Raw genomic sequence first — 114,245 nt, 5'->3', positions numbered from 1 at the left:
GTGTATATAAAGTATCCTAGTGATCAGTGTATATATAAAGTATCCTAGTGATCAGTGTATATATAAAGTATCCTAGTGATCAGTGTATATATAAAGTATCCTAGTGATCAGTGTATATATAAAGTATCCTAGTGGTGATCAGTGTATATATAACGTATCCTAGTGGTGATCAGTGTATATAAAGTATCCTAGTGATCAGTGTATATATAAAGTATCCTAGTGATCAGTGTATATATAAAGTATCCTAGTGATCAGTGTATATAAAGTATCCTAGTGATCAGTGTATATAAAGTATCCTAGTGATCAGTGTATATATAAAGTATCCTAGTGATCAGTGTATATATATCCTAGTGATCAGTGTATCCTAGTGATCAGTGTATATATAAAGTATCCTAGTGATCAGTGTATATATATATTATCCTAGTGATCAGTGTATATATAATTTATCATAGTGGTGCTCAGTTTATATATTTTGTATCCTAGTTGTGATCAGTGTATATATAAAGTATCCTAGTGATCAGTATCCTAGTGATCAGTGTGATCAGTGTATATATAAAGTATCCTAGTGATCAGTGTATATATAAAGTATCCTAGTGATCAGTGTATATATAAAGTATCCTAGTGATCAGTGTGTATATAAAGTATCCTAGTGATCAGTGTGTGTATAAAGTATCCTAGTGATCAGTGTATATATAAAGTATCCTAGTGATCAGTGTGTGTATAAAGTATCCTAGTGATCAGTGTATATATAAAGTATCCTAGTGATCAGTGTATATATAAAGTATCCTAGTGATCAGTGTATATATAAAGTATCCTAGTTGTGATCAGTGTATATATAAAGTATCCTAGTGATCAGTGTATATATAAAGTATCCTAGTGATCAGTGTATATATAAAGTATCCTAGTGATCAGTGTATATATAAAGTATCCTTGTGATCAGTGTATATATAAAGTATCCTAGTGATCAGTGTATATATAAAGTATCCTAGTGATATATAAAGTATCAGTGTGTATATAAAGTATCCTAGTGATCAGTGTATATATAAAGTATCCTAGTGATCAGTGTATATATAAAGTATCCTAGTGATCAGTGTATATATAAAGTATCCTAGTGGTGATCAGTGTATATATAAAGTATCCTAGTGATCAGTGTATATATAAAGTATCCTAGTGATCAGTGTATATATAAAGTATCCTAGTGATCAGTGTATATATAAAGTATCCTAGTGATCAGTGTATATATAAAGTATCCTAGTGATCAGTGTATATATAAAGTATCCTAGTGATCAGTGTATATATAAAGTATCCTAGTGATCAGTGTATATATAAAGTATCCTAGTGATCAGTGTATATATAAAGTATCCTAGTGATCAGTGTGTGTATAAAGTATCCTAGTGATCAGTGTATATATAAAGTATCCTAGTGATCAGTGTATATATAAAGTATCCTAGTGATCAGTGTATATAAAGTATCCTAGTATAAAGTATCCTAGTGATCAGTGTATATATAAAGTATCCTAGTGATATATAAAGTATCCTAGTGATCAGTGTATATATAAAGTATCCTAGTGATCAGTGTATATATAAAGTATCCTAGTGATCAGTGTATATATAAAGTATCCTAGTGATCAGTGTGTGTATAAAGTATCCTAGTGATCAGTGTATATATAAAGTATCCTAGTGATCAGTGTATATATAAAGTATCCTAGTGATCAGTGTATATATAAAGTATCCTAGTGATCAGTGTATATATAAAGTATCCTAGTGATCAGTGTATATATAAAGTATCCTAGTGATCAGTGTATATATAAAGTATCCTAGTGATCAGTGTATATAGACAGTATACTAGAGATCAGTGTATATATAAAGTGTGATCAGTGTATATATAAAGTATCCTAGTGATCAGTGTATATATAAAGTATCCTAGTGGTGATCAGTGTATATATAAAGTATCCTAGTGATCAGTGTATATAAAGTATCCTAGTGATCAGTGTATATATAAAGTATCCTAGTGATCAGTGTATATATAAAGTGTCCTAGTGATCAGTGTATATATAAAGTATCCTAGTGATCAGTGTATATATAAAGTATCCTAGTGATCAGTGTATATATAAAGTATCCTAGTGATCAGTGTATATATAAAGTATCCTAGTGATCAGTGTGTATATAAAGTATCCTAGTGATCAGTGTATATATAAAGTATCCTAGTGATCAGTGTATATATAAAGTATCCTAGTGATCAGTGTATATATAAAGTATCCTAGTGATCAGTGTGTGTATAAAGTATCCTAGTGATCAGTGTATATATAAAGTATCCTAGTGATCAGTGTATATATAAAGTATCCTAGTGATCAGTGTATATATAAAGTATCCTAGTGATCAGTGTATATATAAAGTATCCTAGTGATCAGTGTATATATAAAGTATCCTAGTGATCAGTGTATATAAAGTATCCTAGTGATCAGTGTATATATAAATATCCTAGTGATCAGTGTATATAAAGTATCTTAGTGATCAGGGCAAGGCAGTGATACAGTGACACTAAGTACGGGACCAGGAAGTGGTAAGGCTAAGATAATGGCGCAAGACTAAGTATGGGGCTAGGCAGTGATACAGTAAGGCGAAGTACGGGGCTAGGTACTGGTAAGGCTAAGTACTGGGCTAGGTAGTGGTAAGGCTAAGTACGGGGCTAGGTACTGGTAAGGCTAAGTACGGGGCTAGGTAGTGGTAAGGCTAAGTACGGGACCAGGTAGTGGTAAGGCTAAGTACGGGGCTAGGTAGTGGTAAGGCTAAGTGCGGGGCTAGGTAGTGGTTGGACTAAGTACGGGGCTAGGAAGTGGTAAGGCTAAGTACGGGGCTAGGTAGTGGTAAGGCTAAGAACGGGGCTAGGAGTGGTAGGACTAAGGATGGGACCAGGTAGTGGTAAGTCTACGTACGGGGCTAGGTAGTGGTAAGGCTAAGTGCGGGGCTAGGAGTGGTAGGACTAAATACAGGACCAGGTACTGGTAAGGCTAAGTACGGAGCTAGGCAGTGTTAAGGCTAAGTACGGGGCTAGGAAGTAGTAAGACAAAGTGCGGGGCTGGGTTGTGATACAACAAGACTTAGTACCGGGCTACGTAGTGATACAATTATGATGGATGCCCTGGAGTTTTGGCTTGTTTATCATATCACGTCTTTCGTGTGTCCAGCTTACCTTAACAGCTTGGTGTCAATTACAAACTCATCTAGTACCATGTGGCAAATGTGATCAGGAGAGGTAAGCCACATTTTTTATCAAGATAATGAAAGTTGAACGAGAGGGTATTACCACACAACATAATATCCTACCGCGCGGTATCAATAAAGATAGAACAAGTCACCTGAATAAGTGTTAGCTTTATTGCTGCAGTAGCCATGTTTCCGTTACAAATCTGCTTTATTTTCAGATAATGCAAAGATGGAAGCTTACACATTAATTCTTCTTTCCGAGAAGCGATAAACCAGATTGTTCCAGTAAGAAAACTAATATAGAAACAAAGCAAGATTTTATGAAGTTGCTGAGATGTTGTGTGTGTTCTAGCCGCTGTAGATCGACGAGTGGACCCCATGGTATCGTCATTGAAAGTTTAAACGTCCCAAACGGCATGGTGCATGGACGTGCTCTTCTTGGTGTGGGGCACTGAACACAGCAAGTTTTATCAGAAAGCGCACGGGGTATAACGAGTTACGAACAAAAACAAGAAACTTTAATCCTCAATGTGCGGAAATGCTAGTTTGTAACAGTAATTTCAATTTCTATTTAGAAATCCCTCACAAAAGTCTTGATGTCAGCAAGATATGGTTAATCACGTGTTATGAGGGTATAATATCTAACAATCATGTGTTTCCCGTATCTTAATAACTATTTCCAGTGTTAAACAGTAAAACGGTCACAAATGTCCACATTTATCCAATATAAATTCCGGTAAAAAATTTCCTATGGGATATATTAGACTATCTGTCTAATTACAGAACAAATTCAGAAAAAGAGGTATGTATAAGATACACAATCCCGACCCTGCGACACGTTATCATTACGGAACCCGTTGACACTTTTATCACTAGACAGCAAGCATTGATACCCAAACTTGCGTATTATGAAAGGGAGTCAATATTTTGTAAATAATTAATCTAGCACTGAATATGTTACTGTGGTTTTATAACTACTAGTTTACATTAATTAAGCTTAAATGCATTTATTAAAACTAAGGAATTACCAAACGGCTAGTGGAAAGGAAAATGTTCATCGAAAAGTGTTACTAATATCTGACACGACTTGGACAGTAGAAACTTCATCAATAGGTGTTGCTAATAGCTGACATGACTTGGACAGGAGAATCTTCATCAATAGGTGTTACTAACAGCTGACATGACTCGGACAGTAGAATCTTCATCAATAAGTATTACTAATAACGAACATGACTGGGACAGTAGAATCTTCATTAGCAATAGGTGTTACTAATAGCTGACATGACATGGACAGTAGAATCTTCATTGGCAATAGATGTTACTAATAACTGACATGACTTGGACAGTAGAATCTTAATCAATAAGTGTTACTAGTAGCTTACACGACTTGGACAGTAGAATCTTAATCAATAAGTGTTACTAATGACTGACACACCCCGGACAGTAGAATCTTCATCAACAAGTGTTACTGATAACTGACATGACTCGGACAGTAGAATCTACACCAACAAGTGTTACTAGTAGCTTACACGACTTGGACAGTAGAATCTTAATCAATAAGTGTTACTAATGACTGACACAACCCGGACAGTATAATCTTCATCAACAAGTGTTACTGATAACTGACATGACTTGGACAGTAGAATCTTAATCAATAAGTGTTACTAATGACTGACATGGCTCGGACAGTAGAATCTTCATCTATTAAATCAGTAATGAAAGCTTGGAATTCGGTCTGATTTTATTCCCTTTTGCTTACTTTTTAATGCAAATGAAACGAGCGAGATGTTTATATTTCAACATTATATACTGTGTTGATTCCTGAAGAAAAATGAAATAAATATTTTTCTGTTATTTCCACAGCCCCTTTCTGTCAATATTTGATCATAATCAAACGCAAACGCGCGTTACCAAGCACAAGGACATGGTAACTTAACAGCATGGAGACGTGACTTGTAAAGTATGTCGTGACCTTTTCTCTTTTTAATATTCACATCTTTAGAATGCAGTGGATCTTTTTTACTCTCATTCGTGACGAGAATTGTTTTATATTGCAGTGAAAAGCGATATTAGATAAATAAATACAGAAATACTTCTCCAAGTGATAACGCACTCGCTTTTCACATATTACGGACGGCAGCTTTACGTGAATCAATATACAAATCAATGTATATACTACGAAACAATAGCTGAATCCCAAAATCAAAAAGACACAATTTTGGACCAAAGGGGCCATTAATATGATTGAGAAAGATGCATTCAATACTTTTTCATGAAATAGTCATAACTATAATTGTTTAAAGACTGACGGCGTACTAACGGACGGACCGCGAAGCACGGATCAATGATGCAGGTCTATTTGAATAGAAACTGATGATGATGCGTTAAAACCTAACGTGGAAAGACAAGTACATGTAAGGGAATCTAACCCAGGTTGTCGTGTTTACATTGGGTGCACGAACCACTACGCACCCGACTACTCTCAAATATGTCACGTACCAAAGTAGTGTAATTACATTGAACTAAAAATGAGAAAAAAAATCGGGACTGTGTCATATAGAACACTGGACATCATTTACATTTGACATATAATTAAACGACATGCACAACTGCAAAACCAACTCGTGTACAAATCAGTGCATTTTGTCATCTACCACGTGACGATTCAAATTGTATTCTAAATATTATTTTGAGTGTATCTCACCACTTCTATGCCATTTTAATGGAAAATATTTCTATTTGCCGTACCTACTTGTACGGAAGTCCTGATTGGTTAATTGCTTGGGTGTTGGCAGAGGTTAGGGTTGCACACCGTGACAGACAGTCGATAGGATCGACGCCCATACCTGGATGGGATGTCGTTTTGTAGATAAAAGTCAAGGATTTCCTCAAAGGATATCAACTTGTGACCAGATAGTTTGAAAGGTTGCATGCATCTCCCTAACCCCTCATAAACGGGCGGGTGAACCACACCTCTTTACCTTCATTGAACAATTATTTTCGTTTCAACCTTTGTGGCCCGCATATTGAACCGTTTCCACTAATGGCTTTTGACGCAAGCTCTAACACTATCAAAGGTCATTTGAAGACTTCTTTCCGTGACAAAACAGAAGAATAGAGAATGTCATCTAGATATCAGTGAGGATAGTACCATGCAAACAACAGTTCACTGTCAGTTCTCGTTTAATTTATCTGTTTTTCAATTTCTAAAGAGTTCTGTCTTGTGGCTTTGAGTACACCCAGTAAGTTTTATCTAATCTCCACCAATCATAGCCTGGTAGCACTTGTTTACTAAGTAAAAAGAAACGATTCAACATTTCTTTTAAAGCAGTATGTTACATTACACCTTCTCATTATAACGTGAATCACAGAAATCCTTTATAAAAGTACAACACTAATTTGATCGCCGTGATGACAATGTAATACCTAATTTTTGTAATAAAACCTTTTACACATATCGCTGAGTAGAACTGTCATGTACTGACACGTGTTTTAATCCAGATTCTACTCACTCTTCATCCTGTATGATGTTTACGCGGGCGTTTAGAAACATTACTAGCAGGTAATGTCATCACAGGTTGAACATTTGACGAGAAATTCTACTGAATCTCGCGACAAAAGTGTTTTGGACAAAGACACAAATCAGGATCCATTTATCTCGATTATGAACTTAATATGACCCTGGTAAAGACTATAACCCCGATAAAGACTATAACCCTGATAAAGACTATAATCCCGATAAAGACTATAACCCTGATAAAGACTATAACCCTGATAAAGACTATAACCCTGGTAGAGGCTATGACCCTGATACAGACCTGTACTGATAGAAACTACATTTTTGTACAGTCCTGGTAGAGACTATGATACTGATACAGACCTGTACTGATAGAAACTACATTTTGTACAGTCCTGGTAGAGACTATGATACTGATACAGACCTGTACTGATAGAAACTACATTTTGTACAGTCCTGGTAGAGACTATGATACTGATACAGACATGACTGATAGAAACTACATTTTTGTACAGTCCTGGTAGAGACTATGATACTGATACAGACCTGTACTGATAGAAACTACATTTGTGTACAGTCCTGGTAGATACTATGACCCTGATACAGACCTGTACTGATAGAAACTACATTTTTGTACAGTCCTGGTAGAGACTATGATACTGATACAGACCTGTACTGATAGAAACTACATTTTTGTACAGTCCTGGTAGAGAATATGATACTGATACAGACCTGTACTGATAGAAACTATATTTGTGTACAGTCCTGGTAGAGACTATGATACTGATACAGACCTGTACTGATAGAAACTATATTTGTGTACAGTCCTGGTAGAGACTATGATACTGATACAGACCTGTACTGATAGAAACTATATTTGTGTACAGTCCTGGTAGAGACTATGATACTGATACAGACCTGTACTGATAGAAACTACATTTTTGTACAGTCCTGGTAGAGACTATGATACTGATACAGACCTGTACTGATAGAAACTACATTTTTTATACAGTCCTGTTAGAGGCTATGACCCTGATAAAGAGTGGCCTGGATAGAGACCAGATTCACAAAACAATGTGGTGAATTATATAGAAAAATCCAGATTTATAGATACATTTAAATATATAAGATTTGTTAATTGCTTTGATTGTAAAGTTATAAAACTAAGGACAACAAGACTGTTATTTGGATTAAGCGCTATTATACTGGTATACCGTACCCTGACCATTCTAACAGGGGAGACGGGGTAACATCTATAGCTTTACACATTCAATAAACTGGAAGCTATTACTAAAGTGACGTCCCTCGGTCACTGATAAAGAATCGCATTTCCAAGGAAGCACGCTTTTTCCTTTGACGATTGCACACAAGAATCTGACACACACTACACAACGCAATAGGACCTTCTGTAACAAAACCTTTTCACGAGAGAAATTATTGAATGAAATTTTTCTGAGGACAAATATTTTCAGAATTTTATCTCTGCCTAGCTGTCAGCATGTAAATGGTCATAAATCATATTGGGCCGTTGACGTATATGGTTTGTACTAATCGCTGATCTTATCTAGAACACGCTGGATTAAAAATGGACATTGGATACGGCCGAATTTCTGTAGTGTCAGTCCATCACACTACTGAACACCTGTTGAGGGATAGTGTGAACACTGCGGGACGTTTTACGGTATAAACAGTATGTAACTCAACTAAATGATAACTTGTCTCGTACTACAGAGGTCAGTAGACAATGAACTTTGTATATTGTTAGACAATAAACACTGTTTATATGACAATGAAACGAAACGAAACGACAAGAACCAACATGATTTGATTAATAAGTTATAAACGCTATGATGAAAACGTAAAAAAAAATATACGAATAAAAGTAGATTATATCGAAATGAATGTCGAAGACTATACCGACAGCGCCGTAGATCACAAAAGTCTTTAACAGATATCGTAAAGTAAAATTAGAATACGGCATTAACGAAAATAAGAGCAAATTTCCGTAAGAAATCATATTGCTGTTGATGAACGTCATTAAACACTGTGAACAGGAATATATTCAAACTAAATGATAAGATACAATAAACACTAGATTTACATTACACAAAAAACTTAACTGGTTGCCATGCTTCAATATTATCCGGTTTAAATATGAAAACACGGAACTTCTTTGTTTTTATTAGATTTCTAAACGATCCCTGGAAATATTTTTCTAGCTCGGCTAATCTTGCACTATCAAATCGGGTTACAGTTGTTCTTCGGTACTGTAAAATATTGGAATGTGAAGTCCCAAAAGTTTTTTTTCTGTCAGTCTTAAATATCCGCTTCCGAAAAAAACTAAATATTAAAATGTTCTGTTTTCTCTCTCTGTACATTATCAGACCTCATTCAAAACTGACGTAAAAACTTCCAAGGAAGGCAAATGGCGTTACGAATATATATGAAATTTTCACATTAGCAAATCGTATACATGTGTATATATATTTGTGCGATATAAAGTTCATTCCTTGATACCGTGTCTGACGGTTTAGGTGTTATAACTATGCTTCTCATTTGTTCACCAAGGTTTATATGGCGGGTGTGGTCGATGAAACAACCCTATCATGGCATACGATGGATGTTTCCAGGTTACAAATATCTTGACCATTTATATATCCGCTGTAAGCTAAAATCTAAACTTTGTGACATCTTACCTGACCATTCGTTAATGTTTGACCAACCCCCAAAACTTCAAAATGGGCTGAAGTGTTTGGTCAGTTCGCGAGAATGACCACTATAATTTGTAGTATAAGATTGTTCCTGCCAGGAATAAAATTCAGAATGGGCCAAGTGGACTTGTCGCAAACAAAGCGTCCTTACTTCTAATACTTTATTAATACAGGGTAGGACAAACGGAGGTAAATAGAACGTCAACAAGTCAAGCAGGATCACTTGTGCTCTTCCGTGTCAACAACATGCTCAAACACACTGATCACCAAGATCAAAGATTTGTCATCTTAGGGTTTTTGCTATAATACAGGTGATATTCATGTCAAACTGGAAAACACGTACGTTATATACCGTCTTGATGTTTGCTAAAATAATTGATAAAGCCCAGCTGCAAGGAGAACGGTCGTTGAAAACTATCAAACATGCTGTTAAAAGACTACATATTGGCTATCTTAATTGGGACAGGACGTCACACAATATGACAAATATTAACGATTATGAATTTGTATCGAAACCGACGATATTTTTACACATTTTTCTCGGTTATCACAATACCAGTATGAATTTTTGAAGTTGAAAATCTTTAGCTGAAAGAGGTTTTTACTCATTTCTGTCTAGTTCGCCGAAGAAAACTCCTAAACACAGCAAGCTAACAAGGTATTTGTTCCTTGGGTTCAGCAAACAAGGTACTTACCCAATTATAAACAATCCAGTTTATCACTATATAAATACCAAATTATCACCAAAGAGCCCTTTCGTTTTCTCATCCTTTGCCCGCTAGCTGACACATTGTGTGGACCATAAACTCCCCCTACACTTTATTGTCCCAATATACCCATAAACCGCAGAGAGCTTTTTTGACAAAGTCACTTCAAACCAGTTCAAAATGAAACAAGATTTTAAAATGTCCTCACTGATCATCAAACAATCTTGTTTTATTATTAAATTAAATCCATGACTTTCTTTAACTTATCGAATAATCGAGTGTTTGTGAGAAATTTAAAGTTCGACTGGTATGTACCTTATCTGGTGGTATAATAGTGTGCTGCCTTAGAACATGAAGAAATATTTCCTTTTTAATATTCTCTCAGCGGTATGAGTAATATCTTCTTAAGACAAACAATTAAACAATTAATTGCTTTCAGTTGGCATTCATGGATATATGAATGAAATACTGGTAAGGGTAAAATTCAGCGCTTCATATTGAATTTGTATTTGTCAATGTGATAGTCAAAGTCCATAAATGCCAGTTAAGAGTAGTTCAATTTCAACTTTCATCTGATCGTAAAGGAAGACTGGTAGGGATACCTTCTTAGTGAAGTATACTTTCTCTGATGAGGATACTTCCCTATTGAAGAAGACTTCCTCCAGATGGGATACTTTCCTGGTGAAGGAAACTTTTTTTGTGGGAATATTCTCCCAGTAGTGACACTTTCACAGGTAAGGATACTTTCCTAGTGGAGAATACTTCCCTCAACAGAGATGCTTTCCTAGTGAAGGAGACTTTCTCTGACAGGGATACTTCCCTAGTGAAGTAGACTTTCTCTGACAGGGATACTTTCTTAGTGGAGAATATTTCCCTCAACAGAGATGCTTTCCTAGTGAAGGAGACTTTCTCTGACAGGGATACTTTCCTCGTGAAGAATACTTCCCTCAACGGAGATGCTTTTCTGGTGAAGTAGACTTTCTCTGACAGGGGTACTTTCCTTGTGAAGTAGACTTTCTCTGACAGGGATACTTTCCTAGTGAAGGAGACTTTCTCTGACAAGGATACCTTCCTTGTGAAGTAGACTTTCTCTGACAGGGATACCTTCCTAGTGAACTAGACTTTTTCTGACAGGGATACTTCCCTGGTGAAGTAGACTTTCTCTGACAGGGATACTTTCCTAGTGAAGGAGACTTTCTCTGACAAGGATACCTTCCTTGTGAAGTAGACTTTCTCTGACAGGGATACCTTCCTAGTGAAGGAGACTCTCTCTGACAGGGGTACTTTGCTAGTGAAGTAGGCTTTCTCTGACAGGGATACTTTCCTAGTGAAGTAGACTTTCTCTGACAGGGACACATTCTCGGTGAAGTAGACTTTCTCTGACAGGGATACTTTCCCAGTGATGTAGACTTTCTCTGACAGGGATACTTTCCCAGTGAAGTAGACTTTCTCTGACAGGGATAATTTCGTAGTAAAGGAGACTTTCGCTGGTAAGGATACTTTTGTCAGTGAGGATATCTTCTTCACTTAATAATTCTTCCCTCAGTGGGGTTATTTGCAGTGAAACTATACTTTAACTATGTCTGACACTTTCAGGGTATTGTTGTAGAGCTAATATGTTCTGATATCAAATGTTTGGTGACAGAGTAAGTCTACACAATGTTTGATGATATATCTAAGGTCAGATATCTCACCTGTAATTCAAATTTCATAAGCAACTTTCAGAATTTTTTTAAAAGGTTTGTCATCACAATCAAACATTATAACATGTGAAACAAACAAGATTTTGAAACATTGTTGGACTACTACAGGCCATTGAACATTTTTGCTATTGCATATTCTGTTCGCAGTTGTTGAGACTAACCTGGCTCTCCCATGTTACAGTGACTTCCTCTGTAACTGAAGAATCACTGTAAAAACAGTCAGCCAATTTAGTGTTACAGGTTTTGTAACTATTTGACTGCTTGGAATTTGTCTGAGCACAATAAATATTTTGATTAATCAGATCACAAAAACATGGATAAATGATGCAGTTATAATTTTCTGATATTTCCATGGTAACAAACAGTAAATATAAACAACCATACCTTTCAAGAGATGTGGTATATTTTCTCTCATACACAAAAAATGAGTAAAACTTTTTGAAATACAATTTTCACAAAACCAGAATTAAAAAAACAAAGATGAATCATATATGTTCAATAAATTCTTTATTTCATATTCAATTTTCCATAATTTTATCACAAATGCATATACTGATATAACTTTATTTCCCTCATATTCACATCACCAGCCTTGGAAATAAAACATCTGTATGTAACAAGCTAGAAGCAGTGAAATAAATACTAGGCTTTATGGTGGACTAAAAATGGACATCTGACGCGTATCAACAGCTTACTCAAAGTCATAACTTACCAAGCTAATTTGTGTGTAATGATGATGGACATTAATTTTAGACTTTTAATCATTTGGAATGAAACTAAATCTGCTAAAATCTGCTTAAAGAGTCACAAAAGATACATGGAAATGTAAATTCTCAACCACTGTATAAGTGATGTTGGCACAAATGGTTTAACACTATGAATCTGATACCATACAAAATAATATCACCTACAGGCTGACAATACTTCAATATGATATTCTCTGTACCTAAATCCTAACACTGAGCTACTAAAGTGATACGAGCTCAGTTTCAGAAAATTCAGAAGTGAGGTATAAATCTGACCTGTGTTAGTGTGAATGTTCTACCACATAGTACAATAATCAGTTATAGAATGTACAAGGCTGTCAAATAGCACCAGTAAGATGCTGTATTCACTATTTGTTTCCTTTTTCAGCAGTTCTTTTTCTTGGCTTTCTGTTTTCAAGGAGAACAGAAAAATTAAGAAAAAACTTATACTTGAAAATATGACTAATAACAAAAATATAACCAGGTTTGCCATTTCCACAAAAAAATTTTCGGTTCCAAATACTGTGGTATACATATTACCATGAAATCTAAACCATTGAAATATACATCAAATAAACCTTTTACAATATTGTGCTGATTATATTTCAATAGGCACCAACAATTGGAAAATAGTTATTATCATTGTGTCAGTTTGGTTAATATTCTAATAGTGCATTCAACAGATGTTGGTACCAATACCTGTTTACATACAGCACCACTGTAATATAGATCCCTATTTTTGTATCTTGTGTCAAAATCAACATTTCAGATCAGAAAGGTAAGAAATTGCTGAGAAAATGAGAATACAAATAAATTTCAAAATCAGTTGAAAACAATAATCGGACTGACAAGATACTGTGATAAAAAATCAGATCTAGCATACCTGGCATTGCTGTAGGTATACAATGAACACACAACACAATCACAACTATACACAACAGGCAAGGCACATTTATATCATTATCACAGCCACAGTTGAATACAATTGTGGAAGATTATAAAAAGATGAAAAATCTATGTAAAAACTTTAAAGAAAGAATACTTTAAACAACATTGATTCTTAAAAACACAAATATTTTTCCTCATATATAAAAAAAAAGAAAAGAACAACTGATTTTTAGTGTGAACATATTTTACAGTGGTACATGGATTATCATCAGTTACAATCACAACATGAAGTGAAGATCAGGATATAATTAAACTTAATGTGATAAAACAATGCTTGTGTATGATGATGCGGAGCAGTGTTAGAGAATCTATCACAAAGTTAAATAAAGGTTAACTATATACTTGTTTAACACAGTTTTGTAGTGCTATCTAAAATCTGACATTTCACATATTTTTGTTAAATATTCTGAAAAATCTAAGGTTGCATTGATTTGCCAATTATTTGATCCCCTAAATGTCATCCCTAAATGTTATATCACCAAGAATTAAAATCACCCATAACATCACCACTAACCTTGCCCAAAGTATAAGTATCAGGGACTTTAACCCCCGGGTAGAATGGTCAGTCTCTAATGATGATATATACCGTTATCAAAGAGACTTAATTAACACAAATTGTACAGATAAGTGAGATAAATAGATCTGGGTCAACACACGGAAATATTTTTGGCTTGATGTACAAGGCATTACAACTAATACACCATACACAAATACACACTTACATAAACATCTGTCACATTCGAGGTATAATTCTTATCTGATAGATAAATAAAGAGAATAATTTCTGATATTCAATGAGCAAATTGTTCATATTAATGTTGACAAAAGAGCTGAGAGAGGACTCTATCATAAATAAACTGTAGGTCTAGATTACAGACATCATCAGCTGTAACATCTCTATATCAAACTGTACGTCTAGATTACAGACATCATCAGCTGTAACATCTATATCAAACTGTACGTCTAGATTACAGACATCATCAGCTGTAACATCTATATCAAACTGTACGTCTAGATTACAGACATCATCAGCTGTAACATCTATATCAAACTGTACGTCTAGATTACAGACATCATCAGCTGTAACATCTATATCAAACTGTACGTCTAGATTACAGACATCATCAGCTGTAACATCTATATCAAACTGTACGACAGACATCATCAGCTGTAACATCTATATCAAACTGTACGTCTAGATTACAGACATCATCAGCTGTAACATCTATATCAAACTGTACGTCTAGATTACAGACATCATCAGCTGTAACATCTATATCAAACTGTACGTCTAGATTACAGACATCATCAGCTGTAACATCTATATCAAACTGTACGTCTAGATTACAGACATCATCAGCTGTAACATCTATATCAAACTGTACGTCTAGATTACAGACATCATCAGCTGTAACATCTATATCAAACTGTACGTCTAGATTACAGACATCATCAGCTGTAACATCTATATCAAACTGTACGTCAGCTCATCAGCTGTAACATCTATATCAAACTGTACATCTAGATTACAGACATCATCAGCTGTAACATCTATATCAAACTGTACGTCTAGATTACAGACATCATCAGCTGTAACATCTATATCAAACTGTACATCTAGATTACAGACATCATCAGCTGTAATATCTATATCAAACTGTACGACTAGATTACAGACATCATCAGCTGTAACATCTCTATATCAAACTGTACGTCTAGATTACAGACATCATCAGCTGTAATATCTCTGTATCAAACTGTACGTCTAGATTACAGACATCATCAGCTCTAACATCTCAGTATCAAATGTAGGTCTAGACACTGAATGCATTCTCAGATTTTGTCATTTCTAAAATTGATTAATCTCATTAAATGACAGATGTCACATCTGCCTTCAGATCTTTTTGTAAATAGGTGCTTTTACTGAGTAAATAGTGGTTTAACCTTCAAAGAAGCATTTCTGGTCATATTACAGCAAATATGTTCAATTTCTTTTCCTCTGAGAGAAAAAATTATATCTAAAACAATATGTTACACATTATATATATAAATATATAGATTAAGACAGCAGTATAACACAAATTATCTATCACAGACGATATCACAGATAAATGTAGATTACATTTTATTTTTATATATTCACTCATTCAAATGTCACATCTGCACATTTCCACACACATCCTCCCTCCACAACCTTCAAGACAATGAGGGACAATCCTCGATCATTTATTTATTAATTATGGATAAATTTCCAAGTAACCTTGTCATTCTATAAACATCTGACATATGATGTAGTTCCTCTCTAACAAGTGGTATTGTGATGGGTGTGTTTATTGACATACTATAACAGAACCCTGTGGAGAAGAGACAATCTTTCCCAGTCTAAGCTAGGATTATTGAAACTATAACCAAATACATCCTCAGTAGTTTTATCAAGGTCTAAAGTTACAATACTCATCAAATAAAAAGTAGATATTCAAGTGACAAGGTATTTGATACCCTCCCATGCCACTCCAGAAAGCTGTATTGGGCCATGTTCCCAGTAGTCTATCAGTTACAAATGCATGTCAACCAGACTACAACTAAAGAACTAGGACCATAACAGACCAGTTTTACTTGCCATCCACAGTATGCCTTCTCCTATCCTATCCCACAAAGTTCTGGCAGATACTAATTTGAGAATTTCCCATGCTAGTGTTCTGTATTATCAAATCTCCAATGAAAAAGAGTTCCAATTCAACACATTTTGTGATTCTTAATAGCTTGCCCACTTTAAATAGCCAAGAGAAATCTACAAAAGTATTTTATCAATATGTGTAATTACTTTTTTTTTTCTTAAAATATTATGTATGAAACAAATCGAAAACAAGAAGTTCTAGTCTATGAGGAGGAGAAATACAGATTTTTGTGTAATTTAAGGTGAAAAACAATCACACCTTTGTGGTTATCGGCATCTGTACAATATGACAGGGAGACTTATACCTAAGTTGTCATACCCTATCCCTTCTTGACCATATTACCATCATTTGGTTATGAAACCAAAAATTAATGCTATAGCTATTGCACACACATATACTAATATTTCAAAGTTGGCAGGAACCAAATAAAATGCCTTATATAGTATGTTGTTCATAAAGATGACAATATTCCTGGACATGTATATAGATATGAAAATGACATGTGGTAAATGGTATCAATTTCACTATTTATGAAACAGATCAGAGAGAATGACTGAAATGAAGGACATGCAGCCTTGATACAATTCTAACAGGATTATTAGTTGATGGTGAAGTCCATACATAGACTGGCCACACGGAGAAAACCACTTCAACATTGTATACAATGATAGGATATGTATTACTAATCTGAGGTCTATAAAAACAAAACTGTGAAATTTCTTTTCCATAATCTTAAATAGAAGGCAGACTATAGCTAACATGAGTCTGTCTTCATGTGATCCACAACACACCACTAGCCTTAAATTAAGTTAAAGGTCTGTGCTCAGTGACACAACTCTTATTTGGTTAACCTTACAGACCCTACACCCATTACACTCTTAAACTGTCATGGACCTGCTATATCCTTTCATTTCAGCAGAAAGTCACACAAGACTACACAGACCAGCACAGAATTCTTTCTTCCATACATCTCACAAAATACACAGTGGACAGTCTTTTGAGGAGGTACCTCTGACGACAAATTACACCTGTATTAAACCTAAAACATGTCTGTGGGATGGTGGAACTTCATTCTAATACGTCTCTGTTAGGGCTGTATCTGACCGTTCAGCAATCTTCATTATTCGGATATTCTCACGCTCATGTTCTTTGAGGTTGTGTTTGTCCTCCTTAAGAAGCTGGCGATGCTGCTGTAACTTAATGTAGCTCTCTTCCCTCTGGGCATGAGCCTGAAAATACATAAACAGTGCTGATAAAAACTGATAACATTGTGTTGTTTTAGTATGAAAAGTCTATTAAAACATGCAGTTATCTCTTTATATAGCATTTTTCTTTCAAACATATTCCCTGTAAACATCTGACTCCCTGCCCTAGGGAAACATTGCTTGGAGACATTTGATGATTTTACTGTGACCAAAGCATGTCATTGACACAAATACTTTTTTCTGGTTCCAAAACAGACTCTCTGGAGGCAAACATTTTTCCTCAGTAACCATCTGACTTCTTGGAGGCTAGCATTTATCCTTAAACTAAAGAACTTGGAAACAAGAATTTCCCTGTATTCCAAGCTTTTCCTGGAATTTATGCCACAAGTGGTATTTCCTGTGACACACATATTTTCTGCAACCTTTAAGCTATGCCTGTGTGGAAACAATGGCCCACCATATATTTCCAAAACTGTGAACAAAAAATTGGAAACGTTTTCATGGGCTACCATTTCCTGATCAACAGTTACTGATCAAGTATACCTAAAACCCTTCCTATTTCATTAAAAAGATAACATCACAACACCAACTTTACAGATCTGACCAGTTCCATTATACTTTATACAAGCACAGGCACCTATCTGTTTGCCAGAAAGTGAATTTTTCCCCAGGAATTTAACAAGAATAGAAGCATTAATTATCTCCCCTGAGTGGAGATGATAATCCAGGCAGTTACATAAATGTCCACAGCCTTGACCTAAACTTGTAAATCCCTGGTATCAGATTTCTGTACAAGCTACTGCTACATATTTTCTATTTCACATGTTGATATCAGAATCTGTTTTCCTTCAATAAAACCACATACCTAAAATCTGTTTTTTTTTTTTTTTGCTTTTTTTATTCTTTTTATTAGAGTATACATGCAAACATCCCACCTGGTGCATATTGGAAAGCAGGCAGGTGTTGAATGTATAATGGCCTATTTTATTGTAGCAATTAATAAAAAACAAAACTTTCTCCTTAAAGTACAACCTTCACTACCATGTAGCCAGCTGCAGTGATGTTTTCCTCTATAAAGTACACTCAGCCTGCATTTGCGATGGGATCTATGCCCTGACATATCTGTTGTAAATAACGTACTATTCAGCTTGTTTACACATCGTCAATGATGTAGATTTCAAATGTAGAAAAAAGTGGTCTTTTCTACCGAGGTTGTAATCAAAATGATAACCTACAGCATCAACAGGGAAACGGGCTAACTCCATAATAATACTATCAGTATCATCTTGATTAAAAAAATCTTAGTTTAGCTACTGGAGCCATAAAATGTACAAGGTTTAATTTAGATAAAGTAACCAAATTTATACGGTTGTGATAAAAATAAAACACACAGCATAAATACTTAATTCAGTAAAAATTTTCTGCAAAATTCTATATAAAAGCCACAGCTGTTTGATGGAGATAGTAGAATTAAACCTCCTAACTGAAATTTCAACTACCCTAGAAATAGAATCACAACCAGTAGTGTACTTATTATAGATACAGAATCTACATATATCATTGAATTGGTAATGAAAACAAGCTTGTTAGCCAGGAAAGCTTTAAGTATATAATATATTTATAGCTAGATATCTATCAATGTTAAGGTATTAATGATAATCATTAAGAAAATCTAAACATTTACCTGACAACTAACTCCTAAAGCATGGTTAGTCAAGCCATTACTACAGTATCTTCAAATCTAGGCTTAAAAGTTTGACTTGGTTATCATTAGAATCCTACTCACTTACAAGTTTCACCGCATTTGCTAATAGATTTATCATTTTTATTTCATTTGTCACAAAATAAGCTAAAGCATATCTGAAATATTTATTTGTTTACATGTTTGTTTACACAAGTTATATACTTTATCAAGAATACCTTGATATTCTTGTATTCTAATGAATAAAGATCTGAAGTTTGAGTTTAGTTTAAATTAAAAAATTGTCAGAACAGATAAATCAGAATTCATCGCTTATAAGCATTAGAAGATGAAAGAAGTTTAAAGTATCACCAGAGAACATTTACAATTTTCTTCAGAGAAACTGTGTGATCTAGGTTAGGGAAAACTATGACTAGGGAATTCTGAGGTTAATCAGGTTTGCTGACTAGTTGAGAAAGAGGCATCCCAAGGGAAACTGTAATTAACCAGGTGAGATATGTGCATCTCTAGGAAAAACTGTAATTAACCAGGTAAGACACAGACATTCCCAGGAAAACTGTAATTAACCAGGTGAGACACAGACATTCCCAGGAAAACTGTAATTAACCAGGTAAGACACAGACATTCCCAGGAAAACTGTAATTAACCAGGTAAGACACAGACATTCCCAGGAAAACTGTAATTAACCAGGTGAGACACAGACATTCCCAGGAAAACTGTTATAAACCAGGTAAGACACAGACATTCCCAGGAAAACTGTAATTAACCAGGTGAGACACAGACATTCCCAGGAAAACTGTAATTAACCAGGTAAGACACAGACATTCCCAGGAAAACTGTAATTAACCAGGTGAGACACAGACATTCCCAGGAAAACTATATTAATCAGGTAAGACAGACATTCCCAGGAAAACTGTAATTAACCAGGTAAGACACAGACATTCCCAGGAAAACTGTTATAAACCAGGTGAGACACAGACATTCCCAGGAAAACTGTAATTAACCAGGTGAGACACAGACATTCCCAGGAAAACTGTAATTAACCAGGTGAGACACAGACATTCCCAGGAAAACTGTAATTAACCAGGTGAGACACAGACATTCCCAGGAAAACTGTAATTAACCAGGTGAGACACAGACATTCCCAGGAAAACTGTAATTAACCAGGTGACACAGACATTCCCAGGAAAACTGTAATTAACCAGGTAAGACACAGACATTCCCAGGAAAACTGTAATTAACCAGGTGACACAGACATTCCCAGGAAAACTGTAATTAACCAGGTGAGACACAGACATTCCCAGGAAAACTGTAATTAACCAGGTGAGACACAGACATTCCCAGGAAAACTGTAATTAACCAGGTGAGACACAGACATTCCCAGGAAAACTGTTATAAACCAGGTGAGACACAGACATTCCCAGGAAAACTGTTATAAACCAGGTGAGACACAGACATTCCAAGGAAAACTGTAATTAACCAGGTGAGACACAGGCATTCCAAGGAAAACTGTAATTGACCAGGTGAGACACAGACATTCTCACACAAACATTGTTACAAATTAACCAAGTTAGATGGCAGCGTCTCTAGATAACCCTTGTAAATGGTATTGTTAGCAAAGCTGTACATACAGGTGTCACAAATATTGCAAACACAATATTTTCTTCTAATATTCATGAGGCCTTGCATTCCATCACTTGATTATGTACACACCTGTAGTATGTGGAGTATTGGTAATTATCTGAACGTGTTTTACATATCAGGCCGGGCCAGGTACAGAATACACATCTCCTTAAAACTATCAGTAAACTAACTTTACAGTGCCTTTATATGAAGATACAATGTTGTTCTGTGAGAGGCTTTAATGTGGCTACGTTGGCACTTTCAGTGGCTACACTGAGGCTTACTGACATTGTCTCTGTCAGTGGCTGAACTGAGGCTCTGTCAGTTACTACACTGTGTCTGTCAGTGGCTACACTGTGTCTCTGTCAGTGACTACACTGTGTCTCTGTCAGTGACTACACTGTGTCTATCAGTGACTACCCTGTGTCTCTGTCAGTGACTACACTGTGTCTGTCAGTGACTACACTGTGTCTCTGTCAGTGGCTACACTGTGTCTCTGTCAGTGACTACACTGTGTCTCTGTCAGTGGCTACACTGTGTCTCTGTCAGTGGCTACACTGTGTCTCTGTCAGTGACTACACTGTGTCTGTCAGTGACTACGCTGTGTCTCTGTCAGTGACTACACTGTGTCTGTCAGTGACTACACTGTGTCTCTGTCAGTGGCTACACTGTGTCTCTGTCAGTGACTACACTGTGTCTCTGTCAGTGGCTACACTGTGTCTCTGTCAGTGACTACACTGTGTCTCTGTCAGTGACTACACTGTGTCTGTCAGTGACTACACTGTGTCTGTCAGTAACTACACTGTGTCTCTGTCAGTGGCTACACTGTGTCTCTGTCAGTGGCTACACAGTGGCTCTGTCAGTAACTACACTGTGTCTCTGTCAGTGGCTACACTGTGTCTCTGTCAGTGGCTCTGTCAGTGTGTGTGGCTACACTGTGGCTCTGTCAGTGGCTACAATGTGTGTCTGTCAGTATCTGTGGCTACACTGTGGCTCTGTCAGTGCAGAAATGTATGCCAGTTGCTTCAGTATAGCTGTTATTTGCTACAATGTGGCTGTCAATTGCTACACTATGGCTGTCAGTTGCTGCACTGTGGCTCTGTCAGTGGCTACAATGTGGCTGTCAATTGCTACACTATGGCTGTCAGTTGCTACACTGTGGCTCTGTCAGTGTCTGTGGCTACACTGTGGCTCTGTCAGTGGCTACAATGTGGCTGTCAGTTGCTACACTCTGGCTCTGTCAGTGGCTATAATGTGGCCATGTCTGTGATATACCCTGACTCTTCATTGGTTAGACTGTCTAGTTTTGCACATAAATTCTAAAATCTAAAATAAAAAGAAATATTATATAATCCTTAAATAAACCTTATTCAATAGTTAAAACTTCAATTGTTTTTATACACATTTCAAAAGAAATTTGGTAAAGAGGTGGTCTCGTACTTTTGCCTTGAGTGACAACAATAGTGAAGCTGTTTACTGCTAATCTGCACATCTTAAATGAATATAGTGTTCTTATACAAGAAAACAGACCTTTTGATAACTTTTATGTTTAATGAATATACACACACCCCAACTATACAGTAAAACATGGTGAGATTGTGAGCTGAGATAAGAAAACACATCATTTACGATAAAATCAATTACAAAGACTTTCGATACCAGGCAATGTTGTCGGAGATTAAAGACATATGGCTAAGTTTACTAATAGTGGAAAGCTGGCATGTTTTCTCGATGAAAACTGTTTCTTGACATCAGTCTGAGTATATCCTTCCTAAACATTTCCCCAGGCTTAGTCCACCATTTCTCAATTGAGTTACATTATCTCCGATAAAACAATTTACTATTTTCTCAATTGAATTATATATACGTTATAAAACAATTGAAGAATTTATCAGCTGAGATATAAACGTTTCCGATGGACATTTGTCTGGATGCCGGCCAAAGTGTAACACACACTAATGTTTGTGTGATGATACTGCTGCAGGTACCTGTCTAGAGAGGCCATAATTTAGAACTAAGAATTTGCAGCAAGCAAAACTCATAACAAGACTTTCTAGTGTCAGCAAGAAGAGGATCAATACTAAACTACTGTCCAGAGACACCATATCTTAAATCAAGACAATGTAATCTGGATAAAACCTCGGATTTGTGGCAAACAAAACATATTTTCTTGTGTCAGAAACCACAGGAAAGAGATCAAACTTTTATAATTTCAAATGAAAAGCGTTAGGTCATAAAGTCCTTATATAATCTTTTTTTATCATAACACTGATTTCGTTTTTCATTAGAGTTTCTCATTATAGGTTTTAAGTTCAACCCTAGATCTACACTAACCATCATCATTAAAAAAACAGTATGACAAGTGTGTTTGTGTACAACCTTCACTCTCCAAGAAACATACCAATACTTAGACATCATGGGAGAGGTGTAATTTTCAGGTTCTGTGAGGCAGCGGATTGGGAGAGAGATCTGTGTAGGAACGGAACTGATGCTCCGCCAGATGGTCTTTTCTGCTTTGTAAACAAGGGGATTCCCATGAATGAAAGTTCTGACACGTGATGGACGGGTTGTATCAACTGATTTAGTTCTTTCTACGCATTTATACTTTTTATCAAACTTTTCCTACACGAAACAAGTCTACCTATACAAGTAATTGTGTCGTGTCAAAACAATAGAATTCTGAATGCTTACTTATTGTATTCTATGCATGTACATTATGTATATTATGTAAATAATTCTATGAAAACAAATTCAGATAACACATTAACAAATAAAATCCTAAAAAATGACAATTTATGACCCTGAAGTGTTCCCATTGCACTTAAGGTATTATTAATCACCCAATCTCATTAAGTATACACCTCAAACCCTCATCATCACTGACATCACAGCATATTACCAAATATCAGAAATAATAGAAGGAAAAAGTTTAAAATTCTACTATTTCATAGATAAAAAAATGTTGTAATATTAATTTGTGATGACAAAACATAATATTATTATTTAATTAGAACAAATTTTCTAGAAAATGTCTACATAAAGCTTAAATTAGATACAGACATAGATAAGATATAGAACAGGTGGCCAAAAAATATGAGCACATTTGCATAAAACTTCAGTACCATAATTACTTAAATTGTCAGAGTCTGGTATAATTTGTTTTAATTACAATAAATAATTAGTTACTAGCAGCACTGTATATCTATTATAAATTGAGAATGAAGACAAGATTAATATATTATGGAAATCATTTTCAAAATTTTATTCCATATTGTTAGAAATACATGTTTTTACTTGCCATGAACGTGTCAAATTCTATTTAACTGTCCCTGATTTAACGATTTATAGTTTTATATATTTCCTTGACTGACTTCCTCGATCACATTGTGAAGTAAACCTTGATTTGGTAGATTGTGATTTACCTGATAATGAATGGTAAGTCTATACAAAAGACCCCAGACGGATGTTGGCGCCCACCATCATATCATTTCATTTGTTACTTAAAAGTTGGATATTTTCCCTTTTTTCTCTCTGTATTTGCTGTTAATTTGATAAAATTTGAAGATTTCTCAAAGAAATAGCAATAGTGATCTTTAACCAGTGAATCCAAGATGGCTGCCTGTTGGCCACTTTTTTTTTCTGATCAGTCCAAAAATCAAACAAGCACAACAGGTGACCAAAGAAAACCTATATACATATATATATATATAAATATATATATAAAAATTGATCCTGTACTTCTCAAGAAATAGTGATAACAAAATTTCTTTGTTAAAATCCAGGATGTATGCATGTGAGCCATTTTGTATTTCTGATCATTACCAAAATCAAAGGAGTTTAACTGGTGATCAAGGCAAATTACAAATGAAATTAGAGAAAAATTCATTAAGTACTTCTCAATAAATAGCACTTCCAAATTTTCATAGTCAAAATCCACCTGTTAGAATTTTGTTTTTCTGATCAGACCAAAAAACAAATGATGAAAACTAGGGGCAAAGGGTAACCTACATGATAAATTTGAAAAATGCCCATCAAAAGCTTTTCAAGAAATAGTGACAAAAACATATCATGGTCAAAATCCAAGATGACCACCTGTCACCTTTTTTCTTAACAGTCCCAAAATCAAAGAGGCACATGATGTAACAGACATGTGATTTGTTGAAGGTCTCCACTGCTTCCATTGTGAACTCATTATTTCATGGTATCACACACGCTGTTGTACTTGTGATGTCAGCAAAAACCAGAAAAGGAAATTAAATTTTGTTTCAGTCTAATGAAATGCTGTTTTTCTTTTTTTACAATTTTTTGCAAAAGGATCTGAGTTATATGGTAAGCAAAATATTAAATTCATTTCCATTTCATCTGACTTTTATGAACCTTGTCATGAGTTTTACACATCACTTTGACAGAGTTTTGATAAAATGAAAAAGAATGTTTTCGTATTACAAGTCAAATCATTTGAAAAACCCATCAAATTTCCACACTGCTAGCAATGTAGAGATGAGACAATTAGAAATGCATGTGTCCTTAATAATATAGCTGTAGTATTATGTTATATGTAAATAAAGAACAACTCTCATATTTTAAACCATAGCATAACTTATCATGATCACTCTGGAATACTGAAGTAGAGATAACATGAAAACAGACTGAAGGTAACAAGAAACTTGTTGTAGACCCTCGACTGACTACCTTCTCCTCTTTTATACCTATTGTCATTAACAATTTGATCAAAATGTTTTCAGAAGCTAGAAGAAGTCTCACCTTAATCATCAACATATAATTGGAATTGGAAACCTTTTTAGTTACGGACTGTAGATTAAATCTGAATTAACAATGATGAACGCAGCTGCCCGGTGAAATGAAAAAACCCGAAAGACAACATATTACTACAGATTTTCCAGCTTATGGTGAATATACTTGTTTTATATGATGGACATGGGGCCAGCGAACTTGAGGTTTTTGCGGCTAGTAAGAAATCGGATACTAGTAAGTGATATACAGATACATCTTTATACAATCTACACAGGGTACTTAACACCAATATGGCCGTGACTTCCTACAATGATAGATGAGTGTTAATCAAATATGTAACCTATCTTGGTTGATTGGGAGGAATGATGCTGTATCATAAGAGATTCTATTAGGATGTTGAACATAGGATTGATACTGAAGCTAAACCTACAATGGAACTCCGACACCTGATTATGATATCACACAAATACTCTTCTTTATTTCCCAATGATGACGGGGCAGTTTTACCTGTCTACTCACACTATTCTATCAACATAACAGAAAGGTGAAAAATGGCTACAAATGGATTTTATCTGAAATGGAGGTTTTAGATTTCATGTTTGTGTGATCATAAATCACAGGAATTCCTCTAATCATCTGTCCTTGGGCATTAAATGTTTTTTGAAAAATATGAAAAGTCAATTAATCTGTAAGCTTTTTTAGAAATCACACCATTATTTAAAGTTGAACCAATGAAAAAAATGTGATTAGCCTGAGATCTAAAGATACCGTGAGATGGGAAAATTTGGCTTTTCAACAACAAGAATTATGATAAAAATAAAGAAATAATGAAAACACTAGACAGGCTTTCAGACAAGGGTGTCACCTCTCCACAACAAATGTATTATCCTGGTTTGACAAATTTCTGTAATACATTTTATAACCATTGGTTTGATCTTTGAATGCTAAAACAAAACCAGCTCATCAAATTTCGAATATATCCCTTTAGAAATGAAGCCACTTTTTTTATAAAAAATAACATTAGCTTTAATCTTGGAACCCTGAAATTCAAATTTATGCAAAGTATGGTGTTAACCTTTGGAAAATGTAGTTGTTAAAGTGATGTCACTGAATCTGGTTAATCATTTCTGTTGATATTATGGCAACCCTGACCTTCGAGCCCTGAAGAAATTGAGCTGCTGAATCAATAATAGTAACTGGGATGATTATTTTCTATGTACAATTAGAAATTTTCTAAAACATGAATGCCCTCACTCCATTCCTACTGATTTGGGATGATAGGTAAAATCTAAACATTAATCTTTACTGATTTTAGAATAATTACAAAACAAGTTATTCCAACTTCTTTAATCACTCTTGTTGGCCAAGATGGAAGAGCACGAGGGATCTCACTTTGGGAGAAAAGGTGAATGTCCAGGGAAAACACAAGTGGTCAGACAGGTGACCTCTATATCTTCTCATGCCAATTTGTCAAATTGAACTCGGGACACCTAGTTGAAATGCAAGTGCATGACCACTGTGCTGCTCAACCATCCAATAGGAGAAAACGATATGCCTGCCACCTCTCATAGAAAAAAATGTAAGGAAATAAAAAAGATAAAACATACATCATGTACTACTACCTACATATTACAGCTACAAACAAGATACCAAAGCAAAATTCAAATTATTTCTGACTTCCATTCACAGAAAATTTATGTGAAGATGCATATTTAGGTAACAGTTTAATGCTAATCAAACTCAACACAACACCTTGTCTTCTGACTAACCTGTCTCACGTCTGTCACCTGTGACATCATAGGTGTCTAATATGTGACCACAGATAACAGAACTGATGGCAAATGAGTATGATAATGCTAATTAATATTAATTGTTTTACACTCTGAATGAGCAGCACAAATGTTTGGATGATAAAAAGATCACAAGTATAGCTTACATCCAGAATTCTTAAAAGTAAAATGAAGTAATATTCATCAATTGTAACAGTGTCTCATTTTGCAGTCACAATTCTTTGTCCCCTTTTTACTACTGCTCTGAGAAAGAGTTCCTAATTTACCAAGTTACAGATTCAGGATCAAACCACTGTGTTGATAACTACTTTCCAATCACCCGTTTATAAAGTTTGTGCACCATGCATAAGATTTGGGTACATAGATCTGACAAGTTTCCGAAAGTTACCCTTGATTAAGTTTGTTTCTAATCATTTTTCCACAAGAATAATGTCCCAAACAACAAGAATGACAGAAATACATCTCAATCAACTGTATCGGTAGGTTTGGTTGGTTTAATAAGACAGTGACACCAATATTTATTGCTTCACCATTTTCTACATGAAGGACTATATGTAATTCTTTCCAATTAAACTTGGGAAAACATTTCTCATTCAGTCCGTTAATTAGTAGTGCCACGAGTTTTAAATTATCTACAACCTAATTCATTCCCCAGGCTAGGATTACTTACAACACCTTTTATTTAAATTTGGCGAAAAATTGAATAAATAAATAAATGTTGAAATAATAAAAGGAACACATGTAAAATAATCCCATTCTAGGATCTTATGTTAATGTCTGACTTTGTACAAATCTGCCAATCTAATTAAAAATCACATCTGTTTAATTTCCACTCAGATTGGTAAATATCCCAGAAACAAACCCTATTTTTTCATAATTCATGTTTGACATAGTTTTATTAAGAAGGAAAGTCACCTATCAAAAGGGAAAAAATTACAAAGTAAACTGAATTCAGAGACTACAAACTTAAAACCTGAGAACAAGCTTAGTAAATTGCTGTGAAATGACAAGGCTATTTGTGTGTTTTTTATGGGCGTGAAGATGAAGACTCTCCTGACAAAAGGAAGATGACACTAGCTTTGTTGGCAGACAAGTATCTTGCTTGTCTGGCATTTATAGGCAACAGAAAGATAGAAAATGACTCCAATCTGGAAAATTTCTGATATTCTCATGGTCAATTTAAATACTTAGTGTATCATAAATGTCCCATTCTTATTTTCTGACACAACTTATAGACTGTGGTGGGGAGGTAACTTCTGTGGAGACAATCTCCATGCTCAGAATTAACCTCCAGTAAGACTTCCACATGTTTTTAAACTGTAATAATTAGACATCAATATAAATGAACTAAAGATTAAACTTCTAAGTTTATCTTGATTTTATCGAAACCAGTATCAACAAAATACTACAAATGGAAATTATCAATTTGGCAAATTAGCATAACAATGAATTCACACATCCACTATAACTGTTATATAAACAACATAAAGAAAATGTAAGTAGCTAAAACAAACAAAAACAAAACAAACAAAAAAAAACAAAACAAAACTGCTCAATTTTGTATTCAAGTTTATCTGACCACCAGATCAGAGAAGATGACTTCAGATTCAACATTGTCCTCAAGTTAGATTTTACTATCTTTAAGCACATAACTAATGTGAAAGCATCATTTTGTCCTGAGTGAAAGTCAAGTATTATAGTTACATTCTACCTATGTGTTTAAAATATTCCCATTTAACTATTAAGATTTAATCATTTAAATTCAATCTCCTACTGAAATGATTTTCTGAGGCTAAAAGTACTACTGAAAGTAAAAAAAAAAGTGTGGATAAAAGTTATCTGTAATCTTTCACAATAAAATTATGTCACTCAGAAAAAATGAATTATCAAAAACCTCTCTATGTAGATATCAAAGTTTGTGTGAAAAAAAGAGTGTGCAGGTACATAAATAAGGTTAGATGCTGCATTTTATACAATAATTTATACATCATAAAAATCAGCACAACTTTGGATGATTTTTAATCAAATCTACCTGGCATTTGAAATATTTAAGGTGTCTCTTTGTACCATTATATGTGTAGATAAGTATATATGCCATGTTGAAAAACTCGGAGTTAGTATCCATCTTGGCTATAAAATGATCAGCGATGCATAGATTTTCACACAGGTGCAATGCCCTAGGCAGTCTAGAAACATTGGTGATATAATCAGCCCTGTCAAATTTACAAAGTCCCCAGCTTGATACAGTGAAATGGTTGATATTCTGAATCCTGTCACATAGCCATTTGTTTAAATCCCCAAGTCCTCACATTTCAGAAGTTACAATTCATCTTTATCATGTAATGAAATTAAATGTCACAAAAAAGATTAATAATGATACATTGTTCTAACTGGTGTTATTTTTAATGTAATTTAAATGCAAAACATGTATATTTGAACCAAGGGTCAATGGAAAACTGGAAAAACTGAATTTTGATAGCTGTGGTTTCCAGTTACACCTGTCTTATAGTGACTTTAAAATGTGACTATTTTCTATACTGTGCCTGAAATAATTAAGATTAAATAAATCTAATTTCTAAATGATTGAGATCATCAGTATTAATGAGGAAAACAAAGAAGAAACAGGTATCTAACAAGTAGCTATATAGTACACATGGTACAGGTTTCTAACAGGTTCACATGTTACAGGTATCTAACAGGTACACATGTTACAGGTATCTAACAGGTTCACATGTTACAGGTATCTAACAGGTACACATGTTACAGGTATCTAACAGGTACACATGTTACAGGTATCTAACAGGTACACATGGTACAGGTATCTAACAGGTACACATGGTACAGGTATCTAACATGTACACATGGTACAGGTATCTAACAGGTACACATGTTACAGGTATCTAACAGGTACACATGGTACAGGTATCTAACATGTACACATGGTACAGGTATCTAACAGGTACACATGGTACAGGTATCTAACATGTACACATGGTACAGGTATCTAACAGGTACACATGTTACAGGTATCTAACAGGTACACATGGTACAGGTATCTAACAGGTACACATGGTACAGGTATCTAACATGTACACATGGTACAGGTATCTAACAGGTACACATGTTACAGGTATCTAACAGGTACACATGTTACAGGTATCTAACAGGTTCACATGGTACAGGTATCTAACAGGTACACATGGTACAGGTATCTAACAGGTACACATGTTACAGGTATCTAACAGGTACACATGTTACAGGTATCTAACAGGTTCACATGGTACAGGTATCTAACAGGTACACATGGTACAGGTATCTAACAGGTACACATGGTACAGGTATCTACCATGTACACATGTTACAGGTATCTAACAGGTACACATGTTACAGGTATCTAACAGGTACACATGTTACAGGTATCTAACAGGTACACATGTTACAGGTATCTAACAGGTACACATGTTACAGGTTTCTAACAGGTACACATGGTACAGGTTTCTAACAGGTTCACATGTTACAGGTATCTAACAGGTACACATGGTACAGGTATCTAACAGGTACACATGGTACATGTATCTAACAGGTACACATGTTACAGGTATCTAACATGTACACATGGTACAGGTTTCTAACAGGTTCACATGGTACAGGTATCTAACAGGTACACATGGTACAGGTATCTAACAGGTACACATGGTACATGTATCTAACAGGTACACATGTTACAGGTATCTAACAGGTACACATGGTACAGGTATCTAACATGTACACATGGTACAGGTATCTAACAGGTACACATGGTACAGGTATCTAACAGGTACACATGGTACAGGTATCTAACAGGCACACATGGTTCAAGCATTTATTTCACAGCTATACATGTACATACAGATGATCTATTAACACAGGCAGGCATAAATGATAAAAAATGTACATGGCAATTACCATTTCAAATAAGATGTGATATATAATAACAAAATATGTCATTAATTTGTGACACCTGTAGTCAACAGTGACTTAACTACTCTAAGTATGGACCTCTCACCTATGAGAGGAAATCATTCTCTATAATGTTATCTTTTTAATGGCAAACTAATAGGCACAGAAGAGCGTGAAGCTATCATTTATTCTGTGATTTTTTTTCTCTTTCAGATATTAAAGTCTAAATTATGAATTAAATAGAGATGTTAAAGGAACACTTGATCTATGCATGACTTAACCATTCCTAGCTGAATCTTAACAGGTGTTTCTAATATACAGGGGAATGCCAAATCTTTCATGTCTACTTACAAATTTACATTGACAATGACATGTTTTTTTTAAAATAAAATACCTACAATTAATCATTAATGTTGATTTAAGCTTTTGAAAAGATATTAAGAGAACAATTCAGGCACTCTAACATATCAGAAAATGTCCTTATATATCCAGTTGTGCCAAATAGAGAACAGAGTATTGCAAGTAACTTTCAATTCTTCAACCCCAGCCAAAACAGAAAAACATCAAAAGAAACAAGGGCCATAACTCTTAATAATGTGGAACAAAATTCATGCATATTGACACCCAACATCCCCAAGACTCAAGTGTCAATGACAATTTATAACAGGAACAAGAACTTTGGTACATGTGCGGCAGCCCAGGACAAGCTGACATGGTTGACTAGACAGGGATCATGAGCATGTAGATCCACCATTACTGCATATTCAGAAAATATCATAACCCCACATTCTAATGGTTTGAGGTCATAAAACCAGATATCTGGGTAGATAAGTTCTTTTCCCAACAACAGCTACGTATTACAAGGAACAACAAATTTTAACAAGTTTGAAGTCAGGCACATTTTGTGCAGAGGTCATTTCCCTATCATTAAAAGTACTTAACACTATATTAGATATTTAAAGCTAAACAATTCTCTATCTGCCAACTTGCTTCATTTTCATTTACTTGAAATCAATTTTGCTGGTCTAGAAAATTTGACTTTGGAAGGTAACGATACCAATGAATGATAAATAGCTGCTATATCATGTTATGAAGCCCACCCATAAATCGTAGTGTATTTTCACACATGACAATGCTGTAATGCTCTCTCATATATGTGTATATCAAATTTAAAGTTCATTCAAACCTAAGCTCACAGACATTTAAAAAATTTAAAAACTTAGAATTAATATATTTTCACATCTCATTTTTATCTCCGATTCAATATCTAACGTTCTCCAAATCATTTTGTATAACTACATAAATATACACAGAGAATTAGTAAAGATATTTTATCAGGGTTTAAGTAAGGGCATTCTCAAAGTGATAATAAAACAGATTTCCAAAAGTACTTTACTTCCTTTAATTAAAGTCTATAATCTCTCAGGGTAAAATTTGCAAACACATTTCACAGAAGACATCAAATAAATTTATGACTATCAGTATCAAGTTTGCTTAATTTCATCAATAAAAGTATTTTCAATGTAATGGCACATTAAAATGAGAAATTAAAAAAACAATTTCAGAAATCAGCCTTTGATGTAATAAAAACTGGTATGTTAAGTGAAATGAATGATATGTAAAGTTATAAATCTTAAATATTTGGGGGTTGTTTTTTACCTCATCAATTTACAATAAAAAATACGACTACAGCTAGTTTTTATAAATTAATCATGACCTTTGCTATTTTTAGCATTTCTCTACTTCTTGCGACCTGTGTGAGCTACAGCCTCAGTGACTAATCTCTTTATTGAGTGTAATTTACATGAAAAGCTTCTGTTTTATGCTATCATCATTTATATATTTTTTGTCATGAAATATCTAAAGTACAAAGGTCCTATACATATCCTGCAATAAATCTAAAATGTATTTGTTTGAAAACAAAAAAACGTAAAAGGGCATGAACCAGAGTATTCATCAACTTAACAATGTATTGTAGAAATTTTCTGATACTTTTAAATGACCCTCCCACCCCCCCCCCCCCCCCCTGCAAAAAAAAAAGACCTTAACATAATGTAATAGAATCTGTGACCTTGTGATATTAATTAAAGCACTACATTAATGTTTAGGGCATCAGCTGAATAACCAGCACCAGATAATCTGTACACAAATATACCAGCACCAGATAATCTGTACACAAATATACCAGCACCAGATAATCTGTACACAAATATACCAGCACCAGATAATCTGTACACAAATATACCAGCACCAGAAGTTTAGTACACAAATAAAACAGCACCAGAAAATCTGTACACAAATATACCAGCACCAGATAATCTGTACACAAATAAACCAGCACCAGATAATCTGTACACAAATATACCAGCACCAGAAGTTTTGTACACAAATAAACCAGCACCAGATAATCTGTACACAAATATACCAGCACCAGATAATCTGTACACAAATATACCAGCACCAGAAGTTTTGTACACAAATAAAACAGCACCAGATAATCTGTACACAAATATACCAGCACCAGAAGGTATTTGTACACAAATAAAACAGCACCAGAAAATCTGTACACAAATATACCAGCACCAGAAGTTTTGTACACAAATAAAACAGCACCAGAAAATCTGTACACAAATAAACCAGCACCAGATAATCTGTACACAAAAATACCAGCACCAGATAATCTGTACACAAATAAACCAGCACCAGATAATATGTACACAAATATACCAGCACCAGATAATCTGTACACAAATAAACCAGCACCAGATAATCTGTACACAAATATACCAGCACCAGATAATCTGTACACAAATATACCAGCACCAGAAGGTTTTTGTACACAAATAAAACAGCACCAGAAAATCTGTACACAAATAAACCAGCACCAGATAATCTGTACACAAATATACCAGCACCAGAAGTTTTGTACACAAATAAAACAGCACCAGATAATCTGTACACAAATATACCAGCACCAGAAGTTTTGTACACAAATAAAACAGCACCAGATAATCTGTACACAAATAAACCAGCACCAGATAATATGTACACAAATATACCAGCACCAGATAATCTGTACACAAATAAACCAGCACCAGATAATCTGTACACAAATATACCAGCACCAGAAGTTTTGTACACAAATAAAACAGCACCAGAAAATCTGTACACAAATAAACCAGCACCAGATAATCTGTACACAAATATATCAGCACCAGAAGTTTTGTACACAAATAAAACAGCACCAGATAATCTGTACACAAATATACCAGCACCAGAAGTTTTGTACACAAATAAACCAGCACCAGATAATCTGTACACAAATATACCAGCACCAGAAGTTTTGTACACAAATAAACCAGCACCAGATAATCTGTACACAAATATACCAGCACCAGAAGTTTTGTACACAAATAAACCAGCATCAGATAATCTGTACACAAATATACCAGCACCAGAAGTTTTTTGTACACAAATAAAACAGCACCAGAAAATCTGTACACAAATAAACCAGCACCAGATAATCTGTACACAAATATATCAGCACCAGATAATCTGTACACAAATATACCAGCACCAGATAATCTGTACACAAATATACCAGCACCAGAAGTTTTTTGTACACAAATAAAACAGCACCAGAAAATCTGTACACAAATATACCAGCACCAGATAATCTGTACACAAATATACCAGCACCAGATAATCTGTACACAAATATACCAGCACCAGAAGTTTTGTACACAAATAAAACAGCACCAGATAATCTGTACACAAATAAACCAGCACCAGATAATCTGTACACAAATATACCAGCACCAGATAATCTGTACACAAATATACCAGCACCAGAAGTTTTGTACACAAATAAAACAGCACCAGAAAATCTGTACACAAATAAACCAGCACCAGATAATCTGTACACAAATATATCAGCACCAGAAGTTTTGTACACAAATAAAACAGCACCAGATAATCTGTACACAAATATACCAGCACCAGATAATATGTACACAAATATACCAGCACCAGAAGTTTTGTACACAAATAAAACAGCACCAGATAATCTGTACACAAATAAACCAGCACCAGATAATCTGTACACAAATATACCAGCACCAGAAGGTTTGTACACAAATAAAACAGCACCAGATAATCTGTACACAAAAAAAACATGACACAGAAAATCTCTACAGAGATAAACAGTTATCATTCTATGCTTATCATTGTTCATTTAATGTCACACAATTATTACAGATAAATAGACCAACAAAATGTACAACAAAGAAGACAAACAGCACAGACCTGTCAGACCCATAAGAAAGCTATTAAGGAATTTTTCCAGTCCAAATTACTGAAATGTTGATAGTAATTAAATACTCAAAATACTAAATGAAATTTATTGAATGTTTTTCTCTATTAAATTGTTGTTCAAAAGCTCTAAAATTTCAAAGAAAAGAATATTTGATAATTACAAGATTTTACATAAAGAAGATTTTTGGAAGAGTGAACAAAGCTGAAGGTTAGTGCATTGTCTGGTTTAATAAGAAATATATAGAGAGGTTGTGTGACACCTATCATTATTCAAACTTCCAGTCGATAAAAAAGTGGTTAGGCGATGTAAGATAACCCCCCCTACTAGGCTGGTTATTGCCTGTGACTCTGAGCCTTTTTCTCTCTAAGGGACTTTTCCTCATGAACTCTGGAAATGGTGAACAGATCACAATATAAAGCATGTACAGCACTTTCTTAAACTTTTAAATGAAGTCTGACACTACAACTATATCCAATAAACTGAACAGATTATTTTTCTTGACTTTGTTTAACAAGTTAACATTTAACAATTAAATCTACATGGAATATTAGACCATATGTGTTTTCTACCATGATTTTAACTTCAAGTTGACCAAGTGAATGCCGACCTCAAACTGATGTTGTCAGAGATTACTGGTATCACTGTGCCAGGACCCTTACCTACCCGATACTGTTGACTTGGACAAAACGGGTCTAATTAGAAGTGCTGGCCATTTTACCTGTGATATCTGAAGCGTACCTCACAGAGTCAAACCTTGATTAATCAAACAAATATTTCACATCATGTTTTAAATATTCTAGCATATGCAATGAAAAAAATATATTGCTGTCATTTGATAACAAGTATCCTTGCCTATGAACTGTTGTCAAAAAGTACAATCTTTTACGAATTGAATCCAAATTTCTTTGCTATAATTTTCTGCCTTGAAGGTAGGTTAGACTCCTAGGGTGTGCTATCTGATTCATTTTAAACATAAATCTTTAAGGTATGAAAGCAAAACATCATCAAAGCTTTGTACAATTACCACACACAGTGACCAAACAGTGATATAAAGATTGATGATTTTATCATAGCTTCAATGATCTCCTAAAAGAACTTGAACAATTTGTTATTTTCCAAACTTTATAGAAAAGAAACATATCACACTGATATGAAAGATTGCTCATTATACATACCAATACATTATTTGTCCATTTTGATAGATTCTTGCTGATTTGAGTGAAAGGTATCTCAAATTTACACCCAACAAATAAATCATTCCAAGAGTTCTACCAACCATTTTTGTATGTTTGCAGAAAAACTAGTTACTTCTATCACAGTAGTTCATCCTTAATACCCTTAAACTGGTGAATACTAAGGGAAGTAACTCATCTTAATTATGGCGCACATAAGATTTTACAAAAAAATAGTAGATTCTAATTGGCCAACATGTCTGTAATTCATGAAGCACTCATTCATGATGTATTTATAAGGACAGTAGTTGAATAATCAATATTAAAACAGATGAAAGGAATGAACTTAGGAACCCTGCACTAAAAGGCACAGAAAGTTTCCAACAACTCATCCTCGTACAGATCTTTAAAGTGGTGGAATTATGTGTGGATGGTTAGTAGAGAAAATCCTCTATGATAACCTATTCATTAAGAGTTCAGGCAAGAGAGAGTAGTGTTCCGTGATTGTGTAATACATGTGGTAGTGTTTTTGACTGCTGAGTGAGGTTCAAATGTCCTTCCTGTACATGGTAGGAGGGGTTGATAGGGATTGGGAGGTATTATGTAAGATCACATCTGGTCCAGTAAATACACATTGACATTGTAATCATCACCCCATGCACTTGTAATCATCATACTAACATCTATGACCCCCTGTACACACCCAAGTCATCACACTCATCTCAATGACCCCCTGTACACACCCAAGTCATCACACCCACCTCAGTGACCCCTTATACTCACAATCATCACACCCACCTCAGTGACCCCTTATACTCACAATCATCACACCCACCTCAGTGACCCCTTATACTCACAATCATCACACCCACCTCCATGACCCCGTATACTCACAATCATCACACCCATCTCAATGACCCCTTGTACTCACAATCATCACACCCATCTCAATGACCCCTTGTACTCACAATCATCACACCCACCTCCATGACCCCTTGTACTCACAATCATCACACCCACCTCAATGACCCCGTATACTCACAATCATCACACCCACCTCCATGACCCCTTGTACTCACAATCATCACACCCACCTCAATGACCCCTTGTACTCACAATCATCACACCCACCTCAATGACCCCTTGTACTCACAATCATCACACCCACCTCAATGACCCCTTGTACTCACAATCATCACACCCATCTCAATGACCCCTTGTACTCACAATCATCACACCCACCTCCATGACCCCATATACTCACAATCATCACACCCATCTCAATGACCCCTTGTACTCACAATCATCACACCCACCTCCATGACCTCTTGTACTCACAATCATCACACCCATCTCAATGACCCCTTGTACTCACAATCATCACACCCACCTCCATGACCCCTTGTGCTCACAACAACCTTACCTATTTCAATGACCCCTTGTACTCAATGACCTCTTGTACTCACAATCATCACACCCACCTCAATGACCCCTTGTACTCACAATCATTACACTCACCTCAATGACCCCTTGTTTTCACAATCACCACACCTACTCAATGACCCCTTGTACTCAAAATAACCCCTTCTCACAATCAACACACATATCTCAATGACCCCTTGTACTCACAATTATCACACCTACTCAATGACCCCATGCAATTATAACAAAATTTGTATAATTCTGAAAACATTAACAACAAATCATATGATACACATGAGAGTTATGAGATATACATTATTTTGACTATGACCTTTGATCTGATGACCTTAGGTCATTTGACATTTGGATGATTCCTGACAACATTTCTCAATATGTCATCAATTTTGACCAATTCTTCTCCATAGATGTCACAACAAAATGACCAACAAATTAAGCCAAAATTTGAACTTGCCGTTTGACATAATGACCTTGAGAACATATCTACATATCATAGCTGTATCACCATGTACCCATCAGAAATATTGGCTTTAGATTCAAATTGTTGATTCTGAGAACATCACTTGCAAAGAAAGTGATGACTTGCCAAACAGTGAGAAATCTAACAAAATAGAGTTGACTTGAAACCTACTCTCAGCACCTACCCCATATCATCACTTGGAATGAAAGTGATGACTTGCCAGACAGTGAAACCTACTCTCAGCACCTACCCAAATCACAACACAACTTACCTTATCTAATTCTGCTTTTTCTCGGATTAGTTTTTCTTGTAACTCTCTCTCTTCTCTGTGTCTTTCTGAAAGTTCCTGACGTATCTTTATAGAGTTTTTACGTTTTACATCTGCAATAGTCTGTTGAAGTCTGCGAACAGACTGTTCCTGTTTCTGACGTGTGTATTCTGCATTTCTCACTTTGTTATACAGATTCTGTTCAAATTCATCACCTTTTGTCACCATTTTCTGTAAAATCAAATTAGTTAACATATAACGTACTACAATTCTGAACATGATCTAATGGGGAAAACAATAAACAATCAAAATGGAACTACATGTTTGCATGTTTTTTTTAAACATAGAAAACATTCTAGACAGTATTGATATTGCTACATGACCTAAAATGATATTAATTAAGTTCCCCATATTGATTTTATCCTGATTTATTTTATTATTCTTTCTCCTTCATCTGCTTCCTGCCATAAAAGGTCTCCAACTACTTTCTCCAAAACTGAAAGTTGGATCTTCATCAACCTTTGCAGGATTCATACTGATGGCTTCTAGATGTGCAATAAAAAATCCATTTTCTGATTTGACAAGATGGTCGCCATTTTTTAACTTACTTGTAACTTCTATTCTATTCAGTGCATCAAGATGAGAACTACTGGAAAGGACAAAATTCTCACTATGGTGGTATAATAAAATAACGACATTGCCGCCAAATGGCTGCTTCTGATTATTTGAAAATTTAGATACTGTCAGATTTTAAATGAATTTTGGTAAGCAGGTGTAACATGATCATTTCCTGATTCCTGATTGGACGAAATAGCTGACCAGGGGGTTAATCAAATATTTCATTTTTAAAGGTGTATTTCAGTCTGTTTCACCAAACTTCCTTCCCTATGTTGAAGTACTTTACTAAGCATTATTCACAACTGAAGGGATAGTTTGGGGGACTAATGCCATGGGCACACAACAGTTGTATGAGGATTTTATTCTATATATTTTTTTCTATTGTTTTTATTTTCCCACAGTTTTGTATAGTTTTAACAAATAAATAAAACTGTATAATGTGATATATGCAGAGAAATGATGGAGTACTTTTGATGAAACATACCTCCCAATGTCTTTGCTTGCACACACAGTTTTGTCCATCAATTTCTCTCAGGGTATCAATTACAATTAAATGCCAATGAAATGCTTGTGATAGAACAAACATCATCACTGCTATAACAAAATTATTACCCAACATGAAGTCTAAGAGCACCACAACAGGGTGTTATCTCTTGACACCAGCTGTCATCATTTTAATTTAACGAGATTCTACTCTGTACTCTCAGAATTCCTGAATGATGTTGTCTACTAACTAGTGACTGGGTCAAAAGTGACAATATCAACCATTCTTCCTACTTATCTTAAGTAGATGCATGGTGATAGAACAAAGGTATACATCGTCATTGGTGATGGCCAAAATGGAGAGAAATAGATTCTGGTTTTATGATGGTCAGCAGTGATGGCTGACAAAAAGGAGAAATAGATTCTAGCTAGGGATTGCTGACAGAATGGAGAAATAGATTCTAGTTGGGGATAGCTGACAGAATGGAGAAATAGATTCTAGTTGGTGATGACTAACAGAAGAAATCAATAGAGTCAGGTTGGCAATGGCTGACAGAAGGGAGAAATAGATTCTAGTTGGTGATGGCTGACAGAAGGGAGAAATAGATTCTAGTTGTCGATGTCTGAAAGAAGGGAGAAATAGATTCTAGTTGTCGATGTCTGAAAGAAGGGAGAAATAGATTCTAGTTGTTATATCTACAGAAGTGAGAATTAACACTGTTGTACATTACCTTTGGTAAGGTACACTGTTCTGATATCAAATCTCCTGAGTTATGATATTAAGTTGCTTGTAAATGGATGAATTAGTGGACTCTAGTCTATCCGTGTATGCTCACATATAATTACATATCTGCAACAACTGATTATGCAGCAGGATAAAAAGATCCCCTACGAAACTACCAAAAAAATGAGAATTATTAAATATCAAAACATCACTTTATAATATGGGGCCAACTAAGCTCAAAATCACCAGGTAGCTTAACCAATTTCCAGAGATTTATTGAAAAAAATCTTTACAATTTACAGTAAAAGTTACCATATTTGTCAAGTGAAGACCAGTATTGATTTTTGGTTTTCAATCCATTTAGCATGACTCCATTTAAAATTTTGGAAACTGATTAAAAACAAAAGATACATGTAGCTTTATAATTTAGCATTAAGTTGACAAAACCATGAGTGAATCGTCCAAAGTGCAGACTGTGCAGGATGAGTGTGTTATAAGGTCCTCGATATCAACTGCCAAAGGAGGCAAAAATTATTATTAAATAGAGTCACAGAGCATTAAATTGCTATCTTCTCAAGCCACAAAAATCTTCAAAAACTGTTTGCAACTTTTTTTCCTATTCAATAGTCTTGAAAAGAAAGTGACAATAAATAAGATTGAATGTCTGGACTGATAGAGAAGTCTGTCACCTCTATGTCAGCTGTCATTTTGGTAGGAGTACTGAAAAGATTCCATTCAGGTAAGAGGGTATGTGTATGAATAGACAACATTATTGATCAATAAAAGAAACAACTATTTATCATGGCAGAGGACCACCCTGACAAACCTCCACAAAAAAATTGTTAGACTTTCAAAATATTATCACACATGGCAAATCTCTACACATACTGAAAACTTGTATAACAAATCTCTACACATACTGAACCATTATATAACAAATCTCTACACATACTGAACCATTATATAACAAATCTCTACACATACTGAACCATGATATAACAAATCTCTACACATACTGAACCATTATATAACAAATCTCTACACATACTGAACCATTATATAACAAATCTCTACACATACTGAACCATTATATAACAAATCTCTACACATACTGAACCATTATATAACAAATCTCTACACATACTGAACCATTATATAACAAATCTCTACACATACTGAACCATTATATAACAAATCTCTACACATACTGAACCATTATATAACAAATCTCTACACATACTGAACCATTATATAACAAATCTCTACACATACTGAACCATTATATAACAAATCTCTACACATACTGAACCATTATATAACAAATCTCTACACATACTGAACCATTATATAACAAATCTCTACACATACTGAACCATTATATAACAAATCTCTACACATACTGAACCATTATATAACAAATCTCTACACATACTGAACCCATTATATAACAAATCTTCACACATACTGAACCATTATATAACAAATCTCTACACATACTGAACCATTATATAACAAATCTTCACACATACTGAACCATTATATAACAAATCTCTACATCATTATATAACAAATCTCTACACATACTGAACCATTATATAACAAATCTTCACACATACTGAACCATTATATAACAAATCTCTACACATACTGAACCATTATATAACTCTCTACACATATATAACTGAACCATTATATAACAAATCTCTACACATACTGAACCATTATATAACAAATCTCTACACATACTGAACCATTATATAACAAATCTCTACACATACTGAACCATTATATAACAAATCTCTACACATACTGAACCATTATATAACAAATCTCTACACATACTGAACCATTATATAACAAATCTCTACACATACTGAACCCATTATATAACAAATCTCTACACATACTCTCTACACATACTGAACCCATTATATAACAAATCTCTACACATACTGAACCATTATATAACAAATCTCTACATCATTATATAACAAATCTCTACACATACTGAACCATTATATAACAAATCTCTACACATACTGAACCATTATATAACAAATCTCTACACATACTGAACCATTACATAACATCTCTATAAACAATATCTCTACACATACTGAACCATTATATAACAAATCTCTACACATACTGAACCATTATATAACAAATCTCTACACATACTGAACCATTATATAACAATATAACTCTACACATACTGAACCATTATATAACAAATCTCTACACATACTGAACCATTATATAACAAATCTCTACACATACTGAACCATTATATAACAAATCTCTACACATACTGAACCATTATATAACAAATCTCTACACATACTGAACCATTATATAACAAATCTCTACACATACTGAACCATTATATAACAAATCTCTACACATACTGAACCATTATATAACAAATCTCTACACATACTGAACCATTATATAACAAATCTCTACACATACTGAACCATTATATAACAAATCTCTACACATACTGAACCATTATATAACAAATCTCTACACATACTGAACCATTATATAACAAATCTCTACACATACTGAACCATTATATAACAAATCTCTACACATACTGAACCATTATATAACAAATCTCTACACATACTGAACCATTATATAACATTATATAACAAATCTCTACACATACTGAACCATTATATAACAAATCTCTACACATACAACCATTATATAACAAATCTCTACACATACTGAACCATTATATAACAAATCTCTACACATACTGAACCATTATATAACAAATCTCTACACATACTGAACCATTATATAACAAATCTCTACACATACTGAACCATTATATAACAAATCTCTACACATACTGAACCATTATATAACAAATCTCTACACATACTGAACCATTATATAACAAATCTCTACACATACTGAACCATTGTATAACAAATCTCTACACATACTGATACATTCTAACTAGATATGTCAACAAATATTCCTTCTGTAGTGTGGAATAGGAAAATGGTATTGGAATATTTGTTCTTGTGATTTTAAGAAATAAACATATTTGGAATATCTCTAAAATTCATGTATTCTCTGTCTACACATTGTCCAAGAATTTTGTCAGCTTCATCATCAAAGTAAAATATGTATTAATATTCAAAGTGTTAAACTTGTACTGTTCATCATGAAATTAATTTGTCTATTGCCTGAGGGTCAGAGGTCATCCCTAACCAGGTAAGTTTTGCACATCACTGGGATGAAACAACAGAGATCAATGCCATACCTCTAATATTGTCGTGAATGTCTGCCTAACAGCCACTTTAATAAGCAATTAAATAAGATATTTCTGTGGGATGCTTATGGACAGTAATCATAAAATACTATGATATTTTCGCATTTTAAAACCGAGCCCATAAGCTAAATAAATAGGCCTAGAAATTGATCTCATTTATGTGTCATATTGACGAAATTGTTCAGTTCTAAATACTCTAAATATCTCAATACGGAATTGATATAAATAGAAATATTCGAACATTTGAATACTAAACCAGACGTATATTTGCATGGTAATTTCTATCAAATGGACACCCCTGACTATAACATATCTTTATACAAACAGACTAATTAAAACAAATCCCTTTACAGAATGACACATTATAACAAATCTTTACACATATTGACACATTAGAGCAAAACTCTAGGCTGACACAGTGTAACAAATCTCTACACAAACTGACACAGTGTAACAAATCTCTACAAAAACTGACACAGTGTAACAAATCTCTGCACAAACTGACACAGTGTAACAAATCTCTGCACAAACTGACACAGTGTAACAAATCTCTGCACAAACTGACACAGTGTAACAAATCTCTGCACAAACTGACACAGTGTAACAAATCTCTACACAAGCTGACACAGTGTAACAAATCTCTACACAAGCTGACACAGTGTAACAAATCTCTACAAAACTGATGGATTATACCAAATCTCTACACAAGCTGACACAGTGTAACAAATCTCTACACAACTGATGGATTATATCAAATCTCTACACAAACTGACACAGTGTAACAAATATCTACAAAACTGATGGATTATACCAAAACTAAACAAATTGACACATATCAAGTTTCTACACAAACTGAATCATTATTACAAATCTCAAAGATGACACATTGTACTAAATCTCTACATAAGATATCACACTCAAATGTCAACATATAAAGACTTAAAATATAAATTCTCTTCTAACTATTAGCTTCTAGCTTTTCCATACACTATACCAATTCTTCATTTATAACTGTGATATAAAATCACTCTCATTGAACTTTGATTCCTCTACTGGATTTTTCTTGACAGATTTTGATATTCATTGCAGCATGCCCTGTTTTCCAGTGACTTGAATTAATGTGAAATTCTCATCTTCCTACAAATCATTACTACCACCTAAAGCCATTATAAAGCTCATCCTGACCATCCACAAAAATTACAAATTTGACGATCAAAACATATCCAATTTTCTGAACAAAGAATGACCATATGAGCATAAAGCAGACATTTTTCTACTGTACTTATTCAGGATAAAAACACCACATGCTTTACAAAACATTTCTTAAAATATATCTACAGGGTGGTCTGATCTCATTGTTGAATATTAATTTGAACATTTAACTGATTCTGACGAAAAGTGACATAGCATTTTATATTCTGGGTTGTACAAATGATCAAAAGTCTTGCGGGTCCATTATGTAGCAATCACAATGTGTGTTCGGACACGTTTCTTATTTGGGAGACTTAATGTTTGTTCTTACAACTTCTAGACCTCATACTGTTAAACAGTGTACACACTATACTTAATGTATAAGCAATGTCAAAACCATTTTACACTGTCACAAATAGCTTTTTTTGTTAAAACAGCAATATTAGATTATTTTTCAACACAAAATATACCTTGAAAATTGGCATTCGTCTAGGCCAAGTCTAGCCTTGCTCTATTCATGATAGATCCAAGAACATGGCAATATGTTATGTATGTATAGTGGGTCTGTTATAAACTACTGTGGAAAACTATAAACTTTTCAACAGACAGAATGTTTCGGTCGACACAAAAAAAACAGGTTATAAGCTGAGAATGATTGCAGCATTGTAGTGCGACATGTATTAAGGCAATGTCAGACTCAGCTCCCAGTATGTGTTGAATGCAAAACAGTCAGCAGTTAATCCTAATAAAATGAAGTGGTAGTTTAACTATCTATATAATTATACAGAAATGAGGCTGGATTAACCCTATTTTTGCATATAACACACTGCTTGACCCTGGCAAGGCCCAGAAAGAAATATCTTAATTCTAAAATCACACATTTTTGTGTTCTTATTTTGGTATACAAAACATTGCCTTCTCTCAATTTACCTATAAACAAGTCTGATGTCTGGATGTTGTTACTTGGCCTAAATAGGCCATTTCATTTTCACAGTTCAAGGAAAAAGACTGGAAAAAAGGTCATGATCTTCCTATTTTTTATTACACAATATCTGTAGTGATGAACATTTATCCTAATTATGAAGCTTTCATTTGAAACACTTGAAGTATGTATTTTGGTATGTCAAGGTGAATAGTCAAACAGAGGTCAGCATTCCTGTTTTAGTTGTAGACTTTCCTTACATAATACTTGTATTTGCAACAGATTCTTATGATAGGCTTAGTGAAGGGTCAAATAGAGGGTGAATTTCATATTTCAGTACGAATAGTAGCACATTCTTATGTCAGGTCATAGTGAAAGGTCAAATAGAGGGTGAATTTCACATTTCAGTACAAATAGTAGCACATTCTTATGATAGGTCAAAGTGAAAGGTCAAATAGAGGGTGAATTTCACATTTCAGTACAAATAGTAGCACATTCTTATGATAGGTCAAAGTGAAAGATCAAAAAGAGGTTGCTAAGTCCATTTTTAAAGTACACAGTATTGCGAATTTCCCTGTCAACAGAGATTTAAACTGCAGTGAGCTGCTCATCCATTTGACTCATCGAGTAATCAAATAACCCATGCTTTTTCCTCAAGACAGCTTGCTTTAGAACACCTTAAGGTTTATCACTATTCAGTGCTATCAACTCAGATATTGATAGTCACCTAGACTCTTGTCGCCATGTACACCTTCACATGCCATGATTAAACATCTGATTGAGTGAGACAAGGATTCTAGACATGGTGTAATGAGGGAGGACAGAGAGACTTATCTTGCATAAGATAGGTAGTTTTCAGTTTGGATAATCTTAAATCTATAATTTAATTGTTAGTTCAATTTGTTCTGAATAAGTAGATATTTTCTGTTCATAAGCAATCCCTGCTGGAGCTCGCTTAAGTCGGCACCATGAAGAAGTAAGATACATTCAAGTCCATGTAAAAAATTTTGGAAATCAGAATTTATCTCGTTTGTAAGAGATTCTATAACACTAGATCAAGATACATTGAACTGTAGGTCAATATACAGTGTGTAAAATTGTTGCTACACACGTTCTTGTGAGAAAACGGCAGCCCATGTAACTTTAACAGGTCATTGCAAAATCAGGACTATTCCCAAAACAAGAAGTATCCTTAATCATTTATCTTACGATTTGGAGCTTTTTGGCAAGGGTTTTTATTTTTTTTTTTTTTCAAGGTGTGATTAGAACATGATGTAGCAAAACAAAGACAGCATGCTACTTTTGATAGGTTTCCTACATGCTAGAACAGTGTTAGATTTCTTTCTCTTCTTAAACAACAATGGAAAGCACCACACTTGTTACAATAAGAGAATCATGCATGTAAAATTTAGGAAGAGATGCTTAGAGATTTGAACTAGAAAATGACCTAAGTCTGTCCATCCTGGAATAATGAACCATTCATAATGTTATTAGCAGCCAATACTGTGAGCTGCAGCTTCAAAAATTAAGAAGAGGTGTAATAAAGATGTAATGAATTAAGTACTGTATATATTTACTAATATACAGTGGTTTATTTATTTGTATATCTGATTATACTCTAAGTTTTAGTGAAAAACAAATCTGGAAAATGACCTGGTAAAGGTTGTTTGGCACATGACCCTTGTTTTAGCCGGTCATGACCAGACATTTCACTCTGAGAGGTCGGCAATACTCAGTACATTGCACATTCTCCTGATCTACCTGTACATCTGGGCAAAATGCCCATTCTGGAAAGATATGCTAGGAAACCTTATGTTGCTTAAGAAGTAATGACAAAAATGGTCAAAAAACACTACCTGGAAGAATTTAAGCTGATCATCGTGTTCCTTGCGCCTGTGATCATTGTAACGTTTCTGGAATCTCGCATCCCATACAGCCTGTTTTTCATCTTCCTTCATCTTCTTTTCGGACATTGTCGAGGCCAGTTGGTTGATCCTCCTAGCATTGTGGGCCTGTAACATACAGAGACATATCTTGCAGTGTTATAGACCTGCTCAGTCATACAGGTTCTGGTTATAATTATCATTGAGCATATCATACACATTAAGTGTAGAACTCAAAATTCCTGTAAAAATTAAGACAACAAATACCCTAATGACACACTTTCTCCATGTGTTTGTTTAGCTTATATATATTAAGAACTTGAAATTCTTTTTAAACTAAAATTAATTTATCTTAAAATATTTTGGTGTCTTATTTTTATAGCACAAGTAACCTAACAACTACATTAGACTGCCATATAGAAGAATTTTATTATTGTTCAGCAACTTCTTCAGTTTTCAGTAAGAACCTATCATTTCTATATGCTTAAACAGTATTTCCAGTCCAAAGTCTCCCTCTAATATTGGTGACAAACACTAGCACACTCCGACCCCCTTTCTTTCGATAACTGATAATTAAGACATGTTACTTAGAGAATTACAAGATTTCTATCCCTTTGTTGACAATATATAGGTGTTGGTTTAATCCTGGGTAGTTGATCATATCTGTGTAACTTAGCGAGCATGAACATGAGTGAGTCTTTAGATCCTTGCTGACTACACTGACAGGACACCGAGCCCTTCCTGTCTTCTCTCTACCACCCAGATAATACACTGCAGTTTTAAATAAAAACAAAAAGTTTAAAATTTAATCAAGTAATGTGTGTATACCTTGAAAAGCTGTTATAGCCCCGGAGAGCTGTAAATCTCTTCCTTCCTCCCATTACACCCAGAAGACTAATTTATTAAAGCAGTTATCATGTTATCCATCAAACACTGTTGATACAGGCACATGGGACACAAAATCAACTCTCAACATTAAAGCACGCAGCACTAGATGTTGACATTCATTCAGCTAAGTAAATCATTAGTTTTGGATAACATGTAATTTGAGGTTGTAACTTTCTCATCTATTTTCAATTTTCTTCAAATTAAGGCCAGCTGATTACTCTCAGTATGAATGACCACCAAGATTTCATTAGAATTTATGGTGGTGGCTAAGATTAAATGTTACCAGTGTAAAAGAATGACTGGGTTTTTGACAAATAAGTGTAGCTATGCAGATCTGGTATGTATATGCAGACCAAAGAATGCTTCACAAACTTAACACTCACTTACTATATAATTAGGGATGAAAAATTTCAATTCAATGGATGTGAATTTGCTGTTGACGAGACCTACATATCATTTACAATCACCCTATATTTTCTTTTCAATATAGAAGCTCTCAGAATAACAAACTTGTATTTAATGGCGTTCACCTGTGTAGAAATGTCCTGTACCACACATCCTGTAAATCTGTGTCATACACCTGTACATTTCACAACTTACGATAAAATTACAATATGCTATCATGTTTAACACATTTTAATGTTATCTAAACTGGTACAATTTTTTAATGCAGTGAATAAATATCAACTGTCTTTAATTAACTTTAAATAAGTCCTTAACATTGTCTTATAACAATATCAACTACAAAATTCAGCTGACTGCAATACAACCTTGTAACATTTCCTTGAATTACAACATTACCTCTTGTAACTTCCAACATTACCTCTTGTAACTTCCTACATTACCTCTTGTAACTTCCTACATTACCTCTTGTAACTTCCTACATTACCTTTTGTAACTTCCAACATTACCTCTTGTATCTTCCTACATTACCTTGAATCACAATATTACCTTCTGTAACTTCTAACCTTACCAAATTACCAAACAGCCATGCAATATCTTCTAACCTTACCTAATTACCAAACAGCCATGCAATAACTTCTAACCTTACCTAATTACAATACAGCCATGCAATAACTTCTAACCTTACCTAATTACAATACAGCCATGCAATATCTTCTAACCTTACCTAATTACAATACAGCCATGCAATATCTTCTAACCTTACCTAATTACCAAACAGCCATGCAATATCTTCTAACCTTACCTAATTACAATACAGCCATGCAATATCTTCTAACCTTACCTAATTACAATACAGCCATGCAATAACTTCTAACCTTACCTAATTACAAAACAGCCATGCAATAACTTCTAACCTTACCAAATTACCAAACAGCCATGCAATAACTTCTAACCTTACCTAATTACAAAACAGCCATGCAATAACTTCTAACCTTACCTAATTACCAAACAGCCATGCAATATCTTCTAACCTTACCTAATTACAATACAGCCATGCAATAACTTCTAACCTTACCTAATTACCAAACAGCCATGCAATAACTTCTAACCTTACCTAATTACCAAACAGCCATGCAATAACTTCTAACCTTACCTAATTACAATACAGCCATGCAATATCTTCTAACCTTACCTAATTACAATACAGCCATGCAATAACTTCTAACCTTACCTAATTACCAAACAGCCATGCAATATCTTCTAACCTTACCTAATTACAATACAGCCATGCAATAACTTCTAACCTTACCTAATTACCAAACAGCCATGCAATAACTTCTAACCTTACCTAATTACCAAACAGCCATGCAATATCTTCTAACCTTACCTAATTACCAAACAGCCATGCAATAACTTCTAACCTTTCCTAATTACCAAACAGCCATGCAATAACTTCTAACCTTACCTAATTACCAAACAGCCATGCAATAACTTCTAACCTTTCCTAATTACAATATATGTACTACCTTCAACTTCTTTGCTTTGCCCGATTACAATACAGCTATGAGAACATAAACAGTGGAGCAAAACAAATAAATCTGTTTACATTTATTTATTCTACTGTGAGGTTTCAGAACCCTGTCTTGGAATTTTCTTTTTTGGAAGTATGTCGTAGATTATCAACAACTGATCAAATAGAGCTATTTTTCAATTATTATTATTATTAATTCTAATACAGAAATGGTTTCTAGTTAGGAAAGTTAAATTATTCAAAAAAACTGATTCCTGTTTCAGATAATGTTGTCGTAAACTTGCTACACCACTCAGTGGTTGATAGGGCAATAGGGACATGTCCTCACTTGTAACTGTAATGAGGGCACTTGTTAAAATTGTAACCTCTCTCTTACACAATCCACACGTCTTTCATTCCATGGAGGAAATGATGGTGTCAGCTGATAAAATTCTGACAAGGCATCTCTTAGAAGATTCAGGAAGCAATCCTAGCGAAAACCTGTCTTCACAGTGTCAACATGCATAACAATGAAATATTCATGAAAACTTTTGACATGAATGTTAATATTGGAAAATATGCCATCTGTGATGTGAAATTTTTGACATCAATGAAAACTGTTCTTTACATGCTGTGATAAAAACATTACCACTAAAACCAGGTCAACATGTGTCAAGATTTTCAACAAATAATCAAGAAATAATTTTAATAATAAAATCTCTTGTGTAAAAGAGGAGGGGGAGAGGAATTGGTGTAGAGGGTGTGAAAGTTGGGAAACAATAAAGTATGGGGTTGTGGGGAACTGGTGTGTGGAGGGTAGAGGAATTAGAATGAAACAATGTGGGACTGTGGGGAATGGTGTGTGGAGGGTAGAAGAATTATGATAAAACAGTATGGGACTGTGGGAAATAGGTTTGTGGAGGGTAGAGGAATTAGAATGAAACAGTATGGGACTGTGGAAAATGGTGTGTGGAGGGTAGAGGAATTATGATAAAACAGTATGGGACTGTGGGAAATGGTGTGTGGAGGGTAGAAGAATTATGATAAAACAGTATGGGACTGTGGGGAACTGGTGTGTGGAGGGTATAAGAATTATGATAAAACAGTATAGGACTGTGGGAAATGGTGTGTGGAGGGTAGAGGAATTATGATAAAACAGTATAGGACTGTGGGAAATGGTATGTGGAGGGTATAAGAATTATGATAAAACAGTATAGGACTGTGGGAAATGGTGTGTGGAGGGTAGAGGAATTAGAATGAAACAGTATGGGACTGTGGGAAATTGGTGTGTGGAGGGTAGAGGAATTAGAATGAAACAGTATGGGACTGTGGGAAATTGGTGTGTGGAGGGTAGAGAAATTAGAATGAAACAGTATGGGACTGTGGGGAACTGGTGTGTGGAGGGTAGAGAAATTAGAACGAAACAGTATGGGACTGTGGGGAACTGGTGGGTGGAGGGTAGAGAAATTAGAATAAAACATTATGGGACTATGGGGAACTGGTGTGTGGAGGGTAGAGAAATTAGAATGAAACAGTATGGGACTGTGGGGAACTGGTGTGTGGAGGGTAGAGAAATTAGATTAAAAAAGAAACAGTATGGGACTGTGGGGAACTGGTGTGTGGAGGGTAGAGGAATTAGAATGAAACATTATGGGACTGTGGGGAACTGGTGTGTGGAGGGTAGAGAAATTAGAATGAAACAGTATGGGACTGTGGGGAACTGGTGTGTGGAGGGTAGAGAAATTAGAAAGAAACAGTATGGGACTGTGGGGAACTGGTGTGTGGAGGGTAGAGGAATTAGAATGAAACATTATGGGACTGTGGGGAACTGGTGTGTGGAGGGTAGAGAAATTAGAATGAAACAGTATGGGACTGTGGGGAACTGGTGTGTGGAGGGTAGAGAAATTAGAACGAAACAGTATGGGACTGTGGGGAACTGGTGTGTGGAGGGTAGAGGAATTAGAATGAAACAGTACGGGACTGTGGGGAACTGGTGTGTGGAGGGTAGATGAATCAGAATTAAACAGTATGGGACTGTGGGGAACTGGTGTGTGGAGGGTAGAGGAATTAGAATGAAACAGTGTGGGACTGTGGGAAATTGATGTAGAAGGTGGGTAAATGATAAAATGTAGGATGATTGGGAAAAACATGGTGAATACATTAGGGCATCAGTTGTGCTTTAGACTGAGGATAGGTGAAGGTAGGATCAAATAAAATTCCTGGGATTTTAATGAATACAGATAATTGTACTGTTACACACAATTTCATTACTTGTATTACAAATTTCCCTGACAGCCAAATGCCTATGAGTATCTTAGGGGACATGATTACTGTATTAGAATTTATGACAAGCTTACAGTTAGAGTTGCATGCAACACTCATCCTCTGAGCTCAGGTCAATGTTGCTTTGATAACAATGAACAGATGTCTCATTTTAACAACTGACAGTCTTCCTTCCAAAAAGCAGTGTCTTGACAGGGGGCATGCAATAGCCAGAAAATAACACAAAAAAATTATATGCACTCCCTTGTGCTTAATATTGTATGAAGTTTCAATCAAGTTTGTCATCCCTAACTCAATTAAGTGATTATCTGGAAAACAAAGTAAAACACAGAGAGAACTCAACTTAATGTCTGACATTTAAGGTAAATTTAACCATTCTAGTTAGATTGTTCAGAGTTTTCCATAATTTTGTTAGTAGTAGACTGTGTAGTGAAAGTAGGAGACTGGCCTGCCGTGTGCGTGTAGTCATGTACAGAACATCATTACGGAACTGGATTGGTGTAGGCGGCCAAATGATCAAAGTAGCCGGTCAAATTGGCCGGCGATCGGCTTTTATGGAAAACCCTGATTGTCAGTATATGAAAATATGTAAAATTTGACCTTGACCTGTTGACACAGTGACCTTGAACATTGGTAGGTTGACTACAGGTGTTATTCTGACAAACTTTGCTTCCCACACCTTTGATGCAGGGGCCTACAAATGGTGATAAATGTCTGTTGTAGTATATGACCTTCACAGCCTTCATAGTAAGTAACAGTAACCTTCGTAGCCAGCCATTTGACCCCAAACTAAATCTCACTATATATTTCTACATGAGCTAACATTTCAAGAAGTTTCAACCAAATCCATCAATCCTGTCTTATCATCTGGAAAATAAAATTTGTCAAAAACTATCTATTTTTAGCAACAGTGACCTTCATAGTTGACATTTTGACTCCAAACTCAATCCAACTCTGTATTACTTCATAAGCTAACATTGTACAAAGTTTCAATGAAATAAATCAATCCTTTCTGAAGTTATCATCTGGAAAACCAATATTTAACAGAAAAATCTGTATTTAGCAACAGTGACCTTAGAAGTAGACCTTTCAACACCAAACTCCACCTCATTTTGTATTACCTCATAACCTAAAACTCAATGAAGTTTCATATCTATCTTTCCTCAAGTTATCGTCTGGAAACCAACATACGGACAAACGGACGGCAGTACAGACACTATAGTCCCCTGCGATTTCACTGGCAGGGGACTAAAACACCAGAAAAAAATTTAAAAATCTGCTTCACATATTATATTTCCATTTTTTATGTACAGCTGTCCAAAAATGACTGTTACCTGACCCAAAAGATATGTAGGACACAGAAATTTTACTCATTATAAAAAGGTAGGAATTCCTTATAAAACTGTCAATGAACAGTGAAAATTGAGACAACTTATTTACTAAACTTCAATTAAAGTCAATTAAAATTGCATGACAAAGTGTAATTCTTGGTAAAATTGTGTTGGGATTGATAAACAACAGAGTCAATTTGTGGTATATGAGGCAGTGTGTGAATATAATGTAATGACAGTGCAGAAATCACTGCAATGATATTTTGTCATTCAAACAAATGGTAAGGGGTGGGGGAAGAGATGAAAGAAACACAAATACTGCAACATTTACAAATCTGACATTGAGGTACAATTTATGTCAAACATAACTTAGCTGTGCAGTGAATTAATGAGATATTTCAGGTGTCGATCGGGATTTAACTGTATAGCTCAGGACAGGTACATTTGTGCACAACAGATATATCAATAACACCTTCACTAAGACTTATATTTATTGGGATTCTCAGCGTACCCAGGCTAAAATGAACTTTGCTTTAAGCACATTTTCAACTCGCTCTCTCTTTTTTTTCTAATCTACTTATAAAATCACTCCATTTCATCTAATAAACAGCTGGTTTTATGACAAAAAAATTATCTTTAATACATATTTAAATATTCTTATTTAATGACTTAAACAAAATTATCTAAGGATTTACCTTGGAGTTCATTCATGTTGGAGACAATCCTAATATCATTGTTTTCTTTAACAGACTTTACTTGGAGAAATCATACATGGCCTTTCCAGCCAATTAAAAGTATTGTTATAAACATCAACATAATTTTCAGCCAATGGAAATGTATGTTTTAAGCAGTATCAAATTAAAACTAATTCTAACGTTACATGTAAACAATACTATCCCATAATTATAACAATATCTTTCAAAATTTTAAACACTCCTTGATACACTGTCGGCATCAAAACAACATCTGAGGACAGATTTTAAACAATTTGAAATTTGACAAATTAATTACATAATTTTATGTAATCAATGCACGACAGACGCACTTTACTGTCAGTGCTGGTTTTCTGCAGTTTTTTTTAAGTCAATGAGGTAGAATCATCAAGGTTGATTTTTATTCCGTACCCCTTGGGAGATCACAAATACAAACATTATTAAATACCAGGAAAGTTGAATTTGTTTCATTCACAAACAATATTATGAAATGTTTGATTTTAATTATGGTCAACAATAAATTTTGACATGTTTCTTTTATCATGGTTAGCTAAATTTATATACATGATGGATATTAAAATGTAAACATGCAACACAAATTAAATGTGGACATATGCAAAACATATGTACAGCTTCTTTTTTTTTTAAACTTAATTTTGTGAATCAGTGACGCTAATATATTTTAAGTGGAACCATTAACAGCCTATAAGTGTATATACTTAATAGCTCAAAGGAACTGAGAGCTATTCAATGAGTTAATGTCATAGGTTTATTCAGCTATGTTAATTACCTTTATTAAGTCTTCATAAGTAGCTATTAAGAAAAACATGGGATAAACTGATTCTAAAAATATCTTAATGTTGAAACCAAGTACTGCTGTATGACATCATGTCCTCTTGAAACACTTATTAACTGTTCAAAAAAACCTTGTCAAATTTACTAAGAATGTTTCTGATCAAGGCTTAGAGCACCGTCTAACTGTGATAAGCTACAAGGAAACACCTTACACTGTCACACCGGCTGGTTGTCTGTGTATATTGTACTCAACTCCTTCTTTGTAACTTGAACACTGTGTCAACTGCACAGCAGGGGAAGAGCGAAAGAGAAGATTCTTTCTCAACGTAATTGCTTCTCGTGTAGCCAACAAATTTAACAATTCTGTTGAAAATCTACCCGCTCAAATTTCACTATAACAAATATGTCTAAACCTCCCCCGTTTGAGTTCCCTGGGTACAGGATAGTGAGTTCTCTCAGCCTCATATATGGCCCAGCAAACAAAATTTTATGGTTTTTGAATTATTAAATCGTTTACAAGACCAAAATAGTATTCCTGATCAATTTATTGGAACTATTTTTCTGCATCACTTAAAAGCAGAGACCAAAGTCAGTGATTTTATTATAAATTTGTAAAAAAAACCCAGAAAACTGAATAATTTCTTTGTATAACAGAAATATAATAATATTTGATTTTCAAATATTTCAAAATTACTATTCAATATTTATTCAAGATTTAGAAAAAAGTCAGAGCTGGAAAATTAATAAACGAATGATAAATGACTGAAAACTTATTCAAAAATATGAATATAAAACACCATAATTTGGTGAGTAGATCAAAGACATTTGATTGGAAACTAAATATTTTTTGGTTTTCCTAACACAGGTGTGCTAGCTTGATTACAGAGTTCACATGAAAAAAACATAAGCATTTAGTAGATTCGATTGATCTGTGTCGTTTTTGTAACAAATGTATAGTTTTCTGTGCCAGTGACAACCAAGCTCCGGCTTGATAAGACAGGCAAGCTTCACATTCACTCTTTTATGACAACAATCACCTGAACTTGGCCTAAACCTACGCAACACCTGCAGGCAAACCAACACAAATTGGTACCGCATATCTTTAGTTATAATTACAGCAAAAATCAAAGAAGACTTCAAATTTGATACCATCTTGTTTAATTTTTCCACATTTTAATGAAAGTTTTTTTCTTTCTTTTTAAGTTTTTATGTATATATGTAAAATTCAAATAAAACCAATATAACATAACTTTAGAGAGTAAATTCTTACACAGAATGTATTTTAGGGTAGATGGGACAGATAATAAAAAACAAGAATATGTTTTGCTATAGGCAAGCTATATAGTACATTTGCGAATAAAGATGTTAATGTAAGGGGGATCAAGGAGGTTTAAAAAGAGCAGAAAATAGGCAGCAAAACTATGTACCTTTACCTGGAATGCATGAGACAATGAAACAGAGAGAGGGCGACTTAAGGATGGGGGAAGGGCAGTGACAAAGTTTACTGTAGGATAGAGAAGAAACAATGTTTACTGAAGGATGGGGAGGAGTAGAAACAATGTTTACTGAAGGATGGGGAGGAGTGGAAACAATGTTTACTGAAGGATGGGGAGGAGTAGAAACAATGTTTACTGAAGGATGGGGAGGAGTGGAAACAATGTTTACTGTAGGATGGGGAGGAGTGGAAACAATGTTTACTGAAGGATGGGGAGGATGGGGAGGAGTGGAAACAATGTTTACTGAAGGATGGGGAGGAGTAGAAACAATGTTTACTGTAGGATGGGGAGGAGTGGAAACAATGTTTACTGAAGGATGGGGAGGAGTGGAAACAATGTTTACTGTAGGATGGGGAGGATTGGAAACAATGTTTACTGTAGGATGGGGAGGAGTAGAAACAATGTTTACTGAAGGATGGGGAGGAGTGGAAACAATGTTTACTGAAGGATGGGGAGGAGTGGAAACAATGTTTACTGTAGGATGGGGAGGAGGAAACAATGTTTACTGAAGGATGGGGAGGAGTGGAAACAATGTTTACTGTAGGATGGAGGAGAGGAAACAATGTTTACTGAAGGATGGGGAGGAGTGGAAACAATGAAAACAATGTTTACTGAAGGATGGGGAGGAGTGGAAACAATGTTTACTGTAGGATGGGGAGGAGTGGAAACAATGTTTACTGAAGGATGGGGAGGAGTGGAAACAATGAAAACAATGTTTACTGAAGGATGGGGAGGAGTGGAAACAATGTTTACTGAAGGATGGGGAGGAGTGGAAACAATGTTTACTGTAGGATGGGGAGGAGTGGAAACAATGTTTACTGAAGGATGGGGAGGAGTGGAAACAATGTTTACTGAAGGATGGGGAGGAGTGGAAACAATGTTTACTGAAGGATGGGGAGGAAAAACAATGTTTACTGAAGGATGGGGAGGAGGAGTGGAAACAATGTTTACTGAAGGATGGGGAGGAGTGGAAACAATGTTTACTGAAGGATGGGATGGGGAGGAGTGGAAACAATGTTTACTGTAGGATGGGGAGGAGTACAAACAATCTTAACTGAAGAATGGGGAGGAGTGGAAACAATGTTTACTGAAGGATGGGGAGGAGTGGAAACAATGTTTACTGAAGGATGGGGAGGAGTGGAAACAATGTTTACTGAAGGATGGGGAGGAGTGGAAACAATGTTTACTGAAGGATGGGGAGGACTGTAATGTTTACTGAAGGATGGGGAGGAGTGGAAACACTGTTTACTGTCGGATGGTGTTGTGGTTACAATGTTTACTGTTGGTTGGGGAGGAGTGGAAACAATGTTTACTGTAGGATGGAGGAGTGGAAACAATGTTAACTGAAGGATGGGGAGGAGTGGAAACAATGTTTACTGAAGGATGGGGAGGAGTGGAAACAATGTTTACTGAAGGATGGGGAGGAGTGGAAACAATGTTTACTGTAGGATGGGGAGGATTGGAAACAATGTTTACTGAAGGATGGGGAGGAGTGGAAACAATGTTTACTGAAGGATGGGGAGGATGGGGAGGAGGAGTGGAAACAATGTTTACTGAAGGATGGGGAGGAGTGGAAACAATGTTTACTGTAGGAGTGGAAGGATGGGGAGGAGTGGAAACAATGTTTACTGAAGGATGGGGAGGAGTGGAAACAATGTTTACTGAAGGATGGGGAGGAGTGGAAACAATGTTTACTGTAGGATGGAGGAGTGGAAACAATGTTTACTGAAGGATGGGGAGGAGTGGAAACAATGTTTACTGTAGGATGGGGAGGAGTGGAAACAATGTTTACTGAAGGATGGGGAGGAGTAGAAACAATGTTTACTGAAGGATGGGGAGGAGTGGAAACAATGTTTACTGAAGGATGGGGAGGAGTGGAAACAATGTTTACTGTAGGATGGGGAGGAGTGGAAACAATGTTTACTGTAGGATGGGGAGGAGTGGAAACAATGTTTACTGAAGGATGGGGAGGAGTGGAAACAATGTTTACTGTAGGATGGGGAGGATTGGAAACAATGTTTACTGTAGGATGGGGAGGAGTAGAAACAATGTTTACTGAAGGATGGAGGAGTGAAAACAATGTTTACTGAAGGATGGGGAGGAGTGGAAACAATGTTTACTGTAGGATGGGGAGGAATGGAAACAATGTTTAATGAAGGATGGGGAGGAGTAGAAACAAGGTTTACTGAAGGATGGAGGAGTGAAAACAATGTTTACTGAAGGATGGGGAGGATTGGAAACAATGTTTACTGAAGGATGGGGAGGAGTGGAAACAATGTTTACTGTAGGATGGGGAGGAGTGGAAACAATGTTTACTGAAGGATGGGGAGGAGTGGAAACAATGTTTACTGTAGGATGGGGAGGAGTGGAAACAATGTTTACTGAAGGATGGGGAGGAGTGGAAACAATGTTTACTGTAGGATGGGGAGGAGTGGAAACAATGTTTACTGTAGGATGGGGAGGAGTGGAAACAATGTTTACTGTAGGATGGGGAGGAGTGGAAACAATGTTTACTGTAGGATGGAGGAGTGGAAACAATGTTTACTGAAGGATGGGGAGGAGTGGAAACAATGTTTACTGAAGGATGGGGAGGAGTAGAAACAATGTTTACTGAAGGATGGGGAGGAGTAGAAACAATGTTTACTGAAGGATGGGGGAGGGGCAAAAATAATGTTTACTGAAGAATAGGAGAGGGGCAGTGATAACTTTTACTGATTGATGGAGAGGAGTGGAAACAATGTTTACTGAGGGATTGGGGAGGGACTGTCACAACTTTACTGAAGGATGGGGGAGGGACTGTGACAACTTTACTGAAGGATGGGGGAGGGGCTGTGACAACTTTACTGAAGGATGGGAGAGGGGCTGTGACAACTTTACTGAAGGATGGGGGATGAGCTGTGACAACTTTATTGAAGGATGGGGGAGGGGCTGTGACAACTTTATTGAAGGATGAGGGAGGGGCTGTGACAACTTTATTGAAGGATAGAGGAGGAGCTGTGACAACTTTACTGAAGGATAGGGAGGAGTGGAAATAATGTTTACAGAGTTATAGGGGAGAGGCAGAAACAATTTTGACTAAGGAAGAGGGAGGGGCAATGCCAAAGTTTACTGAAGGTTGGGTGGAGGAACGGAAACAATGCTTCCTGAAGGATGGGGCAGGGGGAAGAAACAATTTTTACTTAATGATGGAGGAAGGGCAGTGACAAAGTACAATTCACTGAAGGATTGAAGGGGTGGTAATAATGTTTTTTGAACGGAAAGCAGGCAATGAGTGGTCAGGTGGTGCAGTGGAAACGCATTCGCCTTTCACCTAACCGGCAGGGGTTCGATTCCTGGAATGAATGTGAAAAGGGTATGGGGTCATCTGCCTGACCATGTGGATTTTCTCTGGGTACTCCGGTTTAATCCCACAGTAAGACCCCTAGCATGCTTCCATCTGGGCCAACAAGAGTGATGAGTATAAGTTGGAAAAACTTGTTTTGCAATTGTTGTAAAATAAATTGTAATAGGGTCATATTTTGTATATTGGTAGTGATTCCTGTAGTATCTATATTTTATATTGTAGTTTAGGTGGTTATGTATATGTGTGTGAATTATTTATTATTGCGAATACATTGTTAGTATCACGTTTTACCTGTACGCGTAACATTTATACGTATTGGCGAGCGCGTCCCTTTGTGTAGTGTATATGTATGTACTTGTGTACGTGATTAGTGTTCACTGACCGACTGGACACAAGACATTTGATGGACTTAGACAAAGTTGTTTGATGTTCAAATGTCAGGTTCCTTGGGTTTTGTCTTTATGGTAAGTTTTCTCGAACTTTCTTTCTTTCTAGTTAAAGTATTTCTTCTAATATATTTTCCCTGTGAGTGATGAGTGTTTGTATGAACAATATAATTGTTGCAATAATGTTTTAACTGTAACGTTCAGGGTAATATTTGGAATCAACGATGTATATGTATTATAATATTCGTAAATCCTATACTTTACAAATGTATAAGCGTTATGCATTTCTTGCTTGAAATATTCTGTAAACTGAATAAGAGGTTATTTCTTATTTGTAGTTCTACTATAAATGACGGATGAGGTGATATTGTTGAGTGTTGCAAACTTATATATGACGTGTACGTTTGTGTGATTTTACTCTATTACTATTGGAATGGTCATGTTATAAAGTATTTTATTGGTTCTTATATCTTATTCAAATGTAGAAGTATTAATATTGTTTCACTCAGTGAAATGTAATGTGTTAATGAAAGAAGAGTATGAATTGTGGAATATGTAACAAGAGATTTGTGAAGTTGTGAGAGTATTTGATTATGTTTTATTGTATATTCCAGAATGTCAATTTTATATCGATCAATCGATTAAAGGTTGAACAAACCCAGCGTTATTGTTTATTTGGCACAACATCACCTGCTACAAAATAAATTTTATCACACTTGACAGTCACTGCTTTCTCCCCATGGTTAATAGTGTTCATTGTCTGATGATAACCAACAGTAAATGTTCTATACTGAGACATATAATGTGTGGATCTAGTGCACTCTTTCATTCAATTATGAATACTATCATAAAATATCACACCGAGATAAAGAGAGACAACTTGCATTATTGTAAAAACATACACATCCTGATAATATCAAAGAGTTTTCTCCCTTCACCCATATGATTTTAAAAACTGTTGTACAAGAATTCACCTTAATACCATTTCATGAGATATCAAAAAAACTAAATAATCATGAGGGTTATTGAAGAAGAAAAGTTCTATGACTATTAAAGTGTATTGATCACTTAAGTTAAAAAAACCAAAATAAAAAAAATAAAATGTCAATTTTTCAACGACAAGAAAGACAGAGTTATTTCCCCTTGCATTTTCAATAACATCCTCATACTTGCCAATGTTCCCAATTAAAGAGTGACTCTCTATTTTTTATCCTTAGATGAATCATTGATCAACAACATTTTTTTTAATAGCTTAAAAATTTTATTTAGTTTCCCAAATTTAAGGAAGTTTTTTCAAGTTGCTTTGAAATTTCAAACACACAGTCATCCCAATGGAAATTCTAGGCAGATCAAGTATGAAATGAATGGCTGACAATATCTCCATTGCTTATACATGTATGAACAAAAAACCAAGAGGAGACGACTCACTTACCTCAAGTTTCTGGTCAATTTGACGTGCTTTCATATCCAGATTAGCATGGAAGGCAGCCTCGTTTAGTTGTCGCTGTATGTTAGAATTATCATCTAGTCTAAACTGTGTGTCTGTTAAGTGTCTTTGTTCTGAAAGAGAGTAGAAAGTATTGCTAGAACACAAATGTATATATATCAGTGATGAAGTTCCCTTAATTCAACAGCATCACTCTTTTTATATTGTAGTCTATCTATTTCACTAATACAACATACTTGTTATAATACAGACCATTCTTTTTATATTGTAGTCTATCTATCTCACTATTACAACATACTTGCTATAATACAGACTCACCGTCTCTTTTCTTGATATCTAGGTGAGATTTAGTTAGGGACAGATCAGCACTCAACTTCCTTTTGTTCATTTCTGCTGCCTTTGTATCACCGTCACTTCTCCTGATGAAATAAACAATTATACACATTAATCTGTATTGTAACAGAAATTATATTATTTTAAACCATCATCTGCATCTCCATGTAAAGTATTGTTCATCAAGAAAACACCCCAGTATAACATAAATATAACAGTATAACTAACTTATTCATAAATAACAAGTCACCGTATTACAAATTTAATACTATATCTATATATCAATTATTCATATAACATTTCTAACCAAACTAATATTCTAATTTGTAAAAAGAAAAATACTTACATTAATTTATTTTTAACATTTTCTACACCTTGTAAATTTTCTTGTATCTTGTTTGTCTGATCCTTCTTTCGTTGCCTGAAATGGAAAGACAAACAAAGTTTAACTTTATTACTGCTAATTACAGGTGAATCATAAGATAGATAACAGAGATACTTTTCAAAAAATCTGGCAGAGGTTTGTTTACTTTAACAGTTTCAGTTAACATTTTCTTATTAGCATAGATAAAAATTTCAGATTATGTAAAACCTACTTGTTTGCATCAAATCTCATCACTCTGCCTTTTTGAGATTCCATGTTCAGACTAATGGTCAGCTCAGCCAGTTCATTCTGTAGCCTGAGCTGCTCATCCTGAAAGCATCAATGTAACATCATCGTTATCACAATAAACATTATTATACCTTAGGCCAATACAGCCTGTGTCACTCACTTGCTCCTATCTACCATCATACTTAGTCCCATTCATCAAAGGATGTTTGAAAAAAAATTGTGTAAGTATAACTTTATTGCATTAGAAGAAGATGGCTTTTTTCAAATTGATATCCATCTGCTCTACATGGCCAAGCCCCTCAGTCTTAAGTCCCTTTACACAAATTGGGTCCTTTCAAACAAAGACTGCTTGAGATCAAGGTTAAACAAAATTCTATCATTCCTAGAGACAAAAGAACAAATTTAAAAATTGGCTAATTTTCACTCATTGGAAACTTCAGAGGGGTCAGACCTATCTTTTATATAAAATTCAGTGTTTTTCCATAAGGATGCTGCAGACCAAATTTGGGCAAAATCTTGTCATTTTTTACAGAAGTATATCCCTAATTAGGCTTTGCTCCTCAACCCCAAGTGGGCTGAGACCCATCATTTATACAAAATTGGTTCCCTTTCTCTTAATGCTTCTGATCAATCTTGAACAAAATACCTTAATCCCAACATAGGAAAAAGGATATCAAAACTGCTTATTAATTTCCCAATATGAGCATCACTCCTCTGCCTCCAGGGGTGGGGTCTGACCCATTATTTATACAACATTAAGTTGCCTTTACCTAGGAACAGATTTAGACAAACCCCTATCATTTTTTTTTGAAAAAGAAGGATTTATAGCATTCACAAAATTCTCTCCAACTTGATCCCGTCCATCAGGCCCTGGTGCAGGGACAAGACCCACAGTTTAAACAAAATTAATTACAGTTCTCCAAAGGGTGCTGCTCACTAAATTTGGTCAAAATCACTTCAGTTGTTAATGAATCAAGTAGTAATTTGTAATGAAAAAAGGTGGCAGTTGGACCTAAGATGTCATGGTATAACATAAACACATTGGTCTTTTGGACTAAGTAAGCTAAAAATTCAACACCAGTATAAACATTGGCCATTCATGAGTCAATATTTCTGAAGAGAAAAATTTTGATATCAACTTTTCATTTCTGTTCTGAAATAACCAAATGACTGAATGCAGTATTCATTTCTAGAATGATGAACATGCCAATCAGATAATGAATATGAAACTTGATTGGCTGTTACTGGTAATATCAACTATTATTTTACATAGGTGATTTAATAACGTAAGGACAACATTTACAAAATCAGAAGACCTCTTTACCTCTTTCTGTCTCATTTTAGATTCGAATTCTTGATTCATTCTGAGCACCTCGATCCTCTTGAGTTCCATCTCACTCATTTTTGCACGGTACTGTCGGGAAAGGTCTGACCTTTAAAGTGGAGGCATACAAGTGATGGATCTTCATGTAATAAACTCCAGCATATACCAATTAAGATATACTACCATATTCTCAGAATTAAAATTTATAGAAACATCATTTCTGATCACAACATTTTAAAGATATTCAATCTGATTTATTTACTCTGTTTCTTTAAAAATCATCTTAAAATTATGATTTTTAGAATGTTGACTTTGAATGTTACTCTATAATATTATTATATCCAATATAAAAACAGTATATCCATCCTGCAATAAGTCATTGACTGGTAATAAGCCCACCTATGTACTGCTGTCAAATTATAAACCACAGTCCTATAATAAGCCTATGCATTTGTCTCTGAGTAAGAAATAACATGTTGGTTCCCTGGGCTTATTGTCCTGTTATAAGCCCATCCCTTTGACTCTGAGTAAGAAATAACATGTTGGTTCCCTGGGCTTATTGTCCTGTTATAAGCCCATCCCTTTGACTCTTAAGTAAGAAAAAAACATACTGGCTAATGAGCTTACTGCAGAATAAAGATGGTTATACACAATGTATCTAAATGGAGAAAATATCTTTAAATGTTTTCAATGGACATATTAATTCCGATACTTTTAAAAATATTAAAAATATAAATAATGATATTGGTATGAAATATCAACCTCACATCACAAATTTGTTGATATGCTTGTAAAAGACAACACATTTCCTCCACTGAAGTGATGCTCAACTTTATATATATATATAAGATGTAGAAATATCTAAAACAAATATGAAATTGCCAGACAGATGATAGAGTGATATTTTAATCTATTACTATAAATAGCAATGGCCTGTGTTAAAACTCTTCACTAAAGATGAAGATTACTCTAGGTAAAGGCTACACTATCAGTGCGATAATAATATAAAAAATATATATGTATCTTATTGTTATAAGAATGAGAAAGAGTATATAAGATGTGTGATTTATCTACGAAAATCTGAGATGTTATTATAAAAATCAAATATAAAGAAGACAGACTACACTATGATATAGAACTAGCCCTGAAAATATTTTATATGCAACAGGGAAAGTACTTTTAACATGAACAAAAATAAGAACAAAGAGAACAAGGAAGAAGGGGGGAGGGGGAGGGGGGGGGGCACACACATAAAAGTAATGTCTTCCACTACTTCATCTTTTAATTTTATAATTGGTCTAGTATGAACACTAACCGTTTAACCCTGACCTATGACCACTAAAATATAATCCGATGACAAAATTAATATCATGGCAGTATGGTATTGATATGAACTAAATCTGTTGAGTTAATAGGTAAATAATATATCTTGTATGCAATCTTTTTAAGTAACATCTCACTTTTAATCAATGAAGGACAGGAATTTTAAAAAATGACTACATCCAAGAAAAAGACCTCAAACAAAGCAGTTACACTGTCTGCCTGAGTAGGATTACTAAATCATATTTAAAAACAACTTTCAAAAAACTTAATAATTTAATCTTTGCTTATAACTCCAAATTCACCAAATCAATTTCAAACATTGAAAAAACAATAAAACAACAAAGCTACTGACTGAATGAAACATGTTTTGAGCAAATTTTATCCAATCAGATTGCTAATATTTGTTGAGTATGACAAAAGTTTGGTGAATTTCTCAACCAAACTTACTGCTGAAGTTCATTTTTTCTGCCCTGCCATTTTGTATTGTGTTCTGTAGAGATGGTATGTTGTATCCGCGTCTTTGTCAACTGAAATGGGAAACATCTCATTACTGACACTACCAAGATACTCCAGGAGGGAACATGGAATCCAACCTTATGGTCAACTGTTAAGTAACCACGCAAACTTAACTATCTATTCTATTGGTTAGGAATCAAGCAGTGCTGGTTAGTAAAGCAATCACAGGTGGATAAACAGGTACAATAGTCTTTGAACAATTCAAATACATACTTTCTGTAAGAGCAAGTATTTGTTTTCTTTTTTTTTACTATTCTCTTTTTTAAACATATTCCATAAATATCAGCTTTAAGCAGTTTTCTTTTTTTAATTTTGAACTCTCTTGAACGGAAGTCAAACAGAAAACAAACCCAGAAATGTTATGTTCAAACAGTCAGGTGAATTCTTCAAAACTACATGTACATGTACTTAATGTGTATGTTAATGGTTATAACTAAAATCTAGTCACCAGCAATCTTTGAGTTGTAGTACATTGATTCTTAACAGGATTATAAAAATATCAATACACATTTCGTCCCAAATTATCTACTGCATTTACAATACAAGAGAGAAATTTCTAGATCTTGATAATTTTATATTGTTATGTAATTAAAAACTGTGCATTTTCTCTTTGGCAGGCTACCATTAGTACTATTTTCATAAATGCAAGTACACATAAAGAAAATTTAGGGAATGAATTAGCATTCTGAGCAATTCTTTTATAAAACATTTTCTAATGTACACTGTATTATCAAAGATAATCATTCACTCTGTAAGTCATCAATTTGCCATAGCTCACATTCCACATGAAACTCTTAACTTTAAAATACAAAAATAAGTACAGGCAACATCAAGGTTTGCTGGTTTTAATCACAACTCTTGCCATGAAAAGTCAACAGAGATTTCTGTAAATCAAGATTCGGAGATCTGGACTTGGATTAAACAAATTACGTTTTACTTTTGTTTCTATAAAGTTTTTTTTCAAATCTAAAAATTGGACTTTTACAGAAATCTCTGATAAGAAATATATAAAATCACTAAAGAAGAAATACAATAGGTGTAGCAGGCCGCTGGCTTTAAGCACTTTCGGCCACCAAACTTACTCTCTAATGGCAATTTTTCTACCCTCTCTCTTAGCCTCCTGATCACTCAGGGCATTTTTTTCAATTCTCTGTTTTGTTAGCTGTAGAGAGAAAATTTATATTCTTTCCCAAGATTTTATAAAGATAAAATATTTACCTAATCTGAATACTTCAGTACATTATAAACAAAATAATAAGATTTTCAAAATGGTTACTTTAAGCCATGGATGTATTATTGCTCCATCTATATACTAATCAAGCATGTTAATATCAGATCAACTCATATCCATGCACATTTAGATAAGAATCAACATAACAGTATATACCTGGTAACAACAAGTCAATATAACCAACAATACAATATTACAATCTCCCCATCTCACAATATCAGATATTCTCCACCCAACAATACATATATCAGATACTTCAGATACTCCCCACCTCACAATATCAGATATTCTCAACCCAACAATACATGTATCAGATACTCCCCACCTCACAATATCAGATATTTTCCACACAACAATACATGTATCAGATACTCCCCTCCTCACAATATCAGATATTCTCAACCCAACAATACATGTATCAGATACTCCCCACCTCAAAATATCAGATATTTTCCACACAACAATACATGTATCAGATACTCCCCACCTCACAATGTATGTATAAGATACTCCCCACCTCACAATATCAGATATTCTCAACCCAACAATACATGTATCAGATACTCTGCACCTCACAATATCATATATTTTCCACACAACAATACATGTATCAGATACTCCCCGTCTCACAATATCAGATATTTTCCACCCAACAATACATGTATCAGATACTCCCCACCTCACAATATCAGATACTCTCCATTCCACAATAATAGAGACTATTCACAATATGTGTATCAGGCACTCTTCATCCCTCAATATTGTATACTCTCCACTCCATAAAACCATACTCATCAATTCACAATATCAGATACCTCCCCAAACGAACAATATCAGGTAGGTAATCTCTAATCCCACAATATCAGATATGTACTCTCTAATCCCACAATATCAGAAAGGTACTCTCTAATCCCACAATATCAGAAAGGTACTCCCTAATCCCACAATATCAGACAGGTACTCCCTAATCCCACAATATCAGATATGTACTCTCTAATCCCACAATATCAGATAGGTACTCCCTAATCCCACAATATCAGATAGGTACTCCCTAATCCCACAATATCAGATAGGTACTCTCTAATCCCACAATATCAGATAGGTACTCTCTAATCCCACAATATCAGACAGGTACTCTCTAATCCCACAATATCAGACAGGTACTCTCTAATCCCACAATAAGATAGGTACTCCCTAGGTCTCTAGGTACTCTCCCACAATATCAGAATCTCCACAATATCAGACAGGTACTCTCTAATCCCACAATATCAGATATGTACTCTCTAATCCCACAATATCAGATATGTACTCTCTAATCCCACAATATCAGACAGGTACTCTCTAATCCCACAATATCAGATAGGTACTCTCTAATCCCACAATATCAGACAGGTACTCTCTAATCCCACAATATCAGATAGGTACTCTCTAATCCCACAATAACAGGAAGGTACTCCCTAATCCCACAATATCAGACAGGTACTCCCTAATCCCACAATATCAGATAGGTACTCTCTAATCCCACAATATCAGATAGGTACTCCCTAATCCCACAATATCAGATAGGTACTCCCTAATCCCACAATATCAGATAGGTACTCTCTAATCCCACAATATCAGACAGGTACTCTCTAATCCCACAATATCAGATAGGTACTCTCTAATCCCACAATATCAGATAGGTACTCCCTAATCCCACAATATCAGATAGGTACTCCCTAATCCCACAATATCAGATACACTTCATCCCACAATATGTAGTACTTCACATTCAACAACATCTGATATTTGCTACCCCCACAATATCTTATTCCTCTGCCCAACATGACTCCACAATATCATACACCCTCCTACCTCCTCCTTTTTATGAACAAAGTCCCGCCTGATCTTGGTGTAGACCTCCAGTCCCTGATTCAGCTTCTTTTCCTCTTGCATCCTCTTTTTGTTAATCGCTGTGGAAATCAGAAGAATTGTCGATGAGGGTGATGTGATTAACCAATGTAATCATCCAAATTTAAAATAAATCCATATTGAAATCTGTTACATGTATCTGCAAACTCACTTTGGAGCAAATCATGATTTTTTGAAAATAACAGTTGATGAAGTAACGTCACTGTGTGTTGGACCAAAGTAGTGACTATATATTGGACCTAAAGAACTGTCTTTTGGGACAAAACTGGAAGAAAACCTTTGTAGGTCAGAGAGACAACATATGTTTCCTTGTCAAGATACCCTTACATTGTATTAATGCAGATATTCACGAGCAGCACTTCCTTCCTTACTACCATCCACTTGTATAGGAATGATCATAAGTACTCTTCACTTTTGCCAAAAAGTCTTTCTCCTAATACTGGTATGATGTAAAATATGATCCTGATGAATGTCTTTCCAGATAACAGTGGTTAATTTACATAGCAGTAATCATGAACTCCTGCCAAACGGGATTGATAAAAAACAATAGCCCAAATGTGATTGATGAAATGACCAGTTAGAATTATATATCAAGTAGAAACATTACAGGTATATAAATTAGTATGTTGTATGTAAGTTTGAACATTTTATCTCTTCTTGAACTAGTCGGGCTATCTGAAACAAATTTGGTTCTGGCACATACTTCTTTAACAATTTTGTGGTAAATAACTGAAGGTGCTAAAATACATTCTGAAATGATGGAAACCCATTTCATCAGTCATTTTGCATTGATCACATCTCAGTTCAATGTAAAATGTTAGCAACTGAAGCCTACATTTAGAAATTGGTACAAAAGACATACTGTGAAATCACATATATTTATGGGGATCAATTTTTGTGGATTTTCAAAAAAAATGATGCTTCATGGATATTCAATTTGTGGATAGTTATAGCTCAATTAATCAACTTGTACTTATTTCATCATTTTGTGGACATATTAATTCATGGATTTAGAGCACACACAAAATTAACAAAAATAAAACCCTAACGAAAAATTAATGATATTCAGAATAAAGTCTGCTATGTAGAATAAAAGGGACAATAACTATTGTGTCCGAGTCACCACTAACCATTCTCAAAGTCGCGGAGAGTGTGTCGAACTGCACGCTGATTCTTGATAATATCGCCTTCTACACGTTTTAATTCTCTCTCCTCTTGTTTGTGTTGCCACATGTGATCCTACAGATAATCCAAACATATGTAAGTGTTGTGTTAGTCTGAACACAAAGTAATCACTGAATGATTCCTGAGTTATAATCAGAAGTTTCTGTAAAATGTTTCAATACTAGAGACATAACATCATGGCAGCACATATCTCAAACTTTCCACTAAAAATTTCACAAAATACAATATTTTATTTTTTTTATAATTTTTCACTTGTCTTTCCAAAATTCATAGATTAAGTGGAGTTTTAAAGATTTTACAAAATAACATATCTAGATTTACACCACCAGTTGATAGTATGTTCAAAATTGTGTTACACATAAATATAACATTTAAAACAATCTTGATGATTTTGCAATAACCCAATTTCACAAAACCTGTATAACCAACAAAACCACAAAAATAATACAAACTAGGAAAATTGGAAATGTGCAATGTTTGTGACAGTAACTACAGGATGTGGTAAACTCAAAATTATGACATGAAATAAAATATCCATGAAACAAGTGAAATTCGGAGTCTAACCCCAAAATATCCATATACCATGAAAAGGGAAGTTTGAAGTACAGAAATGTAATAGTTAGACATGAAGAGGTGATAGTTATCAAATTGTACACCAGATTAAGAAAAATATCTGATACAAAACAATACACTTGATTATAAATGACTGCTTATATATAAGTTTGTCTAAACTCAAATATGTAATGGAATGTTGGACATTTGATACCATAGTGCAATGTTTAAAACTGCAAGTCCACAATATTCAAGAAAATATTATTTCTTCATCTTTTTTCTTCTTTTCATGAACAGAATATGAAGAACATGAACACGTCATATGGAAAGGTTAGATAAACCAAAGAAATGAACATTATTGAAAAAACACCATTATCAAAATTCTCAATCTGAAACATCCAATGAGGACTAAACTAAACGTTTTTTATAATAGATATAAAGAAATGATAATGCTAAATTGTGTATGACACTCTACAACACTATGTATCTAGATACAAGAATGTCTCCTCAATAAAGTTTATTCAAAATTTAAATAAAACTAGCTGTCAAATTGTACATGGTAAAATAGGGTAAAAGAGCAAATAGGGGGTCAGTTTATACTGGAGAAAGGGGTCAGTATAAAGGGGAGGGTGATCAATTTATACTGGGGGAAGGGAGTCAGTTTATACTGGGGAAGGGGGTCAGTATAAAGGGGAAGGTGATCAATTTATACTGGAAGAAAGGGGGTCAGTTTATACTGGAGAAAGGGGTCAGTATAAAGGGGAGGGTGATCAATTTATAATGGGGGAAGGGGGTCAGTATAAACGGGAAGGTGATTAATTTATACTGGAAGAAAGGGGGTCAGTTTATACTGGGGTAGGAGGTCAGTATAAAGGGGAAGGTGATCAATTTATACTGGAAGAAAGGGGGTCAGTTTGTACTCGGGGATGGGGGTCAGTATAAAGGGGAAGGTGATCAATTTATACTGGAAGAAAGGGGGTCAGTTTATACTGGGGGATGGGGGTCAGTATAAAGGGGAAGGTGATCAATTTATACTGGGGGAAGGGGGTCAGTTTATACTGGGGGAAGGGGGTCAGTATAAAGGGGAAGGTGATCAATTTATACTGGAAGAAAAGAAAGGGGGTCAGTTTATACTGGGGGAAGGGGGTCAGTATAAATGGGAAGGTGATCAATTTATACTGGGGGAAGGGAGTCAGTTTATACTGGGGGAAGGGGGTCAGTATAAAGGGAAGGTGATCAATTTATACTGGAAGAAAGGGAGTCAGTTTATACTGGGGGAAGGGGGTCAGTATAAAGGGGAAGGTGATCAATTTATACTGGGGGAAGGGAGTCAGTTTATACTGGGGGAAGGGGGTCAGTTAAACGGGAAGGTGATCAATTTATACTGGAAGAAAGGGGGTCAGTTTATACTGGGGGAAGGGGGTCAGTATAAAGGGGAAGGTGATCAATTTATACTGGAAGAAAGGGGGTCAGTTTATACAGGAAGAAAAGGGGTCAGTTTATTCAGGGTGGGAGGGGGTCAGTTTATACTGGGGGAAAGAGGTCAGTTTATTCAGAGTTGGAGGGGTCGATTTATAGATGTTTGGAGAGGATCAGATTATATAGGGTGGGAGGATATCAGGTTATACAGGGTAGGACGAGGGAGATCAGTTTATAAAGGGCAGAAAGAGGGAAGTCACCTTACACAGGATGAAATGAGGTAAGTTTATAGAGAGTTAGAGTGGGAAAGATTAAACAGATTAGGGGGAGCAGTTTATAAAGGGTAGGAGGGTTCAATTTATACAGGTAGGAGGGGGTCAGCTTGTACAGGGTGAAGAGAGGGAGGTCGGTTTTTACAAGGTGGAAGGAGAGGATCAGTACATGAAAGGAGGTTGGAAAAGAAAGTCGGTATATACATGATGAGGAAGGGTCAGTTTATTCAAGATGGATGGTGGAGATGGTCATGGTTAGCGTTGGATTGAATAGGATCAGATTTTATAAAGGGTGGAAGAGGGGACAGGTAGTTTAAAAAGGGTGGAGGTAGATGATGGCCATTTAATACTGAGTGGAGGGAGGTAAGTATCAGTTTATAGGCTAAGATGAGAACATTTGACATACAACGTGATATATCTCTTTTTAAGAGTCAGCCTGTTTTTAACTTTATTCAATATTTTCTCAGCTGAAAATGGTTAATACATGTCAAATAACCCTACATCTTTCTACGTTGTTATATTGTCTACAATTAGTAGGACTGCAAAGGAGAAAACATTGCAATAATTAGGTAGTTCTATAAGCAGACTGACCTCTTACCTCTCTACATGTTATATACAACTAGGAAATGATGACTAGGGAAATTCTACAGAAAGTTTCTTAAATACTTATAATGGTCTTAAGACTGTATATGTCTCCTCTAATAAACTTATGTCTGTAAATGCAGGTCAGAAAATGCCAAGAAATGTTTTACCTTAACCCTGTTTAGACAGTTAAAGCTTCTCCTATTTTCAGCCCAAGATTTTGCCATATTCCTTTTTTCATATCTTGAACAATACATACATTAAACATCAGATACATTTAGCTGGTAAACATTATTCCCAGGAAGGACAATAAAAATACATGTTTATATATATCATTCATATTATTGTAAAACTGCTTTCATATGAAAGTTTATTGTAGATTATACAGCTGACTGGTTGAACCAGTGCTGCAGTTATTGGGATTTAATAAATATAGATATATGGCACTGGTTCAAAATTAGGCCTGAAGATATTTCTTAAGAGCTACTAGAAATGCCAGTAATACTGCTCTTTTGGGTGATATGGGGTAGAATTCATGTGAAAGGATGCCAGTTTTGCTGGGCATTTTTTTATGATGTGATGTGATTTTATAATTATTACAAATGTATATTATGTGTTTGACACCTTACATATAATAAAATATTTGAACTTGAAGTATTCCAACCAACTTGGTACATATTACACCAAGTCTACTCTACACAAAAAACAGACAGACCGTAAATCAAAAGAGAAGCCAACATGAACATATTCAATGTTGTTAACTACACTAATTCCAAATTGTAACCTTGTATGTGGAATTGTGATATATGGTCAATATATCATTAGGGAGGTTTGTTGTTATCAAATTGAGTGATGTCATTTTTAACCTGGTCAGTCTGTACCACTACAGAGAATATTAGAACGTCTATAATTACCCTCAAGGACATCTGGCCTTCCTGTGGAAATGGGCGTTTAACATAATTGTATTGAAAAATATTGACTTCACCATATAAGGATATACACTACCTTAAGTATAACACACATTGCCATATTGTGGATCATGCATCATTTGTAACCAAACTAAATATTTATGATTTGCAATTATGGAAGATTCTATACAATTCAAGTTTAGGGGAGGTATTACATCATAATCAGGTAGCATATATCCTTATTACAACAATACAGATTAGAACACATACCCAGTACATTACCATAAAATATTCAAAACACGTTACAGCTAATACTTCCAAAAGTATGCACCTACAGAAACTCACTATGAAATGAAGCAATTCTAAATTCAGTAATTCATTAATAGTGATCCCAATTGATAGTCATTTGCAAAAGCCAATTTTCATTTTTTCAGATTCTTTACAAATGATTATTAAATGCCATTGAAAATGTTTTAATGTTCATCAATCTTTAATTAAATTGATTCTTACACAATCTCCATATAAGAAACAGGTATTCACATTACAGAAAAAAAATTTTAACCCACCATATCATGATAAACAAGACTTTCTTTTGTGTATAACATCTTGTAATTATATATTTGGTTAGTTCACGGATCCCCAAATTATAGCATATTTTAACTGTATGTTAGTTAGTTCACAGATCCCCAAATTGTTTCACCAACAACAGTATATATCTCTTGTAAAATAAACCAACTTTAGAAAACAGTACAAGCATGAGTCAGTTATGGTATATATGTATATTGTGGCATGCATGTTGTAGTTTACTGCCTAAGATTATCACACTTCACACTCAAGCATGCACTTTTAGATGTTGAAATCATTCCTATTAGAACACTGACCTCAATAACCTTCATCCTCTTCTTGTGGTCTTTTCCATCCTTCTCTACTCTGGCACTGAAGGAAACAACTGAAGGACGGCTAGGAATGCCCGAATCTGCTGATTTTCGCATCTTTTGCTTTTGTTTCTTTACCACAAAAGAATGTGAATACCTACTGGAATCAAGGAATCCTTCCGGGCCTACTTTTCTTTCTTGTTCTCTAGGAACAGAAGAAAACAATGCAATGGTCTATTTTATGTTTTTATTTTATATCTTCACCTAAAAGTCAGATGACATTGTTAATGTAGACAAAGAGATCCTCTCTGTTTGTGCTAAATGATTCCTCACTTTTCAATACTTTGACTTTGAAGGAAAAGTTATGACTAATTGATAACTTATGTCCAAATGTAATTAATTGATTTGACTTTAAGTCTCCTGTTAAGATTAATATGTCCTTGTACATATATTAACAAAATAACAACAAAACAATGTTTAATGTTTGTGTCATATATGTCACTTTGATAATTCATTATGTATTTAAGCATTGAACTGCTTGTTGTGGCATTTATAGTCATGCTAAATGAAAGAGCTATGTTTGCATCCATCAAAGTGTGTTCTGGCACAATATGATATGTTTACTTGTGAAGTTCTGTCATTTATAACAACCATCAATGCCATAACAAAACACAATATATATATTTAACTGCCTATGTATGTTGCTGTCTTACACAGATTAAAGCTTCATTTAAACTTAATGAAAGCATTTGTTACAGTGTAATACACCAAGTGGAACAGCCATTTTGATGACGTGCCATCTCTTTTTCTATACCAGAAATTGTTTCGTTATAATGGCCATGCATATGATAGCATTTATGGCACTTTATACAACACTTCTCCTTGGTATGATTATATAATGCCATTTTCACACAAAAGTTATATACAGTTATCATTCCTTTAAATTACATCAATATATTACTATCCTTATTCTCTTCCTTACCTTAGAAATGTAGCATAGGATTTGGTTTTGCGTTGTCGCTTTTCATCATCATCCTTCATGCCAGCTGGAGCACTGTCAGGGCGACGAATCGTTGAGTATCGACTGTGGATCAGAGCACCATGCTCAAAAGGAAGATCTGTCAGCACCATCTTGACAGAGGGTAGCTAAGTTTTCACTCTAAAAACAATGAAAAACATAAGTTTAGTATTTAAACACCTTCTGAGTTTCAGTAGCATCCACATCATCAATAATTTAGACCTGCTGTAGAACTAATGGATCAGCTGATCATCAGCCTGAAACAAGCAGTCAAGCATATCAAAACACATAGATATACATCCACACAGAATCATCACCACATGATAATCAAACTTTGTTTACCATAATCAATGTAAATATTTTATAGAACCATCATACACAGAACAGCAATTTTATGACTGAAAAATATTGTGTTGACACAAATATCAAGTTGCAGGATTACATGTAATTAGTAGAGGTAAATGGAGATTTTTGTGGGTAATGAGAGGTAATATGAGCTAACACTAACTCAAATGTAGAATTTCTTTAATGCTAAAACCTTTATTAACAATTTGGTTTAATAAACAATAACTTTTAGACAAATTCCACATGAACTCTCTTGTAATTAGGTAACATTAATATTTCAAAAATAAAATGTTAAATGTAAACAATCTAAATCAACAAAATAAAGTAACAGACAAACACTGAAAGGAAATTACAAAGTCAACAAAAGATAAGACTTCACAAGGATGCTAATAATCTATCAACTAAAAATGGTCGTAAAGATCAACTTAGGTAATGATCGACAATAACAATAAAATTTTACAGTCAACAAAATATCATGAAAATTTCACAAATATCAAATGCTAAAATATCACATGGTGTATTTTCTGAGTAAGATTGCAGTTATATAATAAATTATCTTAAGACATTATATACATTTTCATGTACAATTCTTGTTTGTACCAGAAATAAAAAAAAATATAGATGGATTTTTTTCCTCAAAGACAAAATTTCTTTCTGGTTGTTTTTGCCTTAAGACATCAATTCCTTTTTGATTAGCATTGTTATCATGTTCTTATGATTTCTTTTTTGAATTTGATTTCTTAAAAGTTTACATGATTATCAAGATAAGATGCTGAATACTGAACTACTGAAATTTTCAATTTTTCTGTCTTACACCAACCTTATGATAAGAAAAATTGATAAAGTACTGTATCAACCACAGTTCCTTGGGATTCTATCAGCAAATCGAAATGGGGCTCCAGTCCTGGTATACATGTTTTTCATTAGAATTTTCTTTCTTAATCAGGGAGACCCTTTATTTAGAAGGGCATGGTCAAAATTTGATATCAAAGCATGTACCTTAATTATCATATATCGAATGTGGTGTTCATTTTGCAACGTCCTTTCAACATGATCTATATAAAACATTACTTAACTGTCATTCTACTCAGTATATGATGAAAATAAACTTTTATTAAACAAACTTGTAATTATTTCTGGCATATAATTTCAACTGCTTTTCTTGGCTTTTCATAACATATACTTGGTTTATTATTTCTAACTTATCTAGAAAAATCATTATTGTCAACCTGTAAAGGTGGACAATTTAATTCAAATCTTATCTTATAATCAAAACATTATTGAATATAAACAAAACTCTGATTTGGAAATGAGGAAAAATGAGTTAGCCTGTATGATAATAGGAAACTCCACCTTGACTATAGTATTTTGCCTCAGAACCTCTGGGCTAAGTCCAATGTCCCGGGGTTCTATTTCCATATTTCTTGCTCTGAGCAGCAGAACGTATGCTTTTCTGGATAAAGATATAATTTTTGCCACAATTCATTGACAAGTTAAAGTGTTTCTCTCTGGGAATAACATATGCATCCTTTCCTAGGGATAAGACAGCTCATACATTGGCATTTCACCCCATATACTTTTTAATAATTAATTACCTGAACAACAGGGTGAGATTTTTAAATTCATATATGTAGAAAAGCCTCATGCAAAAGTTTTGAAATAATCACAATGTTCAGGTTGACACATATCCCTGTCCTCACCACACAGCTGTGAAACATTTTATTAGTCTCACCCACATTGAGAAAAAAATACCCAACATCTGTTAAAACCATTGCATTAGCACATTGTGTCTTAATATTGTTTTAATGACACACAACCAATTTATAAATATGAAATGAATATTCAATGACTCTCTTCGTATGCAATTTCAACATAAAATAATGTGACAGTGTCAAAAGGGCAAAAAACAGAATGCATCAACCACTGAAGGCGATATTACAGTCTCGTGGAAGTGTGTTTTGTTTTCTTTCTATCAATATGAAGAATATTTTCGTTAGACTGAGTTCCCAATTTATTATCTGACACTTTCGTTGAATAACATAAGACTCTTTGCGCTCAAACGTAAAAACTGTTTATACAGTATATGGTTTCGATAATGCATATGATTAAGATCTATTCCATGATGTGACTGAAAGTTAAATGAAATGGTCAAACTTATTAAAACGTTAATCATGTAAGCTGTGTACAACAATGTGCATAATTTTAAATTTCAAACGAATGTTAAATATGAACAGGAGAACAGGATGATAGAGACAGGTGCTTGTTCATCAACTTTTAACTTACCAGAGACCGAAAATCGTTGTATTTCCAATTCAGATATTAAACCTTATTTGACTTATTTGATAAACACCGAGTTACATTTCTGTCATTGACAGTTATAATAAAATACTGCGAATATATCCTTTGAGATCAATCAAAACAGGTTAAACAGCGACAGCAGCCGCCATGACAGTGTCGTCTTGACGACTCGTTTACAAATCGTAGGTACGAGAAAAAAATTCAATTTTAATAGGATACTTTAAAAGATTGAAAACAATAAGTGCTGGCTATTGTTCATGTTGGGAAATAATACACTTATTTTGAAATAATTTGTACGAATATAAAAATGTAATTAGACGATCGAGATTTCGCGTGATTTTGTTACTATAGAAGCTATACATTACTACGCCGAATTAAGGAACTATTTTCTATTTTCACCATCGTGAATAATCATTAGAATCGAAGTAATATGACAAGATTGTTTTAATTTCAATTTACAAATTCTTTTTTGTAACATTGTGTTGCGAGAATTTAGCAAGTGAGAACTTAATTGTCCAATTAGTAAATATTTTTAAAACTATATTTTCACGCGGAAGTGAACTATCAGATGTTGTTAGGCATGTAAACAACGTGAAAACGTGAAAGATGGAGGAGGAAGTGACCAGCGGAGGCGACAACATTGTTGCCGAATTCAATACATATGAAGACTTTTTGGACTCACAGATAAAACCTATAGATCTTTTTTATTTAGAGGTAACATACTTTTGCCATTTTGCCTTAGATGTAGTGTATGCAATAGTTACGTTTGAGCGGTGTTATTGAATGGCTGACACTGGTTGAAAAATATCGTCTCGACATTGATTCTGGACCGTTATGTATTTCGGAACGGCTATTTCGTCAATACTTGTGTCATTTGAACTATTGACCTGCTTGACCACGCAATCGGCTAATTTTTGCTGTTGTAACATGTCACGCTTCAAGAAAGAATTCTTAAAAATTGATGAAAATCCTTTACTTTTAAATATTATGAGTAAATATTTGCCTTTTGTGTATTTTTTCTTATTACACATTTTGACATCTCAAACATCCTCCCAGATATGATGAAATAACCAATTTATCCAACCTCAGATGTCAATGTTTTGTTTTTGTCTGGCAAGTGAATACAAATCAACTAAGAATAATAGGCCATATTTTCTTGCATTTTTTTTCGGCTACTAAATCCAAACATGCACGTCTGGAAAAGTGATGATTTGTAAATTATCTCTTTTGATGACTTATTTTCTGATTTTAATAAACAAGCGAGTTGTAGACAGAGCAATGATAAATAAACTTCATTTATATAATTTGAGTTATAAGAAGGAAGTTTATCAAGAAATATTTTTCATTTGAGTAAAAACTGTCCAAAACAATAAATACTTGAATTTGACCCAATAGAAAATATGCATATGTGAACACAGATATCCACCATTTTTGCACCATTCATTTATTATGATTTTTTTTCATCAAAATCCCATTCCCATTTAAATGGTGATTATATGTAATACATGTATACTTCTGGGTCACTGAAAGATTACTTAAGCATCTCTGCAATTTAGCGATGTCATCAGAAACAGAAATGTAGTCACATATTCAAAACACATGTTGGTAATTTCAGGTGAGCAAATTTGAGATTGTATTTGTGGAAACTGGTGTTTCACTGGCCAGTTTTTTTTAAATAAATCTTACAGTATAAACACATTTCAGTTCATTTATGTATTTGTTTGGGGGAAGTTCATCGACATAGTGTAGCTAGCAAGAAATTATTCTTAAAGGTCCAAAACTAATATGTCAAGGATTTATGAATCAGTAGAGTCTTGAGGTTGTCAGCTAATCATGCGCCCAGGTTTAACTATAAAACATGTTTAGCTTTGGTTTGAGTGGAAGTCCCTCTCCTGTTAACTGAACTTAAGCACACACCCTGCTGCTTTCACCACATCCACAGTGTGTACCTACTATAGTCGTGGGTTGGGAGTTTTGAAATCTCGTGAAAACTGGGGGAATAATTAGTGTAAAAGCAATAAGTTAGTGTGGCTTGTACGTAGTGTAAAATATGATCATTGTCACTCGACACTCGGCACAGTTGGTAAATGTGTGGTTTTATTGTTCTTTAACACAACAAGCTAGTTGTAATCTGAAATGTAGATGTTATTTAATGCTAATATTATCATTTATTTGCATTAGGATGAAGAATTGGCTCGCCAAGTTGTGGAATTGGGATACAGAGGAAGTGGGGAGGTGTTGAAAAGAGAGGAATTTGAGGCAAGGAAACAAGCAGCAGAGGCCAGTCGATTGTCTAAACGTAGTCAACAAAAGTGAGCGCTGGTGTTATTTCTCTACCCACTTCAGTGTATAATATATGTACTTGCTATGTAATTTGTACAGGTTCTGACTGTTTTTATACATCTATAACCTTAAATAACTTCTTGCATATACATTACACAACAAAAAGAAATATATAAGAAAAGTTTTTTGATCCATGGATTAATGATATAAGAGGATTCTGATGTTAACTAACATTTATGATGGTGAGGCAGAGTTTTAAGTATATTTGAGAGAATGGTTATTGTATATCTACGTATGACAAGGATTTGTTAGTTTTATTTGTATCGGTACAAAATTTTGACTTTTTGATGTCAGATGAAATCAAACCTATTTTCTCATTTTGTTTTAAAAGTTATTTCTCTTTTTTTCACTAAGAACACTAGCAAGTTCAGGAAAGGAACTAAAAGACCCATTCTTGAAAGCACTTGCCCACAGAGAAGAAGCCAACAGGAGCGGGAAAATGACTGTAAGTTATAGAAAGTAAAATCAAGGGAAAATTCCTCATAGTTTACCTTTTTCCTTGTTGAAAAAATACACAAGAATTAAATTATCTGAATAGGATATTTCATTCTAATAAAAATGTGGACACAATGCACAAAATTACAACAGCTTTACATTCAAAAGAGAAAGGACATAAAAAATCATAACTTCTATTTTTGTAGACAATAATCTTCATCCGAGACAAAAATGCAAGGGGACAGGAGATTTCTGGCTATGTTGATTATGCCCACCGATTGAAAACAGAAGATTTTGAATCATACTTCGCAGCAAGAAAAAGATTATTACCAAGGCCATCTGATTTAAGGTAAGAGTTAAGGACACTTTAACTATGATGTTATTGGAAGGTAATTTAGATTGATGAATTAAACTTTGCATGCTTTTTAGGAAAATTGATGAAGAATTTTATCTCACAATTTTCAGCTCACCTGTTCCGAAAGGACTGGTAAGCTTATGCGATGGCATGCAGTCTCGTCTTGTGTCTGTCAACTTTTTAATAAGAATCACCACTAGTCATGAACAACTAAACACATTTTGACCATATTTGGTCAAAAACATCCTTGAGGAAAAACACAACAAAGTTTGTATAAATACTTCTTCATTGCTCCAGGGGTTTGAGGTGAAGGACCCAAAAGAAGAAATTTCTTATGCCTCCTGTAGAAATGAATGGTTATTGTCTGAATTCAGTTGACCATTCTTTGGTGAAAGGGAATCAATTTTGTATAAACATTAGGTCTCAGTCCCATTATGGTGAGGGGCAGGACTCAATCGGGGAAATAGGATAGGTCTTGGGCAGAAGAGTAGGGCCAAACAGGAATAGAGCATATTCTGTAAAGTTCTTCTCCACTTGTAGAAATGATTGGATTTTGCCCAAATTTGGTTTAAAGTATATTTGGTTGAAGTGACAGAATAGCTGAATTAGTCAGATGAGCGATGCAGGCCACTTCTGCAAGAATATCAAGATTCTGTCCCGATTTGATTTGAACTTGACTAAAGCATTCTTTAGTGGCAGAGACTTCTGTGTAAATTGTTTTGCTGACCCTCTGTGGACAGAAGGGTTGGGTCCAAGTAAAAATCAATATAAACCTTCAGAATTTCTTTTAACATTTGATTGGATAGAGCATTTTCAGAGAAACAAAGCCAGGTGAGCAATGCAGGCCCTATGGGTCTCTTGTTGATTGATGTATTTGTGATATTGAGGAAGTGATAGTGTAAAAAATAATGAATGATTCAGTCAGATTTGAAACAATTTTTTTTTCAATTTACAGCTTTTACAACTGGGAAACACAAACATCCACATCTAACCCAACACCCAACTACCAGGTCATTGCAGAGAATGCCTCTGGACTGTTGTTCAAAAATAAGCGAGACAGAAAAATCATCAATGTAGACCCGAAGGTAAGAACTGTACTTTCCACTAAAGGATTTGTAAGAGAAGGGCTCGGTGCCTTACAATATTCTGAAAACATGACCACTTTACAAAGGACTGTATTTGGACAGTTTGTGTCACCATTCTTATATATTCAAGTGACAGTCAATGTCTGTTACCAGGTATGTTCGAAAATTTTGATGATAGGGAAATGTTTAAAAAGAAATTATCACTGGTGTATGTAGACAGAAAATGTTACCCCCAGGATGAAATTCAGGTGGAACTTCATATTTAAAGCTTTGCCATATTGAGCAACAGTTTTGAAAATTTTAATCTTAATGCTATCTTGACAGCATTTTCAATTTTCATAATGCATGGTAGAAGAAGGGGAATATCAATCACAAAGCAAAAAACAATTTCACTATTACGACCCAAATAATTTTTGCACTTAAATTGCCTGGAAATGATATCATTTTGCAAAAAGAGTCAATTTTTCAGAAATGAAAAAAATTATCAGAAAATATTACTATGCCGCTTTACATGATTCCAATTAATGTCAGAATAAGGTGAAGCAAAATCCAAGTTTAAAAAAAATCCTCAAACAACTGGAAAGACTAATGAGACAAGCTTCAACTAACTTACATATTATCTCCTTTGCTTTTTGTCTTGGATGGACGTTTGCTATCTATTTAAATGATCATTTGTCTTGTCAACCTGCCCTTGCAATTTATGTCATACAAGAAAATTTTCAAATAGAAATCATTGCTGATATTCATCAGGTATTACATGTCTAGACTTTTTTTCTAGTTAATTTTTTATTCATATTTCTCAGGTAACCACACCAGGTGATAATTCCACGCGGACCGTCATTGAAACCAGCAAGTATGTTCAGGCCGTCATATATGACCACATCACACGGCGAAAGACATGATTGTGTTTTTACAAGATATTGACACTCAAGGTGATTTAAGTGAAACTTTGGCGGTATGATCCAACTCCTCCCCAGAGCTCTGGCAGTTCTGTGTTTACAGGAATATACAATATATGTGGCTATTGTAATGACCGATCCATATGGAAACTTGTTCCTTCTTCTGGTACATGTACTGGGAAGTTATTTTGTGATAAGTCATCAAACATCAATTGTTTATGTGAAATTCACTTTTTAATGAGAGGTAACTTGGGTATATTTTACTCAAAAATGTTAAATGTTTCTTATCAATGTTGTTAAACTGATATTGAAGTAAATTGATTTTCAAATGTCAATGAAATTATTTTTCCTTTTTTGCTACAAAAATACCTTCCTTTTTTACATAGATTTGTAGTTAGCTTTATACACCTGAATTACAGACCAGATTTGTCAAATGACCTGTTATACATTTTTTAATGTTTCACATCAGATGAAACTTTGAACACTTTATCAATGAACACAAAATCAATAATAACGAAGACAATAACATTCTATATTCAATCATTTACTTCCCACATTTTAATGAGACCTGTCAAACAACCTCATATTTATTTGTACACATTTGAAACCTTTCACATTCATACTAAATCTCACCAATGGTATTATTTAACCATAGAATAAATAATAAAAAGCATGTTTTGATCATCAGTGACCAAGAATACAGGACAAAAAGTAATTTATAAAAATCAAGGTAAAAATAAGTATTTCCCTTCTGTACTTAAATAGTATAACTCAATTTCCAATTTGATATATGAAGCCTTCCAACTAAAGTTCCCTCATCATAATTTACCCATTGTAAATAAAAGCAAAGCATCACAAATAATTGTATGATATTTTTTAGAGTACTTATCCACAATATCCTTGAACTTTCAATATGATAGGTATAGTACACTGTAATCACACTGCTGCAATTTTCTTGACTACAAGAATCCCTTACAAAAGACAGGAACTAAACGCTCTGCAGTCTACAATATAAGGAATGCTGTTATACTGAGATTTTAAATAACTTCTACACTGCAATCTACTAAAAAAGTAAGCTTAATCAGAAATTATTGTCAAGTTGTCAGCACTTGCTTCTATCATTGCCAACAGGGACTTTCATTACCGATTGATATTACTATAGGACTCTTCACACAAAGTAGTTCAACTACATTACATGGATACATTTGTTACGTAAACACAGCCATGTATATATATTGTTTATTATATAAACATATACCTGTGTAGCACTACAGTTGAAGGTAAATCTAATATACTTGTATTCTCTACTGAGCACTCAAGCTCATATCAAAGGTTATCAAATTTCAAGTCAGGAAATTCACATTTGCTTGCAGATTAGAACTTTTAAAATTCAGTTCAATTCTGAGTTCATTAAAACATATCCTAGTAAAAGATAACTTCAATTTATCACAGTATGTCTATAATAGTTACACTACACACAATAGGCTCTTATTATATCTGGAATGTACACAATTTAGTAGTGCTATAGCACCTAATGGCATCTACTCTGAAGATCTCATGATAAATTTCCCAAACAAATCAGTGCAATAACCCTAATATTTCCAGTCAGACAGATCTTTATAAACCATGGATGTGTTATTGCTTTAGTAAGGTTTTAAATAAAATGTGTATCACCAATAGCATATGCATGTAACTATATAGTTCTCATTTTATGAGATTAGAGAAAGTCTGAGAATTTTATACCTATATATGATAATACAAGAGATCTTATTCTATGAGGTTTTTGAAACAAGTCTGAAGTATTAAATCCATATATCGATTGACACTTTCAATCGATCCCATATGTATGAGCAGTTTCAAACTACAGCTGAGGAGGAAAGAGGTGGCCATTCACAGTTATAATGTTTAAATCCGAGACTTGTCAGGGAATTATCAATTACCTGTTCTTTAAAATAAACCCAGTATAAAACTATTATAGGAATGATATGAAATATTGGATTTTCTTGGGATATACTTTAAGCGCAAGAAAAAATGCCCAATGTAAACAATTTATTTGATGGAAATCTGAAGCATTTGTCATATCATTAAACAACTTTATGTTAATTATCACATTACAGCTAAAAAGGACAGCTGGCTGACATAAAAATGGATCTTGTAGAAACACCTTGTTGATAAATTTTAAACTGGAACAAATTAGGAGATGGTTCATGGAAATTGTCCTCTGATTTCTTTTAAAGGGACTAAATGGTTAAATATTCATTTCATAACTGATAAAAAGTATTATAACATTTAAATATCTGTTAAAAATTGTGTACTTTCTGTTAATTATAATATCTTAAAGTTTGCATAGCCATTTTATTAACAACATCAAAAAATTAAAAATAGGAGTGACCCAACACTAATTCATATCATTATCATTCAGAAAGTGTAAACAATGTCTTTGTGCATGCTCTGTCACGCACGAAACAAAATGTTTATTTTACAAAGTACGAATTGAAACATGTCAAATGAAGTTTTGGCTAATTACATAATTATACTTAGTAAGTAATCATATCAAAATGGCGGTGTGTGGTAAGACACAACAGCGAGTGTCCACTACCATTAGTTTGAAGCTGATAATCTTTATTAATTTCTCTCAGAGAGTGTTATAATTTTGTGAGGAGTCTAATTTTAAGTATTACAATGCTTGCCTGTAATCAAACACATGGGGAAAAATAATGAAATCTAACCATTTTGTCCCTTTAACATTAGTGCTATTACCGCAGCATATCCTGTCAACACAGCCATGTAGTTCTGAGCTTGATACATAATAAATACATTTATATACATATGTAATATTACATATAAAATGTAACAAATAATCTAATATACAAGACAGAAACCACAACAAATAAATCTGACAAAATCAGAAAATATTGGCACTAAACATATCACCAGTAATCAAAACCACATCAGTCATTACAAAACGTTTTCACCTTTTTCTTACACATTGGATTTTTATTTTGCATATTACATGTATTCAATTTAGAAATGCATTTCAGGAAGATAAAGTCTATGTATTATCTCAGTGGTATCCGCTTCACTCACAAATTTTTGTCATCTTGAGAATGGTGTAAATTCATAGTGGCTATTTGTGTTGTTGCTATTTTGACCTTCACACCACGCTGCTATTGAAATATGAGAGATATGTTGGTTTAGAGATCCTACAACATCTCACAGCTATTGCACTTCACACCTTTTTCTAGACTGCTCACTTGGTCAGTAAATGATCAATCTGCAAAACAATCAAATATTCTAACCCTGACACCAAATCAATCTTAGAGATGAAAAGCACAATACCAACCAACATTATTTAAAGATATCATGTCTTAGCTATTACAGAGACATTAACACTATTTGTAGATTTGTCTGAGCCATCACATACAAGACATCTTTTTACTTTTATGTTACACTTAAGTTATTTTCTCTTTGGAGTTATTTTTTCTTTTCCTGTATTTGAAGATACAATCTACCAAGTAATTTCTCACCTGAGTTTTGTACATCTCTTTGACATCATGTAGATCCATTTTAAGCTCTTCTGCTTCCTCCACTTTCTCGCCATACATCTGTAGCATGGCATTGTATCGCTGATTTAGGTCCTGCAAATTCAAAATCCATTGACATCATTTCAATGAAATTCTTCAAATTTTTGAGGAAATGGTGGCAAATTCCAACCATTACCGGTAGTCAAAGTCACTAAAAGGTTCTACAGTAGAAATAGAAGACACACTCAAAGACTAAACATAACTCTCCAGAAACAACAAAGACAGTATACCTCAGTCAGTAATCAAAATCTATTAAAGTTGATCTTATCTATAATACCTACATTAAGCCATTCTATACCTTACTGCTATGGTTTTTGAACCATTTTTTACCCATTAATTATTGAAGAGTTGAGTACAGTGCCTGGTATATACCATATTTATTTGGCATTCAGTCCAGGTCCGATAGTAAACTTTACCATATATACACAATGTATATCACTGCTAGAGAAATTAATGATAACAAAGGCTATTACAATGTCCTGCTATAAGCCCATCCCCTGAATGTAAGTCAGTGGTCCTGTGCTTGTTCCTTGTGCTTAATGCAGGATGAATAGGACACTTTGAGAAAATGCTTTATTAATTCTTCTATTTTCATAATTCTTGAAATACACATAATAAAACAGTAGGTCTGAATCAAAGCACATATCAAGAGGTCAACAGGTCACTGAAATCAGAATGTATCTGTGATGTAATCCTGGCAGTAACATATCTAGGTGTGGTACAGACCTGCATCTGGCTCTTTATCTCTGGCAATGATACAACCTGGCCCTTCAGATCTTCGTTCTGATTGGTCAGATTAACCAGTTCTCTTGCCATGGATTCCCTGGTCCTCTCAAGCTGTTGGATCTCACTCTGAAACACAACATTATAATAACAGACTGTTTTTTTATTGTTTCTAACAAAAACAAAATAAGCACAATTTTGTTACGCAGGCCTTTCTCACCAACAGTATCCACACAGTATCAATGAAGTGCCGTATAATCAGTCATTATTGATTGGATATGTTTACATCACTGAAGTTCATAACTTTTATCACACTAAAGTGTTTTTTCGAGTATTAAAAATACATTTTTTTTAAAATTCAATTAAGTAAACAGTGCTTATGCAAGTATTAAAGAGACATTTCTAGGTCAATATCTTATTCATTACATATTTGACACTCACCTGTAACTGTACAATCTCCCCGTCTCGAAGTTTTAGCTGGGACTGTAAGTTCTCCAGCAGATTGGCAGCACCACTCTGTCTAATATTGTCATATAGACTAGACTTTGTCAGACTTCCAAGTCCACTACTCCCAGGAGACAACAGAAAGTTCCTTTCAAGGTCATCCTAGAAACATAAGATAAAATTAGGGAAGCAATCACAAGTTACAATGTTATGGATACAGCTATACAATGTAATGCTAAGATACAATATACACCAAACAACAAACATTTTCACTAACCTGAGTAAAAGATGTGTTGAGAGCAGGCGGCTCACCAAAGCTTGACATACTGTCCATCCGCTGGACATTCTGGGGAGATACAGACCCACGAGAGTGAGGTCTCTGAACTTCTCGTTCCTGTTAAAAATAGAATAAATATTTCTAGCTAACATCTGATACATTTATGAGGTGACGATGGAACAGATATGTGGCTAAGTTCTTTGCAGCTTTTACAACCTTTGCTCCTCACCTGAAAATATCATTTTTAAATCTGTCAAGATCCCCTAATTTGAGACTTTTAACTTTAGCTGGCCTGTGTGACCCCAGGAAAATTGCAAAATTTTACTTTCCTTTTAAAATTAAGAAATTCAGATCAATAAAAAATAGAATCGTTTCCATTAAATATTGTATTCTTTATTCTATATGCTAATTCCAAATGTGGTGTTTTGACCTGAAATGGTACTTCAGTGTATCATCATCTTTAACTTCATTTCCTTCATTAGCTGTATAAGATCATCACAAACTTGACATGTATGTGAAAATTTCACAGAATGAAATGAAGGCAGAAGTTAAAAGTTTTAGGATGGGGGTATATCTAACATGTTCTTACCAGCTGTGCTATCTGGTCCTGAGCTATGGCTAACTTCTTTTTCTCCTGGTCCAACTTAGTTCTTTCCATGTCTAGCTGTGTCTCCAAAAACATCTGTTAGAAATTTTAAATTTTCTTGACTATCAACATGAAAAACTCCTATTTTTAGCATTACAGATACACAATATATATAGAAATTCAATGTGGTATAACTTAAGTGATGAAATTTAGAATTTTTATCTATTTATTTTACCTACCTTTTCCTTGTTGACTTCAGATAATTCTTGAGACATCTGGTGTTTAATAACCTCAATTTGAGCAGATTCACTAAAATACAAAATTAAAAGAAAATTGGTTAATAAATTATACTGAATTAATATCGATTGTTATGTGACTTGAAACTGACCTATTTTTCAATGGTTTCAACACTTTCAAACCAACTACTTTTTATTGGTTACAAGATTCGGAACTGACCTACTTTTCATTGTCTGCAAAATTTTGAATTTGCCTTTTTTCAATGGCTGTGTGATTTGACACTGACCTATTTTCAATTGGTTACAAAGTTTGAAATTGCCTTTTTTCGTCGGTTACATCATGTGGAACTGACCTATTTTTTGCATCCTCCAACACCTCAACACGTGTCTTCAGCATCTCTAGTTGAGCTACGTGTTGTGACTTCTCTTGGCGCAAACGACAGTTCTGGGACTCCAGGGCAGTCACATTAGATGTAAGGTCAATCACATTTTCACTAGCTGATCTTTCCTTTTCCACAGCGATCGTCAGCTGGGTCTGAATGTCAACTGAACACAAAAAAATATGCTGATCAAGTTGCATTATATATCTGTCGTAGTAAAACAAATATTTGGTTCCCATCAATATCATCTTTGCTGTTATATTGATACAACAGTTTGTTTGCATCACTTTTTAAGGTAGATTCCATACTACCATCACCAGAGCTAGCAGAACACTTTTGTGAAGTTGAATAGTTCTGTAAATACCCTGAAGCTATGTTACACTATGAGAATATTAAAATGTTTACCTATCCTGTCTGTAAGAGTTTTCTCCAGTTTCTCCCAGGATGAAGATTGTGCAGCATAAGTAGTTTGGAGATTCTCAATCTGTCTCAACAGAGGTCGGGTGGCTATTGACAAAACAGGAATACATATTAAATTTTACATATGCATGAAATGTGTGATTATTAATTTCATATTTTTCTTAAGGTGAAAGAAAAACTAGTTAATCTTTTCTTATTGTTTTTTTCTATAATAGAATTCATCACAGGGGATATTAATTACAATACCAGATGATGATTATTTACACATGGGTACATCAGTATCAGTGTGATGTTGTAAGCTGAATCAGTTTTGGAAAAAAGTCAAGAAATAAAATCAACTCAAGTCTGACAATGTCATGTGTTAGCTTTAACATACAGTAGACTATGTATACAAGATACTTCTGATCACACTAAGTTGGTCATATTAGTATACAGGTAATAACTGTTATAGTCTGTGTCATATTTACCTACTTGTTGTTATAGTCTGTGTCATATTTACCTACTTGTTGTTATAGTCTGTGTCAGATTTACCTACCTGTTGTTACAGTCTGTACCAGATTTACCTACCTGTTGTTATAGTCTGTGTCAGATTTACCTACCTGTTGTTACCGTCTGTGTCACATCCTGATTTCTTGCCTCATCTTCTTGTAAATGCTACAATTGTAAGAGTATCTTTCACAATTCATTATCAAATGTTATAAATCATAATAGTTTCAAATGGAAAAAGGATACTCGATTTAAAAGTTTATAAATTGAAATATCTTTGTATTTCTTAAGTCATTTATCTAAACTTGTCAAAAAAAAACCAGTGACCTTTTTATTTGGCTATACTGGATATCATTTACTCCTGACCAGTAAATAAGTACATACCATCTGAAGATCAGAAATTTCTTGTCTCAGCAGATCCTCTCTGCGATTATGTTCTTTCTCCATTCGAGACATACTCATTCTCAGATCCTCAATCTGTGAAGCAAAAAATAATACTAATACTGATATCTTGGTGACTATATTCCTATGCAGCTTTATTAGACCCTAAAGATTACATACGTGTAGAGGGAGGGCACCCAAAGCTGTACAAATCTTATAACTGTCACATAATCTAAGCTATCATTCAATATATAGAAGGTTATTTTTAAAGAAATGATATTTTCATTGGAGCATGAATGTGAGTGTGAAAATTTTAAAAGTGAAAAAATAGGTGTAAATTTCACCTACAATATAAAGTACTACTTAAGATTGTTGTCATACCTCCATGGGTAATTCAACAATTATAATCATAGATAAATAATTTGTACATGGTATTACAGAGTTCTTGCATGTTAATGTAAAAGCATACTGGTGTTGGACTAATAGATCATTAACCACAACTGAAACTTAACATGGGGAACAATATTTAGGAAAATTAGATAACCTCTTATTTCCTATATTTTTATTTCAATTTGTTAAAACTTTATGCCATTGTAATCCATCCCCGTTCTTTCACTGATAAATCAGATTTCATAAGTGAGATAATAAAATGCAAATTATTCATGAAATATTCAGTATGAGGTATGAGTAAAGGTTTCAACTCTATTTATGAAGGATGAAACTAGTAAGAATTCTCAACATTCATTGTAAAACTCTCTCAGCAGCATTCCTGGAGAAAATGATTATATCCTAACCTGAGCTATAAGGGCCTCCCTCTCCTGTTTGAAGCTGAACTGTTCTTTAGTGAGTGTAGCCTTAAGTTCCTCACGGACAGACATCTCCAAACTCAGGGCATTCTCCTGCACCTTACTATCTTGTGCTGCCTTAGATTTATGAAGCTCCGCAATCTCTCTGAACAATAACAGTTAATCGAGGATAGAATCAAATCAACACAAATTAGATACAAAAGTGCAAGAAAATCATCAAAATAGGACTTTATCAAAAACCTTCTGCAATTAAGGTTTGTTTAGACAACCCCATAATTATCTGTTGACAATTGTTTAAACATGTAATAATCATTTTCAACATATTCGACACTATACAGTTCTAGTCAAATACAACCAAAGACATCTTGTATTTCTCCATCACACCTAAACGGACATTATTTTTGAGGAAATTTGACGACAAATTGCACAATAAAGTGAATAGTGCCGAAAAACATTTTAAGGATGTGATTTATGCAGTTTTCTGGTCCAGAGCAGGGTCCTGTTTAGACAAGTGACACTACTTACTTGTAGGAGTTGTCCAGGGCTGCCTGCAAGCCTCGCACTCTCTCCTGGGCATCTGTCAGCTCTCCCTAAAATTGTTTTGATAATGGATACTTAGTTCATAGAAGTTTTTGACATACAGGTTGTATCCCTGGATTACCTCCCCTTACATGTAAATCAACTGAAATCAGCCTCAGCTTTCATGAATAAATAAAAGATAATTTTAAATTACCTTTAATTTTGAGATTTCCCTCTCCTGTTTCTGAACTGCAGAGTTCAGCTGATTGATGCCCTCTGAAAAACAACAGGATTTATCCTTCATTTTATATTGAGAAGATTAAGGGACAATTTTCAAGCATTGAAATTTGATTTTTTTTCTATTTCATTAAGAATCACAGTCAAGTGTAATCAGAAGAGTGAAACACAAAGAAAACTACGCAAGCAATCTTTAAAAGATCTTTGAATAAATAGTCTACACAGTTTCACTGTGACTCTTCACCAGATATTCAGGCATCACACCTGATGGACATACCTGTCTGTTTTTTCTCCATCGTATCCTTAGATTCACAGACAGTTCTCAGGTGGTCAAGCTCTTTCTTTTGATTGTCTATCTGATTTCTGTACAAATACAAAAATAATTTGTAGTAGCTGCTCAAGGTCAATCTAGTTATAAACAATCTAAATCTTTGTAAATGTTGTTTAACATGAGTTTCTCCACTAGGCACCTCACCAAATGATCTGTGAAGCTGGTTAGATTATAGTGTTTGGATAATAGGATAATAAGAATCCTCAGGATTTACAGAATACTGCTAATTGACTATAGAAATCAAATGGTGAGTAAGCTGATAATGAATGCTTACTTTTGGCTGGTTAACAGGGCATCATTTTCCTTCTCCTTTACTCGCAGCTTCTTAACAATGTTGTTACTCTGTAGCTGGTGTTTAGATAACTTTTCACCTGCACAAAATGCCAAATTTACATTGTTGAATATTACCATACCACTGATGTTTCCTGTTAAATATCATCATACAAAATTGTACCTGTTGAATTAAATCGGACTAAATTGTACTGTTGAATATTATAATACCTGAAAATACAAGAATATATGATACCAAATTGGATGCTGTTACTATTCAACAAAAAATTATAAGATGTTGAACATTGTCATAACAAATTGAAACAATCAAAAACCTAAATAGTAGTTCAATGCTTCAAACTGGTGACATATCCATGTCAAAATTCATTTTTCATTGTTCAAATGTTAAACGAGAGGGAAATCCAATGACTGGACATGGAGTTTATCCTGTGTACCTACAAACTCTGGGTAAACACTTGACACATTTGAGATACCTGATTGCTAGGGATCAGGCCCATCCAGTTCTGCTATATCAACAACAAAGTGGAACAAGTGAGATAATGATACAGGTGGGATATGTAAAGACAGGTTGGGCATGTGAGACTGATGAGATAATGATACAGGTGGGATATGTAAAGACAGGTTGGGCATGTGAGACTGATGAGATAATGATACAGGTGGGATATGTAAAGACAGGTTGGGCATGTGAGACTGATGAGATATAAAGATACAGGTGGGATATGTAAATACAGGTTGGGCATGTGAGAATAATTCTGATATTTGTTACAGGTTTCTTCTATATGTAAATACAGGTTGGGCATGTGAGAAAATAATGAGATAATGATACAGGTGGGATATGTAAAGACAGGTTGGGCATGTGAGACTGATGAGATAATGATACAGGTGGGATATGTAAAGACAGGTTGGGCATGTGAGACAGATGAGAAAATGAGAAAGATGGGACAATGACAATGAGGCATAAAGTCATTAGATACATACCTTCTTGTAATAATTCTGCTATTTGTTGATTTTTTTCTTCTATTTCTAACTCATATCCTCTTGCTCTGTAAGCAAAATAATTGAATATTAAGTCTAACACTAAAACATCTAACTGAGCAAAGCTTTCAACCAATAATTCATTATGCACCTCAAAACATAAATTTAGAGTAAAGATAACTCAATTCAACAGGTTGGGGGGCAGGTTCCTCAAAATTTATTAAGGTAGTCGGTCTACCGGTTTCGCACACTTAGTTGGGCTTCATCAGGACAACCATAAACATAAACATAAATGTTGCTTTGTGATCAAAAGTTATCGTGAAATCAAACTATCATTATTACATACTTGGGTCAAGTACATATATATGGAGCAGCAATTATTTTTGGTTGAAATCAATTTTCAATGTTACATAAAATCAATTATTGCTTGAAGAGTTTCTGTACCTTTTAGAAAAATCATCTTGAGATTTTTGTAGGTCTTTTCTTGCTGTATCTCTTTCCTGTCAAAGTATAAAGGAATTTAATTTAAAGTAATTTAATCATAAAGTGCTGTTTTTATCCCCATTAAGTAGCCTATACAAAAATCTATAAAGAAACCTATATATAAACACACAAAGTAGCCTCTACAGAAACCTATATATAAACACACAGAGTAGCCTCTACAGAAACCTATATATAAACACACAGAGTAGCCTCTACAGAAACCTATATATAAACACACAGAGTAGCCTCTACAGAAACCTATATATAAACACACAGAGTAGCCTCTACAGAAACCTATATATAAACACACAGAGTAGCCTCTACAGAAACCTATATATAAACACACAGAGTAGCCTCTACAGAAACCTATATATAAACACACAGAGTAGCCTCTACAGAAACCTATATATAAACACACAGAGTAGCCTCTACAGAAACCTATATATAAACACACAGAGTAGCCTCTACAGAAACCTATATATAAACACACAGAGTAGCCTCTACAGAAACCTATATATAAACACACAGAGTAGCCTCTACAGAAACCTATATATAAACACACAGAGTAGCCTCTCCAGAAACCTATATATAAACACACAGAGTAGCCTCTACAGAAACCTATATATAAACACACAGAGTAGCCTCTCCAGAAACCTATATATAAACACACAGAGTAGCCTCTACAGAAACCTATATATAAACACACAGAGTAGCCTCTACAGAAACCTATAAACTAGCCTTTACACAAACATATCACCGCGGTAACTAACCTAGGCAGTAACCTATTAACAACCCCAGACAGGAACCAACCTATACAGAAACACAGAAACCCATACACTAGCCTCTTCTGTTGCCTTTACAATGACCCTTACATGTTCAGTGACTCCTACACTAGCCTACAAAGTAACATACAAAGTACAATCTTCAGTAGTCTGCACATGTACAGCAACATTTAGCTTAATTTATACTGCAACCTTAGTTTAGCTGTGAAGTGGACATTAAATACAACACATAGCCTACATAATGTCATATACAGTAACCTTTACAGTGGCCTCTATAGTAGCTTATACATTAACCTATCTAGCACCCTATTATGTTCAACACAGCCTCCTCTATTTAAACTAAACATATGTACCAGCCTATATAGTTGCCTGTACACTAGCCTATATAGTAACCTGTAATATCCTTTACAGTTGCCTTTGTAATATTACCACCTACAGTAGCCTATATAGTAATGTAAACTATTAAGTAGCCTATACACTAGCCTATACAGCATTAAATAGTGCATGTGACGTTGTAAACAGATGACAGAAATGTTACAAACTAAAATATACCCGTATGACACTGTTCAGCTTTTTCTCTGACTCTGCAATTCTGCTTGCAAACTCTGATGAAACCTTGCTCACATCCTCTAGCTCAAGTTCCCGTGATTCTTCCAGCTGCTGTAACTGACTGAAATAGTGGTTGCCATAATTACAGCATAAATCTATTATTATTTATATTTTCTTCAGAGATTGAAAAGAATATAAAGGATAAAGTCTTTAATTTCAGTTATTGTACAAAAGAGAGTAGAAATTAGTGATATACAAGTGGGAATATTCGGTACTTACTTGCGTAAGATACTGTTAGTCTCCATCAAGTCATTGTTGTCTTTACTCATCTGTAACAGTTTATTTTCTCTTGCCTGGATAACTTCTGCCATTTCAGCCATTTTCTGAAAAGAAAATAAACAATGACTCCTTCAATAAGTTCTTTGTTTGTTACTCTAAAATGTTAATCCTGTTTCCACAAATTTTCTTACCTGGATACAAACTTCACAAGTAGTTACATATGATAAATGTGCATAAAACATCATACATATAAACGGAAGTAAAATATAAAACAAGTGACAGTTAAGAGTAGATGTTTGATATTTTATGAGGCTCTTTTCCAATGTTGTCTTACTACGTGGCTCAAAGTCACTGTTATATCTAGAACTACAATTCAAGTCGAAAGGACCACAAAAATATTTGGTTTGATGAAGTTTCCTACTGCATCAACATTAAAACTTCTGACTGAAAGACTTTGTTCAGAAATCAAGAAATTCTAAATATTTACTATATATGAAAAGTGGATTTAAGTAGTGTTCAGAAAAAAATGAGTTAGGTATGATGATGAATACCTGTGTATCAATTATAACGTCTTTTATAATTAATACTAACTACATGGGCTTCAGCTCTAACATGGTACCCTATGAGAAACTTAAGTATTGGCAATTACAGTTAGATTTACCCATGATGTCAAAATCAGTCTTCAAAACCCTGAAGTAAACAAGAGGCTCATAGGGCATGTATCGGTCACCTGGATCTTAAAGCCCAGCAATGTTATACATGCTTATAGGTTGGGTTATACAAATATTTCCAAATTAAAGCTAAGTCACTTAATTCCTTTGATGGGGTAAATACTTATATCATTACTGTCTTTCTCTTTTGATTCCCAGTAAGAGTTATTGGGTTGGTATCTCAACTATATAAAAAAATATGACCCAGAAATAATGTCCCTTGAGGTGTGCCACAACTAAGGGTCAAGTTCTACTTAACAAATGTGATTATTTTTAGATGCCAAGCAATTATATATATGTAAGGTTATGGGGTGGGGATTTCAATTGTTTTGAAAATATCACCTAGAAATTAATCCAGAGGGTTGGGGCCACACCTCATGGCCAGTTGTTACGTTGTGAATGTGTATCTCTTTAAGCCAAGCATTGCTATAGATGATTTAGGGGTGAGTATCTCAACTGTTTCAAAGATATTACCATGACACTGAGTCCCTTGGAACTGGACCAGACCCTAGGGCGAATTCTTACCTGATGATTGCATTTATCTCTTTATGCTCAGCAATGCTATACATGGTTATGAGATTGGGATCTAAACTGTTTTTTTCCCTTATTGAGTCCCTCCCCTCCTGAAGGTTGGGGTGGGGGAGGGGGGGGGGGAGAGGGGAAGAGATCCACCATTTATACAAAATGATTTTCCTTAACCAACACATGATTTACACAAAATTTGGGCAAAATTTGGGCAAAATCTGATCATTTCTTCGGAAGGAGTGGGATTTTTAAAAAAATTGCTCTATTTGCCCTATTTGGTCCTGCCCCACCTGACCATAGGCAACGAGGTCCCCTTCACCCAAACATGATTCACACCGAATTAGGACAAAATCCAATCCTAAGGAGGAATAAGATTTTAAAGAATTGGTTCTATTTCCCCTATTGGGCCCCGCCCCGCCCCGCCCCGCCCCTCCTGTCTCAGAGGGCCAAGGTCCAATGTTTATACATTACTGATTTCAAAGGACTTGCCAAATTTCCCATTTTGGGCCCTGTCCCTCAAGCCCTGGGGGGGGGGGGGGGGGGCGGGACACACCATTTATACAAACAAGAGGCCTAGCAGCCTTGATGGTCACCTGAGATAAGTAATATTGATTATAAAGGTTAAAGGGTAAGTAGCTTTCAGGTGTCATGAAAAAGGAATTGTGGCATTGATGATAGTAAGCCAATATACATACATACATACATACCACCAAAACTGTCATCATATACCAATAATCCTTACAAAGTCATTTCCAGTGGGTAATAAACATTATGCTCAAAAATTCAATTTTTCTATAAAAATTATAGTAAAATCAAGCTCCTCCCCAGGAAGAAATGTGAGACCCATCTTAATAATTAAAGCAACATAAGATGTCATCCCTTGCTCATACAAAATTTAATTCTAATTTGAAGTATTTCCAATAAAAATTAAACAAATTACACTCAAAAACCTATTTTGTTTATATAAATTTTAAACTTTCCCCCTCCCCACTGGGAAATGTGAGACCCTGGGGCCACGAAATTCACAATTTTGGTAAAGCAACTAAAGACACTTCCATCCTTGAAGAGTATTTGATTCTATCATGTGTGGGTGTTGAGAAGATTTTTGAAAACCGAGTCAATTTGACCCTTTTGGCCCCAGCCATCAGCTCCTAGGGGTCAGCTATGATCAATATGGGCATACTATATAGCTGTCATCCTTTGCTCATAATTCTAACCAAGTTTGAAATATTTCCAATGGAAATTAAACAAATTATGCTAAAAATTAATTTTTTCCAATAATAACTGATATAAAATATACCCAATCCCCAAGTGGTTCTATGATATCCTGGGCCCTTGGGGCAAGGTGAGCTTAAAGTCTATTCTCTGATACAGATTTTGTTACAATTAACACAGATGCTGTGTCTTATGGCCTAAAATGACACCAGTCAATGTATTGTGTAGCAAGGTCTACAAGATATTTTGTGGTTCTTTTACATCAGATAAGTAGTAATGTAGATTTTCTATTATCGGTTTAGCCTAATTAAGAACAATGGTTTTTAAATATTTAGTTATGAATAATACTAAAAACCAGCAATACTGTTAGTGGGTTAGTCAATACAAAAGACATCCTGACCTTGGACACAAGTTATTCTGTGACATTCTGGAAGTCATTTTAGTACTTATGAATACCCTCAATCATATTTGTAATTGATAACATTTAATGATATCCACTGGAATTCCCAACCCATTGTCTGTAAACAATATATGCATTGAATCTTGATGAAATCCACAATGTGCATAAGGAATATTTAGCACTTTACAGGAGACATTAAGAGAACAAAACATATTTTGGCATTCTGTCATTGCCGAGTCAAAATGTAAAACTGTAAATCATTTATATCAAAGAAAGGAAAACTGTCAATTCATTATCAAATAGACTTTAAAAAACCTAAATAAATTATCATATAAAATGAAATTGTTGATTATTCATCAAATCAAGTAAAATTGTCAATTAATTGTGAACTAAAATAAAAGTATCAATTAACTATCAAATAAAGTGAAACTATTAATTAATTATGAAATAAAACTGTAAATTGATCATCAAATAAAGTAAAAATATCAATCAATCATCAAATAAAGTAAAACATAAAATTAAATATAAAAAAATATAGCGAGAATAATATAAAAACGAGGAAAAAAATCATACATGGTTGAATAAAAATAATGAACATGCTTCTGTATGTATATATTTATATGTTACATAGATTTTAAAATGATATTGAAAGCCAATTTAAAGTTGTACTCGACATCTGTCACTATTTAAATGCATCTTGATTTAAGCACTTTGTTTATATAATAATGTTGCAAACATGATGACTTTGTGGTAAAATATAGAAATGGTAGTAGAACATTGCCCTTGTTGTAGAACATTGCCCTTGTCGTAGAACATTGACCTTGTCGTAGGATATTGACCTTGTTGTAGAACATTGACCTTGTTGTAGGACATCTTTTCTGCTATCAGTGACAACTTAGTCATTGATCATATTCAACCATTATCAGAAATATTAAGAAATTGTTCTATGCAATAAAACACTGTGTTAGTCCATGAAAGCTATTAAAATTGATTTATTATGAAAGATTTTAAAAATTAATGTAGACAGTGTCAAGTTAAGAAAACAGTATTGTTAGTTTTTGGAGATAACACATTAGAACATTTTGTTCAGGTTGGTAATGTCATTAGAATGCTACATGGTCACCTTCATGAAAAAAATGACCAGTGTGTAGCGTACTAACACTGACATACTTAGTGTGTAAGATGGTTAGGAATCAACCAACTCTTTTGGCTGTAATACATAACATTATCATATGTACACTAAGGTTGAAAATATTGTGACAAGATGGCCAAGACCAAAAAAAATTAACACTGTTTTACACTAGATTATAAATATGCAAGCTTATCCAGATGACTTCCTTAACCAGTCACCTGAAAAGGATATACCACAACAGGCCAGTAATAAACAGGGATGAAGGGGCCACAGACTTTTTGTACATATAAGACCAAGTGTTAAAAACAAAGCGTAGCCTTATTGATTTCAGTACCTTGTTACCATCCTGTGTGTATTTTGTTTGGTCTATAATCTGTTTAAGAACTACTTTTCTATTGGAAGATAATGTGTAAACTTTGTGTTTCCAAATTTTGCAAATTAATTGTCATCACACATATTTGTGTATGTGGTTTCAGACAGAAAAGTTTTAAAAAAAAAATTATGATCTGCACAAATTAAAATGTTTTTGCATTTTGACCTTGCTTGCCCTTAACTTGACGTTTTGGGTATATATATATATAACTATATGTTATATGCATGTACTCAGATATGTTTGAATTTTAGCATGTGGTCTTGATGTAAGTTACATCAGGCATCTGAAGCACTTTGTATCTGTCTCCTAAAATGGTTTATATAGAAATGTTGAGCCATTTTAAAAGATATAATGTTCTTAACCAGGTCACCATTTTATGGATTTACTGACTGCTGGACAGAGAGAGAGAATGGTACCCTCTACCCATTCCACTTCTAAGGTTTGATGATGGGATTGATTAGCAATGTGTTCGTTGAAAACACCAACACATCAAGGTACAGTTGTTTTAGAACCTGTTAAGCTAGCGAGACTAGCACGAAATGTGTGGGTAAGTGACACACAGCTTACCTGGCCCCCAGCAGAGCTACCAGCCTGAGGCGGGGCGGGAGGAGTTAAGGGGTTGGTGTTGGCAGTTGTATTCTACAAATCATCAATAATTGTGTCAGTCAGTCAACCCTGAGAGTCAACACACCTCACAAGGACAATCATCATACAGATTTGTATTTTCTGGTTAAAACTGATACTTATAAAAACACTGGAAACCATTTGATAGCATATGGCTCTAGTTTACAAAGTCAAGTCAATGAACTTAGAGTCATCCGCACTAAAATTACAAAGAAATAGAAGGAAAAAAATTGGGACATGGAAATAATTTTGACTCAAACAGAATTTCGACTCAAGCGATTTTGAGACAAGTTTCAACTGTATTATACAGTGTATGTACCATGGAGATTCAATTTCTCTTACTCTTGATAAGCGTATCCACTCTAAGTTGCATGAGATTTCCTTGTCTCACCAAAGGGTTAAGCAAGGGGGAATTCCCCTCTTATATCTATATGGGTAGGTAACCTCTCATCAGTAATACAAAGCATTGCGATAGCAACAGAACAACTATAATGCCAGCAAGGAAGGATAAAAACAATCACTCACTACCTTATTAGATTATCAAGTTGCAAACACTTGTCAAGCCTTGTGTTTGCTAACTTAGTAATTTCCATCCTTGGGTTAAAAACCCTGTCTTATCTCACCCCAGTGAGGGTGAAGATTCTATCAAACCTTTGTAATCAATGCCAATCTTAATAATTTCTTTTGAAGATATTTTTTTTCAATTCATCAATTATTATTACATTTCACGTGACTTTGAAAGATAAAAAAAATCACCTTAGCCTTCATTTTACCTTTCAAGCCAATGTTACCCTGGAAATCAAAAATCATTAAGATTCATCAAAGAGACTCCACCTGGGCCATTGATGACAACATTAATTAACATTTAATCTTTCAGGACACCAAATGAATTTACAGTCTGAACTAGTGAAAATGTTCACATAATGCAGGTGCCAGGGATATCTGTTTGCATAATAATCATAAATAAATAGAGAACAAAAATACAGTGAAAAATTATTGTGTGGTTCTCTAGCTAACCTTATTGAAAACACTTTGGTAATAATGACAAAATGTAAAGTATTGAATGTGTTGGATCAAAGCTTATATTAATTTTGTGGTACAAAAGCGTTGTGCTAAATCACGATTTGATTCTGGAGCTTATTTTAAAAGTTACTTTAATCTCATTTTTTTCTTGTGTAAAGAAGCATTTTTGATAGAGAAACAAAAATGTGAAAAAAATATACACAAAGTTAATCAAAGAATGTTTTTTAAAGTTAACAGGAGTCACACCACACAAATATTTTTCTATCTTGTTGCAGATTACACATACATGTGATGTACAAACACTTACTAACTGCAGCATGCAAACAAAAACGAAAAAAGAAAAAGAAAAATCTAAAACATCAAATAGCTTTTTAAAAAAAACACCCTCTGAAGCAAGATGTAGGAGAAAAGACAGTATGAGATTGAATGCCACTGCTAATTAAAGACCGCCCAAACCTCAGAGGCCATGCTAGTAGATGTGGAATCGCAGTAGCTGTCTCGAGTCAGATGAACTTCAGTGTGTTCAGGTACAGTCTGTAACTGAAATAATCTAGCACTTATACCTAACTAATTATTGTCACAATATAGAATCATGTACTTTTATACCCTATTTATCAATTCAGCTTCATTGTATTTTCATTAATACATTTAGCACTGCTTTTGATGTTTACAGTGTATCCTTATACGGATTCTATAAGATACTGCACACTTAATTGTGAGAGAAATTAAACATAAAGAAATATACAATGATAATATCCTGTTGGTAATCACATGTCCTTTCTTTAAAATGACACCAGGAATAGCATTCTTTATATTATCTACCTTCCTAGCACAAAGTATCCTAAATTACAAGGTTCATTTTACAAATTAAAGAACAAATTTTTGTTTAACTTTCACAGTAAATTTTGAATAAAACCAAAATATGTTTGTAAAACTTATGTGCATAAAGTAACAATTTTAAACAACTGTACCTTTTTGTATCTAATGAAATAACAGTAATATTTAACTTGTGATCAGGTGAGAAATTGTACCTAATATGGTGATTGTTGGTTATACAATTGTACATTTTTTTTTACATTATAGTTCAACTATTGTACTTTCAATGAATAAAACAATTGCACTATTGTACATCATTAATTATCATACCATGTTGTACATGGTTAATCTAATGTGCTTTAAATATCAACCCACTGTAATAATGTATATAGGTAATTAATACAAAAAAATAACAGTAAGCAAGAACTTATTTAAGTTCCAAGAACTAACATCCTAGCTATAGTGGATATGATCTAGGTTTCAAATCAATTCTTAATTCTAAAGCTTAAGCAAGTAAGACCAACACAGCTAACAGAAATGGGGAAATCTAGTTTCAAGATTTTAAGTTTTCTATAAAGTACAATTCCCAACTGCAGATCAAAATAAAACAAAATGATTTCGCTAAGTTCTTCAATATAATGTACTATCATGTCAGAAGAATATACCTCTCCCCCTCATCAACTATATACTATATCTGTGCATAGGGTCACGAGATGTCTTGTGTGCAATCAAAAACAATTTCATAAAAGTTAACCACCACAAAGTAAAACAGGGATAATGAACAACCACATATAGTATATTAATAAACCTTTTTGAAGACAATGAATTAAGTTTGTAACTCACGATTACGTTTAAGTCATTAGTGATTCTCCTTGACAGAACCATTTCTCATATTTCAATAGTGTAAAAAATTGCTAATATTCAACCTTTGCATAAAGTCTGATGATAATCCATTACAAAATGAAGCCCCCAGAACAACTGATGCTTAGTTGAATAAGATTTCAATAAATAGCAAAAATTATCTTATTCTTTGATTTTGGTACCCTGCGACATTCTCATACCAGACTTAAACTGAGTTACAGTATTAACACATTTATAGTTATGGTTTAATGACAGATATGACTTTAAAACACCAGCCACTGGAAAAAAACTATTACAGGAGAATCAAAATGGTGTTTGTAATAAATGTCTGATTTTTCAAAGGCAATTCCATTCCCACATGTTGACCATTTGTGCAGCTAACACAACTAAATCTAACAAAGGTACCTATGATGTTATTTTCAGAAGACTTACAATCTTGAAACTTATACCCAACATGTCTGGTTAAAAAGGATAACAAGCCCTAATTTGACACTTACAGTAGATCCTCTCAAAGAACGTCGTTTCTTTAAATACAAACAAATCAAATGATTTATGTGGCAACTATATTTACAACCAACAAAAAACGACGCATTTCAGCTGGTCTTAAACAAAGCTTGTAGACTTGTTACCAATAGGTTTTCAAATGGACTGAAAACATCAAAGATTGTAACAAAATGTTGAAGCACCTCAAGTATATCACTACTTTCGATAATACCATCTGATAAATACAGTTATCAAATATTACCATGAAATATTTCCTTGAGCTTTTAGGGTCCAGATAAACTGATCAGCAAGATTTAGGCATTCCCCATATATTCCATCTACCTTAGTTTGTGAAGAAAATGTACACCCATCATGTTAGTTTTTATATAGAATCTCTAAAAAAAAATTGTATTTACTTTTCTATTTCTCAAAGTATATTTTATATTCTTATAAGTTCATTTATCTACAGCAGATTAACCAACAGTCTACCCAAGGCTTATCTTCAGCATTAGATTTCCTAAAAGCAAGCGACATCCACACATGAATAGCATGATGCTACAGAGAGTAAATCTAGCAGCATTGAGTACAGATGTTTTATAGACTCTCTCATTGTCATGATTTCCTTTACTTAACATGATAGGTGTATGTCAGAGTACAGAAGATACCTTTATTCTAGCCTAACATATACATCAAAGAGGCTAGGGATTCTGAAGTACAATGATTTCAGCATCAGGTTAGTAAGTTTGTATTGGGAACTACTGGATGTTTAGAATATACTAAATCTTAGGTTAAAGATACAGCATGCCTTTATAAGTTTAAACACAGTCAATACTGTAATTGGCAAAATAATGAAATAAGGAAAGAAGCTTAAAGACAGTATTTACACATCATAAACAGCATTCAGATGTATACACGTTTGACATCAATAATTACTTCACATTCCATGACCTATATACAGTGCCATAAACATTATGCAACAGCATATATATATAAAACCATGCAGAATGGAATCTTTCTACAATTGACACAGCGTGTGGTAACTGGTAGCCCTGAAGAAAGAAAACCTGTCCCCAAGCATCAATGACATGAAACACATCAATATACAGCCTGTGTCTGAGATATCAATCTTGCAATATACCTGTACTCTGCGTGTCCCCTCCCATCCCTTTTTGACTGTGCCCTTAATCTTACTTTTAACACTTTCTGTTGATTCATATATGGGTCTCCTTTCTCTTCACGAACTGGAGCCAGCTCTACAAACAAAAATCGAAATTACCAGTACATGCAATTGATTATAATGTAAAGTGAGAGAAAAATACTCAATACTTTATTAAACCGTTGTAATCATTAAGTTGATACTTAGTTGACAACAACAAAACTATTAGTCTCTGAAATTGAGTTCTGATTTCTTATCCATTTTGAGTTTTCACCATTGGATTAAAATGGACATTTCTCATTATTTCATAATGCATGTAAACGTTTGACCCTTCAGCTTTCAGGAAAAATGAAAAATTTTGACATTGCAAAATATTATTGTTTTAAGAATTGAAAGCTAATGTTGAACATAGTTTAAAGTATTAAAATTATCTAGTTTAGAGCACCGGCATGTATGGTACATCAAACATCCCATTAGATCATAGTGTCAGAATACACAAAGTCTGTTATTTTACCAACAAAATCAATATATAGACTGGTCAGGTACCTCCTTTACCTAATCTTCTTAATAAGCACATATTGTATAGGTTACATTTGAGAGATCTATTTTATGCTGTTTTTAAAATGGCATAGAATTCCCAAACATATATCTACCATGAAAATAAAAGAAGAAAAGAAAATGACAAAAGAAAGCAAAATTTACTTTGCTTGTCTAGTGGCAGATCTCTGTTCTCACCATACGGGCTGTCATCCTCCAAACTATCTCGACCAGGACTCAGTTGTTCAGCCTGACCTTCTCGACTCTGGGTACTTGAGCTTGAGGCACTGTCTGTTCTTCTATGAGTAGGACTTTCTCGTCGAGCTGTTTTCTGTAATGCAATTTTCAATGGCGACAGATCTACCATTTTGTTGATATCCCCATTATTCATTGAATTCGGCGTAGAGATTATTTCAATATCGGATGATGTTGTTGTGTCAATATCATCCCCCGATTCATGTCCACCAGTACTTCTAGAACACTCTGATTTTTCACCTCCTGTAGAATGACAGTCACTGTTATTATCTTCACTTCTGCCATTATCCTCCATCGCCTCCTCGATCATACATTTTACATACGAACTACTTGACGACACACTAAACATACTGTCAGTGATTTTATGAGAATCTTCTTGGAATTCTGTCAATTCACGTCCATCAGCTTCCTCCTGAGAAACTTGACTGGAGTCTACAGTTTCCTTAACAGTCATATCTTTTAAACTAGAATCCTCTGGAGTTACCAACTTTGCACCGACTTCTTCCTCCTGACTAATCTCCCCTGCCGCCTCCTCTTCTACACGATTGTCCACAACAGTATCTTCGGAGGTATGTGTGTCCATGCTACTGTCCAGTTTACTAGTGTCTGATGAACATACTGAGCTACAAGCAGAAGGACTGTGTACACTTCCTAAGCTTTCTAACACATCTGTTTCAGTGATTCCGCGATCTTTATCCGCTTCCTCCATTGCTCCTTCACCTGACCCACTGGACACAGATGACTGGACTAGAACATTGTCTCCAGTAACCATAGTTTCTTTCACATCCATTTTTTTGGTTTCAATATTCCCTGAATCAATTGGAAGTTCCCCAAAATGTATTTCTTTTTTATTTTGTGTTTCAGAATCCTTTTCTTCATTGTCATATGTGGTCGAATCATTTTGTGCTTCCTGTTTATCAGAATCAATATTTCCACATATTTCCAATTCAGATTCTGCTGGAGTTGGATTTACCTCAGGGTCTATCACAGATGAAGTTCTTTCTGAATCTTTATCGTCACTTGACTGAATCACAACACTATCTAAATCTATTGAATAGTCCTCACTTCCTTCACCAGGACAGAGAACCTTGTCTGTAGAATCAATCTGTACAAGTGATACACTGCTGGACTGGTCAGTCATATTGACACCACACTTGCCATCCTGATCACTGTCATCACTGAGAGATATTACTCCCTCTGTAGATTCAATCACAGATACACTACTGGACTTATCTGTCTTACTGTCACCACTTTTATCATCCAGCAGAGAATCTGACACCTCCTGATTTAATCCCTTCTTACTAGGAAAACTAATACTCTGGTCACCATCTTCTGGTGGCAATTTTTTGGTTTCCTCTTTTTGCAAATCCAATCCTTCAACATTTTTTATGGTTTTAGATTCAATATTGTCAGCAGGAATATCAGTCAAACTTTCTTTATTTTCTTGATATGACTTTTCAAAATTTGACCCAAGCCTTAATTCTTGTCCTTCACCTTGTATTGATTTATGTTGTGCATTTTCTAGGTCAAGGTCACCACTGACATCTTGACCTTCACCTTGCCAGGCTACAAGTGATTCACTAGTCCAAGCTGATGAAGAATCCCAATTCTCCACTTTTTCTTTACTTTCCACTACAGGAATGCTGCTTACCACTTTCTTGTCATTGCCAGAACTACTTTCCATATCCTTATCTACAGTATGTTTTGAAGTTTTCTCCTCTAACTTTGCAGCATGACTTGTTATCTGACTAACACTTGAGTGTTTTACATCAGTAGATGCTGGGTCTTTTGCTATCTGCTTCTTTTCGTTGCTTTCAGAAGTTGTTTGAGAAGTTGGACTTTTTTCTTTTGACTTGGGCTTGACATCTTCATGGACTGAGCCCCAGGGCATAGACCAGGAACTCCTAGCCCCTTCCTCCTTGGCCCCTCCCTCTTCTTCCTCAGTCTGGGAGGAAGGCATCCATGTGTTCCAGAAATCATTCTTTGTTTCTGGTGTAGATGTTTCTTTCTTCGAAGGTTTATTAACAGCAGCTATAAGAAAAATAACATTTATAGAGATGATACATGTTACCTATATGAATTTATGATACATGTATTGTGTATAATATCTATAGAGGTATATTTTACAACAGCAGAAATGGCAATGCATCAATGTATAAATTTGTTTCTGTTTCCAAAATTTACAAATTGTACTGATCACAAGTGACTGCACAGATTTTATAATGACTGCTTCTTGTGTGAGATTTAATTCCTTTTTTCATATGATATAGATTCTAGTATCTAGTTTTCTAACAAGTCTAGATATTTCATTACCATAATGTACTGCCATTTTCCTAAGTCTATAGATGGTAATCAAACAGATATATACACAATGAAGTATTTTTACCCTGTTTTACTGCTAAAAACAGATTATCATAATTATGATAGATTCAAATAACTGTTGTACAAGTCTATTGAACCTAACAAATATTTCACAGGTCTTTAGATGGCTTTTTTCAGCTGTCGATTTTAAAAAATACCAAATTAATTTTACAAATCTACAGTTTTAACAGTCTATATATCTAATCCATATATGTGTTTTGCTTTGTTTTACATTAAAAAACAATAGGAAAATATTATATATCTTTTGTGGGCTTACATGATTTTGACTGCTTTAATGCTTCCTCATCAATATCAAGGACTTTGTCGATTTTCTCCTGAGCTGTTTTAATTGCCTGAGAGGCAAAGTCGGAGAAGTTGCTAGCATTCCACCAACTCATTATCCTGCCTGTGTATTGAGATCATACCACAGTCATTTGTGCAAAAATCTGAAAATATAAAGAAATTTCTATAAGGCAGTTGTACATATTTTAGTAATTAGTGTGTTACTTCGCATAAATTTCCACTCTTTCAATGTAGAATTTTCCATTTAGCAGCTTAAAGAATTTTACAGAATCTGTTGATGTTGTGTGCTGTGAGACATAAACCGCATAAACAGCATCAAGAAAACTAGACAAAATTACCAAGCATAACAAAATCAACACTGTACCACAGTTACTCTCATTATTGTAATATTCATCAGACAAGCTAGACAAGACTTCAGATCTTTCAATTTGAGACAAACATTTATCAATAGAGCAATCTGGGCATTGTAACACCTTTCTTCTCACACTTTTTTTTGTGTAATCAAGTCTCTCTTGACAAAACAGTTCATGGTCAACAGCATCACTGTAATAAAAGATGATTGTGTTTGCCTGTCTGCTAAAATTTCCATTGACCAATCAAAGTCTCAAATAATACATCTAACAGGTGTGATTGTTAAAAAGCTTCTTTCATTTATTTTTTTTTATTTGTTTATTTTTCATTTGGTTAATTAAAAATGTGAAAGTAGGCAAACTACCTGGTTATACTTGATAGATCTTTAGTTAATATCAAAATATCATAGAAATGTAGGTTTTTACATGCACTGAGACAGATCTTTATACTGTCCGATATGATTAAAATTTTAAAAAACAACAGAGGTCACAGCCAAGGTAATCTAATAGTGAAAGATCAACTAAACCATGATAACATGATCATATCTGTTTCAGGTTGAGCACAACCCCTCATATTGGTAATAGTTCTGAAAAAGAAACACATAAAAGTTTGTTTACAAAAAATTATGCAAAAAAGGGTGTTATGTTTTAAACATAACCCAACAGCCAATATTTGAAATGTACAATGTTGCATTGGTTATTTGGCTTTCTTTTTCAATTTACCCTACATCTGAGTATATAACTGATCAAACTAAAGCGGTAAAATTCGATCTAACGCAGGACTATTACCAGTATGAGGGGTTAAACTTTCGCTGTGCCAGACATGTTTTCATTTATCAGATTTACTCAGCCGTGCATAAACATATGGTACCTAATGGCTAAAATACTCTTTAGGTAAAGGAAAATATCAATAAATTGTCAATACGGAATAGGTAAACAGCATAAGTGTGTCTACAGGGCGACAATATGCAACAATTCGGGTTTTCATTTTCAAGATAAACAGTGCCTTCCTGTCAAGTGTTGATTGCCAGAAGTGCGAATGGACCATGAAGTAAAACTCAAATTAAGTTATAAGTCTACATTGCATCATTCAAAAGACCATAAAAGGTGCTTAGCGGTTATGGAAATGGCGAAAATGTTACCTTAAGATGATGAATTACTCTATAAAATCTCCAAAACGCCAAACATCAATAATTTCGTTCTATGGTCGCCGCCATCTTTGTTGATGACGTCTCAGGTGGGCTGTCACAAATCAGTAAATGCTTCCTTCCGCTTTGATTATTCTTGTAATCAAGAAGTCAGAATCATAAGGCCTTACGTTTGATCCAATCCGCCGCTCTTTCTAGATCTTTAACACAATTTCATAATTCAACAAATGGGTAACAGAATATCGATAGTCGATAATAAATACTATCCAATTTCAAATCGCCTTTCATCATAGATGCTCCGGTGGCACAATCGGTTAGCGCGCCGTACTTATAGACAGTACCTTCCCTGTGCTAGACACAGGACGAGGAATGCGGAGGTTGTGAGTTCGATCCTCACCCGGAGCATCAGACTTTTTTTTATAACTTTTTACTATTTTTACGACTGCTTTGGTTAACATTTTTTATGTAATGTAATTTTGTAAAATATTTCATTTATGCATTTAGATAGAACTGTCAATTATAACTAACTATAATCATAACTATTAAAATTTAAAGCATTTGCCTTATTATATAACATCCAAGACTGCAAGCCTCACAGGTGAACAACATCTACAATTGTTATCTTTTTTACCTGTGTTATGCTATCTTCTTTTGTTAATAACATGTCGTTAATAAAAATCTTTTTGTATTTTTCTTTTATTATTAAACAAGATTTCAGACCTTTTGACATCATACAGTTTTATCATTAATATAACAACCAACTCTCTACAAAGAACCTAATTTTTTCTTGCCATCTGTCAACATTTTACTTTTTATATTTTTCGTTGTATCTGCTTCAAAAATGTCAGTTTGCCTTGTTTATCATCGGTGTTGTGAAGAATTTTGAATACCTTGATCACTGGTACTTGTGAACAATCGATCATGACAGATGTCTAAAGCTTCTACATGAATTGTTTTTTTTTTGTTATGAAATAGTTTGTTCTCCTTTAAGTTACCATGTAGTGTGACATGCCTATGTGTTTGATGTGTGTATGTAATATCACCGGGAGTCATCAATGTTTGATGCATTTTTTTTATTTATAAATCACTGGTGTAATTTACCCTTGAGCATTTTTTATTGGCTGTGTTAGTCAGAAATCGATGGTGTCGTGTTATGAATTGAAAATGGTGCAATATGATGGCAGCTGCAGAAATTTTTGTTCTCCACATAATTTCTTTAAAATCTGTTAAATGTTACTTTTTTCTTAATTTTGTGATGTGTCATATTACCGAGATGTAGATCTGATTTTTATACATGATATTATGGGGATGTGTCTATGTTAGATATTTATATCTAATATTACTGAGTCATGTCTGTTTGATATTTATATCTAATATTACAGAGACATGTCTATGTTAGATATTTATATCTAATATTACTGAGTCATGTCTGTTTGATATTTATATCTAATGTTACAAAGACATGTCTGTTTGATATTTATATCTAATATTACAGAGACATGTCTATGTTAGATATTTATATCTAATATTACCGAGACATGTCTATGTTAGATATTTATATCTAATATTACAGAGACATGTCTATGTTAGATATTTATATCTAATATTATTGAGTCATGTCTGTTTGATATTTATATCTAATGTTACAAAGACAAGTCTGTTTGATATTTATATCTAATATTACTGAGTCATGTCTATGTTAGATATTTATATCTAATATTACAGAGACATGTCTATGTTTGATATCTATATCTAATATTACAAAGACATGTCTATGTTTGATATTTATATCTAATATTTCCGAGACGTGCCTATGTTTGATATCTATATCTAATTTTGCCTGGACATTCTATGTTTGATATTTATATTAACATAACTGAGACACGTTATGTTGACATTTATATCTAATATTTCCGAGACGTGCCTATGAAACGTGTCTATGTTTGTCACTTATATTTAATATTACTAAGGCATATTTATGTTTGATATTTATATACAGTATTAGTAGGATGTGTCTATATTTAATGTAAATATGTAATATTACTGGGTGATTTGATGTTCAACATAACAGCAAAGCTCTCAAATGACAAAGACCTTCCTTCATTCAACCATATTCTGACATCTTAATTCGAAAGAAACATTGATAGTTCTTAATCATATACATTTGTATATTGAATTTAGGGAAAGAAAATTAAAGAAACAGGACAGCAGATCTTGTACTATTCTCTCTAGTTGACAAGGACATGACTGATTCACCAGCAGATATAATTACCATTGGTAATATCAAAATGAGAAAATTACATGTAAAGTAGTAACTCGAGTGTTATGGTTAAAACTGTATTCCTATCTTGTTAATGTCAATGGCTGGGTATTATCATTCACAAGAACATCAATTTAAACAAAACACCCAGACACACTGAAAAACAATGGGAGCTTACATACCAGTTGGTTCCTCATCAACATGATCTCCCTTAGACATTTCTCCAAAAAATCATACATGAAATTGTACAATAGATACTATGCCAACATTTTTCTGTCTTATGAAGGTAACAAGAGATCCCACAGATTTTGGCACCAACCATTGTTAGGTCCTTTTTTTTTCTCGTGAACAGATGATCTTTTCCCTTCTTCTCTATTCTTTCCTGCAAGTCTTAATAAAAATTGAAAACTCCTCTTAAGAAGTATTGATAATAATCTTCAATTTTCAAATCTAAGATGGTTCTCTGCCATATCAGCTTCCTAATTAGTCCAAAAAATCAAAAGGGCAAAACTAGGGACCAAGGGTAA

At 34.4% G+C, this 114,245-nt stretch overlaps 3 protein-coding genes and 1 non-coding gene across 5 annotated transcripts; 2 read left to right on the top strand and 2 right to left on the bottom strand.

The window, feature by feature from the left end:
* Nucleotides 1-17,118: 17,118 nt before the first annotated feature.
* LOC132551430 (trichohyalin-like) lies at nt 17,119-76,770 on the bottom strand. Its single transcript, XM_060215567.1, has 14 exons — nt 76,622-76,770; nt 75,646-75,844; nt 74,771-74,791; nt 70,977-71,085; nt 69,790-69,887; nt 67,787-67,866; nt 64,866-64,974; nt 63,525-63,622; nt 63,275-63,349; nt 62,914-63,014; nt 62,581-62,708; nt 47,972-48,127; nt 38,889-39,116; nt 17,119-17,445 (listed from the first exon to the last, which is right to left on the bottom strand). The coding sequence occupies exons 1-14, from the start codon at nt 76,768-76,770 to the stop codon at nt 17,290-17,292; spliced, it is 1,707 nt and encodes a 568-aa protein (XP_060071550.1). The 3' UTR covers nt 17,119-17,289.
* A 3,136-nt stretch (nt 76,771-79,906) lies between these two features.
* On the top strand, nt 79,907-84,697 carry LOC132551373 (cilia- and flagella-associated protein 299-like). Its single transcript, XM_060215512.1, has 6 exons — nt 79,907-80,014; nt 81,482-81,612; nt 81,998-82,088; nt 82,285-82,427; nt 83,389-83,518; nt 84,322-84,697. Exons 1-6 carry the CDS (start codon nt 79,907-79,909, stop codon nt 84,418-84,420), a joined length of 702 nt encoding a protein of 233 aa, XP_060071495.1. The 3' UTR covers nt 84,421-84,697.
* A 248-nt stretch (nt 84,698-84,945) lies between these two features.
* LOC132551343 (TATA element modulatory factor-like) lies at nt 84,946-111,494 on the bottom strand. 2 transcript variants are annotated; one of them, XM_060215478.1, is made up of 24 exons: nt 111,453-111,494; nt 109,935-110,103; nt 107,207-109,327; nt 106,540-106,601; nt 97,187-97,290; nt 96,911-97,028; nt 95,538-95,593; nt 95,097-95,161; nt 94,102-94,198; nt 93,774-93,859; nt 93,474-93,535; nt 93,266-93,330; nt 92,729-92,885; nt 91,938-92,030; nt 91,667-91,721; nt 91,053-91,154; nt 90,621-90,813; nt 90,271-90,340; nt 90,035-90,127; nt 89,446-89,562; nt 89,166-89,330; nt 88,728-88,853; nt 87,945-88,055; nt 84,946-87,691 (listed from the first exon to the last, which is right to left on the bottom strand). In XM_060215478.1, the coding sequence occupies exons 2-24, from the start codon at nt 110,053-110,055 to the stop codon at nt 87,668-87,670; spliced, it is 4,263 nt and encodes a 1,420-aa protein (XP_060071461.1). In that variant the 5' UTR covers nt 110,056-110,103; nt 111,453-111,494; the 3' UTR covers nt 84,946-87,667. The 2 variants fall into 2 exon arrangements, with proteins under 2 accessions (XP_060071461.1, XP_060071462.1); XM_060215479.1 differs by having other exon boundaries at nt 107,240-109,327.
* A 259-nt stretch (nt 111,495-111,753) lies between these two features.
* Trnai-uau (transfer RNA isoleucine (anticodon UAU)) lies at nt 111,754-111,863 on the top strand. Its single transcript has 2 exons — nt 111,754-111,791; nt 111,828-111,863. It is a non-coding gene; the product is annotated as a tRNA-Ile (tRNA).
* Nucleotides 111,864-114,245: the final 2,382 nt, after the last annotated feature.

Source organism: Ylistrum balloti, unplaced genomic scaffold (assembly GCF_031769215.1).
Source record: "Ylistrum balloti isolate Yb309-2 unplaced genomic scaffold, AGI_CSIRO_Ybal_v1 Utg370196, whole genome shotgun sequence".
Taxonomy (NCBI): Eukaryota; Metazoa; Mollusca; class Bivalvia; order Pectinida; family Pectinidae; genus Ylistrum; species Ylistrum balloti.
Note: the sequence above shows the minus strand (reverse complement) of the source record. Positions and strands in the feature narration are given on the sequence as shown.

What these genes read in the sequence shown, in the direction of transcription:
- LOC132551430 (XM_060215567.1), bottom strand. Translation starts at nt 76,770, where the DNA reads ATGGTGCTGACAGATCTTCCTTTTGAGCATGGTGCTCTGATCCACAGT. An exon ending in AAGGCCAGATGTCCTTGAGG is followed by an intron (nt 71,086 to 74,770) that starts GTAATTATAGAC and finishes GATTATCTGTAG; the next exon opens with GATCACATGTGGCAACACAA. An exon ending in AGATATCAAGAAAAGAGACG is followed by an intron (nt 62,709 to 62,913) that starts GTGAGTCTGTAT and finishes ACTCTCTTTCAG; the next exon opens with AACAAAGACACTTAACAGAC.
- LOC132551373 (XM_060215512.1), top strand. Translation starts at nt 79,907, where the DNA reads ATGGAGGAGGAAGTGACCAGCGGAGGCGACAACATTGTTGCCGAATTC. An exon ending in TCTAAACGTAGTCAACAAAA is followed by an intron (nt 81,613 to 81,997) that starts GTGAGCGCTGGT and finishes TTTTTCACTAAG; the next exon opens with AACACTAGCAAGTTCAGGAA. An exon ending in ACAGGAGCGGGAAAATGACT is followed by an intron (nt 82,089 to 82,284) that starts GTAAGTTATAGA and finishes CTATTTTTGTAG; the next exon opens with ACAATAATCTTCATCCGAGA.
- LOC132551343 (XM_060215478.1), bottom strand. Translation starts at nt 110,055, where the DNA reads ATGAGTTGGTGGAATGCTAGCAACTTCTCCGACTTTGCCTCTCAGGCA. An exon ending in GCCCTGGACAACTCCTACAA is followed by an intron (nt 92,886 to 93,265) that starts GTAAGTAGTGTC and finishes GTTATTGTTCAG; the next exon opens with AGAGATTGCGGAGCTTCATA. An exon ending in AACTCTTACAGACAGGATAG is followed by an intron (nt 90,814 to 91,052) that starts GTAAACATTTTA and finishes TTTTGTGTTCAG; the next exon opens with TTGACATTCAGACCCAGCTG.